General features: G+C 41.1%; 4 protein-coding genes across 9 annotated transcripts in view; 2 read left to right on the top strand and 2 right to left on the bottom strand.

Annotated features, from left to right (window-relative positions):
- SEPTIN8 (septin 8) overlaps window positions 1–19,816 on the top strand; it is a 21,661-nt gene extending 1,845 nt beyond the window's left edge. The window contains exons 2-10 of one of the 4 annotated variants that reach the window (XM_032626684.1): window positions 9,783–9,903; window positions 10,952–11,147; window positions 11,490–11,676; window positions 12,690–12,851; window positions 13,422–13,518; window positions 13,716–13,884; window positions 14,089–14,221; window positions 14,323–14,513; window positions 16,928–19,811. In XM_032626684.1, the coding sequence (XP_032482575.1) occupies window positions 9,783–9,903; window positions 10,952–11,147; window positions 11,490–11,676; window positions 12,690–12,851; window positions 13,422–13,518; window positions 13,716–13,884; window positions 14,089–14,221; window positions 14,323–14,513; window positions 16,928–16,931 (1,260 nt within the window). In that variant the 3' untranslated portion in view covers window positions 16,932–19,811. Of the gene's footprint in view, window positions 1–9,782; window positions 9,904–10,951; window positions 11,148–11,489; window positions 11,677–12,689; window positions 12,852–13,421; window positions 13,519–13,715; window positions 13,885–14,088; window positions 14,222–14,322; window positions 14,514–16,927 lie in introns of all 4 variants that reach the window. The other 3 variants (XM_032626683.1, XM_032626682.1, XM_032626685.1) reach the window with 3 other exon arrangements.
- Window positions 19,817–21,570: 1,754 nt separating this feature from the next.
- Window positions 21,571–27,917, bottom strand: CCNI2 (cyclin I family member 2). The gene is given in 6 exon segments (XM_032626519.1): window positions 21,571–22,812; window positions 23,443–23,673; window positions 24,608–24,748; window positions 26,257–26,331; window positions 26,914–27,045; window positions 27,486–27,917. Coding segments are annotated over 6 exon segments (1,302 nt in total). The 3' UTR covers window positions 21,571–22,521.
- Window positions 27,918–31,974: 4,057 nt separating this feature from the next.
- KIF3A (kinesin family member 3A) lies at window positions 31,975–111,610 on the top strand. Of its 3 annotated transcripts, XM_032627973.1 has the most exons (18): window positions 31,975–32,136; window positions 35,174–35,447; window positions 62,493–62,637; window positions 62,766–62,850; window positions 74,201–74,306; window positions 78,489–78,628; window positions 79,233–79,430; window positions 79,735–79,909; window positions 84,843–84,941; window positions 88,827–88,835; window positions 99,396–99,552; window positions 99,797–99,977; window positions 100,742–100,852; window positions 101,209–101,334; window positions 105,234–105,287; window positions 105,650–105,718; window positions 106,312–106,436; window positions 108,525–111,610. In XM_032627973.1, exons 1-18 carry the CDS (start codon window positions 32,131–32,133, stop codon window positions 108,571–108,573), a joined length of 2,109 nt encoding a protein of 702 aa, XP_032483864.1. In that variant the 5' UTR covers window positions 31,975–32,130; the 3' UTR covers window positions 108,574–111,610. The 3 variants fall into 3 exon arrangements, with proteins under 3 accessions (XP_032483864.1, XP_032483865.1, XP_032483866.1); XM_032627974.1 differs by lacking the exon at window positions 88,827–88,835 and having other exon boundaries at window positions 108,525–108,932; XM_032627975.1 differs by lacking the exon at window positions 108,525–111,610 and having other exon boundaries at window positions 105,669–105,718; window positions 106,312–106,389.
- Window positions 58,455–59,270, bottom strand: LOC116751721 (14-3-3 protein beta/alpha-like). The gene has a single exon (XM_032627976.1). It carries the CDS (start codon window positions 59,260–59,262, stop codon window positions 58,522–58,524), a length of 741 nt encoding a protein of 246 aa, XP_032483867.1. The 5' UTR covers window positions 59,263–59,270; the 3' UTR covers window positions 58,455–58,521.
- Window positions 111,611–112,698: the final 1,088 nt, after the last annotated feature.

The raw sequence follows: 112,698 nt of genomic DNA on the forward strand, positions 1-112,698 counted from the left end.
AATACTACCTCCCTCATAGAGTTATTGGAAGGATTTAATGAGAGTATCCAGGCGAGGTGCTTAGAGCAGTGTCTGGCACATGGTAAAGACACAATAAATAATACATGTTACTTAGTGCCCATGTGGATGTGAAGACTGGCCCTGTGTGTAAGAAGGCAGCAGAGAATGAGCTTGCTCCATCACACGGCACCCTCCCTAGGGGCTCCCATCACCACACGCGTCCAGAGATTATCCTCAGAGGCTGAGCTGAGAGGCCTAGCTGCAGTGGCAGGCACTGGGCTGGAAAGGCTCTTCCTTTGAAAGATTCCTGTGTTTGCTCTTAAACCATATCTGCAAGGATTTCAGGTATTATTGACATGGTGGGCCGAGGCACAGAGAGAGGATTGACTCAAATAAGGATGTACAGCCTGAGCTCAGGGGCCGTGGTTACTGTGCCAGGTTAAGCTGGATGGATGGACACCTTCCACACCCTTCACACTCTGAGTTGTCAGCCTCCTGGGAGGACATGGACATGGTTGAATTTGGGTGGAGACCTTGGGTTGGGTTTGGCCTGAATTTAGGAGTTTGGACTCCATTCTCCTCTCCTGCCTTGTCATCCTGGGAAAATCATTTCTTCCTTTATCTTGCTATAAAGTGGCAATAACCATACTGATATTCTTCAAAGAGTTTGTGGAAGTAATTGCAATCTATGGCATGTTTGGAGATATGTTAGGTGTCTCACTTGCTGCAGGGTTGAACTGGGTGTTAAGTGGCCATGAGGCTATAATCTGGTTGAGCTGTGGCAGGTTGACGCTGCCCCTCAGGCTAGCTCGGTGGTCAGACCAGCCCAGGAGGGCCTGGGAACTGTCCCAACCTGGAGCTTAGATGAACATATGGAATGGTACTTTGAGGTCAGTGTGTGCTGGGTTCCTATTCTCCATGTAGCATGATATAAAGATTGCAGGCTCAGCAACCTTTACATTTTGGCTGGGCCTTGCTCAATCCTAGATCAGCCATGGGGTTACGGTCGAAATCTCCTAGGATGTGCATGTCTGGGACAGCCCTCTGGGGAGTCTGTTGCCTCTGGCCCTCCTTGGGCAGCCAGACTCCTGTCCATTCTTGCTCTGCCCCTCCTCCTTAATTGGTCCCAGACTCTGGGCCTTACTCTTTGTCTGCCCCAGGGGCCATCTCCTGTGTTTTTACTGTCAGAATCTCATGGGGCAGAGTTCAAACTCTATAGCGAGGGAGGATTGAGGGCCCAGGGAAAGTGGAGGTCTGAGGGGGAGAGGGAAGAAGCGTGCAGTATGGCAGCCTCGCGCCTGGCACTCCTCCCAGCCCATCGCTCCCCCCCACCCCCATCTCCGCTTTATCCCCAGCACCATCTGTCACTTCCGTTGTCACCCCTGTAATCTTGACACTTCCCCAAGAAGCAGGCTATCCAGGGAGTGCCTACTCTGTCCCTGAGGCAAGAGCTGGTGGGAAGGAATGTGGGAGGCAGCCCAGTGGGCCTGTCACAGAGTGGTGTCTCCCTGTCCTGTAAAAATGACCAGTAACCTCCTTGTTGAGCTGTTCCGAAGGAGAAGTAGGAGCTGAACAAGGTAAATCTGTGCAGCTCTCAATGCCTGGTGGTATGGAGGGGTCTTAAGCGAGCGCCAACCTGCAAAGCTGCAGCTCTACCCTCTCCCCTTGGGAGGTGGGTCTGCCCTGCCCTGTCCCCCTCATGGGCATCATACCATGCTATGGGTGCTCACTTTAGCAAGGTCTGCCTGGGATCTGGACTGGAATGGGTCAGAGCAGGGAGACTGATGGGGAGGCATTGGTGATCCAAGGGAGCACATGAAAAGGGACTGAGCAGAGTAGGAACAGAGAAGGTGGCAAGAAGGAGACTGACCACAATGCCAACGATGCAGGAGAACTGATGGAGGCTTGGAGAACAGGGCCAGATATTTGTCAAAAGCTTTGGATGGCAGGGAGGGCACTGGATGCTTTGTGTCCATCATCTTGTTGATGCCAGCAGCCACGGTTGGGTGAGATGCAGACTCTGGTCATTGGCAAGTTTGGGCCTCAGACCCAGCCTCAGCCCCCAGTACCCCTTGAGATGACAGAGAGGGTGGAGCCCTCTGAGTTTTGAGCCCTAAGATGGGCTAGGTGGAGGTACATATTTGGGGCAGTAACTAGCACGAACGTTTCTGTGGCTCCGGTCCAGCTACCAGAAGGAAGCCACTGCAGGATGACAGAGCAAAGGGCCTGAGAACTGGCTGGTCTCTATGTGTCCCCTGCAGCCTCTCCAGTCTTCCTGCCTCTGTGCTGCTAGGTTGGGTCTCAGAATCCCCAGTCATGGCCCCCAAGGTACAAGCTTTGCCAGACAACTAGATATGGTGCTGTGCAGGCAGGAGGGAGACACATCTGCCAGGGGAAAGGATGCCTCCCAAGGTCAACATGCCCTCGTGATAGAGGTGTTCTTTGCTAGAGCCATCTGCATCCTCAGGGCTCACGTGAGGAACCATGGCTGGGAAGAGGTGGTGGAGGACAGGGCAAGGGGCGTCTAGGCTGTAACACCAGTTGCCCTGGGTGGTATTGGGGCAAATTAGATATTCTCCTCCTCGGAACACATGGCTTCTAGATGGTTCTTGAGCCTTATCTTGGAAGCCACATCAGAGGGACAGACCAGGGGAGGAAGGAATAAGAGCCTATTTCAGATCATAGGTGCTGACCACTTTCTGAGGGGCCTTCTGGGCTTGGACCACCTGAGGGCCGGGGTTCAGGAGGGACTGTGGGCCATGGACCTAAGTCCACTCACCAGACCTGGCTGTGGGGCCTGGGTACGAGTCTGACACTCTGCCTGGTGCTGGGGTGAATGGTGCAAGCAACAGAGAAGTACAGCAGTGCTGCCCCGAGCCTCTGCTGACCCATGTTGGTGCCCATGTATTTCTCTGCCCCTTCCCAGCACTGGCATCCATTGTGGGGTAGGAGGGGGGCATAGTCACCTTTGCTGCCTACATTCCTCTTTCCAAAGGTGGGGTCTCATTCACTGTGGAAAATAGATTGCCTCCATCCTGCGGTGTCCAGACCGCTGTGGCTTTCCCTGCTGTGGGGAAGTAGGGGGCTGCTGCTGGAGCCCCTGAGCCAAGTGGGAAAGTATGAACACCTGGGGTTCCAGTACCTTCTGTGGCCCAGAGTGCCTTCCCTATCTGCTCTGTGGTGGGATGGACCGTTCCCTCCCACGGGAGGGATGACATGACATCCCTGTGTCCTAGGCCTGGGGCGAGGTGGGTGGGCCCAGAGACCAGTAACCGGACTCTTGGCTTCTTGGAAACCTGATTTTGACATGAGAAGTGTGAAATAAGCCATCCCCAATTACTGAGTGGTAGTCCTGCTGTCTGTGTGCAGAAAGAGGGAGGAAAGTGCCTCTTAGTGAGACAAGGAAGCAGAGAAACTGGAGTATTGAGGTCAGGGCATGGGGTGACCTCGGTCTCCTGGGGGTACTTTTTTTTTTTTTTAAGGTACGCGGGCCTCTCACTGCCGTGACCTCTCCCGCTGCAGAGCACAGGCTCCAGACGCACAGGCTCAGCGGCCATGGCTCACGGGCCCAGCCGCTCCGTGGCATGTGGGATCTTCCCGGACTGGGGCACAAACCCGTGTCCCCTGCATCAGCAGGCGGACTCTCAACCACTGCGCCACCAGGGTAGCCCTCCTGGGGGTACTTTTGCTCCCAAAGTCCCTTCGCTTCCCAGGATGGGGGAGAGGATGACTGGCCTTGAGAGAGTGACTGGTGATCTCCTCCTGGGGCCCAACTGCCATCTTGCCATTATTACCTCATCTGCCACCGTGCTGGCACCATGAAGGCTGATCCTGGCTTGCGTCTTCTCCCCAGGTTTGTTGCCACCTTAGGAGAGAGAGACACTTTGGTTCTCAGGTGTCCTCTTGACTGGGGACAGGTATATTCTGCCTCTGTTCTTCCCTCCTGGCCCAGGATAGCAGCATTCCCACCCCCACCCTCCTATGTACATCCCTGTAGTTATTTCCCGTAACCTTTGACCTGGGCTTAGAGGCTGGCTGTGGAATCCTGGGACCAGAGCCTAAGCCTTTCCTGGGAAAATTCCTAGGATTCCTCTCGGACTCAAGGACAGTTGTGCTATGACCATGGGTTCTGGCCAGGGGCCTCTGCTCTGGCTATTTAAGGCCCAGGCTGCTGAGAGTAGCTAGAGCCAGGGGTAGGGTGCTTTGTGCCAGGAACACAGGCGGAGAAGGCTCCCAGTGGCGCAATGACTCCTGGGTCCACTGCACAAGGACTTTATAGGGTCCCCCAGAGCTGGAGCTCTCCTGGGGAAAAGGCTTCCTGTCTGACTGCTGGGTGCTCAGGACAGTGGGTACTAGGCATGGGAGCCTGGGGGGAGAAAAGCATCTGAAGTCCAAGGCACTTGGAGAGGACTCTGTGGAAGACCTGGGGTAGGGGCTGTTCTTTGCCTAGGATTCAGGAGCCAAGTACACTAATGATGGGGTGCCATCTCTACTCCCACCCCAACAGCCAACCTCGTTTGGGAGGTTTGATCTCGGGGGGCTTTTTTCACCCATAGCTTCCTTGGCTCTACTGGTTTAGACATTCAGCAGATTTCCACTTTCTTTTGGATAAAATCCTGTTTTTGTGGGCAAGTGCGAGACATGGTTTCCCCCCAGGTCCCACCTCTCTTCTTGGTAAAAGGGGCAGCTCCTTTTGTCTGGTGTTTGGGGCTGCTCCAGAAGGCTCAGACAGCATTTCCTGGTCAGGAAAAGGATGTCCTATTTATCCACTGGGCTGCATAACAAAATGCCATTCTCTACTTTTTTCTGGACAACTGGGCATGGAGGAACGCAGTCAGCCTGAGCAGTTATTATTTTGGTTGTTGTCTTTGATGTGCCAAAGAAATGATGACATAGAAGCCCAGAGCCTGGCTTAGGAGCCAAAAGCTTGTTAGTGATTAGAGAGGGGCCCTGTGGAGTTTCCCATTGTGTGTGTAGAGTTCAGAGCTGCCAACTCTCTATCCTGGAGATTTGAGGACACTTTGAGCCCCCTGAGCTGGCACCCTGGGAGCTGGGTATGTGGAAAGGGCCAGAAGCAGCTGGGTCTGCCTCTCACCAGGGTCCAAGTTAAGTTGTCCAGCCTGAAGTCTCCTCCCGCAGAACAGTCTCCTGTGGGGCTCCATGCCCAAGAGTGCAGACTGGGTGTTTTGTCCTTCCAGGTCACCATTCTGCCAGACCCGGGGTTGCAGACTGTCAGACCATGGGTCAGGTCCAACCCCCAGACACGTTGAGTTGGACCCTCATGGTATTCTCCATTGGTAGTTGTTGCCAACCTTTGAAAACTAGTGGGTTTCGCAAAAAAATCTGGATTTCTGGATTCTCTTTAAAAAATTGGAAGATTTAGTAATGCTAGGTCTGCATTCCCACAGTTGGCTGGAGTCACAAAACCATAGCCATCATGGACCGAGCACAGCCTCTTCAGTTCCCCACTCTTCCTGCCTCTCCCTGAGGGACCCCACACTCAGCCAAGTCACCGGGTCTTTCATCCAATAGGCGGCAGAGTGATGTGGCTGGAAGTGTGGGTTTTACAGTCACACCATCTCCATTTAGATCCTGGCTTCACCCTCCTGAGCAGTGTCATCTTGGGAAAGTTACTTAGTCTCTTGGTGCCTCAATTGTCTATTTCTGTACAGTGGGGATAATATACAGCCTACCTCATAGGGCTGATGTGTGGACTAAATGAGGTGAAATTAGAGTCACACCTGGTAAGCCCTTGATAACTGTTAGGTGTGGTGGTTGTTATTGTTACTATCCTGCTCCCCTTCATCCATTTACGTGGCCTGCCTGGCTGTCACAGCCGTTTGAGTGTAGACTGAATTAGACTGAGCCCCTGAGGTTAAGGATCTGGTGTCTTCGTCTCTTCATTAGTGGCTGTCCCAGTGCCTGGCACACAGTAGATGTGCCCAGCAGGCCTGTGTTGAGTGGCTGAATGAGTAAGTTGGGAGCATAGTAAGAGTAGGGGGTGCAGTGCAGCTGAGTGGTTTGGGGCACGGGCTTGGCTGCTCTCAAACCCCTACTCTACCCTGATTAGTTCTTTAGCTTCTGTGCACCTCAGTTTCCTTACCTGTAAAATGGGCATAATAATGGTCTCTGCCACACGGCATGGGGAAGGGCTGCGTAGGAGACTGTGTAAATCGCTTGGTTTAGTCTGCACAGGTGGACCTTGGTGAGGTGTTGGTGGCATCATTTGACATCCATTCCTTCCTGTGGTCGTAACACCACTTTTTCCTTCCCTGTCCTTACTCTCCTTGCTTTCTCCCTGTTCCTCTGCATTCAGAGGTTCACTTTGGGGGCTGTAGCAGTCAAGATGCTTTCAGTTGCAGGTAATAGATAGCCCCATTCAGCTAGCTTAAACAGTAAAGGGGAGATGTGGCCGGGGTAAAGGGAAAAGCTCAGAGGTAGGGCAGACACTGGCTCTCTCTCCTCTGTGATTTTCTTGGCTCAGCCATCCTCTGTGAGTGGGCTTCAGTCTTACGCTGGCTCCCCTAATGGCTACAAGATGGTCATAAAGGCTCAATCTGGGTCGCTTGCCTGTGCCTCACCAATCGTGCGATCATGCTAATTGGCTCAGGACTGTTAGGACCCAGCCCTGGAACTGGAGCTGAGGTCTTACCTGACAAATTGCAAGTAACCAGCGAGAGACCTGAAGTTCCTTTCTGAGTTGTGGTAGCTGAGATATGCCAGGGGTGCTTTGTAGGCTGCTGGCTCCTCCTAGGCTGAGACCCAACACAGGTCAATGGAGACACCTGGGCGGGCACCTTGGAGGGAGTGTCGCACCTTGGATCACATGTTGTTGTTGCCAGATATAGGATCGGGGAGGTTGGCATTAATAAGAGTCACACCTCAATAGAGCTGGGAGGTCAGATCAGTCTCCTGAGACCAGGGAATAACACTCTGTCCCCGTGAGGACCAGCGGCCATTCTTCTGTGTGTGGATGTGTGTGCGTGCACGCGTGCTCTGGAGATTGACACTCCCGTGGCCCCCGAGGCTCCTAAGCAGGATCGATTGCCCCAGGTCTGTGGCCCTTGGAGTGACAGAGTGTAGCCTGGGCAACAACTTGGGGACGAAGACCTCCCTGTATGTACACACTTCCCCAGAGAGAGCCCAGCTGTGTGAGTGAAGGCAGGCAGGGCTCGCTGAGCGTGGGTGGGTGGGCTTGTGTGAGACCCCTGAGTGCTGCTCTTAGCCTTTGGAGCCTGAGACTGTAAGAGAGTTGGGGAAAATCAGGAACAGGATGGCCTCTGATTCTGTGTAAGGACTCTGAAGCCGAGTGTGTGTGTGCGCGTGCGTGGCTTCCAGACAGCTGACTGGGTGGGTTTTGGCGGCAGACTACAGGATGTTGGATTGCATCCTGATTGTGTCACCCTTGGAAAAAGAGGATGAATAAACACATAGCCTTCTCTGCAAGCACAGCACGCCTTAAATTTTGGAGATTTTCAGTCTCGCCTGAAAAGAAAGCCCTAGACTAACTGTTCTGTCCTCCATTTGATCCTCAAGCTGCCACGAGCAGGTGGAACAGAGACCGAATAATGAAGCTCTGTGTAAGGTGGGCAGATACCCCTGATGCTGTGGCAGTGAAGACGGTGTTCAGTAATTTATAAGTGGTAGTGTTGTTTAGCACATTGGACATAGTGGTGGGAGGGTGGGAAGTGGGAAAGCTGACCTCCCCCAGCCTGCGGCCCACTTCAAGGAGCTCATGGAACAGTTGGAGAATCATGATGCATATAAAAAGGACAACTAATAGTGCAAGGAAATGGGGTCACAGCCAAGTGAGGGGTGTGGCATGTGCGTACTGGGGGGCCAAGTCAAAGCAGGTGCCAGGGAAAGGTAGAGTGAGCTCTGGAGCCTGGGGAAGGTGTCAAGTTTGAAAAGTATATCCAGAGATAACCAGCTGGGCAGGAACCAAGCCTGTGGAAAAGGTCTCAGATGGTAAAGGGCCCAGAATGCCATGCTAGGGGGTTTGAACCAGACCCAGCACTTCCTATGCTCCATTTACTGGTTTTGATGTGGCTACCAGTGAGAGGAAGCTGCCTTTGGGCCTCTTTGTTGTTATGTTTGCAGCCCTGGGGGGACCTGGGCTTGATTGGGAAGGTTGGGACTCATTCCGCTGGGGATGGGGGCAGGGAGAAAGGGTCAGCTATAAGAGCAGAGGCTCTGTTGAAAGAGGGTCATTGGAGGGAACCGCTTAGGGGTAACTCTGACTTGTTCAAGGGGATAGTACAGCTGCCCGGAGGGGCCATGTGGGGTCTAGGCTGCCCACATACACACTTGGGAGTCTTTGATGTAGGGATGCCATGACTGAGCTGGGGGAGGGGCCTGGGGGAAGGGGCAGGTAGGCATAATTAATGAAGAAGAGAGGGTTGGGTTTGAGTGCCAAGGGGCTCTGGTTGGGAGGAAAGAATGGTCAGAGGGTTCAGGCTGAGGCAACAGGCTGCGGCTGCAGAGAGGGCAGGGGGAGCGCAGATGCTCAGGAGATCCCTGTGCTGGAGGGCAGGGTGCCAGGGCCCTACTCTCTGGTCCTCAGCCCTCTCTGTTCACTGTGCCTGTACCCACACAAGGGCTGCCACTGTCCTGATCAGTGCTTCTGGGACTGTCTTCAGTTGGGCCTGTTTCCTCCCCTCAGGAGCTGTGAGCTGGATGGCAGGATGAGACTTAGACCCCCTGTCCTGTCCTGTCCTGTCCTTGCTCTGTCGAGCTGGCAGTCAGGGCAGAGGGGCTTGGGAACAGAGGAGGCATGCTTCTGCCCTACGCGGAGCTGTCTGGGGCCTGCCCTCGAGAGGACCCAAACCTGGGGAGGATGAGCCTGGGAAGCTTCCGTCAGAGGACAGCATTCCACCCCCATTCCCAGGGAAGCAAAGAATCCACACAAATGGGAGCCTGACCTTGACGCTCTGCTTTGGGTCCCGGTGGGTTCTTTTTATAGTGCTCTGGGCCAGCTCACTGGCCCCTGCTCGCTCAGGACCTGCTGCCTGCCTCTCTGGGCAGGCCTCCACGTTCTCATCCAGAATCCTCTGTCTAAGCAACTAGGACTGGGGTGGGGCCGGGAGGACGGCAGGAGCCAGAGCCTGGGAGTCCCTACAGAGTACCACTGAGGCCTCAGAGGCACAATGCCCCAGAGACTGGTCCTGAAACCCAGTGAGCGCCGGCCCCTTCAGCAGGGCCCACGTGTGCATTCCATGCTTGGGTGTGTGAGGAGCAAGGGGTGCCCGTGGAGGACTGTGAGCCCAGCCTGATGGGAGAGGCCCCCCGATAGTGCAAGTGTGAGGAGGTCAGGCCAAACCTGCCTCTGCTTGAGTCCTGCTTCAGTAGGAAGGGGCCATAGGAACATACACACCCTCTAATCTTGGCCTTTTGAAATCTTCGTTTAAGATCCAGGGACCATCTGGGGCCTCCTCCTGGGCAGGAGGGCAGGTGAGCCCTCAGGTAGCAGCCATAGGTCTTGGGGCCGCCTGCCAGGAGACACCTCAGGCGTAGACATTCCTCGCCAGCCCAGGAGGAGCAAAGCCACACGTGAAAGGGCCTTTTCCCAGATAGAGTCATGGGTCCTGAGGCCCTGGGGCTCCCTCTGTGGAAACTTGGCCTGGAATTGGAGCTCCGATGCACTCACGATGTGTCGTGAGATGTGCTGAGGATTGAGACAAGGTTGGCAGTGGAGCGGGGATGGTGTGACTCAGGTTTAGCCTCCCCACTACTTGGCCCCTCTTCCCTAGTGGGCTCACTGCCTCTCTCCTCTCTCTTGGCAGAATGCAGAGCCAGAGCCCCGGAGCCTCTCCCTGGGTGGCCATGTGGGTTTCGACAGCCTCCCCGACCAGCTGGTCAGCAAGTCGGTCACTCAGGGCTTCAGCTTCAACATCCTCTGTGTGGGTGAGTGTCATGCCCGGCCAGGGGGCAGCCTCAGACAGAGGATGGACGCGGGGCTTCTGGGAGATGGGGTGCTGCTGCCCTGACCACCTGTTGAGCTGCAAGGGGACCTCCCAGGCAGAGTGACACTTTGGGGGGTCAGGACGAGGCTTTGGTGGGTGTCTCTGCCAGGGTCAAAGATAGAGGTGGAGCCAGGGCCTGATTCAGTGTTGCCATGAAGAGTAAACTTGGAAAGAGTAAAAAGCTTGGAAGTGCTTTGAGTGTTTATCACAGTGGTTGGGATCCATTTGTTTGTTTGTTTATATAAAAAACAGCTATTGTTGTTCCTACTATTTGTCAAGGACACTGTGGTAAACCAGACTGTCCCTGCATTACAGTGTTATGTAGTAAGAGCTCCAGTACACATCTAAACAAATACAGCCCCCAACAGGGAGGCTCTGGAAGGTTCCATGTGCCTCCGGGCCTGGAGCTCCCAGAGGGGACAAAAAGCTCTGCCAGACCCTCTACAGGTGCCCAAGCCCTGGCATCTGCCAGGATGTGGGTGCCCCTTGGAAAGCAGCCTTTCCTGAACCTCCCCCCTCCCATTAAAGCTTCATGAAGTTGGGGCCACCCACAGCAGGTGAGCTGAGCCACTGGTGGCTTCAGACCCTGACCCTGCTGGCCCCGTGACCTTCCTGGGCCCAGGAGGGATGGTGTGCAGAGCAGGTGACCGGGTCCCATTGAGGCCAGCAGAGGCCAGTGTCTAGTGGTATCTCACAACTGCCTGGCTTTGTCTCTTCCCCACGCTCTGAGGAAACACCTACACACCCCATGTAGCCATGTCTTATGTCCAAGTCAGCCTTTTGGGTCTTCCTTCCAGGTATTATTTCTGAGGCCACTGAGAAGGGATGGTTCATGAGGTTGGGGACAGTGGGGGATGGAGTGGGAGACCTGTCCCCCTCTCTTGTACAGAGGCCGAGGGTGCCTGAGCCCCACCTGGCTTACCCAACAGCCAGGGACAGCCCCAGTTCCAGCCTTTGACATCCCCTCTGCCCACTCCTTGCCCCCCCAGGGGAGACTGGCATTGGCAAGTCCACACTGATGAACACGCTCTTCAACACGACCTTTGAGACCGAGGAAGCCAGTCACCATGAGGAGTGTGTGCGCCTGCGGCCCCAGACCTACGACCTCCAAGAGAGCAACGTGCAGCTCAAGCTGACCATCGTGGATGCCGTGGGCTTCGGGGATCAGATCAATAAGGATGAGAGGCAAGCGGCAGGAAGGGCGGCCCGCCTGGTCTCTTCCCCGTCCCTCCACGTTGGCCGTGGTTCTAACACTCTGCCCGAGTGCTCTGTACTCCTCGCTGCCCCAGACAAGTAACCAAGCCCGCACTCCATGGGGGCCAGGGGAGGGCTGTTAGGAGAATATCTAAGGTCCTGAGGACCCCTTGGGGGACCAGGAGAAGGGGTTAGCCACCTGTACCCAGACAGGGATCCCCAGGTAGAAGCTGTTTGTTCCCACAGAGAGAAGGCTGGTGGGCAGCCTGGCTGGGCTCCAGGCCTTGCACCACGGCTCTGCTGCCTGCCTTCCAGTGACGGAGCCGTCTGTAGTTACAGGCCCATAGTCGACTACATCGATGCGCAGTTTGAAAACTACCTGCAGGAGGAGCTGAAGATCCGCCGTTCGCTCTTCGACTACCATGACACGAGGATCCACGTCTGCCTCTACTTCATCACGCCCACGGGGCACTCCCTCAAGTCCCTGGATCTGGTGACCATGAAGAAACTAGACAGCAAGGTCTGGCCCCCCTCCAGCTGATTCTGTGGGCTCCCCATCTTCCACAGAGGGGGTGTGTGGTTGGGGGCTTGTGGACAGCCCCCTGGGCTTGGTCCTCTCTGTATCTTCTCTTGCATCTGTCCCTATGGCTCCAGCCAGCCCCCATTGCTCTGGGCTCTTTCTCTAGATCTCTGTCCCCTGCGTCTGGCCCTGAGCCCATTCATTCCAGCTGAGTTGATTCTTACTCTCAGCCTGCTAGCTCCTGGCATCCTCTCCATCTCCCTAGAGTTACCTCCCCACCTCGCCCCCGTCCCTCTGCCCCTCTGACCCCACCTCCCCAGAGCATCCCAATTCTCTGCTCATTTTCTCTCTCTCAATTCCTAGTTCCTCTGCTGCCTTCACTTCCCCTGTCCTTCCTGCCGTGGCTTTCCCTTGGGGTCCTCCTGAGCACAGTAGAGACAGGAGAGTTAAGCCCCAGAATTAGAGTAGGAATGAGGAGTGGGTATTAAAAGGGCAGCTTCATGGGAATGACAGGAATGGCATGGGGTCCTGGAGGGTGTGCAGCCCCAGCGTCACCTGTCAGCTCTCACGTGACTGCTCCCCTCTCTCAGGAGTTAATTTTCACTGTGAACAATGGGATAACCTTGGCCTGGGAGATTTTGAGGTCTTCCTGTGGCTTCTGCTAATGGGTCATCTAACCTGCTTTGGGGGTGCTCAGCCCCCTACTGCTGGTCCTGTCAGGCCCCACACCTGTTAAGACCTTCAGAGCACTCTGGGTCAAAGCTGGGTATGCCCAAGGGAGTAATTTGGGGCTGGATGGAGGTTTGGGGCAGCCAGGGCTGTAAGAAACACTGCAGCCAATTGTTACAACCCGTCAGAATGGCCCCAGCTGGCTGGATTCAGGCCAGGACACCCCTTAGGAGCAGCTCCATCTCTCTGGCTTCCTGCCCGCCTGCCCAGGGGTGTGGCCTGAGCAGGGCTCTCCACAGTCAAGGAGCAACTCACCTGCTGACCCCTCTCCTCAATCCTGGCAGGTGAACATTATTCCCATCATCGCCAAAGCGGACACCATTTCCAAGAGTGAGCTCCACAAGTTCAAGATCAAGATCATGGGTGAGCTGGTCAGCAATGGGGTCCAGATCTACCAGTTTCCCACGGATGATGAAGCTGTTGCAGAGATTAATGCGGTCATGAATGTGAGTGTTGGGCAAGGGCCTTGGGGCTCTGGGGCCAGAGGGCTTGGAGCCAGCCCCAGGCCACTCTCTTTTCCCTGGGTTTCAACCTTAGCTCTCCAGGAAAGATGGGTGGGCATCTGGGAGCTGGCCAGTCCTGCATCTTCTGGACAGGAGATGGGAAGAATTGGGTATTGGGCTGGTACCGGGGCTTCCCCAGGTTTAAGTTTCCCAAGGTACGAACTCAGGGCTAGGACCTGAAACCTGCAGGAGCAAGCAGGCAGGATGCCAGGGCTTGGGAACTTGGAAGAGAGCCAGGCCCACAGGTCGTTTGAGAGAGCTTCTAGTGGCCCCTGGGGAGCCCAAGGGCTGAAAGAACACCCTAGAACAAGAGGAAAGGGGTTGCGGGTTCAGCCCACTCCCTTGTGTGGAGGTTCCAGGATACTTCTCCAAAGGAAAGCCGTCAAGTGAGCATCTGGCCAGGCCTTGTTCAGGTCTGGGCAACCCCTCCCTGGGGCCCAGGGGCAGTGAGGGTGGGTCTGTTCATTAGCCTGTGTCAGCTCAGTGCTTATGCACACTTGGGCCCCTTTCCAGGCACACCTGCCCTTTGCCGTGGTGGGCAGCACCGAGGAGGTGAAGGTGGGGAACAAGCTGGTACGAGCACGGCAGTACCCTTGGGGCGTGGTGCAGGGTGAGTGTGTTGGTGAGAGCCCAGCCCTGGCTGGGGACCCGGACTCAGTCCCCTGTCCTGTGTCCTCACCGTGACCATCTGCTGCCTGTCCTCTCTCTGGAGTCTACCTCTAACACCCTAACCACTGTCCTGTGCCCCATCCTTCCTGTGCTGGTGGCTGGGAGCCTGCCTGATGCCCACGTGCCCTCTCCTTTCAGTGGAGAACGAAAATCACTGCGACTTCGTGAAGCTCCGGGAAATGTTGATCCGGGTGAACATGGAGGACCTCCGCGAGCAGACCCACAGTCGGCACTACGAGCTCTACCGGCGCTGCAAGTTGGAGGAGATGGGCTTCCAGGACAGCGATGGTGACAGCCAGCCTTTCAGGTGACAGCCTATCTCCCCAGCCACAGCCAGACTTGCCACGTCGGCATCTGTTCTGGGGGCTTGTGAGCTGGGGAGAGAGGCTGTTGGGACCCCAGCATCCTCTCCCCCCGATCCCCCATGCCCACGTGATTTCGCTTCTCTGGCTCTGCCCACTCCGTTCCGCCATAATCCCCGCGTTGGCCTCTTTTCTCTGGGTCTCCACAGCCTACAGGAGACATACGAGGCCAAGAGGAAAGAATTCCTGAGTGAGCTGCAGAGGAAGGAGGAGGAGATGAGGCAGATGTTCGTCAACAAAGTGAAGGAGACGGAGCTGGAGTTGAAGGAGAAGGAGAGAGAGGTGTGGGCGGGGCTTGAGGGTTGTGGTGAGGCCAGGCCAGGGAGGGCCCGGGCTCCTTCTGGGCCCACATGAAGCCCGGCCTCCCCGCCTTCTGCTCCCAGCTCCATGAGAAGTTTGAACACCTCAAGCGGGTCCACCAGGAAGAGAAGCGCAAGGTGGAGGAGAAGCGCCGGGAACTGGAGGAGGAGACCAACGCCTTCAACCGCAGGAAGGCAGCGGTGGAGGCCCTGCAGTCTCAGGCCCTGCACGCCACCTCGCAGCAGCCTCTGAGGAAGGACAAGGACAAGAAGAAGTAGGTGGCAGGCTCCCTGCCCTGCGCTGGCTCGCTCCCTCTCACTCTCGCTCACTCTCGCTGGCTCACCATTTTGCTCTCTCCTTTCACTTGCTCTCCCACCTCATTCTTGCTCACCTTTCTTCTTTCACTAGTGATCTTCATATCTCAAGATATCAAGCATTCGTGCCCACTCTTGTATTTGTGCACGAGTGGCCCCTCTCTCCCTCTTCTACCCCACACCCCATTTCTCTCTCTCTCTCTGTGTGTGTCTTTCTCTCTCTCTCCTGCAGCCCCCTCAAGAGCTGGGTGGAGAAGGCTGGGCCACACAGGCAGGGAGTGGCCCCCGAGAGGGTGTAGGGTCTCAGGGAAAGTCTTTCAGGCCAGGAGGCGGTCAGGGCCTGGGAATGTTAGCATTTCTGGTCAGATTCCAAAAGCTCCTGTGGTTTCTGCTTGGACAGCCATGGTGCCTCCCCCTCAGTCCTGAAGCTGTGGACGTGGGCCCCATATTGGCAGGCAGGTGGTGACTGAGGACAGTGGAGACTTGAGCCCAGCCAGCACTGACCCCCTGGACACTATGATCTTGACCTGCTAAAGGAAGGACAGCAGCTCCCTGTAGGGGCCCTGTGAGTCCTACTGGAGAGGAGGCTGCCCCTCAAGTAGAGGCTGGAGTTGTTCCTCTGAAGAGTACTCAGAGGAGAGAGAATTATAGGGGATGGGGCGGAGGCTTTTCTAGGAGTGCAGTCAATTTTGGCCAGGTGGGGGCCACTCTAAGTCGCTTCTCCTTGGTGTTTTTCATAGCCTGTTTCCACACTCACATCTGGAGTCCAGATGCCCTGGCTCCCGGGCAGTCTCCCTCTCCCTCGCCACTTCATTCAGTGTCCCACACAGCATCCCACTGTGGGGATCGCTCGTCTGTCCCTGCTTCTCCCTGCCCCTGCTCTGTGTCAGGTACCTTCCTTCTCTTGCCAGGTGTACCCATCTTGGTCCTTATTCTTGTTCTTCTTGGAATTCCATTTCCTCCTGGAGTGTTTGGGAATGTGTGTGTCCAGGCATTTCCTTCCTTGGTGGCAGTGGAGCCTTGTGGTTAGGGGCATGCAGCGCATGGCTAGCTGTGGCCCTGGGATGCTGCTTGTGGCCTTAACCTTCCACCTGCCCCCCAATATTGTGCTCTCTAACACACACACACGCATGACACATGTACACTGTCTTACTCTCTCCTGCCCCATCACATACATAGACTCAGACACATATCTACTAACACACACAGTCCCCAAGGCACACACGCACAGAGGCACAGACACATCTAAGGAAAATAAACTTAAGGAGCTTCTGGGGAAGACCAGGGGGACAAAGCCAGGCGTTTAGGAACTGGATGCTAGTTCTCATTCCCGAGGCCTGTCTTCTGCTTTGGAATAGACCCTGTAGTTTCCCGCATCCTGCTGACTGGTGGCTCCACCCCAGCTGCTGGCACGGCTGCGACAGATAAGCCCCTGCTCGTCCCCGGGGAGGACCCCAGCCCCACACTCCCCTCAGCCATGTAAATTTCCCTTCTGCTTTGCATTTGCTTCCAGCCCTGGTCCCATGTCCAGGTCTTGGTGAGCTCGGTGAGTGTGAGGGCTCTGTGAATTGGAACCTGTGTGGATTTCAAGCTGATGGCTCAGAAATCTTGTTTTTCCTGGGAGTGGGTATGCCACTCTATGAACCACATGCTGGCTCCTGAATTGACTTTTCCGTGCTCCCTGCCAGCTTATCCCAGGCCATCTCGTTTAAAAAAAAGCAGGCAGAGTCCCCTAGGAAATAAGCTATGGAGAAACCCCTCAAAAACAGAAGATCAAGGACCCGTGGCCAGGTCAGGGGATGAGGGCCAATGGGGTGGGGTGCAGGCTGGCTGCAAGGGCACCAGCACAGCTCAGGGTGGGGCTCATCACTGGTGTCAGGTCTCCCTGCTTTTTTCATGTGACCTGGGCCTGGAAAACAGGTCTTTTCTGTTTGCTGGACATTCCAGAAAGCTTCAGTCAGTTTGGCCTCTGGGAGAGAGCGCTCTCCTCCAATGCTGGCCTTGTGGAGGCCAGGAGTGGGGAAGGTGGGGTGGCTGGGAGCACCCCTTCCCCCCACCCTGGTCAGGGGAATGGGATGAGTCAGGAGTGCATTTGGGGGGACATTTTTTTGTGACCATTTAGTTGAATGGCTTTGACTGACTGTACTTATTCTTCAAATTTTAATTGATCTTTGCAAAATTACTTCCCTATCCGACCCTCAGCCTGGGATGCCATAAACTGAAGCGAATTCTCTGCTTTGCTTGTTACAAATGCCAAACTGACTGTCCTTTCCCAGTGTTCATCTTGCTGTCTTTTGCTTCTGTTTGATTTGGTCGTCTGTGTACCTTTTAATGTGTCTGTTTTTGTTCTGTTTGTTTTATTTTTATTTTTCAGTTAACGCACGCACAGACTTACATGTCAAGAGTGGACTTTAGACTTTCATGTGTTAAGTTGCTTGAGTTACACCTTGTGACCCTTCTCCCATAACGTGGTGTGAGGACGGACTGGGAGCTGGTACAGACTCCAGTGTTTACAGCCTTGCTTTGTGCCCCCCCCACCCCCCTACCCCACCATCCCCCAGGCTGCCTGGGCCTGGCGGGCCGCCCTCTCTATGCAAACTCGTTAAAGCCATGAATGCTGGAATCCAAAACTGATGAGGTTTATTTTTTTCAGAGCCAGTGGCTGGTCTTCCATTTACAGTGTCACTATTCCTTGACGGAGCAGTTTTGTGCCACTCTAGCGAAGGCCCCAGCCGGCGATGCTCGGCCTAATTGTTCAGCGTCAAGATGGCAACTCATGCAGTGCCCTAGGTGTGGCCACGTGGTGTGGTATACATGCTGCAAATTCGCCTGGTTCCCCTCCATTTTAATTTTTCTAACCTAGAGCTTAATTTCAATAATAACTTTTAAAGCACTTCTAAATTTTTATTTTGGCACGAGCATAAAGACAAATAATACCCTCTCCCATTATTTTCATAAGTAACAGATTCCCTGATTTTTAAAAACTAAAAATATCTCTAAACCTTTCTTATGTATAAAGTATCCCTATAAAATATAGGGAGAGGTGGGTAATAAACATCCTGTAATGACAGTGTTTGGAATTTCTTTATGGATGAAAGTGGATCATGAACAAGACCACATCCAGTGTTCTTACTGTGAATGTAAATGGAACAGCAGCCCAAAGCCATTGTCTCTGTGCCCCAGAGGTGCTACCTGTAAACAGGGACCAACCCCATGTGTGCGTGTTAAGTGTTTGACTCTGTTTAACTAAGACCCCCAAACGAATTCTGCATATTCCAAATGCAAGAGTGTTCAGCGGGAACAGGTTTTTCTCCAGATCATTGTTTCCTTTTTCTTGGCTGAGTCACAGGGAAAGAGGTGAAAGTGTCTGATGTATGTGAACAATTTAAGAAAAAAATACCAGCAGAGGAGCTTTTCCCCTTCACCGGCATTCTTAAAGAGAACATTCTAAGAAAGTACAAGCATTCTTCTATGTTCCTGTTGATTTGCAAGCCATTGAGAATATCAGGGTTGAAAATATAGGCTGGTAATATGGTACACAAGAAATGAATAGATGAGAGGAAGGATTTCATTTAATGTTGATGAAGCACTGTGCTGGGCACTGGCTACCCAGAGTAAAGCACAGCTCTGTCCTCAAGGAGCTTACAGTCTAGTGCACTCCCTAGTTGGAAGACTTAGGAAGCTGCGCTAATATATTGTTGGATTGGCATTTTGTTTTTTACGTTCTTCATCTTCTCTCCCATCATTGTTTCCCTCTTTCTGCCTTGGCCTGCTTTACTGATTTCCAGGACAAGATCCTGGCTCCTTCCTGCCCTTCTGAGACCATGTTACATTCAGAGAGGGGTGGAGGGTGAGCTGTGTGTATCCACTGAGGCGTGACCAGGAAAAGGTGGTCTTTTTCTCCTCGCCAGGAGCAGAGCAGGTTTTATTGATGCTCAGAGTGAAGATTCTCCAAAGTTATGCCATGACCAGGGGTGGATACAGGTTTTTGAGGGGCTCGAAGCTTGAACTACTTGAGAAACCTTTTTTTTTTTTAAAAAACAAACAAAAAAAAAGGATATGAGTATAAAATTAGGTACAGGGCCTTGGAAAGGGCACTGAGAATTAAGCTTCATTAGCTTCAGAGTAAATCCACCTCTGGCTATAACTGATGCTTCAGTGTGGGTATCCAAAAAGGTAAATCAGCATATCTAAGGCAGATGTGGACTGCGAGTGGCTTAACTTTAGGGTAATTATATGTCTGAAAGTGTATTTAGTTGGGTGGAAGTATGACCTTTAAGGTAGCCTCTGTCAGCTAATGTATAACTAATGTATTTCTGAAGACGAGGCTCAGTGACCCAGCAGGTTCACTGGTTATATAAGAAATAAGGACTCCTGATTCATGGGCTAATCTGGGGACTCTTGGAGTGGGCAGATTCTGCCACCCATCCACTGCCGCCTGCGGGCTGCACCCAGGGCATACTTGGGAGGCCAGAATTATGGCTGGTTACCTGCCTGCGGGCCCAAGCCTTCCCAGAATCTCGGGGAGACCTGTCATTGTTACATTTTCTGGGGTCTGAGCTGCCTCCACAGGACCCATTGACTTCAGCGAGCCTTACTGCACTTTTCTCCCATGCTGTTTATGTTTGGAATTTTGTCATTTTTAGCTGAGACCAAATTAATTCTTGGTGCCCAAGGTGGGCTGAGAACTTGCCATTATTTAACAAGCTCCCCATCACGGAATGTGCCCCCTGTCTGCAGGATGTGATTACCCCTCCTTTTCTGTCTCAGTATCATCTGTTGGCATTTAGGACAGTCAGTGGGATCACGCTGGCATTTACTATCATGTCTTTCATGAACCAAGTTGGTTTTGGGTAGAATCACCGTATAATTTATTGCCCAAACTGAGACTTTTGAGAGTGAAAGGAAATGCTATTAATAATTATGCCAAGTCAACAGGCATAAGCCATGACTGTCTCAGGCAAACTGGGATGTATGGTCACCCAAGTTATGGGTAACCTGAGTCTAGGTGGTCTGCACTTGTGCAGACTAACTCCATGTATGTTTGTGTGTATGTCTTTGTGTGGGTTCCCTGTTAAGTGGGGCTCGTATTACTGGATAAGAGGCCCAAGGGAAGTGTGGCTTGCTAGTCTCTTACGTTAACATGCTTTTCTAAAACTGCTTCATTTGTTAATTCATTTACTCCTTCATTCATTGACAGTTTTTGTTCCTTTCCATTCACTTTGTACTCATTTTTTTCCATTAAATTTTGCATTTATTTTGAGTTTCTGTGGTGTCTTCTTTGGGCAGTGGCTTTTCTGATTTAATGTTTCCTAGCCTATTAATCTGCTACACCTGTGGTAAAATACAGCCTGTCTTTTCCATGAACTTTGTGGGGTTGATCAGCTTCTATAGGAGTAGTGTTTTAATAGTGAATCCTGCCATGGGCATCTGTGAAAGGCTCTTGAATAGGTGTGGGATGGAGGAAAGATAGGAAAGAGAAGACGCAGCCTGTGGTTAATGAATCTTTATCAGGTGACTTTATCCAGCAGGACATGAGAGAAGGAAGACCCTGCGCTTGAAAAGTTTACCTCCTTGTTGAGGAGGCTTGACATACGACGACTAACATTTGAGTTCTTATTGTGTGCTAGTCATTCGTCTAAAGTGCATTACATGTATTAATTCCTCTAATCTTCACAATAATCCTATGGTTAGGTACCATTTTGCCCATTTTATAGGCAAGGCACAGAGAGGTTAAGTAATTACCCGAGGTCACACAGCTCGTAACTGGAGGAATTGAGGTTTCAATATTGGTATCCTGGACCCTTAATTCCTGTGCAGCTTGACAGTGTAGGTTGGTGGACCTGAGATGGTTTTGCAGAGATGGGATGCCCTGGTAAGTAGGCAAATATTTGGTTGAGGAAGGGCAGACTGGTGGTTGAAGGAAGTGATGGCAATCTCCTGGGCCCATTGTTGACGTGCTTTCTCTGTTGGACACTAGGTTAATCTCTGGGAAGACCAAAATGAGGAGATGGGGGACTAAGGTGGGGAAGCTGACAGCCCAGCAGGGAGACTGGCATGCAGGCATCCCTAGTGAAGGTATAGCACTACTCTCCCCACAGGGAGGCAGGTAGCAGGGAGGCAAAGTCTTCATCAAGCTTTGAAGGACAGAGACTCTCTAGGAAGCCAGGGGGAATAGGGCCACACTGATGGAAGGACCTTGGCTCACCCAATTGGGGGAGGTAATATTTGGACAAATTTAGGACAGGTCTGTGATGCTCATCCATGTGCTCCTCTCTTAGCCCATCTGCCTCTGAGCTCTCTCCCATCTCTGTTTTCTGCAGCCACAGTCCTTTACCAATCCCTGCCCTCTGCAGATGGGGACAAATGGAAGATGGATGTGTCTTTATTTCTCCCACCACAGTGATCCCCAATCTCTAATCTGAGGTGGGATATGAGTTCCTAACTGCAGGAAAAAAATGTTAAAGGAGAGTAGGATGGGACCTAGGATTCCAAGACAAGCTTGAACAGCATAAAACTTTTAAAACAAAAAATCTCACAAGTGGTATTTTGGCAATACAGAAGTTTGCTTCCCCAAAGAAGGGGAATATTATTTACAGAAAGATGAAGCAGCAAGGCTGTCCCTTACCTCCATACTGTGGCTCACAGGTCTACCTTCTCCTTTTTCCAAGAGACTGAGAGTTGGTTTAGCTCTGGGGATGCAGCTTACTTGGTTAAGGGGGTCCAGATACCTCTCAGCAGTTTCCTGAAGTCAGAGACAGCGTGAGCTGGTGTGGGCTTTCAGGATGAGGCCCTGCCCCACCAGCGACAGTGCCCACTCCCAATGGAAGGAAGGAGGCAGAGGGAGCTGTGGCCATGAGCAGCAGGCTGCCCCTCAGCATGTCCCTCTGTGCTGGACTAGAGTACAGTTACTGACAGGGCTCGAGAGATGTATTTCAAGTGTATTTGACTCTATCAACTCTAAATGCAAGGTATCTGATACATATAAAATAAGACTCAGACAGGGTTGAAAGGAATTAAGGTGTATTTTAACAAAAGTTCCAACAAGCAAATCTGTTTCAACAAAAGGTAGAGATTTGTGCTGACTACAGTACAGACACTATTATACTATATCTAGTCCTCGGCTATTTCGCAGCTGGTAGCAGAAATCACTCCGCGTGGCTTAGCACGTTTACAAAAAACTGTTCACAGCGGAAGGACTTCACAAATTACCTCTGAATGTGTGGTTCAGTCATTCATATCCCCAACATTACTTACACAGCCCCAGTGGGCATCGCTGCCAGCTGGACTCCACTGCCTAGAGAATGGCTCTATAGCGTCACCTCCCTCAGCCACGCTAGTGATCTCTCCCTCCTCCTGGCAGTGGTGGAGGCAGCCTCAGCCTCAGCACCTGCTCACCTCAACCAAAAGCTCTGGGAGCTGTCTCTCCCCATCACAAGGGTCACCTTGAAGTGTTCTGCTTTAACACAAGAATCCCTCTAGTTAAGCTAATAAACTACTTTGCTTAAGAGTAACAAGGGAGAAATTTGCCTAAAGCTTGATCAAGATGCTGTCCGTTAAATAAAGCATACTTTATAAATCGAGTCCTTATGAAGAAAAGACTTAAATCCTGGCCAAGTCAAGGTAAATCTACCTGGAGAGACTATCCCATTTCTGCAGGGGTGGGCAGAGTACTTGGGACTTGAAACCTGCACGTGTTCTTGGTACAAGCCTGGGAAGCTGGAAGAACCTGGCCAGCTCTGGCAGGTGGAGCAGCAAGAACTTGTCTGTCAGCACCAGCCCAGCCCTTCGGCCCTGAGCAAGGCCTACCTCTGGCCTCATAGTCCAGCTGTCTTAGGGGCTGATACAGCCCTTGCTGGAGAAGGAAGAAAAAGCAAGCTGCAATATGAGCGTTTACTCCTTCTCCCTGGTCTCGGGCCCAGGGTTCAGAGGGAGGCAGGGGTTCAGTTTGTCAGAATACCCTTCCCTTTAGGGACCCTGACCTGTCTTTTTTGCCCCCTTAATTTTTTCTGAAGACAGGAATGTTTTCTCAGTTGCTCTTTCAGGGCCTTCTTCCTTTCTTGTTATAGGATCCATAAAGCCTACAATATAGAGGAGTCCAAGCAAGGCGGGATTGCCATTATGCTCTAAAGGGCACCGGGGTAGGGGTACAGAGGCCGGCAGGTGAACCAGAAAGTTGTCTGTGCGGGAGGATGACTAAAAACTTGTCAGCTGTTGCTTTACAAGTTCTTTGCAGTGGTTCCACTGCCTAATACCGACCTGTAATTAAAACAGAGTGGTCATCCTTGAGGCAGAATCATTTTACATTCTAAAGAATGAGCAATTCAGTGCTGAAATATTAGCATGGAGCAATTTCAGGAAGGTCCAACCACCCAACTGAAGAACATTAACCCCACCATCTCAGGAACACCCATCTTCAACCTCAGCAAAAACGGTCATTATTCTAACTGCATTCCATCTTACCCTGTCCATCCTGAGTGATTCTGACCTCCCAGTGCCTACTCAGGGTATCCTGGTGCCTGGTACCATACAGAGGGTGAGGGGTCAGAAATTTACACTCCTCAATACTAAGCTCAGGTTTGCTTCCTCCTGAGCTAGACATGTCCCCGCATCCTTTTGACTACAAGGGCTGCTACTGAGATAAAGCTTCACTCACTGTCAGAGAAACCCACTCTGGTGAAGGGAATGTGTATCTAATACTCAAGTCCAGAGGATACGCCACGTGTGGAAAGCCTAGCCCTTAGGAAGACTCTTCAGAGTCATCATGGCCAGAGCATCTTCTGGAGCCCACAAGGGCCAAGAAGGGCCACAGGTACCCTTTTGGGGGCAGAGTGCATCAGCTGAAGGGGCAAAACTGAGAGCCTGGTCTGGGGCAAAGTTGATGTCTACCTGTGCTTTCTTTAGCAGATCAGATATAGGAGTACAGCAGTCGGGCATGAGCCTCTCCAACTCTAAGGTGATGATGACCAAGGCCAGTGTGGAGCCCTTGAACTGCAGCAGCTGGTGGCCCGCCATACAATGCTGCAGCTGCCTGGTCAGGGATGCGACGTGGAGGGAAGGATTCCTCTGAGGCAGCAGCTCCTTCACGTGGGGCCAGCCCAGGACCACCAGGGCGTGGAACTGGAGACCGTGGTTTTTAATGTTAGAACAGAAAACCCCATACTTTTCATATATCAATGACCAAAAGTGCAAACAATTTAAATTTTCATCAGGGAATATCAAATGTTGCCCAACCCTTTTCATTCCCACTCATGGCCCCCCAACGGGCTTGGGGCTTAATACCCCCTCTGTGGCCAAGCTCAGCTTCAACTCTGGAGAGAAAAAGACAGTCTGCTTTGTGACATGCTCATTAAGAGCCTAAAGTACCCAGATGACAGTGTTTCAATTCTGAAAAATAGAAGCATACGATTCAAGATTAAGGTAGCAGAAAAGTTACTTGTATCTGCTTGACATGAGAGGAAACTCTGCAGCTTGGCAACAGTGGCCAGTTTTCATACTGATACAGCCCTTAGTGATTTAATCTTCATGCTTCATAACAGAGCAAAACCCCATGACATTTCCACATTGCATAATTTTGCCTTACTAACAGAATCATATTCTAAAGGGTGACCATCATTCTCTAACTAAAACAAATACAAACGAATACGACATTTTTAAGTGCCAGATCAATATGGTCTAAAGCCTCAATAAGGACTGTGTGTAGGTGAATAAAGACAGCTAAGTGAATGTGTGTAAAGTGTAGCAAAAGCAGACAGATTTTTATGTACAGTATTCATAGAACGGAAAGTTAAATATTTTTGCAGTGTGTATTTAAAAGAGAAACTCACCACAATAGTGCCATCTAAATATCTTTGTAAAGTTAATTTAATGTCCTTTAGAAGTGGGAGTCTGGTGGAACTGTGTTGTATTTAAGACAACATTTCACTCTTCCGTATGTTGTGAGCCTTGTGGGTCACCTCACTGTGCTGCATATGCAAGGACGTGTGCTTTGCCATCCTATGTTGTGAACAGCTGTTCTAAAGGCACAGTGAGTCCAGGGTAGACTCGTACTTACTATGGTCAAGAAGTCCAGCGGTGTCCCACTGTAGAGATCCCAGTGAAGTTTGTCCAAAATAGCCAGCTCCATCCTCAGCAGCTCATTCGGGGAATAGCCAGAGCCATAGTGCTTTATGAAGTCTTTTATGCGTGGAATTAACTGTAAAAAGAAAATAAAGAGGCCAAAGCCCTACACCATGTCATGGTAGCTTTTGTTTTCTTATCCCTGGGGACTGGGCATCCATGACCCTAGTAGAGTTGTCTTCCACTGACCCACCACAGAAAATGCTTCTGAAAGAAAAACCAAACCAGATCTTGGCTATCTGTCAAGTCCCCAGGTATTGCGACAATATGTAGTGAATGTCACATGGTCACCTGCTGCCAACAGGTCTTGATCCCCAACTGCACTCCAGCTCATACCTGAAGGTGCTTTGGAGGCTGGGGCTGTGCCGTCTCCCCCCCCCATTCAGCTGTAACAATGCACTCAAAGCTTTCCAGCTGTGGGCTCTACCCATTCCCTGTTCCCAATCTCTACCATGATTCCTTGTCATAGAGAGGAGTATGCCTTTGAGCTTCCTGGTCTGCGTCAGACAGACTCATTGATAAAACCTCCCATGGTTTTGACAGCACCATAGCTGCAAACACATTCCTTTCCACCCTTATTGAAGGCAGTTCAGTTCTGGAAAAACTATGACTTTTCCCCAGAGAAACTAATAAGGCTTGTCTATGAGTAAACATGCAAGTACCAAGTGCACTGAAGACTTGGTCCTACTTTTTTAGTTAAACAAAGTATTACTATATACTATAGTAAAAAAGTATTACTATATAACTATATAACTGTATAGTAGTATTACTACTATAACCTCTAGAAATATTTCTTTTAAGGGTTATTTACTTGTTTTTTAGTTGGACAAAAGCATCTTTGGGGGCATGAATTATATAATCATAAACAGAGTTAAAATAAATTTTATTGAAGGTTTGGAACTGGACACACAAGTGACTTTTTCTGCCCCCATGGACCCTGAGATCAGCCAAGGGAGACCTTGTAGAAATGGCAGTGGTTCCACTATCCCCCAAAGGGGGAGAGGTTGGGGGGAGGGAGGAAGGAAGGGAGGTCTGGGAAGGATATTGGGAGACGATCTTCTGAACAGAAGCCACAGTGAAACTGAGAAGTTCAAGCAAGGCTGAAGCACTTATGGGGGCTTCTCTTCCACCCACTGCACAAGGCCCTCCTGCCCCTCTTGGAGAAGGGTCCCAGAGTCCCTGAACACCAGTTTCTTTGACACAGCCAAGTCCTTAAGTCTCAAGCAGCTTTCTTAGATGTAGTTTCTGGGGGTGGTCATTAGGCCATATGGTTTGGGAGGCCTTTTTCTTCTGCTTAATGGGAGGTGACATGTGTCATCAACCAGTGAGGCAAGGTTGTATCTGCTAGGAAGTCAGACCTCTGGGTTTGCTGGGCCAGGACAATTCTGCTGTTCTAATTACCCATTTGTGGGGTCCCAAAGTCTGACAAGCCTAAGGAAGGGACAGCAGAAATCCTGGAAGGTATGACTTTTCCAAAATGCCCATTCCCAAGGCCACAGACCTTTCAGGAAACTTGAGTGTTTCCAGTGTTACACACCCCTATACCTCAAAAGCAGCCCTGAATGAGCTTCCAGGGATGCATACCTCCTCTTCTTCATTAACTTTTGCAGCAAGTCTCAAGGAAGTAATTGTAACACAATGGAGTAAACACTTTTTTATCTGCAGTATGGAAGAAACACATATGAGCAGAATATGAATGCCAGAAACTAACTGTAAAGCGTCTGTGGGTTTTTTTTTAAGAAATTAAGTTTTGCCTTTTTAACTTTTTTTAAAAGACTGATTGTGTTTATCCACAAGGAAGTTACCCCCATTTTTAGATGTGACCCGTAAAAACCTCCTGGTTTCAGAACCACAGATGACTAGTCAATAGTCCTTTGTTAGAGGACTGACTGGAGGTGGGAAATATGGCACCATCACAGGGAACACACGGTCCCATCCTGACCTCGGGCTGCATTGTACTGGTCCAGCCAAGCACACCCCACCTCATCACAAAGGGAGTCCTTTCCCAGCTAGGTCCTCTCATGCTCCCCAAGTCGACCGACCCCTGACGGCCACACAACACAGAGTCAGACAGGCAGATGGTAGGATGTTCCAATTCCAGTTCTACCACTTGGAGCCATTTACTGAATTGATGAGGCTCAGTCTGAGCACCTGGGATGGCTCACCTCTTAGGCAGCAATGGGAAATAGAGGTCAGTTTGCGCCCCCAACATCTGTCACCATCCCTCATAGACTTCCCTACCTTTACTGAAACTATGAGGCGGCTGAAGATAGTGAGAGCCAGGTTAAAAGTGGTCTGGGAGAAGTCAAAGATGTTCTCAACTCGCAGGAGCCCCAACACGACTTCCTGGAAAGCTTCGCAAATCTCCACCTGCTGGAAGGAGGAGGTGGGGCAGAGGAGGGAAGGTCGCTGGTGGCCAGTCTCGGTCCATCAGTGGCTGGACGGTCTGCTTACGGTGACCAGAGGGGCTGTAAGAAGCCTCTTCACCTTACATCGCTGTCGGATAAAGGGCCTCTCTTACCCAGCGCCTCCCCCATTCAGACCCTCTCCTGTCTGTGCCCGTTTTTTGGTCTTCAGCAGGGTTCCCCAACTCAAACAAGCCCTCCTCCAAAACACCTACTAGAGAAGCACCGTCTCAGTGACAAGCTGGCGAATCTCGACTCTTGCCTCGTGCGGGGGATGCACCTGGGGAAGGTGCGTGCTCCAGGGTGCGGCTCACCTGATCGCGGGTGCAGGTGGAACCCGGCCGCGTCCCGTGCGCGCGTGAGGAGGATGAACGTGCTCTCGGGAGGGGCCCCCGCGGGAACCGGTACCTGGACTCGGCCCCCCAGCCACAGGCGCGCCTCGCGGCCCTGGGCCTGGGTCAGGTGGGCATCCAGCTGGCGCTCGTCCAGGACGCCTCCCCAGTCGCTCGGCACCAGCCCTGGCCGGCTGGGAACCGGGGGCGGCGGGGGCGGTGGCCCCAGAGCGGCGCCGGGGGCAGGGCGCGCAGCTGACCGAGGCTGCATTGCCCCCCGCGTGGGTCTGGTCCACGACGGCTCCGGGAGACTGACCGCTCCGCGCAGGCAAGCCTCCGGGAAACTTCTCCGGATCGCCGCGGGGAGAGAGACGTTCCACGGAGGCGGCGGGAGAAGACAGCGAAGGACTGTTTCGCCCAGACTTTCGTCCGGACTCTCACCTGGACGCCGGACGGATCTTATCTCCGAGGCGGACGTCTCCGGCGCGGGCCGCCCGCCGGAAGCCATGGCAGCGCCAGATCCCGGGTCTGGGTGCCGGCTTAGCCCGGCTTTTTCTAACCCAGCGCCCGGGACTTGCAGCTGGGGCTGCCACGGGACCGGGCGGGGCGGGGCGGGCTCTTACTCCACCCCCACGTCCCTCCACTGAGCGCCTCTTTCCCCACCCAAAGCCCGCGCCACAGGCGCAGAGTCCCGAGCGGAGTCCCTAGCCGGGGATGAAGCAGCTGGTGACCACGCCACCCTGGAGAAGGTAATTTATTGAAGCCCTGCCATGCGTTAGGCGCTGGGACATAACAGTGGTTAGAACTAGACGTGGAACTTATATTCTAGTCAGGAAAGAGACAGTAAACACGAGTAGAATATATGGAAATCCCAGCAAATCCACTCCTTAGTAAATGTCCAACAGAAATGCATGTGTGTGCACCAGAAGACACCTACATGATGTTCACAGCAACACTATTTGTAATAGCCCCAAACTGGATACAACCCAAATGTCCATCAACAGTTGAATGAGATAAACACGGATAAACAAATTGTGGTATATTCACACAATGGGATACTACACCACACTGAAAAAGAATGAACTGCTATACCCGATAAGGAAGAATCTCACAAACAATATTGAGTGTAGGGAGACAGATAGAAAGAATTCATACTGTATGATTCCATTTATACAAACTATAAAGAAGGGAACTATAATGTTAGAGTCAAGGTAGTGGTTACCCTTGGGGGCATACTTCTATGTTGAAAACTACAGACATCACGGAAAGAAATTAAAGAAGACCTAAATATAATATATGGGGAGACATTCCATGTTTATGAATTGGAAGATTTAAATTGTTAAAATGGCAATACTTCCTGAATTGATCTATAAATTGAACATAATCCCTGTTAAGTTTCCAGCTGTCTTTTTTGCAGAAATTGGCAAGGTGTTTCTAAAATTTCTATGAACATGCAAGGAATTCAAAATGGCCAAAACTATCTTGAAAAAGCAGAATAAGATGGAGGCTTCACAGTATCTGATTTCAAAACTTACTACAAGCCTATAGTAATAAAGACAGTATAGGGACTTCCCTGGTGGTCCAGTGGCTAAGTCTCCGGGCTCCCAATGCAGGGAGCCTGGGTTTAATCCCTGGTCAGGGAACTAGATCCCACATACCGTAACTAAGAGTTCACATGCTGCAACTAGGAGTTTGCATGCCACAACTAAAAGATCTGGCATGCTGCAACTAAGATCCAGCACAGCCAAATGAATAAATAGATAAAATAAAATTAAAAATAAAATACCCAATCCTAAAAAAAAAAAAGACAGTATAGTACTGGATAGACATATAGACCAATGGAATTGAATTGAGAGTCTGGAAAACAACCCTCATATTTATGACCAATTGATATTTGACAAGGTTGCTGCAATAATTCAGTGGGGGGGGAAAACAGTCTTTTCAGCAAATGGTGATGGGACAGGTGAATATTCACATGTGGAAAAATGAAGCTGGATCTCTATACCATATCATATGCAAAAATAACTCAAAATAGATCATAGATCTAAATGTAAGAGCACACAGAACAGCATCCAGAAATTAAAAAGACAATACACATAATAGAAAGCATGTGTATATCATATATCTGAAAAGAGACTTGTATTTAGAATATATAAAGAATTCTTAACAACTTAATAATGAAAAGACAGATGAAAAAGGCAAAGAATTGACTAGACATTTCTCTGAAGAAGATATTCAAATGGTCAATAGCACATGAAGTGATGTCCAACAACACTAGTCATCAAGGAAGTACAAATAGAAACCACAATGAGGTGCTATTTTATACCAGTAGGATGGCTGTAATAAGAAAGGTAAGACAAAAGCAAGTGTTGGTGAGGATGTGGAGAAATTATAAACCTCATACATTGCTGGTGGTACAGCCACTGTGGAAAACAACTTGGCAGTTCCTCAGAATGTTATTTAGAGTTACCAAATGATCCATCAATTCCACTTGTATATACTCAAGGGAAATGAAACGTTCACACAAAAACTTGTAGCAGCATTATCCATAGTACCAGAAAGTGGAAACAACCCAAATGTCCATCAATTGACAAATAGATAAAAATGTGGTATATCCATACAATGGAACATTATTTAACCATGAAACGTAAAGGATTACTGATATGTGTTACAAAAGGGATGAATCTTGAAAACATTATTCTAAGTGATAGACGTCATTTCACAGAAGGTCACATATTATATAATTCCATTTATATGAGATGTCCAAAATAGGCAAATCTATAGATACAGAAAGTAGATTGGTGGTTGCCTAGGGCTGGGATGTTGCGGGCGGGGGCGGGGGGGAAGGAGGAATGATGGCTATGAGTGTAGTGTTTCTTTTTGGGGGGATGAAAATGTTTAAAATTGATTGTGGTTATGGTTGCACAACTCTGTATATAGTAAAAATCATTGAATTGTATTAAGTTGGTGAATTGTATGATGTGTGATTATATCTCAATAAAGCTGATATCATATTTACAGTATATCAGAGAGTGATAAGTACTATGAAGAAATATAAAGTAGGGAGGGGAGATAAGAAGACTGGGGCTGAAGGTTGGAATTTTAAATAGAAGGATCATTGGTAGGGTTCACGGAGAAGGTGATGTGTGAACAAAGATATTCTGAAGGAGGTGAGGGAGTCAAGCAGATATCTACAGGGGGAGCTTTCCAGGGCCTGGATTTGGATCTGGCCTTTGTCATTGCCTGTAGCTATGACCTTGGACAAGTTACTTAATGGCTCTATGCTTCAGTTTTTTAAATCTGTGAAATAGTTACTCCTGTTTTCTATTAAAACGACTAATAGTACCTATTTCAAAAGGTTATAATGTAAATTGAATTAATAATTTAAAAAGGAATTAAAGCACTTAAAACAGTGTGCTGACACTAAGTATCTTTATTAGCTCCTACTGCAAGCATAAAAGCCCTTGTATTCTAACAGGAAACCATGCCTGCAATGTCAGATGAATCCAGGAGGCCAGGTGGAGCTGGTGCAAGGGGGATAACTTGCAATAATGAGTAAGAGAGAACATTGCAGGAAACTGGGAGAGGGCCTGTGACTTTTATTCTGTGAGATGAGAAATCATTGGCAGGTTTTGAATGGAGAAAAGACAGTATCTGATTCATGTTTTAACACCAGCCCTCTGGCTTCTGTGTTGAAAGTAGACTAGGATGGCAAGGATGAACTGCAAGGAAACCAGTTCTGAGCTGTTTAGTAACACAGGTGAGAGATGGTGGTGGTAGAAGTGGTTGGATTCTGGTTCTATTCTGAAGATAGAGACAACTAGTTCTATAGAAAGATTGGGTATTGAGTGTGAGAGAAAAAGACTGTGGTTTTGACCTGATAAATTGTCAGAATTCAGCTTACATTTATTGCGATTAGCCTTTTAAATTACTTATTTATTTATTTTATGTTTGACAGGGGTGATGTGGGTACTACCAGGGGATGGGAAGCGGGAATCAACGTTTCAATTTTGGACACGATAAACTTGCAATGTCTATTACACATCCAAGCAGAGTGGTGTTCAGAGACAGGTTCGGACAAGAAAGAGGATAGATCATTCTTTCTTTCACGAATATTTATTGAAAACTTACTCTGTGCCAGGTCGTATTCTAGGCTCTGGAGGTAATGTGAGAATACCGACAAAGTCCCTCAAGACCTCACCTAATGGTGAGACAGGTGATAAACAAGTCGGCAATCAAGCGCAATAATGTATGTAAAGTTTTTGGCTCTTCAAAGGGGACACAATGTACAATTGCTATCGTTGTTTTTAATATTCGGAGTATTGCAAGTGCTAGAAGATGGGCGTTGCCGTCTAGGATTGCCTCCTCCTCCCCAAGCCGCGGTGGTAGGCAGGTCTCCCAGCTCAGAATCAGGCCAGATTTCCAACACAGTGGAATGGCGGCATTGCGCACGCGCAGCCTCAGTCTGGCGTCCTAGGAGACGGACCACGAAAGTCTCGGCGCAGGCGCAATGCCAGAGACCGAAGACGCCTCGGGCAAGGGGATGGGGCGGGGCGAGCTCGGAATGCGCCTGCGCACAGCGCGCTCTCTCCAGAGGAGCCGCAGTCTCGGGAGCGCCCGGGCGGTGTTTCGATAATCTCTGACCCGCCTCTCCTGCGAACCCGGCGTCATTGGACTGCACCCCGGGTGGGGACGTCCGCCGAGCACGGGAGGAAGCAACGATGCCGGTGAGTAGGGTCACTCAGCCGCTGAGGTTTCTCCTCATCCCTGCGGCCTGGCCGGGTGGCGCGGCCGTTACCATGGAGGCGCAGAGCAGGCGGGAGGCCGGGGTGGGGCGGGGCAGGGCAGGGCAGTGCCGGGCGGGCGAAGCGGTTGGGGAGCCAGGCGGGTGGGCCCTGGACTGGGGGGGTCCAGCCGACCCTGGGAGGGGCGCGCGGCAGGCCTTGCGGTCTTCGTTGCTGCTGCATCCCGCAAGGCCTGGGCTGCTTGACATAAAGGCACTGTGCCAGAGGATGCGCTCTCGCTCCCAGCCCTGTCCGCTGGGTAGGGCCTCTAGGAGCAACCACGGAGGGTCGGGTTTTGATGCCTCGCACCCCGTGGGGTCTCTACGCCGAGGAGCCAAGCTCTGGAAGGCAGCAAAGCACGGGCAGTCTGCCTCTACCCCAGGCTGCTGACTCGAGCTGTCGTTCCTCTCGTAGCGCTCTAGCTTACAGTGCAGAATGTAACCCGTAGGTGTCTTTGTGTGTGAGGAGAGTGAGTGGTGGGTGGCGGTATGTTTGTCTTGTAGGGTTTCACAGACTGTTAACTTGCACTTAATAAGGGGCCATCGTAAGTCCAATATAGGGTCATGGAGAACACTTGAGCTGCGGCCGGCTATTTACGTGAGGGGAGTGAGTGGTGGGTGGCGGTATGTTTGTCTTGTAGGGTTTCACAGACTGTTATCGTGCACCTAATAAGGAGGCATAGTAAGTCCATTATAGGGTAATGAAGAACACTTGAGCAGTGGCTGGTTATTTACTGGTTGCAAAGCCTTGGATAATTATTTAATCTTTGTGGGCCCTTCGTTCCTATGTAATTAAACTTTTCCTTCTGGGGTTATCAGGATGAGATAAGAATGTGCAGGAGACTTGAAGGACAGTGCTTGACTTTTAGCATTAAATGCTTAATATTTGTTACTTGTTGCTTTCTATTTATCAATTCATTCAACAGTTATTGGGCACCAGCCCCATGCTAGGCACTGGAGATACAATATTGAGCAAAACCAGCCAGGTTCTTGAACTTGAGAAGAGAGACCCTTGCCTTCTAGGGTGGAGGTGAAAACCATACATACATACAGGGACAAAGACACTTAACATTAATGAATGAAGTGGATGGGTGGCATACAATAGATAAAAATAGATTCTGGTGAATTAAGTGTTGCCATGTAGGAGTGCTGACCTACAGATGTCAGATCATCTGTTTTTTCCAAGAGAATCTAGAAATTGTTATTTTTGTGAAATTGCTCAAGTTTTAATTTTTAGCAACTAATTCAAAAGATTTTTAAATAATATAAGCCAAGCAAAAGACATTTGTGGGCTGAATTCAGCCCCTTGACTGACTACCAGTTTGGAACTTATGGGTTAAATAGAGACACAGACATTAATCAAATAAGGAGCCAAAAAAAAAAAAAAAAAAGTAAAATTGTAACCGATGGAGAAGGAGATTGAAGGGTGCTATCAGGGCCTATACAAGGATTTGACCTAATCAGGGAAGTCTTCCCAGATGAAGGGGCTATTGAGCTGAGGTCTGCAGAGTAAGTGAAGAGGAGGGTGGGGGATGTTCTAGGCATAAGGAACAGCACCTGGGAAGGAGTGTGGTGAGAGGGATCATGGTGACAAGAAAAGGCCTAAAAGAAAGCCAGTGTGGCTGTGGCTAAGAAAGCCAAGCTTGTGAAATAAAACTGGAGAAGTAGACATGGGCCAGAACCAGATCTTACACACCCCCTGAAGGATTTCGATCTTCATCCCAGGATCTGTGGGAAACCATTGAGGAGTTTTAAGTAGGAGAGTGACATAATTAGATTTGTGTTGAAACTGACTGCCAAGTAGAGAACAGACTATAGGGGAACCTAATTAGATACAGTAGTACAGGTAGGAGTCTCTTATAATTCGGGGCGAGATAATGGTGACCTAGAATAAGGTGCTGAAAGTAGAGATGGAAAGAAGTGTGTTGAATTGATATAATCTGTTCCTTGTCAATGACAGTGGCTCACGTTTGTTTCTCTAATGCTTAGAAGAGTATCTGAAACAGTAGGAATTTAATATCTGTTCAACCAAACTGTTGAACTTCTTCACTTTAATAATTGTATTTTAATATAGATTCTTAATCATAAAATTTCAAAATTTGAAACTTTACAAAAGTTCATAAGGTTAGAGTCAAGCTAAAACATTTTTCTGCCACTGGGCTTTCTTTTCTGTCTTTCACTTGTCTTCTATAGAAAAAGTAGACTATATGAGGATATATATATATTTTTTTAATTAATTAATTTATTTTTACTTTTTGGCTGCATTGGGTCTTCGTTGGGTTGAGCAGGCTTCTCATTGCAGTGGCTTCTCTTGTTGTGGAGCACGGGCTCTAGGCTCGAGGGCTTTAGTAGTTGTGGCTCTCAGGCTCTAGAGCACAGGCTCAGTTGTAGCACACGGGCTTAGTTGCTCCTCGGCATGTAGGATCTTCCCGGACCAGGGCTCGAACCCGTGTCCCCTGCATTGGCAGGCAGATTCTTAACCACTGTGCCACCTGGGAAGCCCTGGATATATTATTTGATAAAAAATTTTTTTACTAATGCATTGTAGAAAATATCAATAAAACTAAAAGTCTCAGGGGGAGCAGAGGACCTATTACTAGATTCTTGATTAAAGTTATCAACCATATTCACACGTGTTTTCCTACAGGCAGGAAACTCAGAGCAAGTCAGGGACTTTGTGCAAAAAGACAAGTCTCTAATACACTCTCTCATTTTCTGCCTGAATAGCATTAACTGTAAATGTAAATAAGATTTCCTCTCCCCTCATTTGTATTGTAAAAGAAACTATTTTCATATCTTTTTAAATAAGCTTTTTCTATATATCTGTAAGATCTTTAATTTCATTTAACAACTGTTTATGAAGTGCTTAACATATGCAAGGCACTAGGATTGCAAAGTAGCCTTTTTCAAAATTTAAATTTAATCTGTTGAAGGTAAAAGTAAATGTTCTTTTCGTTGTTTGTAAATATTTTCTCCACCAGATCAATAAATCAGAGAAGCCGGAAAGCTGCGATAATGTGAAGGTGGTGGTTAGGTGCCGGCCCCTCAATGACAGAGAGAAATCAATGTGCTACAAGCAGGCTGTCAGTGTGGATGAGATGAGGGGAACTATCACTGTACATAAGACTGATTCTTCCAATGAACCTCCAAAGACGTTTACTTTTGATACTGTTTTTGGACCAGAGAGTAAACAACTAGATGTTTATAACTTAACTGCCAGACCTATTATTGATTCTGTTCTTGAAGGCTACAATGGTGAGTACTTTATATAGTTTACTTTTTTAAAAAATAGATCTTTATTGGAGCATAATTGCTTCACAATACCGTGTTAGCTTCTGTTGCACAAGAAAGGGAATCTGCCATATACATACACATGTCCCCGGATCCCCTCCCTCTTTTTTTTTTTTCCGGTGCACGGGCCTCTCACTGTTGTGACCTCTCCCATTGAGGAGCACAGGCTCCGGACGCGCAGGCTCAGTGGCCATGGCTCACGGGCCAAGCCGCTCCGCGGCATGTGGGATCTTCCCGGACCAGGGCACGAACTCGTGTCCCCTGCATCGGCAGGTGGACTCTCAACCACTGCACCACCAGGGAAGCCCCTCCTCCCTCTTGAGCCTCCTTCCCATCCTCCCTGCCTCACCCCTCTAGGTCATTGCCAAGCACAGAGCTGATCTCCGTGTGCTATGCTGCTACTTCGCACCAGCCAACTGTTTTACATTTCGTAGTGTATATACGTCGATGCCACTCTCACTTCGCCCCAGCTTCACCCTCCCACCCCATGTCATCAAGTCCATTCTCTATGTCTACCTCTTTATTCCTGCCCTGCAAGTAGGTTCATCACTACCATTTTTTTTTTTTAGATTCCATATATATGCATTAGCATATGGTATTTATTTTTCTCTTTCTGACTTACTTCACTCTGTATGACAGACTAGTGATCCACCTCACAACAAAAAACTCAATTTCATTTCTTTTTATAGCTGAGCAATATTCCATTGTATATATGTGCCACATCGTCTTTTTCCATTCATTGGTCGATGGACATTTAGGTTGATTCCATGTCCTGGATATTGTAAATAGTGCTGCACTGAACATTGTGGTCCATGTATCTTCTTGAATTATGATTCTCTCAGGGTATGTGCCCAGTAGTGGGATTGCTGGGTCATATGGTAGTTCTATTTTTAGTTTTTTGACAAACCTCCATACTGTTTTCCATAGTGGTTGTATCAGTTTACATTCCCACCAACAGTGTAGGAGGGTTCCCTTTTCACCACACCCTTTACAGCATTTATTGTTTCTAGCTTTTTTGATAATGGCCATTCTGACTGGCGTGAGGTGATACCTCATTGTAGTTTTGATTTGCATTTCTCTAATAATTAGTGATGTTGAGCATCTTTTAATGTGCCTCTTGGCCATCCGTATGTCTTCCTTGTTGAAATGTCTATTGGGTCTTCTGCCCATTTTTTAACTGGATTGTTTGTTTTCTTGATATTGAGCTCCATGAGCTGTTTGTATATTTTGGAGATTAATCATTTGTTGTTTCATTTGCAAATATTTTCTCCCATTCTGAGGGTTGTCTTTTGGTCTTCTTTATGGTTTCCTTTTCTGTGCAAAAGCTTTTAAGTTTAATTACGTCCCATTTGTTTATTTTTGTTTTTATTTGTTACTCTAGGAAGTGGGTCCAAAAAGATCTTGCTGTGGTTTATGTCAAAGAGTGGTTTTCCTGTGTTTTCCTCTAAAAGTTTTATAGTGTCTGTTCTTACATTTAAGTATTTAATCCATTTGGAGTTTATTTTTGTGTATGGTGTTAGGTAGTGTTCTAATTTCATTCTTCTATTTTTTATTTTTTTTACTTTTTTTGATTGAGAAATCTAGAAGTTTAATTTTTTTTTACATCTTTATTGGAGTATAATTGCTTTACAATGGTGTGTTTGTTTCTGCTTCATAACAAAGTGAATCAGTTATACATATACATATGTTCCCATGTCTCTTCCCTCTTGCGTCTCCCTACCTCCCACCCTCCCTATCCCACCCATCTAGGTGGTCACAGAGCACCGAGCTGATCTCCCTGTGCTATGCGGCTGCTTCCCACTAGCTATCTATTTTACATTTGGTAGTGTATATGTGTCCCTGCCACTCTCTCACTTTGTCACAGCTTACCCTTCCCCCTCCCCATATCCTGAAGTCCATTCTCTAGTAGATATGTGTCTTTATTCCTGTCTTACCCCTAGGTTCTTCATGACATTTTTTCTCAGATTCCATATATATGTGTTAGCATATGGTATTTGTCTTTCTCTTTCTGGCTTACTTCACTCTGTATGACAGACTCTAGGTCCATCCACCTCACTACAAATAACTCAAGTTCGTTTCTTTTTATGGCTGAGTAATATTCCATTGTATATATGTGCCACATCTTCTTTATTCATCTGTTGATGGACACTTAGGTTGCTTCCATGTCCTGGCTATTGTAAATAGAGCTGCAGTGAACATTTTGGTACATGACTCTTTTTGAATTATGGTTTTCTCAGGGTATATGCCCAGTAGTGGGATTGCTGGGTCGTATGGTAGTTCTATTTGTAGTTTTTTAAGGAACCTCCATAGTGTTCTCCATAGTGGCTGTATCAATTTACATTCCCACCAACAGTGCAAGAGTGTTTCCTTTTCTCCACACCCTCTCCAGCATTTATTGTTTGTAGATTTTTTGATGATGGGCATTCTGACTGGTGTGAGATGATATCTCATTGTAGTTTTGATTTGCATTTCTCTAATGATTAATGATGTTGAGCATTCTTTCATGTGTTTGTTGGCAATCTGTATATCTTCTTTGGAGAAATGTCTATTTAGGTCTTCTGCCCATTTTTTGATTGGGTTGTTTGTTTTTATGTTATTGAGCTGCATGAGCTGCTTGTAAATTTTGGAGATTAATCCTTTATCAGTTGCTTCATTTGCAAATATTTTCTCCCATTCTGAGGGTTGTCTTTTGGTCTTCTTTATGGTTTCTTTTGCTGTGCAAAAGCTTTGAAGTTTCATTAGGTCCCATTTGTTTATTTTTGTTTTTATTTCCATTTCTGTAGGAGATGGGTCAAAAAGGATCTTGCTGTGATTTATATCATAAAGTGTTCTGCTACGTTTTCCTCTAAGAGTTTGATAGTTTCTGGCCTTACATTTAGGTCTTTAATCCATTTTGAGCTTATTTTTGTATATGGTGTTAGGGAGTGTTCTAATCTCATACTTTTACATGTACCTGTCCAGTTTTCCCAGCACCACTTATTGAAGACGCTGTCCTTTCTCCACTGTACATTCTTGCTGCCTTTATCAAAGATAAGGTGACCATATGTGCATGGGTTTATCTCTGGGCTTTCTGTCCTGTTCCATTGATCTGTAATTCTGTTTTTGTGCCAGTACCATACTGTCTTGATTACTGTAGCTTTGTAGTATAGTCTGAAGTCAGGGAGCCTGATTCCTCCAGCTGCGTTTTTCGTTCTCAAGATTGCTTTGGCTATTCGGGGTCTTTTGTGTCTCCATACAAATTGTGAATTTTTTTGTTCTAGTTCTGTGAAAAAGGCCATTGGTAGTTTGATAGGGATTGCATTGAATCTGTAGATTGCTTTGGGTAGTATAGTCATTTTTACAATGTTGATTCTTCCATTCCAAGAACATGGTATATCTCTCCATCTATTTGTATCATCTTTAATTTCTTTTATCAGTGTCTTATACAGGTCTTTTGTCTCCTTAGGTAGGTTTTTTCCTAGATATTTTATTCTTTTGTCGCAATGGTAAATGGGAGCGTTTTCTTGATTTCACTTTCAGATTTTTCATCATTAGTGTATAGGAATGCCAGTGATTTCTGTGCATTAATGTTGTATCCTGCTACTTTACCAAATTCATTGATTAGCTCTAGTAGTTTTCTGGTAGCATCTTTAGGATTCTCTGTGTATAGTATCACGTCATCTGCAAACAGTGACAGCTTTACTTCTTCTTTTCTGACTTGGATTCCTTTTATTTCCTTTTCTTCTCTGATTGCTGTGGCTAAAACTTCCAAAACTGTGTTGCATAAGATTGGTGAGAGTGAGCAACCTTGTCTTGTTCCTGAGCTTAGTGGAAATTCTTTCAGTTTTTCACCATTGAGGATGATGTTGGCTGTGGGTTTGTCATATATGGCCTTTATTATGTTGAGGAAAGTTCCCTCTATGCCTACCTTCTGCAGGGTTTTTATCATAGATGGGTGTTGAATTTTGTTGAAAGCTTTCTCTGCATCTATTGAGATGATCCTATGGTTTTTCTCCTTCAGTTTCTTAAAGGGTGTATCACGTTGATTGATTTGCGTATATTGAAGAATCCTTGCATTCCTGGAATAAACCCCACTTGATCATGGTGTATGATCCTTTTAATGTGCTGTTGCATTCTGTTTGCTAGCATTTTGTTGAGGATTTTGGCATCTATGTTCATCCGTGATATAGGGCTGTAGTTTCCTTTCTTTGTGACATCCTTGTCTGGTTTTGGTATCAGGGTGATGGTGGCCTCATAGAATGAGTTTGGGAGTGTTTCTCCCTCTGCTATGTTTTGGAAGAGTTTGAGAAGGATAGGTGTTAGCTCTTCTCTAAATGTTTGATAGAATTGGCCTGTGAAGCCATCTGGTCCTGGACTTTTGTTTGTTGGAAGATTTTTTTTTTCTTTGCGGTACGCGGGCCTTTCACTGTTGTGGCCTCTCCCGTTGAGGAGCACAGGCTCCAGCCGCGCAAGCTCAGCGGCCATGTCTCACGGGCCCAGCTGCTCCGCAATACGTGGGATCTTCCTGGACCGGGGCACGAACCCATGTCCCCTGCATCAGCAGGCAGACTCTCAACCACTGCGCCAGCAGGGAAGCCCTGTTGGAAGATTTTAAATCACAGTTTCAATTTCAGTGCTTGTGATTGGTCTGTTCATATTTTCTATTTCTTCCTGATTCAGTCTTGGCAGGTTGTGCATTTCTAAGGGTATGTCTATTTCTTCCAGGTTGTCCATTTTATTGGCATAGAGTTGCTTGTAGTAATCTCTCATGATCTTTTGTATTTCTGCAGTGTCAGTTGTTACTTTTCCTTTTTCATTTCTAATTCTATTGATTTGAGTCTTCTCCCTTTTTTTCTTGATGAGTCTGGCTAATGGTTTATCAATTTTGTTTATCTTCTCAAAGAACCAGGTTTTAGGTTTATTGATCTCTGCTATTGTTTCCTTCATTTCTTTTTCATTTATTTCTGATATGATCTTTATGATTTCTTTCCTTCTGCTAACTTCGGGGTTTTTTTTGTTCTTCTTTCTCTAATTGCTTTAGGTGCAAGTTTAGGTTGTTTATTAGAGATGTTTCCTGTTTCTTAAGGTAGGATTGTATTGCTATAAATTTCCCTCTTAGAACTGCTTTTGCTGCATTCCATAGGTTTTGGGTTGTTGTGTCTCCATTGTCATTTGTTTCTAGATATTTTTAAATTTCCTCTTCCATTTCTTCAGTGATCGCTTCGTTATTAAGTAGTGTATTGTTGAGCCTCCACGTGTTTGTATTTTTGACAAATCTTTTCCTGTAATTGTTGTCTAGTCTCATAGCGTTGTTGTCGGAAAAGATACTTGATACCATTTAATTTTCTTAAATTTACCAAGGCTTGATTTGTGACCCAAGATATGATCTATCCTGGAGAATGTTCCATGAGCACTTGAGAAAAATGTGTATTCTGTTGTTTTTGGATGGAATGTCCTATAAATATCAATTAAGTCCATCTTGTTTAATGTATCATTTAAAGCTTGTGTTTCCTTACTTATTTTCATTTTGGATGGTCTGTTCATTGGTGAAAATGGGGTGTTAAAGTCCCCTACTATGAATGTGTTACTGTCGATTTCCCCTTTTATGGCTGTTAGCATTTGCCTTATGTATTGAGGTGCTCCTATGTGGGGTGAATAAATATTTACAGTTGTTATATCTTCTTCTTGGATCGATCCCTTGATCATTATGTAGTGTTCTTCTTTGTCTCTTCTAATAGCCTTTATTTAATTAAATTAATTAATTAATTTATTTTTTGCAGTATGCAGGCCCCTCACTGTTGTGGCCTCTCCCGTTGCGGAGCACAGGATCCGGAGGTGCAGGCCCAGTGGCCATGGCCCACGGGTGCAGCCGCTCCACGGCATGTGGGATCCTCCTGGACTGGGGCACTAATCGTCGGGACTTCCCTGCTGGCACAGTGGTTGAGAGTCCGCCTGCTGATGCAGGGGACACGGGTTCGTGCCCCGGTCTGGGAGGATCCCACATGCTGCGGAACAGCTGTGCCCGTGGGCCATGGCCCTTGGGCCTGCGCCTCTGGAGCTTGTGCTCTGCAATGGGAGAGGCTACAAAAGTGAGGGGCCCGCGTACTGCAAAAATAAAGTAAAATAAAACGTGTGTTTTGTCTGATAGGAGAATTGCTACTCCAGCTTTCTTTTGGTTTCCATTTTCATGGAATATCTTTTTCCATCCCCTTACTTTCAGTCTCTATGTGTCTCTAGGTCTGAAGTGGGTTTCTTGTAGACAGCATATATATGGGTCTTGTTTTTGTATCCATTCAGCCATTCTGTGTCTTTTGGTGGGAGCATTTAATGCATTTACATTTAAGGTAATTATCGATATGTATGTTCCTATTCCCATTTTCTTAATTGTTTTGGGTTGGTTATTGTAGGTCATTTCCTTCTCTTGTGTTTCTTGCTTAGAGAAGTTCCTTTAGCATTTGTTGTAAAGCTGGTTTGGTGGTGCTGAACTCTCTCAGCTTTTGCTTGTCTGTAAAGGTTTTAATTTCTTTTTCAAATCTGAATGAGATCCTTGCTGGGTAGAGTAATCTTGGTTGTAGGTTTTTCTCCTTCATCACTTTAAATATGTCCTGCCAGTCCCTTCTGGCTTGCAGAGTTTCTGCTGAAAGATCAGCTGTTAACCTTATGGGGATTCCCTTTTGTATTATTTGTTGTTTTTCCCTTGTTGCTTTTAATATGTTTTCTTTGTATTTATTTTTTGACAGTTTGATTAATATGTGTCTTGGCGTGTTTCTCCTTGGATTTATCCTGTATGGGACTCCCTGTGCTTCCTGCACTTGATTAACTATTTCCTTTCCCATATTAGGGAAGTTTTCAACTATAATCTCTTCAAATATTTTCTCAGTCCCTTTCTTTTTCTCTTCTTCTTCTGGAACCCCTATAATTTGAATGTTGGTGTGTTTAATGTTGTCCCAGAGGTCTCTGAGACTGTCCTCAGTTCTTTTCATTCTTTTTTCTTTATTCTGCTCTGCAGTAGTTATTTCCACTATTTTATCTTCCAGGTCACTTATCCGTTCTTCTGCCTCAGTTATTCTGCTATTGATCCCATCTAGAGTATTTTTAATTTCATTTATTGTGTTGTTCATCATTGCTTGTTTCATCTTAGCTCTTCTAGGTCATTGTTAAATGTTTCTTGCATTTTCTCTATTCTATTTCCAAGATTTTGGATCATCTTTACTATGATTATTCTGAATTCTTTTTCAGGTAGACTGCCTATTTCCTCTTCATTTGTTAGGTCTGGTGGGTTTTTATCTTGCTCCTTCATCTGCTGTGTGTTTTTCTGTCTTCTCATTTTGCTTATCTTACTGTGTTAGGGGTCTCCTTTTTGCAGGCTGCAGGTTCGTAGTTTCCGTTGTTTTTGGTGTCTGTCCCCAGTGGCTAAGGTTGGTTCAGTGGGTTGTGTAGGCTTCCTGGTGGAGGGGACTAGTGCCTGTGTTGTGGTGGATGAGGCTGGGTCTTGTCTCTCTAGTGGGCAGGTCCACGTCTGGTGGTGTGTTTTGGGGTGTCTGTGGACTTATTTTGATTTTAGGCAGTCTCTCTGCTAATGGGTGGGGTTGTGTTCCTGTTTTGCTAGTTGTTTCACATAGGATGTCCAGCACTGTAGCTTGCTGGTCGTTGAGTGAAGCTGGGTGCTGGTGTTGAGATGGAGATCTCTGGGAGATTTTCACTGTTTGATATTATGTGGAGCTGGGAGGTCTGTTGTGGACCAGTGTCCTGAAGTTGGCTCTCCCACCTCAGAGGCACAGCACTGACTCCTGGCTGCAGTACCAAGAGCCTTTCATCCACACAGCTCAGAATAAAAGGGAGAAAAAGTAGAAAGAAAGAAAGAGGTTAAAAGAAAATAAAATAAAGTAAGATAAAATAAAATAATTAAAATAAATATTAAAAAAATTTTTTTAAATAAAAAAGAACAGATGGATAGAACCCTAGGACAAATGGTGAAAGCAAAGCTTGTGACAAAATCTCACACAGAAGCATACACATACACACTCACTAAAAGGAGGAAAAGGGGGAAAACATAATAAATCTTGCTCTCAAAGTCCACCTCCTCAATTTGGGATGACTCATTGTCTATTCATGTATTCCACAGATGCAGGGTACATCAAGTTGATTGTGGAGATTTAATCCACTGCTCCTGAGGCTGCTAGGAGAGATTTCCCTTTCTTTTCTTTGTTCTCACAGCTGCCGTGGCTCAGCTTTGGATTTGGCCCTGCCTCTGCTTGTAGGTCGCAGGAGGGCGTCTGTTCTTCACTCAGACAGGACGGGGTAAAGGAGCAGCTGACTCGGGGGGCTCTGGCTCACTCAGGCCGGGGGCGGGGCGGGGGGGCGCGGGGGGGAGGGGGGAGGGAAGAGTGTGGATGTGGAGCGAGCCTGAGGCGGCAGAGGCCAGCGGGACGTTGCACCAGCCTGAGGCACGCCTTGCGTTCTCCCGGGGAAGTTGTCCCTGGATCCCGGGACCGTGGCAGTGGCGGGCTGCACAGGCTCCCCGGAAGGGAGGTGTGGATAGGACCTGTGTTCGCACACAGGCTTCTTGATGGCAGCAGCAGCAGCCTTAGCGTCTCATGCCCGTCTCTGGGGTCCGCGCTGTTAGCCGCGGCTTGCGCCCGTCTCTGGAGCTCCTTTAAGCAGCACACCTAATCGCCTCGCCTCGTGCACCAGGAAACAAGAGGGAAGAAAAAGTCTTTTGCCTCTTCGGCAGGTCCAGACTTTTCCCCAGACTCCCTCCCGGCTAGCCGTGATGCACTAAGCCCCTGCATGCTGTGTTCACGGCGCCAACCCCAGTCCTTTCCCTGCACTTCAACCGAAGCCCGAACCTCAGCTCCCAAACCCGTCCACCCCAGCGGGTGAGCAGACAAGCCTCTCGGGCTGGTGAGTGCCCGTTGGCATCGATCCTCTGTGCAGGAATCTCTGCGCTTTGCCCTCTGCACCCCTGTTGCTGTGCTCTCCTCCCCGTCTCTGAAGCTTCCCCCGTCTGCCACCCGCAGTCTCCGTCTGCGAAGGGGCTTCCTAGTGTGTGGATACCTTTCCTCCTTCACAGCTCCCTTCCATTGGTGCAGGTCCATCCCTATTCTTTTGTCTCTGTTTATTCTTTTGTCTTTTGCCCTACACAGGTACGTGGGGAGTTTCTTGCCTTTCGGGAGGTCTGAGGTCTTCTGCCAGTGTTCAGTAGGTGTTCTGTAGGAGTTGTTCCACGTGTAGATGTATTTCTGGTGTATCTGTGGGGAGGAAGGTGATCTCTGCGTCTTACTCTTCCCCCATCTTTCCCCTCTCCAGTAGAAGTTTTTCTAATTTCATTCTTTTACATGTAGCTGTCTAATTTTCCCAGCACAACTTATTGAAGCAGCTGTCTTTTCTCCCTTGTATGTTCTTGCCACCTTTGTCGTAAATTAGGTGACCATATATGTGTGGGTTTATGTCTGGGCATTCTGTCCTGTACCATTGATCTATATTTCTGTTTTCCTGCCAGTACCATACTGTCTTGATTACTCTACCTTTATCGTATAGTTTGAAGTCAGGGAGTCTGATTCCTCCAGCTCCATTTTTCTTTCTCAAGATTGCTTTGGCTATTTGGGGTCTTTTGTGTTTCCATACAAATTGTAAGATTTTTTGTTCTAATTCTGTGAAGAATGCCATTGGTAGTTTGATAGGGATTTCATTGAATCTGTAGATTGCTTTGGGTAGTATAGCCACTTTCACAATATTGATTCTTCCAATCGAAGAACATGGTATATTCCTGCATCTGTTTATGTCATCTTTGATTTCTTTCATCAGTGTTTTATAGTTTTCTGAGTACAAGTCTTTCGCCTCCTTATGTGGGTTTATTCCTAGGTATTTTATTCTTTTTGTTGGAGTGATAAATGGGAGTGTTTCCTTAATTTCTCTTTTTGATTTTTCGCTGTTGGTGTATAGGAATGCCAGAGACTTCTGTGCATTAATTTTGTATCCTGCAACCTTACCAAATTCATTGATTAGTTCTAGTAGTTTTCTGGTGGCATTTTTAGGATTTTCTATGTATAGTATCATATCATCAGCAAATAGTGACAGTTTTACTTCTTTTCCAATTTGTATTCCTTTTATTTCTTTTTCTTCTCTGATTGCTGTGGCTAGGACTTCCAAAACTGTGTTGGATAAGAGTGGCGAGAGTGGACATCCTTGTTTTCTTCCTGATCCTAGTGGAAATGCTTTCAGTTTTTCACCATTGAGTATGATGCTTGCTGTGGGTTTGTCATATATGACCTTTATTATGTTGAGGTAGGTTCCCTGTATGCCCATTTTCTGGAGAGTTTTTATCATAAATTGGTGTTGAATTTTGTCAGAAGCTTTTTCTGCATCTATTGAGATGACCATATGGTTTTTATTCCTTAATTTGTTAACGTGGTGTATGACATTGGTTGATTTGCATGTATTGAAGAATCCTTGCTTCCCTGGGTTAAATCCCACTTGATCATGGTGTATGATCCTTTTAATGTGCTGTTGGATTATGTTTGCTAGTATTTTGTTCAGGATTTTTGCATCTATGTTTATCAGTGATACTGGTCTATAATTTTCTGTTTTTGTGACATCTTTTTCTGATTTTAGTATCAGGGTGATGGTGGCTTTGTAGAATGAATTTGGGAGTGTTTCTCCCTCTGCAATTTTTTGGAAGAGTTTGAGAAGAATGGGTTTTAGCTCTTCTCTCAGTGTTTGATAGAATTCTCCTGTGAAGCCATCTGGTCCTGGACTTTTGTTGGTTGGAAGCTTTTTAATTACCGTTTCAGTTTCATTTCTTGTGATATGTCTGTTTATATTTTCTAATTCTTCCTGGTTCAGTCTTGGAAAATTGTACCTTTCCAAGAATTTGTTCATTTCTTTGTGGTTGTCCATTTTATTGGCATGTAGTTGTTTGTAGTAGTCTCTTATAATCCTTTGTATTTCTGCAGTGTCAGTTGTGATTTCTCCGTTTTCATTTCTAATTTTATTGACTTGCATCCTCTCCCTTTTTTTCTTGACGAGTCTGACTAAGGGTTTATCAATTTTGTTTATCTTCTCAAAGAACCATCTTTTAGTTTTATTGATCTTTGCTATTGTTTTCTTTATTTCTGTTTCATTTATTTCTGCTCTGATCTTTATGATTTCTTTCTTTCTACTGACTTTGGGTTTTCTTTGTTCTTCTTTCTCTAGTTGATTGAAGTGTAGGGTTAGATTGTTTATTTGAGATTTTTCTTGTTTCTTGAGGTGAGATTGAATTGCTGTAAACTTCCCTCTTAGAACTGCTTTTGCTGCGCTTGTAGGTTTTGGGTTGTCATGTTTTTGTTGTCATTTGTTTCTATGTATTTTTTTATTTCTTCTTTGATTTCTTCAGTGATCTCTTGGTTATTTAGTAGTGCACTGTTTAGCCCGCATATATTTGTTTTTCTTACAGTTTTTTTCTTGTAATTGATTTCCAGTCTCATAGCATTGTGATCAGAAAAGATGCTTGATACGATTTCAATTTTCTTAAATTTTCCAAGGCTTGATTTGTGACCCAAGATGTGATCTGTCCTGGAGGATGTTCCATGTGCACTAGAGAAAAATGTGTATTCTGTTGTTTTCGGATGGAATGTTCTGTAAATATCACTTAAATCTGTCTGGTCTATTGTGTCATTTAAAGCTTGTGTTTCCTTAATTATTTTCTGTTTGGATGATCTGTCCATTGGTGCAAGTAAGGTGTTAAAGTTCCCTACTATTACTGTGTTACTGTTGATTTCTCCTTTCATGGTTGTTAGCATTTGCCTTTTGTATTGAGGTACTCCTATGTTGGGTGCATAAACATTTATAATTGTTATATCTTCTTCTTGGATTGATCCTTTGATCATTATGTAGTGTCCCTCCTTATCTCTTTTAACAGTCTTTATTTTAAAGTCTATTTTATCTGAGTATTGCTACTCTAGCTTTCTTTTGATTTCCATTTGCATGGAATATCTTTTTCCATCCCTTCACTTTCAGTCTGTTTGTGTCCCTAGGTCTGAAGTGGGTCTCTTGTATACAGCGTATATATGGGACTTGTTGTTGTATCCATTCAGCCAGTGTATGTCTTTTGGTTGGGGCATTTAATCCATTTACATTTAAGATTACTATTGATATATATGTTCCTATTACCATTTTCTTAATTGTTTTGGGTTTGTTTTTGTTGGTCTTTTTCTTCTCTTGTGTTTCCCACTTAGAGAATCTTTTTTAGCATTTGTTGTAAAGTTGGTTTGGTGATGCTGAATTCTCTTAGCTTTTGTTTGTCTGAAAAGCTTTTGATTTCTCCATCAAATCTGAATGAGATCCTTGCTGGGTAGAGTAATCTTGGTTGTAGGTTTTTCTCTTTCATCACTTTAAGTATATCCTGCCACTCCCTTCTGGCCTGCAGAGTTTCTGCTGAAAAAATCAGCCGATAACCTTATGGGGATTCCATTTTATGTTATTTTTTGTCTTTTCCTCGCTGCTTTTAATATTTTTTCTTTGAATTTAATTTTTATTAGTTTGATTAATATGTGTCTTGGTGTGTTTCTTCTAGGGTTTATCCTGTATGGGACTTTCTGTGCTTCCTGGACTTGGGTGACTATTTCCTTTCCCATGTTAGGGAAGTTTTCCACTATAATCTCTTCAAATATTTTCTCAGCCCATTTCTTTTTCTCTTCTTCTTCTGGGACCCGTATAATTCGAATGTTGGTGTGTTTAGTGTTGTCCCAGAAGTCTCTGAGATTGCCTTCAATTCTTTTCATTCTTTTTTCTTTATTCTGCTCCTTGGCAGTTATTTCTTTTTTTTTTTTTTTTTTTTTTTTTTAACATCTTTATTGGGGTATAATTGCTTTACAATGGTGTGTTAGTTTCTGCTTTATAACAAAGTGAGTCAGCTATACATATACACATGTTCCCATATGTCTTCCCTCTTGCGTCTCCCTCCCTCCCACTCTCCCCATCCCACCCTTCCAGGCTGTCACAAAGCACCGAGCTAATATCCCTGTGCCTTGCGGCTGCTTCCCCCCAGCTATCTACCTTACTACGTTTGTTAGTGTGTATATGTCCATGACTCTCTCTTGCCCTGTCAAAACTCACCCCTCCCCCTCCCCATACCCTCAAGTCCGTTCTCCAGTAGGTCTGCGTCTTTATTCCTATCTTACCCCTAGGTTCTTCATGACATTTTTTTCCCTTAAATTCCATATATATGTGTTAGCATACGGTATTTGTCTTTTTCTTTCTGACTTACTTCACTCTGTATGACAGACTCTAGGTCTATCCATCTCATTACAAATAGCTCAATTTCATTTCTTTTTAAGGCTGAGTAATATTCCATTGTGTGTATGTGCCACATCTTCTTTATCCATTCATCCGATGATGGGCGCTTAGGTTGTTTCCATGTCCTGGCTATTGTAAATAGAGCTGCAATGAACATTTTGGTACATGACTCTTTTTGAATTTTGGTTTTCTCAGGGTATATGCCAAGTAGTGGGATTGCTGGGTCATATGGTAATTCTATTTGTAGTTTTTTAAGGAACCTCCATACTGTTCTCCACAGTGGCTGAACCAATTCACATTCCCACCAGCAGTGCAAGAGTGTCCCCTTTTCTCCACACCCTCTCCAGCATTTATTGTTTCTAGATTTTTTGATGATGGCCATTCTGACTGGTGTGAGATGATATCTCATTGTAGTTTTGATTTGCATTTCTCTAATGATTAATGATGTTGAGCATTCTTTCATGTGTTTGTTGGCATTCTGTGTATCTTCTTTGGAGAAATGTCTATTTAGGTCTTCTGCCCATTTTTGGATGGGGTTGTTTGTTTTTTTGTTATTGAGCTGCATGAGCTGCTTGTAAATTTTGGAGATTAATCCTTTGTCAGTTGCTTCATTTGCAAATGTTTTCTCCCATTCTGAGGGTTGTCTTTTGGTCTTGGTTATGGTTTCCTTTGCTGTGCAAAAGCTTTGAAGTTTCATTAGGTCCCATTTGTTTATTTTTGTTTTTATTTCCATTACTCTAGGAGGTGGGTCAGAAAGGATCTTGCTGTGATTTATGTCATAGAGTGTTCTTCCTGTTTTCTTCTAAGAGTTTGATAGTTTCTGGCCTTACATTTAGGTCTTTAATCCATTTTGAGCTTATTTTTGTGTATGGTGTTAGGGAGTGATCTAATCTCATACTTTTACATGTACCTGTCCAGTTTTCCCAGCACCATTTATTGAAGAGGCTGTCCTTTCTCCACTGTACATTCCTGCCTCCTTTATCAAAGATAAGGTGTCCATATGTGCGTGGGTTTATCTCTGGGCTTTCTATCCTGTTCCACTGATCTATCTTTCTGTTTTTGCTTGGCAGTTATTTCTATCATTTTGTCTTCCACCTCACTTATTCGTTCTTCTGCCTCTGTTATTGATTCCTTCTAGTGTATTTTTCATTTCAGTTATTGTGTTGTTCATCTCTGTTTGTTCTTTAATTCTTCTAGATCTTTGTTAAACATTTCTTGTATTTTCTCAATCTGTGCCTCCATTCTATTTCTGAGATTCTGGATCATCTTTACTATCATTACTCTGAATTCTTTTTCAGGTAGATTGCCTATTTCCTCTTCATTTATTTGGTCTTGTAGGTTTTTACCTTGCTCCTTCATCTGTGACATATTTTTTGCCATCTCATTTTTTTTTTTTTTTTTAAAGAGGGGATTGTGTTCCTGTTTTACAGGTTGTTTGGCCTGAGGCTTCCCACACTGTAGTTTGTAGGCTATTGGGTAGAGCTGGGTCTTGGTGCTGAGATGAGGAGCTCTGTGAGACCTCACTCTGATGAACATTTCCTGGGGTCTGAGGTTCTCTGTTAGTCTAGTGGTTCGGACTTGGAGCTCCTACCACAGGAGCTTCCCCCTGACCCCAGGCTTGCAAATCAAGATCCTGCAAACCACGTGGGTGGCTAAAAAAAATTTTTTTTAAGAGAAAAATAACAAAGTAAAACATAAAATTAGACTAGGAAACTAACAGATATGTTAGAAAGAATATAAAAATAAAAATATAGATGAATCAACAACCAGAAGGTAACTCAGTACCACAATACTGAAAAAGGAAAGAAAGAAAATAAAAAAAAACGGGGAGGGGGAAGGACTTGGCTGTGGAGAGTGGGGCCTATCAAGGGTGAGGTTTGGGTGGTGGGCAGGGCCAGTGCTCAGGACCTATGGGGCTGGAAAAGGCCCTGAGGGCTGTGTGGGGGTGGGGCTTAGGCTCAAGGAACAGAAGGGGGCCGGGCGTGCCCCCCATCCTGGTCTTAGAGGGCAGGGGACCTCACCTGGGAGCCTCGCAGGCTTCCTGGGCTCGAGTCGGTGGGGCAAACACCCTCCTCTCCTCTCCTGCTTCTCAGTCTGTGTTCTGGGAGGGCCTCTCCCACCTGCCTCTCCTGATCTCCCTGGCCTCCCTCCTATGCCACCAGGACCCATGCAGCCTGGAGGGGGCTTTGGATTGGAGGGGACTGGCCTGGGAGCTCAGCAGGCTCCCTATGCCCAAGTGGGTGGGGCAGTCGCCTTCTGCTCCTTTTATGCTCCTCCCAGAGGGCGCCTCCCACTTGCCTCTCCTGATCTCCATGGCCTCAGGGGTGCTGATGTTGTCTTGCCTCCACTTCTCCCCGTTTTGGTCCCTGTACGTCCTACCGGTTCACTTTGGGGTTCCTCCTGTCTCCTTGGGTGTCAGAGTCCTCCACCAGCGGCCAGCAGGCTCATTAGTTGTGAGGAGATGCTAACTCTGTGTCTTCCCACACCACCATCTTGACTCCTCTCCCCTGTAGTTTACTTTTAAACAACTTTTATCAAGCTATTAATAATACCCAGTGAATTCACCCATTGTAATTGTGCAATCGAATTGTACAGTTTAAGTTTTAGTAAATACATACAGTTGTGAAAACATCAGTTTTATCACCCCCACAAGTTCTTTTATGTCCATTTACAGTCCCACCCCCAGGCAACCATGGACCTGCTTTCTGTCTACAGTTTTGCCTTTCCTCAAAATTTCATATAAATCAGATCAGACACTATTTTGTCTTTATCTGTTTTCTTTGACTTAGTGTAATATTTTTGAGGGCCATCCATGTTGTTGTATGTATCAGTAGTTCCTTTTTATTGTTGAGTTGTATTCCATAGTATGAATATACTACTTTTTATGATCTTTGATGGGAATTTGAATGATTGCAGTTTTTTGGCTATTAAGAATAATGCTGTTAGGAACATTCTTTTCTTTAAAATATGTATTTAATTTTTGGCTCTGTCGGGTCTTAGTTGCGGCACACAGGCTCTTTGTGGTGCACGGACTTCTCTCTAGTTGTGGCATGTGGGCTCCAGAGCACGTGGGCTCATTAGTTGTGGTGCGTGGGCTTTCTGATTGTGGCACGTGGGCTCAGTAGTTGTGGTGCGTTGGGCTTAGTTGCCCCACAGCATGAAGGATCTTAGTTCCCCAACCAGGGATCGAACCAGCATCCGCTGCATTGCAAGACTGATTCTTAACCACTGGGCCACCAGGGAAGTCCCAGGAACATTCTTTTATAAGTCATTGTGCAGATATGTTTCAAAGTTTCTCTTGGATAGATACGTAGGAGTGAAATTGCTGGGTCTTATGGTTAATGTATGTTTATCTTTTTAAGAAACTGCAAAACCGTTTTCCACAGTGGAAATCTGTTTTCCACAGATTGTACTACTTTTTTCCCAGCAGTATGGTATGAGATGTGAGAGTTTCTTCACATCTTCACCAACATTTAGACTCTCGTTCTTTTTAATTATAGCTATTCTACAGGGTCTGTAGTGGTATCTCATTGTTTTAACTTGTATTTCCCTAGTGATTAACAACATTGAACATCTGTTTGTGTACTTATTGGACATTTGTATGTCTTCTTGGTAAAAATATCTCTTAAAATATCTTACCCATTTAAAAAGTTCGTTGCCTGTGTTCTTATTATTGAGTCATGCTCTTTATATATTCTGGATTCATAATCTGTGATCAGAAAATATTTTTCCCAGTCTGTGGCTTGTCTTTTCATTTTCTTAGTGGTGTTTTTTTGAAGGGAAAAGTTTTGTATTTTGATTAAGTTCAGCTATCAAGTTTTCTTTTATCACATGCTTTTGGTGACATAGCTCAGAAATTTTTTCCAAATCCAAGACCACAAAGATTTTCTCTTATGTTTTTATCTAGAAGTTGTAAACATTTTAGGTCTTACATTTAAGTCTCTGGTCCATTTTGAGTTAATTGTTATATATGGTGTGAGGTGAGGGTCTGAGTTTTTTTCTTTTTTTCTACCCTCTGCCCCCTCTTTTTCCCTTGTTGCCTATGGATATCCAGTTGTTCCAGCACCATTTGTTGAGAAGACTGTTCTTTCCTTATTGAATTAACTAGGTGCTTTTGTCAAAATTCAACTGACCACAAATGTGTGGGCTTATTTCTGGATTGTTTGTTCTATTCCATATTTGTTTGTTTGTTTATTTATTTATTTGGCTGTGCTGTGCTGCGCGTGGGATATTAGTTCCCTGACCAGGGATCAAACCCGTGCCCTGCATTGGGAGCATGGAATCTTAACCACTGGACCACCAGGGAAGTCCCATAGAATTCTGTAATATATAATGCAGTTTACTGTGCATTATTCAAATGTAGTTTAGCTGTAACTGTTTGGACTGTAAATTATAAGTACATAATCCTTCTACCATTTGAAAAAGTTTTATTTAATTAATAAACTATTTTTAGCGCAATTTTATGTTCACAGTAAAATTGAGCAAAGTACAGAGAGTTCCCATATATCCCTAGTCCCCAGAATGCACAACCTCCTCCACTGTCAACATCCTGCACCATAATGGTTACATTTGTTAAAATTGATGACCCTGTATTGACACATCATTATCATCCAGAGCCCATAGTTTACATTAGGGTTCACTCTAGGTTTTGTACATTCTGTGGGTTTGGACAAATATATAATGACATGTATCCACCATTGTAGTATCATACAAAATTGTTTCACTCTATATAGTATGTTGCCTTTTCAGATAGATAACTTTCACTTAGTAACATGCACTTAGGTTTCCTCCATGCCTTTTCGTGGTTTGTTAACTCATCTCTTTTTACCAGTGAATAATATTCCATTGTCCTTATGAACTGTTTATCTGTTAACCTGCCTACTGAAGGACATCTTGGTTGCTTCCAAGTTTTGGCACTTATGAATAAAGCTGCTATAAATATCCACATGTAGGTTTTTTGGTGGACCTTCTGCCATTTTAAATATATAGTTTGGAAACGAGGAGATTGGGTAAAATCTCAGGTCATTTTTAGTTTTTAAAAACTAACATTTTAAAAGAAGTTCATATTGAACAAAATGATAGCATTAGATTTTAAGTTTGGCATTTAAAAACTAGAAATTTGGACTCTCATCTCTGAAAATAAGATGAGATTCTTTAATTTTAGGGGATTCCTGGTCCTCCTTTCTCAGCTCTAATATAGTAAATTAGTAACCTTTTCATTAAAAAAAATTTCATTTAATTTTTATTTTATATTGGAGTATAGTTGATTTACAATGTTGTGTTAGTTTCAGGTGTACAGCAAAGTGATTCAGTTATACATATACATATATCCATTCTGTTTCAGATTCTTTTCCCATATAGATTATTACAGAATATTGCATAGAGCTCCCTGTGCTATACAGTATGTCCTTGTTGATTATCTATTTTATATATATAGTATATGTATATGTTAATCCCAAACTCCTAATTTATCCCTCCTCACCATGTTTCCCCTTTGGTAACCATAAGTTTGCTTCTGAAGTCTGTGAGTCTGTTCCTGTTTTGTAAATAAGTTCATTTGTATAATTTTTTTTTAGATTCCACATAGAAGTGATATCATATGATATTTGTCTTTCTCTGACTTCACTTAGTATGATAATCTCTAGGTCCATCTATGTTGCTGCAAATGGCATTGTTTCATTCTTTTTTATGGCTGAGTAATATTCCATTGTATATATGTACCCCATCTTTTTTATCCATTCCTCTGTTGATGGACATTTAGATTGCTTCCATGTCTTGACTATTGTAAATGGTGCTGCAGTTAACATTGGGGTGCATATATCTTTTCGAATGATGGTTTTCTCTGGATATATGCCCAGGAATGGGATCACTGGGTTGTATGGTAGTTCTATTTTTAGGTTTTTTTTTTTTTTTTGATGTGGACCCTTTTTAACGTCTTTATTGAATTTGTTACAATATTGCTTCTGTTTTATGTTTTGGTTTTTTGGCCATGAGGCATGTGGGATCCCAGCTTCCTGACCAGGGATTGAACCTGCACCCTCTGCATTGGAAGGTGAAGTCCTAGCCACTGGACTGCCAGGGAAGTTCCTATGTTTAGTTTTTTTTTTTGTTTTTTTTTTTTTATTTTTATTATTTTTATTTTTTTTTATTTTTTAAACATCTTTATTGGGGTATAATTGCTTTACAATGGTGTGTTAGTTTCTGCTTTATAACAAAGCTATGTTTAGTTTTTTAAGGAATCTCCATACTGTTTTCCATAGTGCCTGTACCAATTTACATTACCACCAACAGTGTAGGAGGGTTCCCTTTTCTGCACACCCTCTCCAGCATCTACTGTTTGTAGACTTTCTGATGATAGCCATTCTGACCGGTGTGGGGTGATACTTCATTGTAGTTTTGATATGCAGTTCTCTAAAAATTAGCAATATTGAGCACCATTTCATGTGCTTTTTGGCCATCTGTATGTCTTTGGAGAACTGTCTATTTAGGTCTTCAGCCCATTTTTTGGTTGGGTTGTTTGTTTCTTTGATATAGAACTGCATGAGCTGTTTGTATATTTTGGACAGTAATCCCTTGTTGGTTGCTTCATTTGCAAATATTTTCTCCCATTCTGTAAGTTGTCTTTTCATTTTGTTTATGGTTTCCTTTGCTGTGCAAAAGTTTTTAAGTTTCATTAGGTCCCATTTGTTTATTTTTGTTTTTATTTTCATTGGGAGGTGGATCCAAAAAAATCTTGCTGCAATGTATTTCAGAGTGTTCTGCCTATGTTTTCCTCTAAGAGTTTTATAGTACTCAGCTTTACATTTAGGTCTTTAATCCATTTTGAGTTTATTTTTGTGTATGATGTTGAAGAATGTTCTAATTTCATTGTTTTACATGTAGCTGTCCAGTTTTCCCAGCACCACTTTTTGAAGAGACTGTCTTTTCTCCATTGTATAGTCTTGCCTCCTTTGTCATAGATTAATTGACCATACGTGCATGGGTTTATCTCTGGCCTTTCTATCCTGTTCCATTGATCTGTATTTCTGTTTCTGTGCCAGTACCATACTGTTTTGATGACTGTAGCTTTGTAGTATAGTCTGAAGTCAAGGAGCCCAATTCCTCCAGCTCATTTATTTTTCTCAGGATTGCTTTGTCTATTCGGGATCTTTTGTGTTTCTATACAAATTAAAAAAATATTTTGTTCTAGTTCTGTGAAAAATGCCATTGGTAATTTGATAGGGATTGCAATGAATCTGTAGATTGCTTTGGGTAGTGTAGTCATTTTGACAATATTGATTCTTCCAATTCAAGAACATGGTATATCTCTCCATCTATTTCTGTCATCTTTGATTTCTTTCATCAGTATCTATAGTTTTCTGAGTACAGGTCTGTTGGCTCCTTAGGTAGGTTTATTCCTAGGTATTTTATTCTTTTTGATGTGATCGTAAATGGGATTGTTTCCTTAATTTCTCTTTCTGATCTTTCATTGTGAGTGTATAGAAATGCAAGATTTCCATGTATTAATTTTGTATCCTGCAACTTTACCGAATTCATTGATGAGCTCTAGTAGTTTTCTGGTAGCATCTTTAGGATTTTGTATGTATAGTATCATGTCATCTGCAAACAGTGACAGTTTTAATTCTTCTTTTCCAATTTGGATTCCTTTTATTTATTTTTCTTCTCTGATTGCCGTGGCTAAGACTTCCAAAACTATGTTCAATAATAGTGGGGAGAGTGGACATCCTTGTCTTGTTCCTGATTTTAGAGGAAATTCTTTTAGCTTTTCACTGTCGAGAATGATGTTAGCTGTGGGTTTGTTATACATAGCCTTTATTATGTTGAGGTAAGTTCTCTCTGTGCCGACTTCTGGAGAGTTTTTATCATAAATGGGTTTTGAATTTTGTCAAAAGCTTTCTCTGCATCTGTTGAGATGATCATATGTTTTTTTTTAACTGATAAAATTTTTTTTTTCACTTTTGAGTTTTTACACTTTTCCTGTTTATTCGTGTAAGGTGGAAACTAGAACTGTTTAAAAGACACAGATCGAGTACATCAATAACTAGGGTTTTTTCTTTTTTGCTATACTATTTTCACACCTACAGGTGTGCTTGCTAGGCAATATAACCATCACAGAAGCAAACGTGAGGCAGAATACTGGTGAGGAAAAAGCGAGAGAGAGCTACCAGATATACAGACAGGCTCCTTCTACATTCACTACTGTGTTTTCAAGTGCCAAGTATTAACTGCACATTCTTGTTCAGCTAGAAAGAAGATGGATTTTTTCTTTTTTTCCCTTTTGGTTTGTTTGAAATCAGTGCATGAATGTTTCTCATTTCAGCAGATGGACAAACAGATGGACACTATGGCTATGGGAAATGTTCAGGGGAGGGAGGGGGATACTGTGAGACTGCTAGGCCGGGCTATTCCCAACTCTCCCCATCACAGTGTTCATGCAACTTCCCTGCATTATAGGGTCTTGTTGAAACGTGTCTGTGAGCTTGATGGGATGGATACACTTGGGAGAGCTGGTGACAGGTGCTAACAAGCATTATCAGGTCTGGCTGCAATATAAGGAGAAACCATGGATATTTAAAAATACGTTTTTGAGTCAGATCTTGGTGTGACTGAAGAGCAACCACCGTTCTGAGAACTGGAAGAAGACAGAGCTGAGATGCAGGAAGCTCTTTTCAACTCTCTGTAGCAAGGCTGGCCAACATCCCTCACCCCCTCCAGGCCCCCTGTCCCTGCTCATCTAGTACTAAACTGTGAACAAAAGGCAAAGAAAATGCACAAGGAAGAAGAAGGACAAATTTAGAGAGAGAAGAGAAAACCAAAATCAATAGTCAAAAAGCACAGTGGGAAAGAATGTTTAGATTTCAAAATTTTAAAGCCCCGAGCTAGGAAGAACCCAAAGACTGAGTACTTACTCCTCAAGTGAAAGGCAGTCTCTGCAGAACATTATTTTTGGAGGTGTTATCCAGGAAACAGATAAGGCCATTAGTAAGATACATGGCTTTTTTTTTTCCTTCTTGAGCTCGTGGTTACAGGGAAAACAGATTCCACTACGGAAGCGCAAGCTGCCAGTCAGTAACATGCTGCTGTAGGAAAGGGGTTGGAGTCATGTGTGGTTTATGAGCACTGGACCTTTGCATGGTGTCATAACCCAGTTATCTGCCACCAAGAATGTTAATTTCTGGCTTCGACTTTCCTCAGAGGAAGACACTGTGGCCATCCGCAGTCATGAACTTTTGAGTGGCAACAGCCCCAATGGGTCAAGTGTCTACAAGCCCTGAACAGAACAGGCAGAATCACTGTGAATTACCATGAAACTCGAATGCCAAGCTAGAGGTTTTTCACTCCAAGTCCCAGTGTCACAATATAATCTCTATAACTTTCTGTACAAATTTACAATGGAACTGTATTTCAATGACTGTTTTGAATTGAATTAAACTTTCCGAAAAGTTACACATAATTCAGGTCTATTTTGTTTTCTACCAGTAAGAGTGCTGCTAAATTACAAAACTCCATAATCACAGTATTGTTTTTCAAAAAAATTAAACACAAAGTATTCCTGTCAATGTTAATCAAAATCAGAACTTCAGAATGCCGTGGCATTTATGTGACCAATCTGACTTTTAGATACAAATACCAGCTGCTTATCCCATGGACCATTTTTGCTAGACTGAGGCTGTGAAAAACTGAAAGTTGACGTACAATTCTTTTTTTTTTTTAATTGCACAAAGGGATATACGTGGAGGGTACAGAGTGACACTGAAGAGATCACAGGGCATGACAGACATTAGTTCTCTCCCTCCCCAGCATCTCCTTCGTCTCCCTGGTTTTCCGACGTCCACAGAGTGAGATTGTCCCTAAGCAACTGCATGATCAGGATGCTGTCTTTGTAAGACTCTTCATTCAGTGTGTCCAATTCAGCAATTGCTTCATCAAATGCCGTTTTTGCCAGGCTGCAAGCCTTTTCAGGAGAGTTTAGAATTTCATAGTAAAAGATGGAGAACTTAAGTGCCAGGCCCAGTTGAATTGGGTGTGTAGGCTGCATTTCTTTCTTACTAATTTCAAATGCTTCCTGGTAAGCCTGCTGGGAGTTTGACACAGTGGTTTGTTTATTGTCTCTAGATGCCACCTCAGAAAGATATCTAAAATAATCGCCTTTCATTTTCAAGTAGAACACCTTACTTTCTGGTTGTGTAGCATTGGGAATAAGGTATTTGTCCAACAGCTCCAGAACATTGTTGCAGATGTCCTGCAGCTCTGCCTTGATCTTCTCACGGTATTCTTTGCCCATCTGCTGCTGCTTCTCGTTCCTCTCTGTTTTCTGTTTGATGTTGGAGATGACACGCCAGGAAGAACGGTGGGCACCGACCGTGTTCTTGTAAACCACAGACAGCAGTTTTCTCTCCTCATTGGAGAGCTTGTGCCCCTGCTCCATGACTGCCTTCACGGCCGCAGCCATGTCATCGTGGCGCTCCGCCTGCTTGGCGAGTTTGCCTTTCTGTACCAGCTCACTTTTATCCATGGTCATTCCCGTGGGAGGACTGCAGGGGACAAAGACACTTATTAGCGGAGCTCTGGGCATGGTGACCGCTTCCTTCCCAAGCCCACTCCTCCAGCGGTGGCTGCAGTGGTGACCTCGGCTCCGGAATCAGCGGCTGATCATATGGTGTTTATTCTTCAGTTTATTAATGTGTGTATCACACTGATTGATTTGTGGATGTTGAAGAATCCTTGCATCCTGGGGATAAATCCCACTTGATCGTGGCGTATGATCCTTTTAATGTATTGTTGGATTCAGTTTGCTAGTATTTTGTTGAGGATTTTTGCATCTATGTTCATCAGTGATATTGGCCTATTTCTTTTTTTTGTGGTATCTTTGTTTGGTTTTGGTGTCAGGGTGATGGTGGCCTCATAGAATGAGTTTGGGAGTGTTCCTTCCTCTGCGATTTTTGGGAAGAGTTTCAGGAGGATAGGTGTTAACTTTTCTCTAAATGTTTGGTAGAATTCACCTGTGAAGCCACCTGGTCCTGGGCTTTTGTTTGTTAGCAGTTTTAAAATCAGTTTTGATTTCAGTACTTGTGATTGGTCTGTTCATATTTTCTGTTTCTTCCTGGTTCAGTCTTGGAAGGTTATATGTTTATCCATTTCTTCTAGATTGACCATTTATTGACATATAGTTGCTTATAGTAGTCTCTTATAATCCTTTGTATTTCTGTGGTGTCTGTTGTAACTTCTCTTTTTTCATTTCTAATTTTATTGATTTGAGCCCTCTCCCTTTTTTTCATGTTGAGTCTGGCTACAGGTTTATCAATTAAATTTATCTTTTCAGAGGAACCAGCTTTTAGTTTGATTGATCTTTTCTATTGTTTTGTTTCTCTCTGTTTCATTTATTTCTGCTTTGATCTTTATGATTTTTTCCTTCTACTAACTTTGGGTTTTGTTTGTTCTTCTTTCTCTAGTTACTTAATATCCTTTTTAAATTAGTAATATTCATATATTTAATGCATTCATAGAAATTGCATTAGGTATTAATTTTGAGCTCAAATTTCTTTTTGGTCATTACATACTGGTAAAAAACATGGGCTATGGAGCCAACTGGAGTGTGTTCAGATCTTGTTTCTACCACTTACTATGTCATTGAGCAAGTAACTCAACCTTTCTAAGCCTTTGTTTCCTCAACTAAACTGTGGGAATATAAACATTGCCTAGCTCTTAGGATTGGGGTGAAAATTAAATAGGAATGCATGTAAAGTACATGACATAGCACATAGCAAATGATCAGTAAATGGTAGCTGTGGTGTCTTTTCTAAAATGCAGTAAATGAGTTCATGATATTTTCAGCTCCTTGGAATGCAGTAAGTTATATTCTTAATGCAAGAGTTTGAAATATTTAGTGAGTTAGAAAAAATTAAGACTTTTAAATTATTCCCATGTATAAAAATGGTTTCTGTTATTAATTTATTTTCATAGAAAGTCCAGAAATGACAAGTTGTTGTTAACTGAATAGAGTGGTAGTAGTTGAGAAACGTTTTTCATTTATGCTGTCACTTTCTAGGCTATCTTCTCATACTATACTGTCTCCTGAGAAATCTCATCCACCTTCATGGCTGCAGTGGCAAATGAATCTCATCCATCCTCCTGCTTGCTTGACACATCCATTTGGGTGTATCGTAGACTTAAAGCTCAGTACCCCCAAACTAAATTCATGATGTTATTTCTTCTAGTGTTGTTCACCATCTCAGTACATGGCATAGCCATACATCCCTTTGGTCAAGCCAGAAATTGAAAGTCACCCTCAATTCTTCCTTTTCCCTGGTCCCCTTATGACTAGTTATTTTCCAGGTCCTCTTGATTCTAACTATTAAATATCTCTGACATCCTACTGTTAAATATCTCTGAAATCCTTCTACCTTTCTCATCCCCTTTTATCTATTGTCAGCACCATCTCTCATCTGGCTAACTACTTCAGCCCTCTAACTTATTTCTTCACGTCTCCTCTTGCTTTCTTCCAATTCTTCGTATACAGTATAGCCAAAGTGACTATGATGTCACTCCTCTGATTGAAAAATCATTCTATGGCTTCACTTTGTTTTTAGCATAAGCTCTAAAAGCCTTAAGATGTTCTTCATCGTCCTGTGTGATTAGGCCCCTGTTAATTTCTTTAGCTGTATCTGCATCCACTGTCCTTTTCCATCTCTGTTTCTTCCATTCTGGTCTCATTACATTTCTTCAAAATCTCCATTCTCTTTTTTGCCTCTGGCTGTCCGCTCTGTTCCTGTCTAACTATTGCTCATATATCAGATCGTATCTTAAACCTTACCTCTTCTGGAAAGCCTTCCCTGACCTCTTCCCCTTTCCTCCTTCATCAGTTCTCCTGCCCAGATTATGTCCCTTAACTCTCATCTAGAGCTCCGTGTTTCTCATTTCCCAACACTCATCCTGCTTATAATTATTTGGCTAGTATGTCCTCCCCAAGATGACATATCATAAGATTAAAGATTGTGTTTGTCTTGTTTGTCACTGTGTCCCCGGTGCCTAGCACAATGCCAGACACAGATGTGTAGTATTTGTTGAGTGAATGAATTTGGGTATTTAGAAAATTTTAAGTTGTATCTGTAATTACTTGTAATAATTGTATTGTCACCTTTTTTTGTTAATTCCCCCTATTCCTTACAACTGTTACTTAAAACATTTTATTTCAAAATAATGTACTTATTTTAGGAATAAGAAGAAAAAACTACCAGTTGCCAGGCGTCATGCTGGTCACTTGAAGTAAATTGTTTCATTTCGTTCTTACTATCAATGTAGAGTATTCATTCTTATCCCCATTTTGCCATTGAGGAGATAATCTCTGGGTATAGACTTTCTAAGGTCAAGTCTCTGAAAAATGGCAGATGTGTGGATTCACGTTGAGGTCTTTCTATTCTAGAACCTGTGTTCTCTTGCTGTAATTATACTACCTTCTCCAATTTAACGTCCACATTAAGTAATTAATATACACATTTTAAGAAATTTCTTATGATTAGCTAAAGTGTCAGATTTTGTATTTATTTCATTGGCTCTAGTTCTTTAACAGTGCTATGCTCATGTGGCATACAGTACCTCTTGTAATTGCTGATAATAAAGGTGAAATTTGTACTAGAATAAACTTTAAATCCAGGCTAGAAATTGCATCACGGTGTCAAAGGAATTAATTTTAAGAGCTATTGGTCTGTAGCATGACTCTGTGAAGTGATTGATTCTCTTCATCATTTTCAGGGACTATTTTTGCATATGGACAAACTGGAACAGGTAAAACTTTTACCATGGAAGGTGTTCGAGCTGTTCCTGAACTTAGAGGAATCATTCCAAATTCATTTGCTCACATATTTGGTCATATTGCAAAAGCAGAGGGTGATACAAGGTAAAAGAGAATTCTTAATATTTTCTAATATTGAGAAGTACAAGCATAAGAAAGATGTATAAATTTTATAAACACATTTAAAAAACTGTTCTAATATTTCACTTTTTTTTAATGATGTTTTATTACAGATTTTTGGTTCGAGTGTCTTATTTGGAAATATATAATGAAGAAGTTCGTGACCTTTTGGGCAAGGATCAGACACAGAGGTTAGAGGTATGGATAATTGAAATTGGAGCATTTTCCAAAGCATTAGAATGTGTACTAAATTAAGCTCTTTTTTGAACAAAAGGTACTTTAAAGGTACTTTGCCACATGAAAATGGAAATGGAAATGGAAATCATAAAAGTATCTACTTTATAGGATTATTGCCAACATTAACAAATTAATACAAAGTTTTAAAATCATTGATTGACACGTAATAAAGTATTCAATACATTTTAGGTTTTTTTTTCTTTTTAAGTTTACTATATAAGCTGAGCTTTTGGAGCAGTATATTACAGGCTTAGGTATTATTTGTGTTTGTTGGACCTTAATGAAGACTTAATCTATAATGATAATGTGTAGACAGCAAATATAGAGATAAGTTTCATTTCTGCTAGTTGTCATCTTTGGTTTTGATGGATACTTTAATTCTGTGCTTTTTACCTTTTAAAAGTTTATTATTTTATTGCATAGATTATTAGAATAAAAATCATTTGGACAGATTTTCCATTTTTGTAACAGTAATTATAGATCAGATTTATTCTCAGGAACAGTCTTGTCAATGGTTTTCAACCACATTAGACCCAATGACCCTTTTTTATAACATATATCTTGTAATGCCCCTTTGACTATCCTGAAATAAATTTCATAGATGATGAAATCTATCTACACACATAATTTAAAAATTATCAATATACTGCCCTATTATAATATAAAAGAGAATAAAATTAATTAAAAAATAAAGTGCTTGTATTTCAATATATAAATGCTTAGATGTGATCATACTCAATGACATAATGAAGTAGTCAGAAGCATATATAATCATTATGATTGTAGCAGCTACAAATGCAGACTATTATAAGTATGTTGTATTGGTGATCTAAACATCTTGACTGGTGTTACTGTCAATGACATGGTCTTTTAAAATAGTAACTAGCTCTTGGTAGAGTTCTGAGGAAAATAAAGTAGTTCTTTCCTCAGTTTTCCTGCATTCCTATATTATTATTATTACCATGGGAAAGCACTTAGTCTTCATATGTACAATAGAGTTAGGGTTTAGATTCAGGCAATTATAAATTGTTTTTTCACCCATGTTAATATCTGGTAGGACATTCAGAGTTGCATGGGACAATTCATTGACTGTGACCCATTTCATTTCAAGGTGTTTAGTATCCCAGGCCCCTGCCTATGAATACTAATAGCGTCCTCAAGTGAACCAGAAATTCCCCCACAAACTTCTAAAACATTCTGGGCAGGGGAGTAACTGCTGCCATTGAGATTCATTGTTTAGGCATTATAAACTGTTTGTTATACAAATTAAATCCCTGTGTTTTTGATAAAAATTCTTTGCTAGCATTACCATCCAATTTTTTTTTAACTTTCATAAACAAATAACAATAATAGACAGTAATACATACCACTCACTCACATTCACGTGCCTCATTTCTAGGTGAACTTGCTGGCGCTGACCCAGACTCATGACTGAATTTAAGCTATTAGTTTTTAGGAGTGTCTAGACCACATTTAAGTTACCAGGACTCTCTAACAAAGGTAACGACCAGGGCCCTCTAATGAGAGTCGATATCAGGGGTATCTCTGAGAATGATTAATCCTTTAATTTCCTTCTTTCCTCCTGGTGGGATCTCCTCCCAAACCAGGGCCAGGATCCCCTAATGAGGGTCAAAACCAGAGAGAAAACAGGATTCAAACTCGTGTACACCCGAGATAAAAGTCAAACTAATTCCAGAAGGCTCACTTTGATACAATATCATAAAAGCCTATGCATAAGGAATTTTATCCCATTTTCTTTCCCTTTTAAAAAACAGTTCTAGTTGAATGTAGGTGTTATAGTCTAAAGACCACTGAGGGGCCATTGTTCATCAGAGCCTAAGGAATGTTGGGGCCATGTGGTGTTACAGTAAAATATCATTCTCTTTCTTTTCATGGGAGCATAGCTGCAGTTCTTCCAGTTTTGCAAAATCCACCCTAGGGGACTACAAGGTAGAACAGAGCTCTCATTACCCATTATTCTTTCACACTGCTGCTATTACCAGAAACAGACAGACTGGCAGATCAGTATCCAGAGTCTTCTCAGGGTCACAGTTTCCTAGAATGAGAATGGAAAGTTTCCTACCTGCCATTCCAGACAGGGGTGCAGATGAGCCTTGGTCTAACAGGGAGTTTCTCAATTACTGCTCAGGCAGTGCTGGATGGCCAAGGGACTCCTTGATCCAGAAGGGAAAGTCCAATTAAAGTGGTACTCTGCTCAAAACAAGATGACCATGTCATACACCTTCCCCCACAAAAAAGTAAAATTCCAATCAAGGCAACCCAGTAGGGAAGAATGCCCTGGTGTTGTCACACACATGGTTACACTGCTTACCAGAGACGTCTTACACCAGGACCAGAGCCTTGTTTCCTTTACCAGGGAATCGAAAACACCATGGGCCAGTGCTGCCTGGTTAGTGGCAAGCACTTGGGGCTGTCCCTGAGACAAAAGTACTCAGGCACCTGCTGGACAAAATCTGAGGGCCAGTGTCAGCCCAGGGCTGATGTGCCATGAGTGAGATGCCACTCAAGATGGCTGTCCCTTCATGGTCACCAAAATTGTTACTGAACCAAACTTGGGTCTGCTTGCCTGCCACACAGCAAGGCAAATTTACTGACACTGGGTTGTGTTGAAGGAAGGTACACTGTTTTATTGCAGGGCACCAAGCAAGCCCATGCTCAGAAGGCTCTAACTCCCTAATGGCTTTTTTTCAGGGATGGGTTTTTAAAGGCAACATTTGCGGTGAGTGTTGCAGGGTGCATGACTTCTGATTGGTTGGTGGTGAGGTAACAGGGTGATATTTTGGGAATCTTAATCATCAACCTCCTGGTTTAGTCCAGTCTGAGGTCTAGTGCTTGTGGTCAGCCTGTAGTCATCATCCTCAACCTGGCTGGGGGTCTTGGTTTCTACAGAACAACTCCAAGATACACATCAGATTGTTTTATATATTCCTTGAGGAGGAACTAGGACTCTGTTTTATACCTGAACTATTGTTTCAGCTATAAAAAGCAGTTTTTTGACTGCTTTTCTTTTGTTTCTGCATTCCTTCACTTCCTTAGTAACTGCTTGACTCTGCTCTTTGGAATTCAGGAAAAGCCTGGGAGACTAAATCCTTTTTCTACAAACAAGAAATGGGGGATGTGGAGGGGCTTTTTTTTACCTGGGAGGATCCCGCAAGGTCCTGCCTTTTTTTATTTTATTTTATTTTTATTGGAGTATAGTCGATTTACAATGTTGTGTTACTTTCAGGTGTACAGCAAAGTGATTCAGTTATACATATAAGTCTATTCTTTTTCAAATCCTTTTCCCATTTAGCTTATTACAGAGTATTGAGTAGAGTTCCCTGTGCTATACAGCGGGTCCTGGTTGGTTATCTATTTTAAATATATTAATGTGTATATGTCAATCCCAAACTCCCAATTTAGCCTTCCCCCCAACCTTTACCCTTTGGTAACCATAAATTTGATTTCTAAGTCTGTGAGACTGTTTGTATTTTGTAAATAAGTTCATTTGTATCATATTTTATAGATTCTGCCTAGAAGTGATATATGATATTTGTCTTTCTCTGACTGACTTCACTTAGTATGATAATCTCTAGGTTCATCCGTGTTGCTGCTAATGGCATTATTTCATTCTTTTTAATGGCTGAATAATATTCCATTGTATAAATGTACCACATCTTTTTTTATTAATTAATTTATTTATTTTTGGCTGTGTTGGGTCTTCGTTTCTGTGCGAGGGCTTTCTCTAGTTGCGGCAAGCGGGGGCCACTCTTCATCACGGTGCACGGGCCTCACTATCGCGGCCTCTGTTGTTGCTGAGCACAGGCTCCAGATGCACAGGCTCAGTAGTTGTGGCTCACGGGCCTAGTTGCTCCGCGGCATGTGGGATCTTCCCAGACCAGGGCTCGAACCCGTGTCCCCTGCATTGGCAGGCAGATTCTCAACCACTGCGCCACCAGGAAAGCCCCAACCATATCTTCTTTATCCATTCTTCTGTCGATGGACATTTAGGTTGCTTCCATGTCCTGGCTATTGTAAATAGTGCTCCAGTGAACACTGGGGTGCATATATCTTTTCAAATTATGGTTTTCTCTGGATATATACCCAGGAGTGGGATTGCTGGATCATACGGTAGTTATGTTTTAGTTTTTTTTTTTTTTTTTTAATTTTTTTTGCGGTACGCGGGCCTCTCACTGCTGTGGCCTCTCCCGCTGCGGAGCACAGGCTCCGGACGCACAGGCCCAGCGGCCATGGCCCACGGGCCCAGACGCTCCGCGGCACGTGGGATCCTCCCGGACCGGGGCACAAACCCGCGTCCCCCGCACCGGCAGGCGGACTCCCAACCACTGCGCCACCAGGGAAGCCCTATGTTTTAGTTTTTTAAGGAAGCTTCATACTGTTCTCCATAGTGGTTGTACCAATTTACATTCCCACCAACAGTGTAGGAGAGTTCCCTTTTCTCCACACCCTCTCCAGCATTAATTGGTTGTAGAATTTTTGATGATGGCCATTCTGACTGGTGTGAGGTGATACTGCGTAGTTTTGATTTGCATTTCTCTAATAATTAGTGTTTTGTTTATCTAATAATTGGTGTTTTTTAGCCATCTGTATATCTTCTTTGGAGAAATGTCTATTTAGATCTTCTACCCATTTTTTGATTGGGTTGTTTGTTTTTTTATATAGACGTGCATGAACTGTTTGTATATTTTAGAGAGTAATCCCTTGCTGGTTGCTTTGTTTGCAAATATTTTCTCCCATTTTGTAAGTTGTCTTTTCATTTTGTTTATGGTTTCCTTTGCTGTGCAAAAGATTTTAAGTTTAATTTGGTCCCATTTGTTTATTTTTCTTCTCATTACTCTAGGAGGTAGATTGAAAAAGATCTTGCTGCAATTTATGTCAAAGAGTGTTCTGCTTATGTTTTCCTCTAAGAGTTTTATTGTATTTGGCCTTACATTTAGGCTTTCAATCCACTTGAGTTTATTTTTGTGTATGGTGTTAGGGAGTGTTCTAATTTCATTCATTTACATGTAGCTGTCCAGTTTTCCCAGCACCATTTATTGAAGAGACTGTCTTTTCTCCATTGTATATTCTTGCTTCCTTTGTCATAGATTAGGTGACTATAGGTGCATGGGTTTGATCTCTTTATATTTTCTATTTCTTCCTGGTTCAGTCTTGGAAGGTTGTACCTTTCTAAGAATTTGTGCATTTCTTCCAGGTTGTCCAGTTTATTGGCGTATAGTTGCTTGTAGTAGTCTTTTATGATCCTCTGTATTTCTTTGTATTTCTTTGGTGTCCATTGTAACTTCTCCTTTTTCATTTCAATTTTATTGATTTGAGCCCTCTCCTTTTTTTTCTTGATGAGTCTGGCTAAAGGTTTATCAATTTTGTTTATCTTTTCAAAGAACCAGCTTTTAATTTGATTGATCTTTTCTATTGTTTTCTTCATCTCTATTTCATTTATTTCTGCTCTGATCTTTATGATTTCTTTCCTTCTATTTGGTTTTGTTTGTTCTTTCTCTAATTGCTTTAGGTGTAAGGTTAGGTTTATTTGAGATTTTTCTTGTTTCCTGAGGTAAGATTGTATTGCTATAAACTTCCCTCTGAGAACTGCTTTCACTGCGTCCCATAGGTTTTGGATAGTTGTGCTTTCATTTTCATTTGTCTCTAGGTATTTTTTAATTTTCTCTTTGATTTCTTCAGTTATCCATTGGTTGTTTAGTAGCATATTGTTTAGCCTCCACGTGTTTGTGTTTTTTACAGTTTTTTTTTCCTTATAATTGATTTCTAATCTCAGAGCATTGTGGTTGGAAACGATGCTTGATATGACTTTTAAAAATAAATTTATTTATTTATTTTTGGCTGTGTTGGTCTTTGTTGCTGTGCGTGGCCTTTCTCTAGTTGTGGCGAGCGAGGACTACTCTTCGTTGTGGTCAGCGGGCTTCTCACTGCGGTGGCTTCTCTTGTTGCGGAGCACAGGTTCTAGGCACATGGGCTTCAGTAGTTGCAGCACATGGGCACAGTAGTTGTGGCTCTTGGGCTCTAGAGCGCAGGATCAGTTGTGGCACATGCACTTATTTGCTCTGTGGCATGTGGGATCTTTGTGGACCAGGGCTCGAACCCATGTCCCCTGCATTGGCAGGTGGATTCTTTTTTTTTTTTTTTTTTGGGCAGGTGGATTCTTAACCACCACACCACCAGGGAAGTCCTGATATGATTTTAATTTTCTTAAATTTACCAAGTCTTGCTTTGTGGCCCAGCATGTGGTGAATCCTGGAGGATGTTCCATGTGCACTTGAGAAGAATGGGTATTCTGCTTTTGAATGGAATGCTCTATAAATATCAATTAAGTCCATCTGTTCTAATGTGTCATTTAAGGCCTGTTTTTCCTTATTGATTTTCTGTCTGGATGATCTGTCTGTTGTTGAAAGTGGGGTGTTCAAGTCCCTCACAATTACTGTCACTTTCTCCTTTTATGGGTCTTAACATTTGCCTTATATATTGAGGTGCTCCTATGTTGGGTGCATATATTTAGAATTGTTATCTTCTTCTTGGATTGATCCCTTGATCATTATGTAGTGTCCTTCTTTGTCTCTTGTAACAGTCTTTATTTTAAAATCTATTTTGTCTGAAATGAGTATTGCTGTTCCAGCTTTCTTTTGATTTCCATTTGCATGGAAGACGTTTTTCCATCCCCTCACTTTCAGTCTGTATGTGTCCCTAGATCTCAAGTGGGTCCCTTGTAGACAGCATATATACAGGTCTTGTTTTTGTATCCATTCAGCAGTCTGTGTCTTTTGGTTGGAGCATTTAATCCATTTACATTTAAGGTAATTATTGATATGTATGTTCTTATTGCCATTTTGTTAATTGTTTTGGATATGTTTTTGTAGGTCTTATTTCTCCCCTTCCTCTTTTGTTCTCTTCCTTTGTGATTTGATGACTAACTTTAGAGTTGTGTTTGAATTTCTTTTTCTTTTTTGTGTGTGTATCTATTGCAGATTTTTGATTTGCCATTACCATGAAGTTTTGATATAGTATTCTATATATAAACAAGATAGATTTAAGTTGCTGGTCTTTTAATTTCAAATGCATTTCCAGTATCCTGCATTTGTACTCTCCTCTTGATTGCTGGTTTTGATATTGTATTTGTGTGTGGATGATTTCCTACCTTTAACATATATTTGCCTTTACTGGTGAGCTTTTCTATTCATAATTTTATTGTGTGTATTTACGTCCTTTTTTTTTCTGCCTAGAGAAGTTCCTTTAGCATTTGTTGCAAAGCTGGTTTGGTGGTGCTGAATTCTCTTAGGTTTTGCTTGTCTGGCAAGCTTTAGATTTCTCCATCAAATCTAAATGAGAGGCTTGCTGGATAGAGTATTCTTGGTTGTAGGTTCTTCCCTTTCATCACTTTATTTTTGTTTGTTTGTTTGTTTTAACATCTTTATTGGAGTATAATTGCTTTACAATGGTGTGTTAGTTTCTGCTTTGTATCAGCTATACATATACATATATCCCCATATCCCCTCCCTCTTGTGTCTCCCTTCCACCCTCTCTATCCCACCCCTCTAGGTGGTCACAAAGCACTGATTTCACTTTAAATATATCATGCCACTCCCTTCTGGCCTGCAGAGTCTCTGCTGAAAAATCAGCTGATAGCCTTATGCGGATTCCCTTTTAAGTTATTTGTTGCTTTTAATATTTTTCTCTTTGTCTTTAATTTTTGTCAATTTGATTACTACATGTTTCGGTATGTTTCTCCTTGTGTTTACCTGGCCTGGGACTCTCTGCACTTCCTGGACTTGGGTGACTGTTTCCTTTACCATGTTGGGGAAGTTTTCAGCTATTATCTCTTCAAATATTTTCTTAGGTCCTTTCTCTCACGCTTCTACTTCTGGGATCTCTATAATGTGAACGTCAGTGTGTTTAACGTTGTCCCAGAGGTGTCTGAGACTGTTCTCATTTTTCATTCTTTTTTAAAAATTCTGTTCCACAGCAGTGATTTCCAGCATTCTGTCTTCCAGCTTACGTATCCATTTTTCTGCCTCATTTACTCTGCTATTGATTCCATCTTGCGTATTTTTCATTTCAGTTATTGTGTTGTTCATCTCTGTTTGTTTGTTCTTTAGATCTTCTAGCTCTTTGTTAAACATTTCCTGTATCTTCTCAGTCTGTGCCTCCATTCTTTTTTTGAGATCTTGGATCATCTTTACTGTCATTACTCTGAATTCTTTTTCGTGTAGATTGCCTATCTCTATTTCACTTAGTTGTTCTTCTGGGGTTTTATCTTCTTCCTTCATCTGGGACATAGTCCTCTGCCATCTCATTTTGTTTACCTTTCTGTGATCGTGGTTTCCATTCCGCCAGCTGCAAGCTGTAGTTCTTGTTGCTTCTGCTGTCTGCCCCCTGGTGGATGAGACTGGTCTAAGAGGCTTGTTCAGGCTTCCTGGTGGGGGGAACTGGTTCCTGCCCACTGGTGAGTTGAGCTGGGTATTGTCCCTCTGGTGGGCAGGGCCGTGTCAAGGGGGCTGTTTAGCAGGCAGCTGTGGGCTCAGGAAGACTTTAGGCAGCCTGTCTTCTGATGGGTGGGGCTGTGTTACTGCCCTGTTGGTTGGTTGGCCTGAGGAGTCCCAGCACTGGAGCCTACAGGCTGTTGGGTGGCGCTAGGTCTTGGTGAGAAAATGGCAGCCTCCAGGAGGACTCATGCCAGTGAGTACTCCCTAGAACTACTGCCGCCAGTGTCTTTGTCCCCACAGTGATTCATAGCCAACCCCTGCCTCCCCAGGAGACTCTCCAAGACCAGCAGGTAGGTCTGGCCCAGGCTCCTACGAGGTCACTGCTTTTTCCCCTGGGCACTGGTGTGCACGAGACCTTGTGTGTGCCCTCCAAGAGTAGAGTTCCTCTTTCCCCCAGTCCTGTGGAATTCCTGCAATCAAACCCCACTGGCCTTCAAAGCCAGATGCTGTGGGGGCTTCTCCTCTCGATGCCAGACCCCCAGGATAGGAAGTCTGATGTGGGGCTCAGAACTTTCACCCCTGTGGGAGAACATCTGTGATATAATTATTTTCCAGTTTGTGGGTCACCTACCCAGCAGATATGGGATTTGATTTTATTGCGGTTGAGCCCCTTCTAATGTCTTCTTGTGGCTTCTCCTTTGTCTTTGGATGTAGGATATCTTTTTTGGTAGGTTGTAGTGTTTTTTTTTTCGATGGTTGTTCACCAGTTAGTTTTGATTTTGGTGTTTTCTTGATACAGGGTGAGCTCGTGTCCTTCTATCTGCCATCTTGTCTCAGAGTCCTGCTTTATTTCAGAATCATATTCAGTTTCTTCATATTTCATGTCTAATTAGTTTATCTACAATTAATAATTGAATATAGAATTAATATCTTGTGATTGGGAATGACTGTAGACTTTGCAGACTGATGCCAGTTTGAAGAATGTTTGTTTTCAGTCTGCAATGAGATGAGAATAGTAAATGAAAGTACATGCTTAAAAACTTTTATAGTAATTTGACATTGTCATGGTATCCAAGTGCATGATTTTTGTATTTTTCAGAGATATCACTTTCCACATTAGAAATATACGTATAATTCTTTACCATAGATTTTTCTGAGAAGCATTGACATAAACCAGTAATATTCAAACATTTAAAAAGATTTAAAGCCATTAAACAGTTGAATCAAACCAAACCTTATGTGGAAGCCCAATCTATAAAATACATGAAAGTAAAGCTCTCTTTAGAACTTGTGTCTGGGTCTGAGAACCCCCAAACTCACACAATGGCCCCGTCATTGCCATCATGGACCCTCTAGTGCTTGTCAGAGCACAGTTTGAAACCCGTTGGTTTACAGAGACCAACACATTTCTTTACTACTAGTAAAATAAGGGCTTAATGTATATCTCATGACAGAAAAAAGGTAATTTTTCCTAATGTATAAATATATCATAAAGAAGACTAAAGAGGGCTTCCCTGGTGGCGCAGTGGTTGAGAGTCCGCCTGCCGATGCAGGGGACACGGGTTCATGCCCCGGTCCAGGAAGATCCCACATGCCACAGAGCGGCTGGGCCCATGAGCCATGGCCGCTGAGCCTGCGTATCTGGAGCCTGTGTTCTGCAGTGGGAGAGGCCACAACAGTGAGGGGCTGGCGTACTGCAAAAAAAAAAAAAAAAAAAGAGAGAGAGACTAAAGAAACCCAAAACCTCTAACTAGATTTAAGATCAATACCTAGAATTTAGAGTATTTGCCTTTGTGACTTTTGTTTCTGATATAAACTTTTGTTTATCATCTTTGTCCAGTCTTACTACCTTTGGAATGGCTCGCCCCACTGGCAGCCACAGGCCTCTGCCTCAGTTTCACTTTATTCTGTTGATTTGTTGGATTTGACTTCTAGGGCCTTGAAAAGTGAATTTTGTATTTCTATTTGTATTTTACAGATAGTATTAAAATACTATATGTATTTTAAATAAATATATCCCAAATACAGCCTTCAAGTTGGGTAAAAGTTCTCATAAAGTTACTCATGGAAAGGTAATATTTTTACATGGATACCATAGATCTGATTATTTCATTCAGCTGTGTGAAATACTCCAGTGGCTTCAAATTGCTGTTAAGATAAAGACCAATAATTAGAGGAGTGCAAATCAAAATTACCATGAGGTACCACCTCACACTGGTCAGAATGGCCATCATCAAAAGGTCTACAAATAACAAATTCTGGAGAGGCTGTGGAGAAAAGGGAACACTCTTATACTGTTGGTGGAACTGTAAATTGGTGCAGCCACTGTGGAAAACAGTATGGAGATTGCGGTTCGCGGGCTTCTCATTGCAGTGGCTTCTCTTGTTGCGGAGCATGAGCTCTAAGTGCTCCAGTAGTTGTGGCACACAGGCTCAGTAGTTGTGGCTCGCGGGCTCTAGAGTGCAGGCTCAGTAGTTGTGGCACACAGGGTTAGTTGCTCTGTGGCATGTGGGATCTTCCTGAACCAGGGCACGAACCCGTGTCCCCTGCATTGGCAGGTGGGTTCTTAACCACTTCGCCCCCAGGGAAGTCCCTATATTGTATTCTTATACTTTCCTGTATTTTTTTTTCCTCATGGCATTATCACAATTGAAATAAAATAAAATAAAATAAATGTAATTATTCATTTGTATGTTCTCCCTGTAGATTGTTACCCCCAGTAGTGTAGAAACTGTCTACCTTGTTCATCACTGTATCCTCACTCTCTAGCACAGTGTCCAACATGTAGTAGATATTCAATAAATAACTGTGGAAGAATTATGGATATATGTGTAAAGTCTGTATGATTTTTTTTTTAGGTTAAAGAAAGACCTGATGTGGGAGTTTATATCAAGGATTTATCAGCTTATGTGGTAAATAATGCTGATGATATGGATAGAATTATGACACTGGGCCACAAAAATCGTAAGTATAGTGCTTAATTGTGATGTGCGGAGTAGGCTCTTTTAGAAGCAAACCTGGTATGGCATTTTGCGCCATAAAGATTGGATTTTTAGGTTTCTTGAAAACCCTTCCTCTTTGACTATTTACTATGTGGAAAGCATATATGAATGAAAGATATCATAGATTGCTTTCCATGCTGACCAAAATTTTGTTACTTAGCAATAGCACTATATCTTTGAGACTCTCATATCGCTGTCTCTTGTTAGTAATAATAATATTGGTAACATTTATTGAGTACTTACTGTGTGGCAAGTGCTTGTTCAAATGCTTTATAAGAATGATCTCTTTAATCCTCAAAATGGGCTATGAAGGTATTAAATTCCTATGTTATGATTGAGGAAACTGAGACTTAAAGTAAATTGTCCAGGTCATATACTACTTAATAAGTTGCAGAGTGAGCATTTGAATCTACACCATTAGTGAGCATTAACCAGGCACCTCCCTTTTGTTGACAAGAAAAGCAAACAAAATTAAATAAAGTGGCATTCTTTTTAGTAATTGTTTCAAGTTTTTTCTAAAGAATAAAAAGTTTCAGCAATATTGCTGATGCCCCAGGCCTAGTACTAATGATGTTGCTAACAGCAATTAGAGATTAGAGGTAAAAGAAAAGAACATAGGAAATAACCTTTTTTTTTTTAGATTTTTGTGACTAGACTAAAAATCTAGCAAACTCAAGGAAACAAAGCAAAAATTTAAAAAATTCAGTTGTATTCTTATAAACCAAATAATAGAAAAATACCAAAATTTTAACAGGAAAGTGAGCAAAAGATGTTTATGACTATGTTATTCATAGAAGAACTATACACAGCAGTAAGTATATGAAAGGATGTTTGACTTCACAAGTAATCAGGAAAAATGCATATTAAAACAACAATGGGAGATGTTTTACCCATCAGTTTGGATGAAAGGATATCCAGGTTGGTGAGGCTCTAAGGAAATGGGCAATGGTGATGGGAATATGCAGTCTTTTTGAAGGGCAGGATAACTGTATCTGTTGAAATTTTTAAGGATGCATTCCTTTGACCCACTGTTTCTATTTGTAGATATATATTCTAGAAAAATATTTTTTGGTGTAAACAAAAAAATACCTTATTACAGCATTACTTGTAATAGCAAAAAGTTTGACACAACCTAAATAACTGTCAATAAAACATTGGTTATATAAATTATGGTGCAGAAATATTATGGACTATAATGAAGCTGTAAAAAACAAACCAACAGTGAGTTAAATCTACATGTAGAGACCCAAAAGACTTTCCAGATATATATTAAGGGGAAAAGAAAACTAACTAGCACAGTATGTAATGCATCATCCCATGTGTAAAAAAAGCCAAATTATCAAACTACATATTTGGGTATTTTGTGTGTGTGTTCACCTGTATGTATGTGAAATACAAAATGAAAGGCCATTTAATAGTGGTTACCTTTAGTGAAGGGGAAATAAGATTGGGGGAAAGGAATATAGGGAGCTTTCACTTTATGTTTTTTGTATGTTTGTAGTTTTGAATTTTTTATACCAGGAATATGTTCATGTATTGCTTATTTAACATAAGAAAATTTTAACATAAGATTCCATTCACAATAGTGACCAAAACCTTGCATTAACTACCTAAGAATTAATTTAACTTGGTATATGAGATTTGTCTAAGGAAAAATGAAAAAATTCTAATGAGAGAAATAAAATGAGAGGAAGGTAAAGAGATTTGAACACCTAAGATAGCAGAGAGGAAAATAGTCTTCATTAATAAATAGATTGAGTTCAAGAATTAAAGGTTTAGCTGCAGGGGGGGCCCTCCTGCACTGCTGGTGGGAATGTAAATTGGTGCAGCCACTATGGAGCACAGTATGGAGGTTCCTCAGAAAACTAAAAATAAGAGTTGCCAGATGATCCAGCAATCCCACTCCTGGACCTATATCCAGACAAAACTATATCCAGTCCTGGACATATAGCCCACTCCTGGACATATATCCAGACAAAACTATAATTTGAAAAGATACATGCACCCCTATCTTCATAGCAGCACTATTCACAATAGCTGCTAGTTGTTTCTAAGACATAGAAACAACCTAAATGTCCATCAACAGATGAATGGATAAAGAAGGAATATTACACAATGGAATATTACTCAGACATAAAAAAGAATGAAATAATACCATTTGCGGCAACAAGGAAGGACGTAGAGATTATCATATTAAGTCGGAAGGAAAGACAAATACCATATAATATCACTTATATGTGGAATCTAAAATACAACACAAATGGACACATTTATGAAATGGAAACAGATTCATAGGTACAGAGAACAGACTTATGGTTGCCAAGGAGGAAGAGGGTGGGGAAGAGAAGGATTGGGATAAGTTTTTCTGTACCTCCTTGAAAAACATAAAAATTTAATTTTTTATTCCAAAATAAATATTTTGACAAAAATTACAGCTATGGAAATGTTTTATTTCCATTATGCAGTGTGTTAGGTTGGATCATTTAGTCTACTTGATTGCTGCAAGCTGTTCTCTCCTAGGGATTGTAAAGTTCAGTGTAGGTCACTTTTGACATAACATCTGTTGCATTGCTTTGTTTTCATAACTGGAAATATAGAAAAATCACAATCATAAATAGCATGCTTTACTTATATTGCAAAAACAATGGGTATTAAAATATTTAATATGACTTTTTCAAATTACACTTTCTCTCCCACTCCAAACTGAAAAACACTGCTATAGCTTGTTTTGATAATCACATAGCTATAAAACTGTTCCTATCCTTTTCATAAGGTAGCTCCAGTTTGGAAAATACATCCCATGGATATAATTCTAAAGAGAAAGAAAGGTATCTCCTCAAAGATGCTCATATTAGTGGCCCTTATGAAGAACTAAAATAGGCAACAACCCCAAATATCTCCCAGTAAGATAATAACTCAATTTTAGTAAAAGTTTCAAGTTGGTTTTTACATGGAAATATATGTAGGAGATAATGTTAAGTGGAAAAAAAACAAGGTAAAATAAGACCTACTACTCTGTGGAAATATGTATAGTGTGTTACATCTGATTAGATGATTTGAAGTGGTGTCAGATTTATTAGTTTTTTATATTTTTGGAGAAAAATTGATTTTAAAAATTCATAACTTGATTTAAAAGAAAACAGAAAAGTATAGTATGGAATCACAGATCCTTGCATTTTCCCTCACTGATTTTCCATTTACCTTCTTTCATTGGGCTTTACTTTTCTTTACCAGTGCAATTTACTTTCTAGTTATCTGACTTATAATATGGCCATTTGCTAATAAAGAGTACCCTTTTAATGTTTAAATTGTAAAATCACAGCTCACATGGAGAAGCTCTACATGAATATAGTAGGAAAATAATTTTGGCATTGGGTGAAATTAACATATTGTTTTTAAAATACTTTGGAATTTAAGAAAAAAACCCCAATACATGCCTATTGTGAAAAACAAAACAGATCTTTTTCTTTGTTTGCACAATATATTCATGTAAAATATTTATACACACTCAAATTCTTAGCATATTTTGAATGGATGCTTTTGTTTTACAGAAATGGGATTATACTCTATATTCCTTTCTTTTTTTCATATGTTATGGGTATCTTTCCATGTCATTCAGATCTACCTTATTTTTTTTAAAAAAGACTGCTTAGTAATTCATAGTGTGACTATTCTATAATTGATTAACCACTGTCATATTGGTTGTTTCTGATCTCTCGCTGTTGTAAACAGTTCTTCCCTGAATATCTTTGTATCATCTAATGTATATATGCAAGTATTCCTGTGGTTGATTCCCAGAACATATCAATAATACTTTTTAGAGACAGCTGAAACAGCAGTTAATTTTTTGAATTATTTAACATGTATTTTTTATGTAAATTAGTTAATTTTTTAAGCCAGCAATACTTGAAATTAAATATTTTGTTCTCAAATCCCCTCTTTCATGTGAAAAAAATACAGTTTTTTGTTATCAACATAAATTGTCAGAAATTTCTAATAATGGCTAAATATGCCTAAGTTTTTATGTTTTAGCCATGCTCTCTGGCTTTTGGCTCTGATGAAATTCAGTATTCTGGATATTTAATTATTTTTAAAGGCATTCCCTGTTGTTATAGTTTTAAATAATTTCCTCCCTTTATTCAAGGTTCTGTTGGTGCAACTAATATGAATGAACATAGTTCTCGTTCCCATGCCATCTTTACAATTACTATAGAGTGCAGTGAAAAAGGCGTTGATGGTAACATGCATGTCAGGATGGGGAAGCTCCATCTTGTAGATCTTGCTGTAAGTAACAGGATGCTACTTAAGAATAACTCTTGTGATTTCTTTTTATTTTATAAATAAATAATAATACAAGTGAAAAGGAGTGATTATATAATTTTTAAGTTTTACTTGTGTATGTGTTTAACTTATTATTCTTTTTAAAATATTTATTTATTTGTCTGCGCTGGGTCTTAATTGTGGCACGTGGGATCTTCGATCTTTGTTGTGGCATGCGGGATCTTTAGTTGCGGCATGTGGGATCTAGTTCCCTGACCAGGGATTGAACCCGGGCTCCCTGCATTGGGAGTGCAGAGTCTTAGCCACTGGACCACTAGGGAAGTCCCCTTAACTTACTACTAATTATGGACTATTTCAAACCCATACAACGTAGATAGAATAGTATAATGATTTCCCATGTACCCATCACCCAACTTCAGCAATTATCAGTTCATGGCCAGTCCTATTTCATCTCTACCCTCAGCCACTTCTTCCCGTCCAGTATTATTTTGAAGTGAATTCCAGATATATTAGATTTTTTACCGTTAAAATACTTTTTTTTTTAACTTTGGGAAGAATATTTTGTATTTTTTATTTTAGCTTTACTTCTGTCTCTGTTTATTGTAAGGGTTCAGAAAGACAAGCAAAAACTGGAGCTACTGGGCAGCGCCTGAAAGAAGCTACAAAAATCAATCTTTCACTTTCTACCCTTGGTAATGTTATTTCTGCCTTGGTTGATGGAAAAAGCACTCATGTGCCTTATCGTAACTCTAAATTGACTCGTCTTCTTCAGGATTCCTTAGGAGGAAATTCAAAAACCATGATGGTAAGACTTAATTGGTCGTATAGTTATCATCAGGAAAATTTAAGATTCCTGCTTATGCCAGTAGTTAATATTCATAACATTTTAAAAGCTATTGATTATTTTACTTTTTAAAATTTGGGGTTAGTTTTTCTAGCACACCATGTGTGCGAGTCTATAATTGTATTGTTTGGAAACCTATGTGGTGGTGCCCTCTTTTTCAGGGAGACCAGAATGGAAATATATTCCAAAATTCTTTTTGATATGTTCATAATGGTAGTATTAATTTGTGTCAAGTGTAAAACGTTTTGTATTCCTAATTCAACAGTGTGCAAATATTGGACCAGCAGATTACAATTACGATGAAACCATCAGTACATTGCGGTATGCTAATCGTGCTAAGAATATTAAAAATAAAGCTAGAATTAATGAAGATCCAAAGGATGCTTTGCTTCGTCAGTTTCAGAAAGAAATAGAAGAACTGAAAAAAAAGCTTGAAGAAGGTAACATTTTCTCAAAATATTAATCTTAATGTTGGCTAAAAACGTGTTGTTTAGCCAGTAAGTGTTCTAATAAAAAGCTACCTATTAAAAATTCTCTGAACCTCTAACATTGATATTTAAGGGGATATTTCTGCAAGGTAAATTGATACTTACATACTTTAACATTTCCATATTAAGCTCAAGTAGAACTATATAATATTTGTGTATTGATTTTTTTTAAAAAATTCATTTAATTTAAACCTCCATCTCAGTCCCCATGATCTTTTGTAAAGATTTCATATGTCCACTTATTAAATAATGAATTTTTATTTGTCTCTATATAAGAGCAAGTTCTACCATACATGTATTTAGCGAAAATGACCAGAGTTCTTTGTGATAGGTATCAGTCACTATTATTTGAAGTAGACAAAGCAATCAGAGAGTCATGGGTAAACCTAGTTTACTCTTAAGTAAAAATTCATTGCATGGCCTTGAAAATATGCTTTCATGTTTAAATTTGAACATGAGATTCTATTTTGGAAATTCTTTTCTAACAAGATATAATGTCAGAAGGTTAGAAAATTTGGAGACCTTATTCATTAGGACGAGAAATTTACCAACCATCATTAGGCAGTCAGTGACTCCCTGAATCTTCGTGCTAAGAACTAACTGGCATAGGGCTCCTTTGCATACCAGGTGAATAAAGGGCTTTGAAATTGCCTCTTTTCAGTCTGTGGGGAAACTGGTTAGATCAGATATGAAATCCAGAGATGCCAACATCACAAATATTTGGAGAAGGTGCTGATTCAGTAAATTTGAGTAAGATTATTGAGGAAAAGCAGTAATTGAGCTGCCTCTTAGATAATGGAATTTGGTATTTTAAATGTGACCACTAGGTGGTATTTATAGTCAGTATGTTTTAAAGATGTAAAATTTCTTAGATTTCTTAATATTGAGTTCATATCTTTATTTTGCTGACCCTTTTTTTTACATTTTTTATTGTGGTAAAATATACATAACATAAAAATTACCGTTTTAACTATTTTTGTGTACAGTTCTGTGGCATTAAGTACATTCACATTATTCTGCAACCATCACCACCATCCATCTCCAGGACTTTTTAATCATCCCCAAATGAACCTCTGTACCCATTAAACACTAGCTCCCCATCCCTCTCTCTCCCTCAGTCCCTGGTAACCGACTGCTCTTTCTATTTCTATGAATTTGACTATTCTAGGTACCCCATGTAAGTAGAATCATATAATATGTCTCCTTTTGTGTCTTGCTTATTTTACTTAACATAATGTCCTCAGTGTTCATCCATATTGTTGCATGTGTCAGAATTTCCTTCCTTTTTAAGACTGAATAATATTCCATTGTGTGTATATACCATGTTTTGTTTATACCTTCATCTGTTGATGGACACTTGGGTTGCTTCTATCTTTTGACTATTGTGAATAATGCTACTATGAATGTGGTGTACAAATTCCTGTTTGAGTCCTTGCTTTCAATTCTTTTGTTCTTTTGGGTATATACCCAGAGGTAGAATTGCTGGATAATATGGTAATGCTGACTTTATTTTTAATAAATTTCATTTTATTTATGCTCTTAGGATATATTGTTTTTATAATCCAGTTAATAGAGTTAATCAGAAAAACAATTAAAAAATAGGCAGAAACATTAAAAGAATAATTTTTCAACTTTTTATTTTGAAATAATTTTAGGCTTACAGAAAACTCACAATAGCAAGGAGAGTTCTTATATACCTATTAGCCAGCTTCCCCTAATGTTAGCATCTTACATAACCATGGTACAATTATTGACACCAGGAAATTCACAGTGGTACAAACTTATTAACTAATCCACAGACCTTACTAGACTTTTGACAGTTTTCTCTCTAATGCCCTTTTCCTCTAGTCCAAGATCCAGTTGTGGATCACACATTGCATTTAGTTGTCATGTCTGTTTAGTTTCCACCAGTCTCCAATTCCTCAGTCTTTATTTGTTGTACATGATCTTGATGCTTTTGAAGAGTACTGGTCATGTATTTGTAGAATGTTCCTCAATTTGTATTTATTTATAGTTTTCTCATAATTATTCTGCAGATTTTCTCCACTATAAATCTACTATTTTATTATTTCCTTTGTAATTAATATGTACCTTGTGGAGAGATACTGGGTTGGCCAAAAAGTGCCTTCGGTTTTTAAGTAAAAATAAAAGACGCATTTTTTGTCTTCACCAAGAACTTTATTGAACAACATATTCACCCTTTTGTTCCAGTACCTTCTGCCATTGTTCAGGCAACTTCATAATTCCATCTTACCAAAACTTTTTATCTTTTTGAGCAAAGAACTGTTCCAGGTGCATTTTATAGTCTTCCAGGGAATTGAAATTTTTTCCATTAAGAGAAGTTTGTAAAGATCAAAATAAATGGAAATCTGAAGGTGCAATGTCAGGTGAATACGGCAGATGAATCAGAACTTCCCAGACAAGGTGTAACAGTTTTTGCCTGGTCATCAAAGAAACATGCCATCTTGCGTTATCCTGATGGAAGATTATGCATTTTCTGTTGACTAATTCTGGATGCTTTTCATCGAGTGCTGCTTTCAGTTGGTAACTGGGAGCAGTACATGTTGGAATTAATCGTTTGATTTTCCGGAAGGAGTTCATAATAGAGGACTCCCTTCCAGTCCCACCATATGCACAACATCACCTTCTTTGGATGAAGACCGGCCTTTGGTGTGGTTGGTGGTGGTTCATTTAGCTTGCCCCACGATCTCTTCCATTCCACATTATTGTACAGTATCCGCTTTTCATTGCCCATCACGATTTGTTTTAAAAATGGAATGTTTTCATTACATTTGTGTAGAGAATCGCATTAGGGTATACTGTCAAGAAGTTGTGTTTCTTTTTTTCCGCTTAACTTATGTGGAACCCAAACATCAAAGCGATTAACATAACCAAGCTGGGGCAAATGATTTTCAATGCTTGATTTGCATATTTTGAGTATGTTGGCTATCTCCTGCGTGGTATATAACGTTGATCGTTCTCAGTTACTGTCTCGATTTGATTGCTATCAACTTCAACTGGTTTACCAGACTGTGGAGCATCATCCAGTTACAAATCTCCAGCACGACCCTTCACAAATCACTTTTGACACATTTGATCAGTCACAGCACCTTCTCCATACACTGCACAAATCTTTTTTTGCATTTCGGTTGCGTTTTTACCTTTCTTGAAATGATAAAGCATAATATGCCAAAAATGTTCCTTTTTTTCTTCCATCTTCAATATTAAAATGGGTACACAAAAATTCACCAGCTTTGATAAGTCTTTTTTTAAATACATGTTGATGTGACAGCTGTCACATACAATCTAACAAAATTGTTTCGAATGAAGTTAAAGACAACTAAGTGCTACTAGAGCCATCTTATGGGAAAAAAACGAATGAACCTTTTGTTAAATTATGTTTTATATTTTTACTTTTAAATTTTTATTTTTTATACAGCAGTTTCTTATTAGTTATCTATTTTATACATATTAGTGTATATATGTTTATCCCAGTCTCCCAATTCATCCCACTACCACCCACCCCCCGCTTGGTGTCCATACGTTTGTTCTCTACATCTGTGTCTCTGTTTCTGCTTTGCAAACCCGCCGAATGAACCTTTTGGCCAACCAAATACTTTGAGACTATACAAAGGTCCTGTTTTTCATCATACTTTCTTCCACTAATGTTAGCATCCAACAGTAGTTTGTGCATTTGCTCAATGGTGGCATTCCCTTCCCATTGTTCCTTCTAATGTTTAGTGTTTGGAGTGTCTGGAATTCTGTACGGAAAAGCAGTCTCTTCTCCCCGACTTGTTTATTTATTTGAGTATTTTTTATGTCAATATGGACTCATGGATAATTATTTTAGTCTGTGGGTTTATAATACAATAATATTATTTATTTTATTGTTCAGATTGTTCCAGCTTTGGCCATTAGGAGTTCCTTCAGGGTAGTTCATATATCCTGTCAACATGCTCCCATCAGTTTGTTTGTTTACTTGTTTTTTGAGCACTTCCTCACTTTCTGGCACCACAGATGCTTAGAGCTCATTTTTTAATTTTCCCTACCCTGGCCTTAAAATCATTTATTTCTCCCTGGCTCCTTTCATTGGAGAATGGTATTTAGAAACCAAGATTTAGGCATTAGGTGTGCTCATTGCTACCAGGGTGTCATTGTTTCTAGGCCTAAAGAACAAAATATGTTTAATGAATTTCTTCTCCCAAGACTCTGTGATTTCTTTCCATCTTTTATTTGTAGGTTCAAATATTATATTATGATTAGTGTATATTTTACTCCTCCCCCAGTTACTTTTATTTTCTTAGACATTTCATATATGGACAGTAGTAATTTTAAATAACTACCTTGAAGGTATTATAGCACTGATTTGCTTTAATATTAGCTTAATCCCTTTTTTTGATTTTTTAAGTTAACATATTTGTGTACAAATAAGCCCTTCTTCTTTTGAATTACTTCATGTGATATAGTCCTAAAAGTGGCATCATTGTGTTCGATGACAGTTTTATGGCCCTTAAAAAAATAAACAGGTTGAATGAATTTAAAATCTTAAACAGAAAACTAAGAAAATGCTCCCCAAAAGTGATCATATTTTTTAAAGACTGAAATAATAACTCTAACATGTAACATTTAGAACTGTACTTAAACTAATAATTTGAAATTTTAAACAGATCAGAATCTAACTTCTCTTTAGGAACTTTAAAAATAAAGCCTCTGTGTACATTGTATCTGTTTCTGAGGTTAGCATATCTGATATACTGTCTAGGAATATTAAAATAAGGTTTGTTTAGGGCACAAAAACTTAATGAAGAAAGTTTATATAGGCATTTCCTAAATAGCCAGTGACCTGGCACAGAATAAACATCATTGTATTAAATTTCTATTTAAGGGGAAGAAATATCAGGCTCTGATATCAGTGGGTCAGAGGAGGATGATGATGAAGAGGGTGAGGTTGGAGAAGATGGAGAGAAAAGGAAAAAAAGAAGGGGTAAGTTCATTTTAGTGTTCTGGAAATTAAATGAGATTGCTGCCTAATGATGGTTTAACATTCCTAAGGCTGTCGAGTGCATGCCTTTTATTTTGCCATTTTTAATTGTGGAAGCAATTAGAACAGAGGAAGTATGCCACATACCTGGTTAACTTTGCATTATTTTTTCCTCCTATACTGATCTCCTATTTCTAGATGAATCAGCATATAATATGTTCTGGTTTTGTTTTTTTTTACAATTTAGAATTATAAAAATCTGTGATAGTGGATATACCATTTTAAAGTTTCACATGGGGTTTTAATTTAATGTGAGGACTTTTATTTATGTTAGGAATCTAAATTTTTAGGAAATTAGGATAATGTGGAATTTTTTTTTCAAACATGATTATGCTTTAATCATTGAATTTTTAAGTAATAAATTTGTAGAAGGATTGTATTTTTAATAGAATGTAAAATGTATTCTCTTTATAAAATGTACCCTCATTCTCACCTGTTACACTGGGCACTTGTTGCCAAGTATGAATTGAGACTGTGTTCATTGTGATAAAGATATAGATGACATGCAAAAGAGAGAGACATATTATAATGGCCTACATTTCAAATCCTTTAACCCTGAATATTTATTTCAGAACTCTCTTCCATTAATGTGGATCATTGTTTTCAAGCTGGTGCATATTTTGCTTGTCTTATTAAAATGTTCTTGCTGAAAATAAACCCATCGCTGTTTGATCAGGTGTCCCTAATTTAAAAGCCATAAAGAGTCCTTCAAAAGACAGGAAAAATATAATTTAGAGCAAGAGTTGGCAAGTAGTCTGCTGGCCAAATTCAGCCCACCACCTGTTTTTGTAAATAAAAGTTCATGAAACAGCCATGCTCATTTGTTTACATATGGTCTACAGCTGCCTTCACATGCGTCTGTCTGGCCTACAAAGCCTAAAGCACTTATCATCTGTCCCTTTACAGAAAATGTTTGCAGACCCCTGATTTAGAGAAGTGGTTTTGTGTTCACACCTATTTTTTCAGAGTAAAGTATTCAAAGCTAAAGCAGATGATAGATTTGTTAAAAATAAAGTTTTAAATAGAAAAAAATGCCACTGCTTAATATGTTAAAATATTTAATAGTAACATATCTTCCTTCCAGGCTTAGAAATTTTAAAAATTTCAGTAAGCCTTTCAAAGTTTTGCTGTGAAACCTTAAACATATATAATCACATCTGATAGTTTGATGTTTTGGAGGTGAAAGAGTGAAATTGAAGACAAACCAAACTGTCTGTATTAAAGGGTAATTTATCATTCCTGTAATTTTAATTGTTCGTGACTTTAAAATTTAAAACTCAGTTCCTTTAGCTTATCAACCTAAATGGTTTAAATAGACTTAAATGTCACCAAATGATTTGTTTATTTTTATTCTCTTCATTCCAACCCTCTGAATTACTATATTTTAAGTGAATAGTGGGGTTTGCCCACAGTGGATACTTAAAGGAATAGAGTTTCTAATTCCCCTGTATGGCTTTGTAATTAGAGAATACTGCATAGAGTACCAAGACTGGTTTTAAGGGAAAGTAGGTTTTGGTTCTTTAATACAAAGCTTGATTGTCCTTTAAAATTCTTTCTTTGGAATTGAATTTTTCTCTGTGTATGTGTTCATTTTCTTGTTTCCTCTTTCTTTGGTTCCCTTTGGGCTCATTTCTTTGTCTTCCAGGCAGTAGCAGCAGCAGTAGTTCAGACTCCACATGTTCTGTCATAGAGAAACCTCTGGATAAGTTCTTGCCTAGTGAGTGGTAGCTCTTAAATTCTCTAACAGAGCTTTGGCTTTTCCATAACCCATGGGCTTCAGTTGAGAAATGCTGCACCGCTCCCTGTCATTACTTAAAGAATACATGTTGGACTTCTCAGTAAAACAAAGCATGTGATGACTTTAGCTCCCCTCTTCATTGCTTCCAGTTAACCATAATTGTTAAAACATATGCTTACGCTTATGTTTGAGACAATGGAAGAGAGAGTCATGCTTTTGCAGTTGAGATAATGTAAAGAGAGCTAGTAAGCTGTATAAGAGAATAACTCTTGGTTCCTTTTTATGTTTCATGATACATCCTAGTCAGGTAAGGGACCTGTAATAACAAAATCCTGAATTTCTTAAGGTACACCTTATATTTGGAAGTACACCAGTGCCCTTTATAACATGTCTTATAGTTAAAAAGATTTTACTCCTTGGTGTCCTGTTCTTAGGGGTAGCTTAAGATTGAAAACTCCCTAATAAAGAAAAATGTAAAGTTTGAAGCAAGTAAAGATAAATTGAATGGTATTTTATTTCAAATGGCCATTTATCCTTATTTCTGAATTACCTGATTGATTTTATGAAACTTTCTAAGGTATGATTAGAGAATTCAGATCCACACGAAATTGTTATGCAAGATCTATCTATCTAGACTTATTTCAAACCTAAAGGCCTTTTCTTACACTGTCATTTAATAAACTAAGTTGAAAAGTATTATTAATTTTATTTATATTTTAGTTTTCAGAAGAAAAGAGAATTGATGCTTTCTTGTACTAGTTTGCAGCTTACTGCTTTTTAAAGCATTATCTGTATACCTACCTTTCCAAAACTAATAACAAAAACATTTGGTTATTGTTCTTATGCTTTTAGCTTGCTAGAGGAAGACTTCCAAGAATGTTAGGAATTATTTTCTCTATTGCAATTCTTACATTTTACCAAGACAATTAATTTCATAGGCTAACCTATAAAATACATGAAATTGCTTTAGAAACCATGTAGAAGTCTCATTTTGTATTACAAACTGCAAAATATAGAAAATATCTGAGTGGGAGGCATTACAATTTAATTTTCTGTTTTAAAATTTTACTTTAATCCTTAGAAAGTAGTTACATCAAAGTATATTGTGAAATGAGTTGTACCTTGTTCAGTTCAAGCAGTTTTAGTTACTCTTTATATACCTGGCATATAACATTGAATTCTTTTGTTGCACTGTGGGTGTGTTGGTGAAGTGGAGAGATGGTTGTCCCAGCATGTGGTTGCTGTGCGTAACTTCCCTTTTAAAAATATGAATGGCCTTTTTTTTTTTAAGGTGTTCTTTGTTTGAACTATCAGTTGATCATTTACTTCTATAGAATCATTATTATAATTACCCTTAACAGTCTACTAATAGGTTCAATGCAAGTTTGTTATTATACAGGTGTACTTCACTTTATGCAATAAATTTTTTTCTGAAAAAATTGCTTATAAATCAAGTTGGGAAATCAATTGTATTGGGAGAACTTGCTGTCTTTAAAAATTCTTTATTAAATGCTTTTGTTTATCACATAATCACTACAGTTTACTCTAAACTCTAGTTGGTTGAAGTTTTTGTGTTGGATTTTCTTAAAGGGGGGCACACCTGTAATGTATCCTTCTATTAGAAGGTCATTGAATTGGGAAATTTTGAAAATGAACAATGTGACTTTTGCTACTTTTAACATATTAATATTTAAAATTGGCTTAATTTTCTGTTTGCCCTTTTAGATTACTTCCCAGGTCTTAGCAGGTTCCCAATTCCATGTCCACCATTTGTTGCTGAACTGTTATGTTTGCAGGAGTTTGGGAGTCAGTGTGAGCTCTTAAGATTGATTTGAATTGTAATCTTACACTAAATCTTTTTATCTTGCTTAAATTATTATCTCTAATTATGTTGAATATACTTTTCTTTTTGCATACAACTGCTCTATTTCAGTTTTTATAATGATTTATTCCTATACTTATACTATAAATAAATGCTGTTATACATTTTTCTTTGATTTACAAAAGAAATAATGTTTTTTCTTTTTTTCCTCCTCATCTCTGTGCATATGCTTCCTGTCTACGATTTGCTTACTACTTCTTACTGAAAGATCAAGCAGGTTGGTGTGATTGATTTGCACTCCATGTGGTACAATTATTTAAACTATAAAGAACTTTGTTGTTTAACCACATTACATTTTTTTTATTTAATGATTTTTTTTTACAAGGTAAGTATCTGTCTTTGTATTTTAAAATATCTTTCAACTTCAGCATTTTTAAAAAAAAACTTCCTTTTTTACTAAATTCTTTTTTTTAAATTTATTTCAGTTTTTATTGAGGAAGGTATTAGGAACATTTTTTTTTCAATTTTATTTTATTTATTTTTTTATACAGCAGGTTCTTATTAGTTATCCATTTTATACATATTAGTGTATACATGTCAATCCCAATCTCCCAATTCATCCCATCCCCCACCCCACCCCCTCACCCCCTGCCACTTTCCCTGCTTGGTGTCCATATGTTTGTTGTCTACATCTGTGTCTCAATTTCTGCCCTGCAAACCAGTTCATCTATACCATTTTTCTAGGTTCCACATATATGCGTTAATATACAATATTTGTTTTTCTCTTTATGACTTACTTCACTCTGTATGACAGTCTCTAGATTCATCCACATCTCAACAAATGACCCAATTTTGTTCCTTTTTATGGCTGAGTAATATTCCATTGTATATATGTACCACAACTTCTTTATCCATTCTTCAGTCGATGGGCATTTAGGTTGCTTCCATGACCTGGCTATTGCAAACAGTGCTGCGGTGAACATTGGGGTGCATGTGTCTTTTTGAATTATGGTTTTCTCTGGGTATATGCCCAGTAATGGGATTGCTGCGTCATATGGTAATTCTATTTTTAGTTTTTTAATGAACCTCCATATTGTTCTCCATAGTGGCTGTATCATTTTACATTCCCACCAACAGTGCAAGAGGGCTCCCTTTTCTCCACACCCTCTCCAGCATTTGTTGTTTGTAGATTTTCTGATGCTGCCCATTCTAACTGGTGTGAGGTGATACCTCATTGTAGCTTTAACTTGCATTTTTCTAATAATTAGTGATGTTGAGCAGCTTTTCATGTGCTTCTTGGCCATCTGTATGTCTTCTTGGAGAAATGTCTATTTAGGTCTTCTACCCATTTTTGGATTGGGTTGTTTGTTTTTTTAATATTGAACTGCATGAGCTGTTTATATATTTTGGAGATTAATCCTTTGTCCGTTGATTCATTTGCAAATATTTTCTCCCATTCTGAGGGTTGTCTTTTAGTCTTGTTTGTAGTTTCCTTTGCTGTGCAAAAGCTTTTAAGTTTCAGTAGGTCCCATTTGTTTATTTTTGTTTTTATTTCCATTAGGAGGTGGATCAAAAAAGATATTGCTGTGATTTATGTCAAAGAGTGTTCTGCCTATGTTTTCCTCTAAGAGTTTTATAGTGTCTGGTCTTACATTTAGGTTTCTAATCCATTCTGGGTTTATTTTTATGTATGGTGTTAGGGAGTGTTCTAATTTCATTCTTTTACATGTAGCTGTCCAGTTTTCCCAGCACCACTTATTTGAAGAGACTGTCTTTTTTCCATTGTATATCCTTACCTGCTTTGTCATAGGTTAGTTGACCATAGGTGTGTGAGTTTATCTCTGGGCTTTCTATCCTGTTCCATTGATCTGTATTTCTGTTTTTCTGCCAGTACCATATTGTTTTGATTACTGTAGCTTTGTAGTATAGTATGAAGTCAGGGAGTATGATTCCTGCAGGTTCGTTTTTTCCCTCAAGACTGCTTTGGCTATTTGGGGTCTTTTGTGTCTCCATACAAATTTTAAGATGTTTTGTTCTAGTTCAATAAAAAATGCCATTGGTAATTTGATAGGGATTGCACTGAATCTGTAGATTGCTTTGGGTAGTATAGTCATTTTCACAATATTGATTCTTCCAATACAAGAACATGGTATATCTCTCCATCTGTTGGTATCATCTTTAATTTCTTTCATCAGTGTCTTATAGTTTTCTGCCTACAGGTCTTTTGTCTCCCTAGGTAGGTTTATTCCTAGGTATTTTATTCTTTTTGTTGCAGTGGTAAATGGGAGTGTTTCCTTAATTTCTCTTTCAGATTTTTCATCATTAGTGTATAGGAATGCAAGAGATTTCTGTGCATTAATTTTGTATCCTGCAACTTTACCAAATTCATTGATTAGCTCTAGTAGTTTTCTGGTGGCATCTTTAGGATTCTCTATGTATAGTATCATATCATCTGCAAGCAGTGACAGTTTTACTTCTTCTTTTCCAATTTGTATTCCTTTTATTTCTTTTTCTTCTCTGATTGCCGTGGCTAGGACTTCCAAAACTATGTTGAATAATCGTGGTGAGAGTGGACATCCTTGTCTTGTTCCTGATGTTAGAGGAAAAGCTTTCAGGTTTTCACCATTGAGAATGATATTTGCTGTGGGTTTGTCGTATATGGCCTTTATTATGTTGAGGTAGGTTCCCTCTATGCCCACTTTCTGGAGAGTTTTTATCATAAATGAGTGTTGAATTTTCTTTTTCTGCATCTATTGAGATGATCATATGGTTTTTATTCTTCAGTTTGTTAATATGTTGTATCACATTGATTGATTTGCGTATATTGAAGAATCCTTGCATCCCTGGTATAAATCCCACTTGACCATGGTGTATGATCTTTTTAATGTGTTGTTGGATTCTGTTTGCTAGTATTTTGTTGAGGATTTTTGCATCTATACTCAAGAGTGATATTGGTCTGTAACTTTCTTTTTTTGTAGTATCTTTGGTTTTGGTATCAGGGTGATGGTGACCTCATAGAATGCATTTGGGAGTGTTCCTTCCTCTGCAATTGTTTGGAAGAGTTTGAGAAGGATGGGTGTTAGCTGTTCTCTAAATGTTTGATAGAATTCACCTGTGAAACCATCTGGTCCTGGACTTTTGTTTGTTGGAAGATTTTTAATCACAGTTTCAATTTCATTACTTGTGATTGGTCTGTTCATATTTTCTATTTATTCCTGGTTCAGCCTTGGAAGGTTACACCTTTCTAAGAATTTGTCCGTTTCTTCCAGGTTGTCCATTTTATTGGCATAGAGTTGCTTGTAGTAGTCTCTTAGGATGCTTTGTAATTCTACGGTGTCCGTTGTAACCTCTCCTTTTTCATTTCTAATTTTATTGATTTGAATCCTCTCCCTCTTTCTCTTGATGAGTCTGGCTAATGGTTTATCAATTTTGGTTATCTTCTCAAAGAACTAGCTTTTAGTTTTATTGATCTTTATGATTTCTTTCCTTATACTAACTTTGGGTTTTGTTTGTTCTTCTTTCTCTAGGTCCTTTAGGTGTAAGGTTAGATTGTTTGAGATTTTTCTTGTCTCTTGAGGTAGGCTTGTGTTGCTATAAACTTCCCTCTTAGAACTGCTTTTGCTACATCCCATAGGTTTTGGATCGTTGTGTTTTCGTTGTCATTCGTCTCGGTATTTTTTGATTTCCTCTTTGATTTCTTCGGTGATCTCTTGGTTATATAGTAGCGTATTATTTTAGCCTCCATGTGTTTGTGCTTTTTACGGTTTTTTCCTTGTAATTGATTTCTAATGTCATAGCGTTGTGGTCTGAAAAGATGCTTGATATGATTTCAATTTTCTTAAATTTACAGAGGCTTGATTTGTGACCCAAGATGTGATCTGTCCTGGAGAATGTTCCATGCGCACTTGAGAAGAAAGTGTAATCTTCTGTTTTTGGATGGAAAGTCCTATAAATATCAATTAACTCTATCTGATCTGTTGTGTCATTTAAACCTTGTGTTTCCTTAGTAATTTTGTTTGGCTGAACTGTCCATTGGTGTAAGTGAAGTGCTAAAGTACCCCACTATTATTGTGTTACTGTCGATTTCCTCTTTTATAGCTGTTAGCACTTGCCTTATGTATTGAGGTGCTCCTATGTTGGGAGCATATATGTTTATAATTGTTATATCTTCTTCTTGGATTGATCCCTTGATCACTATGTAGTGTCCTTCCTTGTCTCTTGTAACATTCTTTATTTTAAAGTCTATTTTATCTGATATGAGTATTGCTACTCCAGCTTTCTTTTGATTTCCATTTGCATGGAATATCTTTTTCCATCCCCTCACTTTCGGTCTGTATGTGTCCCTAGGTCTGAAGTGGGTCTCTTGTAGACAGCATATATATGGGTCTTGTTTTTCTATCCATTCAGCGAGCCTGTGTCTTTTGGTTGGAGCATTTAATCCATTCACGTTTAAGGTAATTATCGATATGTATGTTCCTATGACCATTTTCTTAATTGTTTTGGGTTTGTTTTTGTAGGTCCTTTTGTTCTGTTGTGTTTCCCACTTAGAGAAGTTCCTTTAGCATTTGTTGTAGAGCTGGTTTGGTGGTGCTGAATTCTCTTAGCTTTTGCTTGTCTGTAAAGCTTTTGATTTCTCTGTTGAATCTGAATGAGATTCTTGCTGGGTAGAGTAATCTTGGTTGTAGGTTCTTCCCTTTCATCACTTTAAGTATATCATGCCACTCCCTTCTGGCTTGTAGAGTTTCTGCTGAGAAATCAGCTGTTAATCTTATGGGAGTTCCCTTGTTTGTTATTTGTCATTTTTCCCTTGCTGCTTTCAATAATTTTTCTTTGTCTTTAATTTTTGTCAATTTGATTACTGTGTGTCTCGGCGTGTTTCTCCTGTATGGGACTCTCTGTGCTTCTGGGACTTGGGTGGCTATTTCCTTTCCCATGTTAGGGAAGTTTTCGACTATAATCTCTTCAAATATTTTCTCTGGTCCTTTCTTTCTCTCTTGTCCTTCTAGGACCCCTATAATGCGAATGTTGCTGTGTTTAATGTAGTCCCAGAGGTCTCTTAGGCTGTCTTCATTTCTTTTCATTCTTTTTTCTTTATTCTGTTCTGCAGCAGTGAATTCCACCATTCTGTCTTCCAGGTCATTTATCCATTCTTCTGCCTCAGTTATTCTGCTATTTATTCCTTCTAGTGTATTTTTCATTTCAATTATTGTATTGTTCATATCTGTTTGTTTGTTCTTTAATTCTTCTAGGTCTTTGTTAAACATTTCTTGCATCTTCTTGATCTTTGCCTCCATTCTTTTTCCAAAGTCCTGGATCATCTTCACTATCATTATTTTGAGTTCTTTTTCTGGAAGGTTGCCTATCTCCACTTCATTTAGTTGTTTTTCTGGGGCTTTATCTTGTTCCTTCATCTGGTACATAGCCTTCTGCTTTTTCATCTTGTCTATCTTTCTGTGAATGTGGGGTTTTTTCCACAGGCTGCAGGATTGTAGTTCTTCTTGCTTCTGCTGTCTGCCCTCTAGGAACATTTTTGTTTCCAAATAATCTTCTTAAGGGAACAGTTCAGAAATAATTAGATTGATAGTGATAAACACATTGGATATTCTAGAACTAATTAACAAAATAGACAACAAAACCACATGGTGTAATCATTTTTCTAAATTCTTAAAGACCCATTAAGCCAAATTTTAGAAATAAAAATATAAGTGATTTCATATTCAAGATTTTTCTCCTTTTTTAAAAAAAAATATTTTTTTTAAAAAAGAGTGTTCTGAGTGGGAATGAGTATCCCTTCATTCATACATAGAAAGTAAAATCTGTATGAATATAGAGGTGAGTGACATGACACACCTGACATCACTGTGTCAAAGCAGTCCCTCCTGCCCTAACTCAAGAGCAGCTCCCTTTCCAACTCTCCAGTCAGCATTCATGGCATCACTGCCCTTTCCTTCACCAGAGCTCACAACATTTGCTCTGAATCTTCCCTTTTCTTGCCAGTCTCTTCCCATTTACTATCAATTTTTCATACAAGGTGCCTCCCAGGAATGTTGCTTCTTCTTCATAAGCCCAGCCAGTTCTCAAGGATAATACCTCAACCCCTGTACAAGTGTCCATTCTGGTCTTCCTGCTTCCACTCAAATCTCCTGGGCTCAGAAGTGCTGGCGTGCTCTTCTTCATCTTTAATTTTTATCACACAGTTCTACTGCTTGAGAAATAGCACTCCAAGGCCCTTATTATCTGACTTACCCTCTGCAAACTCATAGCTCATTACTTTAAAAAAGATATTCTGTTACAGGTCCCTTTAATGCTGTATTGTCTACCATACCTAATGCTAAGTTTTGATGGAAATCCATCAACATGGTATCATACTCATCCCTGCCTTCTTACTAGAAAATAATGACCATAATTTCACCATTAACCTTTCACTTTTTTTTAAAGTGAGGAATCAAACATCTGGTTATGTATGCTCATGGGCGCTTGTATAATGAAAATGAAATTAATTCAGTTAACACTTCCTGAAATTCTTCTCTTTAACTTTACCTTGCCAAAGTTCACCTTCACAGTTTTGGTTAGAGCACATGGTAGAGGAGAAGTTAAAATATTACCACTCTGGTTTGGCTCAGTTAAATACTCTATGACATTAAAATTCTTTTTAGATTTTTTTACCTGAAATTTTGTGCTGAAAATTTACACTTTTAGAAAAAGAAAGTTTTTTTTTTTGGTTGGTTGGTTGGTTGGTTTGGTTCATTAATATTTTAAAAAAATCTTAAAAAAAAACAGTGTAAAAGTAACTTTTCATGATACCATGTTTTTAAGTGCCTGGTTAGGAGAGTTGGTACCTATTCACATTTAGCTTAAAATATTATTTGGGGAGAAATATGATTTATCGGACTGATTCTGGCTAAAATAATATGTTACTTGAATATCAGAGTTTTGAAACTGAACCTAGCTATATATATGCATGGTCATCTTTATGAAAATGGTATGAGAGCACAATAAGATTTTTGCTGCTAAAACATCAGTTTGAAAATATTACCTGAATGGTTTTGAATAACTAATGCAATTCAGGCCTAGTAGTAATTCATCAATATGCATGTGCTTTTGTATTTCTACCTATAAGATTTTTTTTATTTTACTGCTTCTTAATGGGTCTGGAAACTGTATGTTTTTATTTTGTTGTTGTTTTTTACATCTTTATTGGAGTATAATTGCTTTAAATGGTGTGTTAGTTTCTGCTTTATAACAGGGTGAATCAGTTATACATATACATATGTTCCCATGTCTCTTCCCTCTTGCGTCTCCCTCCCTCCCACCCTCCCTATCCCACCCCTCTAGGTGGTCACAAACCACCTAGCTAATCTCCCTGTGCTATGCAGCTGCTTCCCACTAGCTATCTATTTTACGTTTGGTAGTGTATATATGTCCATGCCACTCTCTCACTTTGTCACAGCTTACCCTTCCCCCTCCCCATATCCTCAAGTCCATTCTCTAGTAGGTCTGTGTCTTTATTCCCGTCTTATCCCTAGGTTCTTCATGACATTTTTTTTTCTTATATTCCATATATATGTGTTAGCATACGGTATTTGTCTTTCTCTTTCTGACTTCACGCTGTATGACAGACTCTAGGTCTATCCACCTCACTACAGATAACTCAAGTTCACTTCTTTTTATGGCTGAGTAATATTCCATTGCATATATGTGCCACATCTTCTTTATCCATTCATCCAATGATGGACACTTAGGTTGTTTCCATCTCCTGGCTATTGTAAGTAGAGCTGCAATAAACATTTTAGTACATGACTCATTTTGAATTATGGTTTTCTCAGGGTATATGCCCAGTAGTGGGATTGCTGGGTCATGTGGTAGTTCTATTTTTATTTTTTTAAGGAACCTCCATACTGTTCTCCATAGTGGCTGTACCAATTCACATTCCCACCAGCAGTGCAGGAGTGTTCCCTTTTCTCCATGCTCTCTCCAGCATTTATTGTTTCTAGATTTTTTGATGATGGGCATTCTGACCAGTGTGAGATGATATCTCATTGTAGTTTTGATTTGCATTTCTTTAATGATGTTGAGCATTCTTTCATGTGTTTGTTGGCAATAGGAAACTGTATGTTTTTAGCTAACAAAACAGTTGCAACCCTAGGAACCTAAAAAATTAATGTACTTGTGTCAGTCAGACCATTTACTCTCTACTCCTATGGTTTTCACACATACATTTTTTAATCTTAACATATTTGCCATTTTTTCTTTAAATATTTACAATTTTGGAGTGGAAAGGAAGTTATAATTTTTTAGTACATACACTTACTTTATACCTGAACATACTTTCCCCCCTCAAATTTCTAAGAAATAGTATTACTGATGGGAAATCCTTTCTAGGAATTCATTGGGAATAGGAGTTAGATTACTTTTTAAAATTATTTCTTAACAGTGTAATTCAGAATGTTCAGTATAGGTGATTGTGCCAAAGAATCCAACAGAGTCAGGTCTATGGCCTGACTTTGGGATTGCAGTGAATCACACCACACCGAAGTGTGAATTTGGATCAGTGCTTTTGTTTACTCTTCTATTTAACTTATTTGTTTTGTGGCTTTAGTTTGCTTTGGACTTTCTTGTATTTCTATAGAAGCGAAGGGTAACGTATTTTAAACCTTTGGGGGTTTTATATGATTTTAACCCAAAGAATTAAAGCCTGTGAATGATTCATCGTCTCATGGTTCCTGAAAGAGTTTATTCAGATATATATCTCCATCATCTTTATTTTTCAGTTCTCTTTCCTTGTTAGCATGAGGGGTTAGCTTTTGGTGGAGACATTAACAGTTTATAAAAAACTCTTCTTCTTTACACTCTTCTGTGGTCCTCTGGGAAGGAAGTTAAGAATGACAGAAAGCTTTCAGGAGCGCCTCAGACCAATTCTACGAAAAATTTGATTGTTTTTCTGAAGGAAAGTATGTTTCAAAGAAATTGTATTACCAGAAATGAATTATCTTTGATTCAGTTTCATAACCAGTTTAATAAGCTAGTTTTTCTTTTCTCTTTCTTGGTTTTTCATTTTAATTTCATGGTTTTGAAATTCAATAAAATTTATTGAACGTCTATTATATGTACATAAAACACTCTACTAGACATTATAATCAAAATAATCATTTTGAAGCTGTATTTCTTAGCTGCATTATTTTGTAGTATTTCTACTTATATTTGACACTAGGAATGTTTAATCTGACTTAGGGAGATTTAGGATCCTTAGTTTGACATCGTAACAAGCTATTTTAGTTCATTTAAGGTATAATGATATATTGTGACAGCAACTGTAAAATGCCTGGTTAATTCATATGTAACTGTTACATAATTAGTATAGAGTTATTTCCTTTAAAAGTGTACTATGAAGTAAAATACTTTCAAGTAATTTTATCAAACACAATTTTAGAAAACCTCTGAAAATATATGTTAAAAACTACTTACAAATTCTGCCTGATATTTTTATCTGTACATTTTATACCTATATGGGGCTTTTTAAAAAAAAATAAATTTATTTATTTATTTATTTATTTTTGGCTGCATTGTGTCTTCGTTGCTGTGCGCGGGCTTTCTCTAGTTGTGGTGAGCGGGGGCTATTCTTTGTGGTGTGTGGGCTTTTTTTTTTTTTTTAAGAATCAATTCTGTCTATTTATTTTTGGTTGTGTTGGGTCTTCGTTGCTGCACGTGGGCTTTCTCTAGTTGCAATGAGCGGGGGCTACTCTTTGTTGCAGTGTGTGGGCTTCTCATCGAGGTGGCTTCTCTTGTTGCAGAGCACGGGCTCTAGGCACGCGGGCTTCAGTAGTTATGGCACGTGGGCTTAGTAGTTTTGGCTCACGGACCCTAGAGCACAGGCTCAGGAGTTGTGGCACATGGGCTTAGTTGCTCTGCAGCATGTGGGATCTTCCCAGAGCAGGGCTCAGTCCCATGTCCCCTTCCTTGGAAGGCAGATTCTTAACCACTGTGCCACCAGGGAAATCCCTTTTTTTTTTAAAAAAAATATATTTATTTGTTTATGTATTTTTGGCTGTGTTGGGTCTTTGTTGCTGCACGTGGGCTTTCTCTAGTTGCGGAGAGCAGGGGCTACTCTTCATCGCAGTGCGAGGGCTTCTCATTGTGGTGGCTTCTCTTGTTGCAGAACACCGGCTCTAGATGCGCGGGCTTCAGTAGTGGTGGCATGCGGACTCAGTAGTTGTGGCTCGCGGGTTCTAGAGCGCAGGCTCAGTAGTTGTGGCACACAGGCTTAGTTGCTCCACGGCATGTGGGATCTTCCCAGACCAGAGCTTGAATGCGTGTCCCCTGCATTGGCAGGTGGATTCTTAACCACTGTGCCACCAGGGAAGTCCCTTTGTGGCTTTTATTTATTCATTTATTTTAATAAATTTTGTGGGGAGGTGTTTTGAGAAGCCACTTGATTTTGTACCTGGTTATCAGAAAAAAGTAACTAAATAATCATATTGCTTTTTTGATGACATGTGTTATTTGGGGAAATACAAATATCTTTGCTTTTTTTATTTATTTAGTTTTCCTGTTTATCTTTCTCTTTTTTTTCCCTGCTAATCTCTTATGCTTCTTTTTCACTTACTTCTGTTCTTAGTTATCACTGCACAGTTGGACAACAGTTTGAATTTAGCAGTTAGTTAAAAAGATCTTCTAGGGACATAATAAATAGAAATAAAATATATTATTCAGTTGATTTCCTTAAAATGTTGACATTTGATTTTCTTTTCATGAGGAATGTATCTTTTATATTGAAGATAATTTATGTGTCCGAAGCATTGACTCTGAAGTGACTGTTGGAATTAAATGACTCAAATAGGTAAAAAGAAAGTTTCCCCAGATAAAATGGTTGAAATGCAAGCAAAAATTGATGAGGAGAGAAAAGCACTTGAAACAAAGCTTGACATGGAAGAAGAAGAAAGAAACAAGGCTAGAGCTGAGTTAGAGAAACGGGAAAAAGATCTTCTTAAGGCCCAGTGAGTATTACTGAATTGAGATGGATTTGTGATTTAAATTTCCTGGTTTTTCTCATTGGATGTATAAGCAAGAAAATTGAATAGTAATTAAAAGCAATACTACACAGTTGTGTGTTTGATAGAGATGTTATATAATTATATTCCTATTTTGAAATTTTACATCCAAATCCTTGTTAAATTTGGGGAAATTTAGTAGAATAGTAGATAATTGATGGATACAGAGTGTTCTCATTTTAATTAACAGACAAGAGCATCAGTCTTTGCTAGAGAAATTATCTGCACTGGAGAAGAAGGTAATTGTTGGTGGTGTTGATTTGTTGGCAAAAGCTGAGGAACAAGAGAAACTTCTTGAAGAATCCAACATGGAACTGGAAGAAAGGAGGAAAAGAGCAGAGCAACTTCGCAGAGAACTTGAGGAAAAGGAGGTAATGTAAATTTTTGTTTCTGGTTGATGCTTCACCTAAGGTATTTAACTTTTCTAGTGAAAAGCTGAATATCTATAATCTTAATAAAATTAAAAAAAATAAATTATTTATTTTTAGCTGTGTTGGGTCTTCGTTGCTGCGGGTGGGCTTTCTCTAGTTGTGGAGAGCAGGGGATACTCTTTGTTGCAGTGCACAGGCTTCTCATTGCAGTGGCTTCTCTTGTTGCGGAGCACGGGCTCTAGGCACACAGGCTCAGTAGTTGTGGCATGCGGGCTTAGTTGCTCTGTGGCAGGTGGGATCTTCCCGGATCAGGGCTCAAACCCATGTCCCCTGCATTTGCAGGTGGATTCTTAACCACTGCGCCACCAGGGAAGGCCCAGGTGCACAGGCTTCACATTGCGATGGCTTCTCTTGTTGTGGAGCATGGGTTCTAGGCATGTGGGCTTCAGTAGTTGTGGCACGTGGACTCAGTAGTTGTGGCTTGTGGGCTCTAGAACGCAGGCTCAGTAGTTGTGGTGCATGGGCTTAGTTTCTCCGCAGCATGTGGGATCTTCCTGGACCAGGGATCGAACCCATGCCCCCTGCATTGGCAGGTGGATTCTTAACCACTGTGCCACCAGGGAAATCCCTTAATAAAATTTTAAAGCATATCTGTGGATTGCTTTGAAAGAAATAGTTGCTAAACATTTATGTCATTTGTTAAATAATTAAACTTGTGATTTAATGAATAAAATTATTCTGAAGTTTATCACTTTATGTCATAGCAAGAACGCTTGGATATTGAAGAAAAGTATACCAGTTTGCAAGAAGAAGCTCAAGGAAAGACCAAGAAATTAAAGAAAGTTTGGACTATGCTGATGGCTGCGAAGTCAGAGGTTGGTCTTTTAGAAGTTACCTATTATTGTAGTTTGAATTTTTTAGAAAAGAATTTCTTTAAGTATGATTAAGAATCCTAAAGGAATCATAATATGTGCTTACAGTTTTAAAGAAATAAAATTTTTGCCTTTATTTGCAATTTTTAATTTCAGCTGTTAAGCTAAATTGTTTATTTCCAATCTTAACTAATAACATGGAATAGACAATGATAGATAGTGTTATTCTGTCCATTGTTTTTGTGAAAGAACTGGGTAAGCTCTTACAAGGTCTCCTAGACCACTGCCCTATGTCAGATGGAATTGTTTTGTATTTAAAATCTTGTTTGTCCTTAGTATTTTCATTGATTCTCCGTTAGATGGCCGATCTCCAACAGGAACATCAGAGGGAAATTGAAGGCCTTTTGGAGAACATTCGACAGCTTAGCCGGGAGCTTCGACTTCAGATGCTTATTATTGATAATTTTATACCTCAGGATTATCAGGTAAGTGGGAATTTCTCTGTCTTAGGTATTAGGTCACTTGGCTGGGGTTAAGGACTAAGGAAATATAATTTCTAATTTAATTAATGGTAAATATTTACATTTCAGTTTCTGATGATAAAATTGTCTTGAACTAATGGCCATCACATTTCACTTCAGCTGTTAACTGTTCTTAATACATAATTCTCTGTTTGAGTAACTAAGTATCTGAATAAGAATTTCTTAGTCCTGGGAGGAAGGCCAAATTCATGTAATTCATGTAAAGGTATAGGTCCTGTTTATTCTTTCAACATTCTTTATCCTATAATTAGAATAAACAAAACTCCTGTGCGAACCTTTTCTCCTTGTTTATGGATGCTAATTCTGTGTGTGTGTTTGGGCAGGGGAATGGTAAAACATACATAAAATTTACCATTTTAACTATTTTTTTTTTTTACATCTTTACTGGAGTATAATTGCTTTACAATGGTGTGTTAGTTTCTGCTGTACAACAAAGTGAATCAGCTATAAGTACACATATATCCCCGTATCACCCTCTTGCATCTCCCTCCCTCCCTCCCTTGCACCCCCCTATCCCACCCCTCTAGGTGGTCACAAAGTATTGAGCTGATCTCCCTGTGCTATGCAGCAGCTTCCCACTAGCTATCTATTTTACATTTGGTAGTGTATATATGTCCATGCCACTCTCTTACTTCTTCCCAGCTTCCCCTTCCCCCACTGTGTCCTCAAGTCCGTTCTTTACGTCTGCATCTTTATTCCTGCCCTGCCACTAGGTTCATCAGTACCGTGTTTTTAGATTCCATGTATGTGTGTTAGCATATGGTATTTGTTTTTCTCTTTCTGACTTACTTCACTCTGTATGACAGAGTCTAGGTCCATCGACCTCACTACAAATAACTCAATTTCGTTCCTTTTTATGGCTGAGTAATATTCCACTGTATATATGTGCCACATCTTCTTTATTCATCTGTTGATGGACATTTAGGTTGCTTCCATGTCCTGGCTATTGTAAATAGAGCTGCAGTGAACTATTTTTAAGAGTACAGTTCATTGACATTAAGTACATTCACAGTGTTGTGCAGTGATCACTACCATCCATCTCTAGATGTATGCTGACTCTAAATACTAGTATAATTTAAAAATCTTAGCCTCTATTATTCTTTTCCCCACATTTCTGTCTTTCCAGTATATTTTAGTGAGCTTTAACATTGATTTTTTTAACATCTTTATTAGAGTATAATTGCTTTACAATGATGTGTTAGTTTCTGCTTTATAACAAAGTGAATCAGTTATATATATACATATGTTCCCATATCTCTTCCCTCTTGTGTCTACCTCCCTCCCACCCTCCCTATCCTACCCCTCTAGGTGGTCACAAAGCACTGAGCTGATCTTCCACTGCTACGTGGCTGCTTCCCACTAGCTATCTATTTTACGTTTGGTAGTGTATATATGTCCATGCCACTCTCTCACTTTGTCCCAGCTTACCCTTCCCCCTTCCCATATCCTCAAGTCTATTCTGTAGTAGGTCTGCATCTGTATTCCCATCTTGCCCCTAGGTTTTCCTGACTTTTTTTTTTTTTTAGATTCCGTATATATGTGTTAGCATATGGTATTTGTTTTTCTCTTTTTGACTTACTTCACTCTGTATGACAGTCTCTAGGTCTATCCACCTCACTACACATAACTCAATTTTGTTCCTTTTTATGGCTGAGTAATATTCCATTGTATATATGTGCCACATCTTCTTTATTCATCTGTTGATGGACACTTAGGTTGCTTCCATGTCCTGGCTATTGTAAATAGAGCTGCAGTGAACATTTTGGTACATGACTCTTTTTGAATTATGGTTTTCTCAGGGTATATGCCCTGTAGTGGAATTGCTGGGTCGTATGGTAGTTCCATTTTTAGTTTTTTAAGGACCTCCATACTGTTCTCCATAGTGGCTGTATCAATTTACATTCCCACCAACAGTGCAAGAGGTTTCCCTTTTCTCCACACCCTCTCCAGCATCTATTGTTTGTAGATTTTTTGATGATGGCCATTCTGACCAGTGTGAGATGATATTTCATTGTAGTTTTGATTTGCATTTCTCTAATGATTAATGATGTTAAGCATCCTTTCATGTGTTTGTTGGCAATCTGTATATCTTCTTTGGAGAAATGTCTGTTTAGGTCTTCTGCCCAATTTTGGATTGGGTTGTTTGTTTTTTTGATATTGAGCTGCTTATAAATTTTGGAGATTAATCCTTTGTCAGTTGCTTCATTTACAAATATTCTCCCCCATTCTGAGGGTTGTCTTGTCGTCTTGTTTATGGTTTCCTTTGCTGTGCAAAAGCTTCTAAGTTTCATTAGGTCCCATTTGTTTATTTTTGTTTTTATTTCCATTTCTCTAGGAGGTGGGTCACAAAAAGGATCTTGCTGTGATTTATGTCATAGAGTGTTCTGCCTATGTTTTCCTCTAAGAGTTTGATGGTGTCTGGCCTTATATTTAGATCTTTAATCCATTTTGAGTTTTTTTTTGTGTACAGTGTTAGGGAGTGTTCTGATTTCATTCTTTTATATGTAGCTGTCCAGTTTTCCCATCACCACTTATTGAAGAGGCTGTCCTTTCTCCACTGTACATTCCTGCCTCCTTTATCAAAGATAAGGTGACCATATGTGTGTGGGTTTCTCTCTGGGCTTTCTATCCTGTTCCATTGATCTATATTTCTGTTTTTGTGCCAGTACCATACTGTCTTGATTACTGTAGCTTTGTAGTATAGTCTGAAGTCAAGGAGCCTGATTCCTCCAGCTCCATTTTTCTTTCTCAAGGTTGCTTTGGCTATTCGGGGTCTTTTGTGTTTCCACACAAATTGTGAAATTTTTTGTTCTAGTTCTGTAAAAAATGCCAGTGGTAGCTTGATAGGGATTGCATTGAATCTGTAGATTGCTTTGGGTAGTAGAGTCATTTTCCCAATGTTGATTCTTCCAGTGCAAGAACATGGTATATCTCTCCATCTATTTGTATCATCTTTAATTTCTAACATTGATTTTTAAAAATTTATTTTGAATCTATATACAGCTTTAAGAAATTTGTCTGAATATAAGCCTTAGTATTTTTTTTCCTTTGGACCTTAGCTGCACAGAATTACTATTTGGCTCACAATATACTGTCCTTGATGGTCCTTAGATGGCCTACTTTTGTTTAGTTAGTTATTTTGTAGTGAACTTGTCACCCAAAACAAAAGCTAGGACCATGGTAGTGACCTGTTTCTAACCAAGTGGTTTCCCTCTTGCCTCTTCTATCCCTTTACCTCTTCAAGCTCAAGGTAACCACCATCCTGAATGCCATGTTCTTTATTTCCTTGCTTTTTATTTTTATACAGTTTAATTGAATCTACATATATTCCTTGAAAGTATATATTTTAAAATATATAGGGCTTCCCTGGTGGCATAGTGGTTAAGAATCCGCCTGCCAATGCAGGGGACACGGGTTCGAGCCCTGGTCCGGGAAGATCCCACATGACGCGGAGCAACTAAGCCCGTGTGCCACAACTACTGAGCCTGTGCTCCAGAGCCCGTGAGCCACAACTACTGAAGCCCGCGCACCTAGAGCCCGTGCTCCACAACAAGAGAAGCCACCGCAATGAGAAGCCCGCGCACCACAACGAGAAGAGTAGCCCCCGCTCGCTGCAACTAGAGAAACCCCGCGCGCAGCAACGAAGACCCAACGCAGCCAAAAATAAAAAAAAAATAAATAAATAAATTTAAAATATATAAAAGGGGCATCATGCAGTATATAATGTTTTGAGACTTAACTTTTTTCACTTACTATATTAAGATTTTAGTTCCATGAATATTTTGCAGTATTTTAAATGTTATTAAATATTAAAAGTAGATCATCTCTGACTCTTTTAAAAGGAAATGATTGAAAATTATGTCCATTGGAATGAAGACATAGGGGAATGGCAACTAGTGAGTATTAACCTTCATCCTTTCATGAAATACTATGGAATACTTCCTGTAGACTGGAATTGTACTGGCTACAATGCGGAGAAAGGTGGTCCAGAGGATGAATCAAGTGAGAAGCCATTGAGGTGGATAAGATGTTTTAATAATTATGTTATAACACACAGAATATTCTGTGTGTTATACATAGTAGAGATGGTGTAGGTTGGTGTATAGGACTGAATGACCTCTGGGGTTCCTTTCTATTCCAGCATTCAAATTATGTTTTATGAGTGTACCATCAGTATATCTCATAGTAATTTGTCTCATTCATAGTATTAATTGCTAATTAAGATAATTCTCCTCCCCTTCTTTTTTCCTTTTTTGAGAAATGTGTTGCCTACACAGGAAATAACATGAGAAAGCAGACTCCAGTTCCTGATAAAAAGGAGAAAGACGTAAGAGTGCTTTTTTAAAAAAAACAAAACAAAAAAAACTACAGTTGGTTCTTTATCGGAATGTGGGTCACTAAATTGTGTTATCATCATGATATCTATTAATCAGCTCAGCTGAAAAATAGGCTACTATTTTGAGAATAGAGGCTCTAGGATGGGGTGATTATTAGGACAGTTCTGTTCACCTTCAGTCGTGATGGCAGGCATTTCTGTGACAAGAGTGGCATGTAGTTCTCTTTGGAGACTCTTTTCACCATCTCTCTGGGCCTTGGGGATTTGGTTAGAGACTAGAATAAGTCTGTCCTTTTCAAAGCTGGTCCTAGTCTTAGGTCAACAAGAGGAAGTAGCAGCTTTAGGGAAAACAGCAACAGTTTTTCTTTACTACTAAGGAATTTATAGTGTGTCAGGGCTTCTTCACCAACACTTAGTGAATACATTTGAGATAAATGGCATTAGAAAAAGATATCTTTAGATATTTATTTGGTTTTGTCTTTGGCTTTTTTTCCTAAGAGTTTATTTAGTATTTTAAATCTTCCCCCAAATCTGGTTTAAATTCTTCTGTAAGAATGTCTTGTGTTTATTTCCTTTACATATAGCCCTTTGAGGTGGACCTTTCCCATGTGTATCTTGCCTATACTGAGGAGAGCCTACGGCAGTCCTTGATGAAATTAGAGAGGCCACGGACTTCAAAGGGGAAAGCAAGGCCAAAAACAGGGAGAAGGTAAGAACTGTCTTTGAGTCCCATGAGCCAAAGGCAGTGAGATTTTTCAAATTAAGTACATTTAAAGGAAATTTAGTTAACACGATAAGTATTTTGTCTGATATATTTAACTAAATATTGAAGTCCTATGTAGTTACAATTTGAGTAAATAAAATCTGGCTAAAGAATTAAGGTCTTCCAACTTCTTTAGCCCTCCTGAGTAGTAGAATTTATTGTTAATTTACTTTGTTCTTTCCAAATGTATAATAAGTCATTACTATTTTAATTCCTTAATCCTTACACTAATTATTCTAGTGAGATGCTAATTAATTTGCCTCGTTAGACTCCCAAGGTATTGTATTCAGCTGATTCATTTTTCTGTCATGAATACTTCCCCAAGAACCTTGATTTCCTCAGTCACCAGTTAAATAAAACTTCTCTGTCTTTCCCTGTCCTTTGACTATTGAGTAGTCTATATGTATTGTAACATAGCCCAGAGAAATGAGGATGTGAAAGCCCTGGGCTGGAGCTTATTTCTTCTCTCCCTTCCCTACGTTAAGTACTGTTCAGCTTATTGAAACTGACTAACAGACTTTGGGGCTCCTGAAATGACAGGAAATAATAAGCTTATATTTTTCCCTACTTTGAGTACCTAGACTTTTGAGTTACGTGTAGGGTGAAGTCTAAGTTTTAATATTTTTGTGTAACGTAATCTCATAGACATAACCTAAGTTTTATAAATTTGGGGAGGAGGAATCAGTAGCATATTAAAAGTGTACAAATTTTTACATTCTTCAACATTTAGATGTCAGACATTAAAAGCATTTCATATGCCAACAGAAGCCATGCATGTAATATTAATGAATGAAGCAAATCAATTCAAAGAAACACCAATTCCTCTATGTCTTTGACTTTTCCACTTTTAATGGAGGTATTTTCCTCTTAACTCTGCAGTTAGTAAGAAAAGTGACAGTTCAAGTATGATGATAAATGGTAAGACAGTTGCCCTTAGTGTGGGAGAAAAATAGGCAATGGTGTGGGCCGGGGCAAAACGGAGCATGTTCTTTCTGGAGTGAGTGGCCTGTTACCCTGCTTCTAGTTAGTCTGGGGAAAGGGGGCCCATGGTTTCTGGATCTTCTTGTTTCAAAGGAGAAGCCAGAAATCAGGATTATTTACATGAGATCTCCGTCTTTAGTCACTTTTTAAAAGCTATGTGGACCTAAAACAAACAAGCAAATAATTTCATAAGGTATTTGGATACAGTTTTCAGAATGCTTATTTTAAAATATATACTTTTTCAGTTTAATCTAAGATCTCCGTCTTTAGTCACTTTTTAAAAGCTATGTGGACCTAAAACAAACAAGCAAATAATTTCATAAGGTATTTGGATACAGTTTTCAGAATGCTTATTTTAAAATATATACTTTTTCAGTTTAATCTAAAAAAAAGAAAACAAATGTGAGCTAACATTCGACGAGCCAAATCCAGCATCTCTGTGTACCAGAATTAGCCTGCTGTATTATGAAAACAGTAAATGGCCATAATTATAGACAAATATACATGATAAGTGGTTTATTGATACTATATTACATTGCTTGACAATGTTCAATGTGATATTCCTCATTAGAAGCACATATTTCAGTGTGCTAATAAGCAAAACTGCAATAAACATGATAGATTAATGGAACATTTCCATCATTTCCTACACAGTCATTTGTGAGTTTTTGCTTCAGATGATTTGTGACTCTGATTTTCACTGAATAAGCTGGCATCTTTAGCATACCCCAGAAGAGATAATCAGGGGGTTCAAATGTGGCAAGCATGCAGACCGCTTGGCCTGTCCACATTGTCTAGTCCGGTTTATTGTTCACTCACTCCTTCGTCACTGTGGGTGGTGGAGTGGAGGGCCTTGCTATTGTGCTCACTCTAGGTGACCTTTCCCTAGCCTGAAAAGGCAGACATTAATTGATCTCATGGTCAAGCATGTCAAACCTTGGCCTGTTTCTAGACTCTATGGCTGCCTGGTATTATCTACTACATAATGTAAAGTGTTTGCATTTCAGTCTTTTAGGAAAGCATTCATGTTTTCTTTTTCTCTTCTCCAAACAGAAAGCGTTCTGCAAAGCCTGAAACTGTAATTGACTCTTTACTTCAGTAAATGTTACAGACTTAAAGTCAGAATAAAAATTAGTGATATCCTCATGCCTGGACAAAACCTTTAATTAAAACACTGAAGACTTTTGTGTTATTTCAAATAATGGAAGCTGTAGATCATGCAGTAAGACTGGAACTAATAATTTGCCTAATAGCTTTTAGTCTATATATATTAAGTTAATATAACATTAAAATTGTACAATTGGTAATTGTTCAAATTGTCATATTAGTTTTCAACTTATACTGTGCAGGGAAGTTGAGAGAGCAGCTTATACTATAGAGAGTTGCAGTTTAAATGTATACATAAATCTGCTAGTGATTTACTCAACTACTGTATATTTAGATGACCGGATATTCAAAATAGAAAAAAAAGTATAAGTCCTGTTTTGCACATAGAAAGTTGCAGGTCTAATTGTCCTATGTTTTCCTGTTATATATGAATGTATGGGCTGCAAATCTAAGAAATGATTCTATCCTAACACCCACCTGGCCTTTTATAATATGTTCTAATTTTTATACTAACATTCATTGCATTTAAAATATGAGATGGGTGATCTTATTGATCTATAGAAAATTTTATAATTCGATAGTCAATCTTTAGAAGTATACATGCTTAAAAAACAAAAGTTGAAGATATGTTTCATCTGGACCTCTCGATTTTTTTTTGCCACTTTGACTTCAAGTCAAATTGTTTGTTTGTTTTGGTTTCATGTTTCTTGAAACATTGAATCTGTACCTGAATACAAAGGAGTCACAGCTGCAGAAAATTAAGAAGCTAAATACTGGTCACTAACATTTGCCTCTATGGTTATTATTTTTTTAATTTCACTTTGAAACATGATTAACTGATGCTTTCCTGTGTCTGAGTTCTAAATTTTGATGAAAATTGCTGTTTCTCCCAACTGAGAAAGGTCTCCGTTTTCTAGAAAATACAGACAAAGCAAGAAAAATATCTTTTAATTCTTTGCCTTTAAAACACTTTGTTTTGTCTTTCTTCTTATTTTATAAAGAAAATATTCTTCCCTGAATTTCTTCCATTGACAAATCCAGTTAGACCATACCTCTAAAATAAAAATTATTTTTATTTTATAGTAAAAAAAAAAAAAAAAGTCGTAGAATTGTTTGTTCTTTTGTTGACTGCTTACAAAATTTTTATTTTTTTAAAGTTGTGCTACTCCAAAACCACTATATATATATATATATATATATCTTTTATGAGTTTTAAAATTATGTAATCAGCCCTGAAACACATTGGCTACAAGTTTTAAGACTTCATAAATGAGTATTTATTAAGTTAACATTATTTTAGTAAGTTTGGTTAAATATTGGTTTATAATTACAAAGATGTATATAGAATGGGAGTGAGCGAATGTAGTGTTATTTGTGAGGTGGTGGTAAAAATGTGTCCATAAATTTAAAGTACATTCCAAAGGTGATGTACTAAATATCCTGTGTATGGTGAATATTTTCTAGGTAATAAGAATTGCAGTTAACTGGCAGCATTTTCTTTGTAACGTGTAAGATAGTTAGACATTTATAACTTTGTGGGGCATTGTTTAGGTACTGTGAAGACTTGAGGTGAATTTATGTCTTGTAAAAGCTTTGTGTAAGCAGAATATCTTGGCAATTGTAGATGCATATTTAACTCTGTTAATAATAACTCTAGAGAAATCTTAATTTTACCAGTAGGAAAAAAATATGACTACTTCTTCTTTTTAAAGAATGCACGTGTCTACCCTTTAACCATCCAGTTAATAGAAAGGAATAACTTTAGAATTAAGCTTTAAAACATTATAGAAAATTTAAGCCAGTATGTTAGGTTTTTTTTCTTTTCCACGCCATAGCAGTAACAAAACGAAATCTATAAAAACTCAAAACGTTGAGAAATTTAAAAAACAGGCTACTTTAGCAGTTTTTTTTTAAAGCATTTATATTAGAACTGATTATACCAGATGGGCATTAAATATTCATCTTATATAATACCAAGATTAGATATTGGAGCCAGGCCTGAGTATCCATGTGCAAACATGGGAACCTGACTTTAGAGCTCTTCACTTAGCTCTAATCATAGTAGTTCTATGGTTTCTTCACAGTTACTTTGTGTCATTGTCCATAAATGAAATATTTTGTAACTTTGGTGTTAATTTCATGAAAGGCTATAGATGAACAAACTTGCTCATTATTTGATATAAGAAGCAGATTTAAAATGAGTGTCACATATAAGTAGGTTATTGAATGGCTATTTTTCTCTTTAATTTAAAAAAGTAATATTTATTAAAAGGAGCCTTGGTAGAATGTTGTTTGTGGTATGTTCTTTAGTAAACCTTGCAATTACATGTAGTAATAAGGATATTAAAATATAATAGTATTCCCCATTTTTGTCTAGATTCTTGTGAAGTATAAGAGTAATCAAGGTGGCGGGTCTACATCTATGTGTTCGTCCCACAAGTAGAATCCATTTGACATGCTGTGGCATCTACTTTCTGGGAAAAGGGGACTTTTTTTTGCTGCAAGAAATTTAAGGTTACTTTGGGGGAGAGGGTGGTGCTACTTCAACTGTAACATGTTTTTAAAATTATGATTATAGGTTTCAGTTGTTTTGTTTCTTTCTAGTCTTTTAAAAATATTTTTTCCCTTAACTCTTATCTTAAGGAAAGTCCCTCCCTTTCCTACAGGGCTGTGAATTAAAGAATGGGTAGAGTTTACATTTAAGTATGCCAGTGTCTGCCCAGTTTCTTAATGTATGCATTTGTTTTCCTTTTTAGTTATTCTTTGATCTAAAATGCTAGAAGAAAACATAGATCTTCCTAGTGCCTTTGAACTTATACTGTAGTCTAATTTAAATCATTAATAACTTCAATAGCATTACTACAATACTGTATACTGGCCAGAATTACAAATCATATGATAAGTTTGTCGTATTAATTTCAAAAGCCAACTTTCATTGTATTTTATGTATATATTGTATTTGTTCAAGTTGTATATATTGATATTGTATGTATACATACAGCATGGTTAAATAAGAAATAAAAAACTTTACCTAATGCCTGTAATAGTGGTCTGCTTCTTTACTGAGCTATTTTTGTGTTTATGTCCATCCTGATCTTAATAGGCAGGTTCTTTGTGCTTGGCTCTCAGTTTCATGAGGTTAAGAGAGACCTGTGTAATTTCACACCAGAAACTCTTAATGTTGTGGGTCTTTAAACAGAAATCATCATGATACAGAAACCTGGGAGAGATGTTTTTTAAAATGCCCCTTCTCATTGATAAAATTTATTTTCACCAAAAATATTTTAATCCAAGTTTTGTTATCCTTGTCGTTAGGTGTTTGAGAACAGAAACTTAAAGAAGTCTGTATGGAAAATAAAGGTAAAAGGAGACGTTTCTTATTGGTAACAATATCATGATATCTTTCAAAAACTTTTAATGAGCTTAAAATATCTCCAAAACAATAACATTGCTTGGATTATTGTTAATCGTGTGTTCTTTGGACAAACATTTATTGATTACCAGGCACTGTGCTAGGCAGCCTCAAGAAGTTCACAGAGGACATTGAGAAGTTTTGATTTGTCAGCAAGTTTCAAAGGATTTCAGTGTGCTTTTTGTGTAGAGAGGAGACTCCTCTGGCCATTTCAGGTCTTGCTCTCTTCCTCTTCCCAAGTGCTAGCTAGTGTAAAACTTCTACACATGTTTGTAGAATATGGAAATAAAATTAGAGGCCTGCCATAGTGTAAGCAAGATAAGCAATAGTGCACCTTCCCACCTGCAGCCCCTCCTCTCCAGTTGAGTTCTGGAGCTGTGATACTATCACCAAGCGACACCACTAAGGTGCACCCTCAGGGAACCTGTTACTGCCTGTGTTGTCAGGATGCTGCTGAGGTTGTTGTGCATCCCACCTTCTTATGAAGACCCTCAAGAATCTCTTTTTAAAACCAAGTGCAAAAAAACACAAAAACCCCAAGTACCAGCCTAAGGTAACACAGTTAGTATGTGACTGCAGGAACTGTTCACACGATTCTGAAGCTGCAGCCTAAACTTAAAGCAAGCTTGGAGGAGCCTTCTAAGCACATGTTATAACATTATCTGAATGTCTCATTCTTAAGCTTTTTCATTTGCAAAGCAAATCAAG

This window comes from Phocoena sinus, chromosome 3, assembly GCF_008692025.1.
Source record: "Phocoena sinus isolate mPhoSin1 chromosome 3, mPhoSin1.pri, whole genome shotgun sequence".
NCBI lineage: Eukaryota > Metazoa > Chordata > Mammalia > Artiodactyla > Phocoenidae > Phocoena > Phocoena sinus.

Coding starts and splice junctions, on each gene's coding strand:
- KIF3A (XM_032627973.1), top strand. Junction 99,553..99,796: donor AAAGATCTTCTTAAGGCCCA/GTGAGTATTACT, acceptor TTTAATTAACAG/ACAAGAGCATCAGTCTTTGC. Junction 106,437..108,524: donor AGGCCAAAAACAGGGAGAAG/GTAAGAACTGTC, acceptor TTCTCCAAACAG/AAAGCGTTCTGCAAAGCCTG.
- LOC116751721 (XM_032627976.1), bottom strand. CDS start 59,262: ATGACCATGGATAAAAGTGAGCTGGTACAGAAAGGCAAACTCGCCAAG.